Source organism: Salvia splendens, chromosome 5 (assembly GCF_004379255.2).
Source record: "Salvia splendens isolate huo1 chromosome 5, SspV2, whole genome shotgun sequence".
In the NCBI taxonomy this organism is placed as follows: Eukaryota; Viridiplantae; Streptophyta; class Magnoliopsida; order Lamiales; family Lamiaceae; genus Salvia; species Salvia splendens.
The window spans coordinates 6,530,799-6,643,956 of record NC_056036.1 but is presented as its reverse complement, the minus strand read 5'-3'; the positions used below and the strand labels follow the sequence as shown (position 1 = coordinate 6,643,956).

The window sequence follows — 113,158 nt, the reverse complement described above, 5'->3', positions numbered from 1 at the left end:
AACATCGTTTGTTATCGACTCCTTGAAATTTCCTTCTTTGTATCTATTCTAAATGATGTTTAGTGAGTTAACGTGAAGATATAATAAAAATAGATATATGAATAGAGAATAAATCAAATGAAAAAATGGACATAATTAAATTGAGAAAAAGTATAAGAAATTTCTCATTTCATAAATGAGAGTGTAGAACTTGATATAGTAATATTGTTTCTAATTTCATAAATGAGAATTCACAGTTTCAAAATAATGCAAATAAAAAAATTATTAGGTCGTGCATCGCATGAATTTGACACTAGTTAATAGTTAATAGTAAATGCAGTTTTTATTTCTTTTCCTTGTGCTGAAGAAAAGAATTAATTGCCATATCAATATTGCTCATCGACATATATACAAAACTTTGGTAGGTACTAACACCATAGCATTCGTTTCATCCGATCTTCCTCATCACTTGACGGCCATCCAATGACGTTCCATACTTCCTAATCGCCGTGTATTCTATGTGGGTGTCGTTGTTAGCTATTGCAGTGAGTTAAGGAGCATTGAGTTAGAGCATCCACAATGGGAAGCCCGATGGCACGCCCGATGCGTGCCATCGTCCGCCCCATGTGGGTGCCCGCCATCGTCCGCGCCCTACGCCCACGCCCGATGCATCGTCCGCAGTTGAAGTGCGGACGATAGGCCATCGGGCGACCCATTGCTGGATCGGCGGACGATGCCATGCGTTTTTGATTTTTTTTTCTATTTAAACCTCGTTTCTCATTCACTTGTTCATACGAACATCTAGCCTCTCTCGTTTCGCTCCTCTCTCACAGTTCTACCTATCTCACATACCAAAATGAACCACAACGATGACACCACTAGTTCTAGCTCCTCGGAGTCGGGTAGTTCACACTCGGAGACCTCGGCAGCCTTAGATGCAGCCGTTGAAGAGGCCATGGCGGAATGCTTACTCGAACTGCAGCGTGAGAAGGAGGCGGCGGCGGAGGAGCAGATCCGTAGGCCTATTCGACGTCTGACGTCTGTCCAACGCGACCACGCGGCAGCTCACCAATGTCTGGTTGAAGACTATTTTGCCGATCAACCACGGTGGGGACCGACTATTTTCCGCCGGCTGTTTAGAATGCCGCGTTACCTATTTCTCAGTATTGTCCGAACGTTGTCGTCACGTGATGAATACTTCACTTATCGGGAAGACGGCATCGGCAGACCCGGCCTTACACCGTTGCAAAATTGCACGGCTGCACTGCGTCAGTTGGCCTACGGCACCACGGCGGACATTTTCGACGAGTACCTCCACGTCAGGGAGACAACAGGCCGGGAGTGCTTGAAGAGATTTTGTAGGGGAGTTGTGGAGGCCTACGGCGACACATATTTGCGCAAGCCGACTGCCGCTGATTGCCTGGGCCTGATGAAGATGCACGAGTCGGCGCACGGCTTTCCTGGGATGCTAGGGAGCATCGACTGTATGCACTGGGAGTGGAAAAATTGTCCGAAGGTGTGGAGAGGCCAATTCACTAGTGGATACAAGGGCAGCCACCCGACTTTGATCCTCGAAGCCGTCGCTGACCATCGGCTCTAGATCTGGCATGCGTACATCGGCGTAGCCGGTCGAACAACGACATCAACGTCCTCAACTCCTCCACCCTCTTCGCCGAGCAATGCAACGGCAACGACCCGACCATCGAGTTCACTGCCAGCAGGCGCCGATACCACATGGGGTACTACTTGGCCGATAGCATATACCCACGGTGGCCTGTTTTTCTGAAGACGATCAGCTGCCCAATGGGTGAGCAGAGGGTTTTATTTGCGCAAAAGTAGGAGGCGGCGCGGAAGGATGTCGAGCCGGCATTTGGTATGCTCCAAGCACGGTGAGCAATTGTGAAAGGGTCGGCTCGTCTCTGGTTCAAGGAAATCATCGCGGACGTCATGTATGCGTGCATTATCATGCACAACATGATAGTCGAGCATGAAGGTGAGAGCATCACCGAGTGGAACGATGATGATGGTGCATCTAGCTCATCCAGCACGGCGACCGAGCCCCCCGCTAGAGGATTGCCGTCGGGCTTCGACGAGGTTCTAGCTAGACAGGCCTCAATGCGCAACCAACAAGACCATGCGCAACTCATGAACTACATGATTGAAGAAGTGTGGGCCCGTAACCGCCGTCGTTGCGTTTGCGTATTTTTTTTAATTCGTATGGTAATGTATTAATTTTTATATATGAAATGAAGTTTTTCCCAATTTTTTGTTATTTAAATATTCAAATAAAATAAAATGTATAGGGCGCGCCTTAGGGCAGCCCATTACAGGTAGGAGGGTAGAAGGATAAAACTGCTGACGTGGCGCGCCATAGGGCGCCCCACTGTGGATGCTTTAGAGCATGCGCAGCGGTGGCGTCCGTCGCCACCGCCGTCCGCGCCGCTGGCACGGACGCCATCCGCCGCCGCTGCGCTCGCATCGCTGGCACGGCGCTGCTCGATGTATCGAGCACGTCCGTGCCAGCGGACGCACACGTGGCGCGCTCCCATTCGTCAACGGCATAGCCGTTGTGTTTAAACATTTTTTCTTATTTTTTAAAAATCGGTATTTAATTATAAATAATGCTAAAAAATAAAAAAAAATATTTTCCAAATCCCAAAAATATGGCCGTTTTTTCCCCGTTTTTTCTGAATTTTTTTTATTTTTTTTTTATTTTTTTTTTCCAAAATCATCTATAAATACACACATTCATCACTCATTTATCACATCAATTCATCTCTCATTCATCTCTCATTCATAATTCTTATACAAACTATCAACACATTCAACATTCACTCAAAACATCAAATGGATTTCACTCATCTCATGGCGGAAGCGGAGCGCGAAGAACAAGAATACTACGAACAACATCGTGCCGCTTACGAAGCATATGTCGCGGCGAATACCCCCGCTCATCCTCCTCAACGCACTGGATCAAATCGCCGCTACATCCATCGTGACCGGGAGGGAGCCCACGAAAGGCTCGTTGCCGACTACTTTGCCGACCATCCGCGGTTTCCGGCAGATTACTTCAGGCGCCGTTTTCGCATGTCAAATGTTATTGTTTAATTATGTAATGTTTAATTTTATTTGTCATTTGTAATATTTATTGTGGTTTTTAAATGAATTTTAATATTATGGAAATGTTATTGTTTAATTGAATTTTAAATTAATTGTGCTCGTCCTTGCGGAATAGCACAGTTGTGGGTGTTGTGCTCTTGCCAGAGAACATGCATGAATAGTACTGCCCGGGCCCACAACCGTACCGCTGGCAAGAGCACGGTTGTGGATGCTCTTATGGTGATCACTCCCAACACCAAAACAAAATCCGTTCACCTTATTGTTGCCATACTAATCCTTGTATCGATTGTCCCGCTCTATTCATCTTATTAATTCTTTCCCAATCTTACAATATTTTACTTGGACTGTAAGAAAAGAATACAACGGCAGGAAGATTCTTTACCAAAACGCATCCTCTGTAGAATTACGTACCCAACGTTTGGAAACTTGGGGATGCCTAAGAACCTAGTATTCATCAATTTTTTTTTAATTTGTTATTTTGATTGCTCCATATTTATTGTATGAATCTTTAATTCAACATCTTTCTGGTATGTAATAAAATTTAATTTATTTTTTATGAGAATTCTAATATATTTCGCTTTTGTAACAGGCAAACAATTTTTTCTCGTGTAATTTGCTTATTTAATTTTTTACTTTTAATTTCCTTCCTCGATTTTGTGTCTGTCTTTGGTGACCTGAAATTTCTCCTGTTTTTTTCTTCAAAACTGGGAGATCTATTATACACCATGCTCCTAGTAAGTATACGTTTATTTTTATGCGATTGGAACGTGAGAATGAAAATTATGAATACTTCCAAAATGTGTGCTCTATCTTATGTAAAAAATATAATGTTTCACTATTTATTAAAAATTTTAATGATAAATATTAAAGTAAACTTTGTTTAATTCTTTACTTGGCATTTGAGGATGGGTGGTTTGTCAGTTTTTCATGGTTTTTATTGCTAGTATTTCTGTTGTAATACACGGCCGTAATATAGATGGATATATTTTAAGAATATTATGAAGATTCATACAGTAATATTTAATTCTTTTATTTACTACACAAATCAGATGCACTTTTGTAAAAATTCATTCATCTTATAAAATTCAAGCAACTATTCAAGTTATTTAGGAATATTTAATATATTTAGCAAAAAAACTGCATGTGAATTAGTATTTAGAAAAGCCCTAGCTCCCATTTTTCAGCTTCTCTGGCTTTCCCCATTTTCCCCGTCAGTCGGTCTCTCCACTGCCGCCGCCGTTGTCGCATCACTGTTGCGCCACCGTGATTCTCTACCTACTCTTAATCCGGACTCCGTCTCCATCTTGGTTTCAATTTCACAATAAATCGGAAACTGAGCTGATTGAAATGACAATCGTCTGAGACTCTTTTCGAGCTTGACGGAATCTGTGGTACTTTCTATCTCTAGCTGCTATGGTTTCAGATTTTCTCAACGCGTGTGATTTTGGTTGTAAATTTTGTGAATTTACCGATTTTTTTTCTACCTTTTCCCGCGCTTGCTATTGTCGGGGGTTATTCATTGCTTTTAAATGTATCTCTGTGCATATTAGCTGGTGGAGCTCCGAATAGAAGGACGCAGTTGAGATTAGATGAAGCAGTGGTAGGGTTTTTAAATTAACTGTGGCTAATGGTGTTGTTAATCCGTTTTCATAAATCTGGACGAATTTTGATATGATATTGATAGTGTCGCGGTTGTTGTGTACCGCTTGGGCAGCCAATGTGTTCTCGTTGTTATTTGTAGGATTTTTTTAGCAAAATGTGTCTATAGATGTGTGATGAAATGCATGCCATTGCTGAAACAGTTAAGAACAGAGAATGTACAGACCTGAATCGGGCGTTTCTTTGTCTGTCTAATTATAAACATAGAAAAAGAAATCACAGTGCTAAACGGAGGGAGCGGCTGTGGGTTCCCATGAACGCAAAAAATAAAGGAAATAGTGTTTTATCTCCCACATTTCTGATAATCTTTGATGGATTGTTCTGTTGGGAAGCTTCTTTTATGTTGATTTTATAGCTTATCTAATCAGTTTTAATCATGGAATCAACTAGGTAATTATAGAGTGGAACACTTATAGTTTGCATTTTAAGACTAAAGGCCCAACCACTCGCAGTTTGTGCTTCTATGACGGTAGCCTAATGGAATTGAGATTTCTTGGATTAGACAAAGATTGAGTTGATTCCTTTCGCTTGGAAGAAAAGTCAGAGTAGCATATACACGGTAGAGATTGTAGAATAGTTCTTGGCATGAACTGTGGAGACATATTTTTTTATGAAAGAAAGCAACATGTTAGTACCTGATGTAAGGTTATATCTTTGTTCATCGGGATTCTTGGATAGTTAAGTGACTATATGTGGACTAAAACAAGAGAAGCACATACAGATCTTGTTCAGTGCTAACATAATTGACTGCCAAGTGCCAACCATTATTTGAAATTTTGAATATGCATGCAGACTTAGACCTTCAACTTTTGTTGTTTGAGAGTGACATTCCATATTTTTAAAGATGTATTGTAGTGAAAAAGGCCATGTCTTTCGAAAAACACAGCATTTGCTTAAACAAGTGATAAATTATTTTTTGCCTGCAAAGTAATTGTTACATTTTTTATGTTTCAAAAGGAGGGTTTGTGTACATGCCAGAGAAGCTTTTGGTCTGCACTTCTATAGCTTTAGCAATGAAGCCAAGATCCACTGAGGCACCTCGGAGGTCAAGAAATGTTCAGGGGGAGGGACCAAATTGGATCCTTATTGCAGGGAGTGCACTGCTTAGTACATTGTCAGTTCGCCTCGGATATAAGCTAAAACAGGTCCTTGATACTAAACAACTGGACAACAGTAGTCCAAGTTTAGAAGGTGTCCAATGCATGTTCTTGCAACTTATTCCAGAAGATTCTAGTTATATTATCTTAGAGTTTACTCTATTTGCAGTTAATGGAAAATCTACTAACGGAAAGAAATCAGGAAGCTGCTCTATGCATTCAAATGCCTTTTGCTTTCCTCAAGATGTTTGCTACAACCATTATTCAGGTAATCACATTTTTGTCCTGGTCAAAAGCCTTATTTAGATCATTTGAGTCATAAACTGAATCCTCAGATTTGGAGTGGGCTAAGAATTACCTTGAATGCACCTGCTTATGCATATATGTGCTCCAAACTTGCTTTTCCTCAGTTATCTTGTGCTGGAGAAAACTTGTCGGTGGGTTAAATGTGTCTTTTGGTACTAGTATTTAGCCTAATGGAAGTAGTGATGTAGATCACCATTCATATTTATGTAAGGTGTTTGATATAGCGAATTGGCATGTTATTGGTAGTTCCTTTGTGAACATGCAATTAAATGACATCCATGAATACCCCTTTAAATTTTTTATAAAATTCAACAGGTGATCTCTTGAGCTTTCTTCATTATCTATTATTCACTTATCTTTGTTATCATGAAACAGGATCCAGGAATGTGATGGAAATTAAACCACACGCCAATGGACAGATGATGTCAGAACCTGAAATGGCTCTTCCACTGGTGACTGTTCCCACTTCGGACTTCAATAAAGAAAACGGGGTGATGTGGTCGTCTTCTCCTGACCGTCTGGAGCTGCCCCAGAAACCTTTCCACCAATCAAACAGCTCCGAATCCCCTTGCGTCTCAGAATCTGGTTCTGACATTTTCAGCAAGCGGGAGGTCATACAAAAGCTGAGGCAGCAGCTGAAGAGAAGAGATGACATGATACTAGAAATGCAAGATCAAATTGCAGAAGTGCAAACCTCTCTTGCTGCACAGGTTTCACATTCTTCACACCTGCAATCTCTTCTAGATGCTGCAAACAGGGATTTGTTTGAATCAGAACGGGAAGTACAGAGACTACGGAAGGCAATAGCAGATCATTGTGTCGGACATGTCAACTCAGGTGAGAAACTCCCTACTGTTCCCATTTGGCCAGCTGAAGCAATGAACGGCCATGTAAACGGATGCTTAGAAGTCAAAAAACAATATGGAGTCTTCAGAGAAAGGGAGAGATGGGGAAAGGATTGAAATGTTGAGGAGGGAAGTGAGTGAGTTGAAAGAATTGAATGAAGGAAAAGACTACTTGCTGCAAAGCTACAAGGAGCATAACTTGGAGCTTGCAATCAAGATCAAGGAGTTGCAGAACAGATTGGATTCTCAACTTCCAAATATTTTGTAGGTGAATTTAGCTTTCTTGTGCATTCTGAATGTGGCTTCCTGTTTTCTCTTCTCTCTTATCCAACTTGAAGCTCTCAATTTTGGAAACGTCATTTTCGCACTTGTTTCCCCCTCATTCTTCTTGTGCATATCTGGAAGGGAGAGTGAGATGTTCATAAATTTAGAGTCAACGAGTAGTTTCGTGATTTTGAGTGTGATTGTTTGCCTTCAAACGTACACATTGAACTTGCAGCATCTTCAATGTAAGAAGTGCTGTTATTGTCCAACACTTTAATATGGATAGTTAGAATGTCTCAGGTCTCTGTTTTTATTTTCAATATATACATAGCAACTTCCAGAACCATACTTTAGATTGTGGAATATGAGATTTAGGAGTATGCAATATAGGCATTTATCAAGGGTGTTTCATTTCCCCCTTAATACTTTAGATTGTGGAATATGAGATTTTTAAGCCAAATGTGCAATTAATCATCTCTGGCTCGGCTATTACATAAACCTCAAATACACATTATGTTGGATACCTAATAAGTGAGACTGCTAAGCATTTTTAAATAATTAGGTGTTTCATTTCCCCCCTTTAATACTTGTGATTTGTCACATTACCATTTTTTCTATATAGAAATTTATTCATTTAAGCTGCACGCATGTACTTCGCAAAAGTTACCTGCCAACCTCCTAAATAGGAATGAATTCCATAAGCAAATTTTGAAAATTTAGAGTTTTGCGAAACTTTCATAGATTCTTGTAAATTTTGTATACATAGTTTCTTGCAACTATTTTACATGGAGTAGTATATTCGCACCCTAACACACCAAAATTTCATCTATATTGAGAAAAAAAATAGAAATCACAAACCACAAATTAACATTCCACGTTGCACATTTTGGAGCCATTTTTCTTCTCATTCTTCACTCTTCTCTTGTTGCTCTTCACACAAGAGTGATCAAGCTGCTGTCACTCTGCCCCATCAGCTTCTTCGAATCACACCTGTAGCTAGCGATGTACTTTTCGGCACCGAGTAGTGGCGCAACATCGTACTCCTTTCCCGCCTTCCTCTGGTAATCGGCGTGAAGAGGGCAGCAGCGCTGCAATATCTGCACCACCTCCTTCATGGAGGGCCTGCTCGTGGGCAGCGGGCTGGTGCACATAAGCCCGAGCTTGTATACGCTGATCATCTCTTCCAAATATACCCCCTCTTTTATCTCCCGGTCAAGAAAGTCCGCCACCGGCTTCCCCTCCCCATAGCTCCTCCACGCCCACTCTGCCAGGCTCGTGTGCTCGTCCCCACGGTTGGGCTCCCGGCCCGTCACCAACTCCAGCAGCACCACACCAAAGCTGTACACATCAATCTTCTCATTCACTTTTCTCGTGTAAGCATACTCTGGTGCAATATAGCCGAATGACCCGGCGATGGCAGACATCGTGTCGGGCTCCTCCCCACGCTTCATCAAATTCTTTGCCAACCCGAAATCCGCCACCTTGGCGTTAAATTCCGAGTCCAACAAGATGTTGCTCGACTTGACATCGCGATGTATGATCGGAGGGCTACAGTCATGATGCATGTAGCACAGCCCGTTAGCCACGCCCATCGCAATCCTCAGCCGCGCAGGCCAGTCCAACGCAGCTGCGCCGGCCTTTCTCTTGCTGCCGTGAAGCCACCTATCCAAGCTATGATTCTCCATATACTCATAAACCAAAAGCTTCGAACCCTCACTAGAGATGCAACACAAGAGCTTCACTATGTTCGAGTGCCGAACCGAGCCTAGTATATGAACCTCCGATAGGAACTCCTTCTCGAGGAGGCGGTCGACCTTCGTGTTGCTCCCGATTTTCTTGACAGCCACGCACTGGGCCCCCCGGTCCACCGGAATCTTGTAGACCTTCCCTGAGCCACCGGAGCCAATCATGCGACTCTCCTGCAGGCGGGAGAGGATGTTGGCCTCCGTGAAATCGAGCCGTTGGAACGAAGTGAGCTTCCACGTGGCGAGATCGCGGTTTAGCTTCTTTCTCCGGTATTCTCTCACCAGAAAACGGGTAGTAGCGAGGGTGATCAGAAGAAGCACTATTGCTAACACTAAAATCACAGCTAGGATTTTGTGTGGTAGTTTCTTGGATTCTTGAAAATGAGTGTAGCTGCAGCTACGGAGATTTGAGATTGGATTTCTTGCGCAGAGCTTTGAATTGTTAAGGAAACTGTTTGAATAAGCCAAGTTGTCGAATTCATCAGGGATTTTTCCGATGAGTCGGTTCGATGAGAGGTTGAGGGAAGTGAGCTTCAGCCGCCCGAGCTCCGGCGGGATTTCGCCGGAGAGCTGATTGTCCGATAAGTCCAAGTCTAGGAGGTCGGGGAGGGAGCCGAATGAAAGCGGTATTGGGCCGGAGAGTTGGTTTCGGGCGAGAGTCAAGGCGGTGAGCGACGCCCACGAGATGATCTCCGGTGGGAGCTCGCCGGAGAGAGAGTTTCCGTCCAATGAGAGAGTGGTCAGCTCGTGGAGGGCGGTGAAGCCCTTCGGCATAGGTCCGGTGATTGAGTTGTTGCTGGCTTTGAACACGATGAGCTTCGCCCACGACGAGGCCTCCGCCGGAATCACACCGGAGAATTTGTTGTTGCTGAGCTCCAATCGCGTCATGTTCCAGGCGATGCGGCGGGGAAGCTCGCCGGAAAATATGTTGTCGCTCAGCATCATGCTGGTCATGTTGAGCCCTGTCCACAGACCTGCCGGAATCTCGCCGGAAAATAGGTTGTTGTAGAGCTGTAGAGTGCGAAGATGGGGACAATTTCCGAGCGATTTCGGAATTTCTCCGGTCAAATTGTTGTTGAACGCCACCACGCCAAACAGAGTTTCCCCTGCGCATAAATTTTCCGGTAGGGTTCCGGTGAAGTGATTGTCGGAAACTTCGAATGATTCGAGCTTTGAGTAATTCCCCATTGCCGGCGGTAGAATCCCGCTCAAATTGTTGCGAAAAACTTTGAATTCCTTCAAACTCGGAATTTCCCCAATACTCTGCGGCATTTCACCGGATAGCTGGTTTGCATACAGATTCAGAACTTCCAATTTCTTCAATTTTCCGAAATCTTCAGGAATTTCACCGACCAGATTGTTCATAGAGATATCAAACTCTACCAAATCCAAGGACTCGATCTCCCGAGGAATCACGCCGGATAAATTGTTCTTGTACAAGTATACCACACTCAAATTCCTGAGCATAAACAATTCGCGCGGGATTTCTCCATTAATTTCATTCATAGACAAATCCAAATGCTGAAGGCTCGACAAATTCGCGAAGCTCTGCGGCAGCGCGCCGATCACATTCGCATCCGGCATCCACAGATACTCCAGCTTCGTTAAATCCCCGAACTCCGGCGGTATTGCCGCCGGCAACAAGTGGCTATTGTAGGCCAGCCGGAGACTCACGAGATTCGCCAATTTTGAAATCTCCTTAGGGTAACTACCGTTGAATAAATTCATGTGTAGATTCAGCGTCATCAGCTCGTCCAATTCACCGATTTCCGGAGGTATATCTCCGGCGATGTTGTTGCCGCTGAGGTCTAGATATCGCAGCTGTTTCAGCCGGCCAATTTCCGCCGAAATTTTTCCTTCAAACAGATTCTGCTGTAGGTCAAGATACTGAAGATTTGAGCAATTCGAAATTGTCACTGGAAAGTCCTCCAATAAATTATTGTAGGAAAGATCGAGAAAGGTTAGATTCCGGAGCGAGCAGATGGATTCCGGAATGGTTCCATTGAGATTGTAGCCACTGAGGGTGATTCTGGTGACGGAGCCGCCGGAGCACTGGATTTCCGACCAATTGCAGGGAGATGACGTGGAGTTCCAGTGGCTGAGGATTTGCGGGTTGCCCCATTGTTGTTTGATGTTGAGAAGCGTGGCTCTATCGGCGGTGGAGAATTGTTGTGAGATTACGATAATGGGCAGGGAGGAGAGGAGGAGCAAGAGGTGGAGGAAGGGCATTTTGGACATTTGGCGGAGGCTGTGGGTGAAGTAGAGGGAGATGACACGTTTTTGATTTATCTAGTGATGAGTTTGTGAAGTCGGTCAAGTGTCAACTATGGACAAATGGAATTTTATAAATGAAGCTTGGTTTTCTGTTCAAAATTAATCATTAAATTTTATTGGTCTGATAAAGTATGGAATATGGCGGAGTTTAGATTATTTAAATTTTGCAATGGTGGCCCACGTGGGGCATGAATAGTTTAACTTTGGCAAAATTGTTCATTTATTTCATTATATCGTTGTATGTGGAGTAATTTTAATATTACTAAATTTTTTTACTTTTATATCGGAGCAGAATTGTTAACTTTTCTGTTAGTTTAAATAATTTAAACGGAACTTTGTAAAAACATTAGTTGATACTCTCTTCAAATCTCATTTAAGTTCGTTACGAATTTTTAAAAATATAACGAAAGGTGGAAGAAAATATTGTTGTAAACAAAAGTAGTATATAAAAACCTAGGAAGAAAATTTGCTCATGGGAGGCACAGACAGATTCGAGCTTGAAGAAAAGATTGTTCAAGATTTGGATGATATTCTGCTTGGATTATGTAGTTTTTCTTTTTCTTTTTTCCCCCCCTATGTCCCCATTTTTAGTTCACTTTGTATTGGATACTAGTTTTAAAAAATATAAAGAAAATTGGGTTGAAAAAGTTACTACAATGCGAGTCTCACTTTATATATTATTTTTATAATAAAATGTGAGTGAAACCGAGTTAATGAAATGTGAGATTTACTTAATATTTTATGTTGAAAAGTGGAATTGGACAATAAATGGGAGACGAACAAAAATGAACTAAAAACAGGGGACGGATGGATTAATTGATAAAAATCCTCGTAACTAATTAACTTGGGATGTACTAATAATAATTACTCATCTGTCACTAGTTAAAGAGTCATTTTGCTTTTTTTTGTTATTCGCGATTTATAAAACCATTTACTAGTAGTACTATTTTTCATTTTTAGTATGAGGATATCACATTCCACTAACTTTTTACACTCACAATTGATGTGATATTTTAGAGTTCTTAATCAAAGCATAAAGATTATCAAGTTTAATTATTTTAACTCTAATAATACTACACTACTGCAAGAATACAGTATCGTAGTAGTATTTCAAGTGTCGATCCACAGGGAGGCGAGATTGCTTACGCTTAATAAGACTACACAAAGCATAAAAATATTTTGTTTTGATTTTGAGATGGTTAGCTAACTTAAACTACTGAAACGAGATTTTTGACACGAGAAAGACAGGTCACTCCAAGTTGCTCACTAAGCTTGCGTTGTTTTACACCATTTACAACGAAACATACGACGGGATTATAATTATCAACCTAATCGCGTGCACTGAACATGTCTACGACGTATAGTTCACAGTCAGCTGAACACTTGTTCCATGAACCAACTTTCAACGACATTTAATTCCTGCAGATGCGCGGGAACGAACGTCGTCTACTATAATCACTTACCTAATCCACTATCAATTTATCCCCTGAACAGTTCTAAATCGATAGCATACCAACAAACGATCAATCCTAAGCTATGTTAAAGAGACGAAAGCAAAGGAATTAACATCACTACATCATTAGCCAAAAACATAGTGAATAAAATTAAGCACATTGTAGGACACAAACATATGATATTGATGGTGTAAAAATATCCGTACAAGCCTAGATTACAACTTGGAGCAACAATGAGAGCTTAGCCTAAACACATGGTGAATTTGCAATTAAAACCGTAGGATTCAAGCTCTTGATGAGTGGAATTGGGATTTGGAGTCGGATCGTCGGAGAGTAGGCCGGACCTTCCTCCTCCCTTTTTCCTCCTCTCTTTCTCTCCTTTTTCCTCTCTATGATTTGTCTCTGCCCCCCCTCCATTTTCGTGTGTTTCCTTTCTCTCCTTATTTTCCCCAGCAAAACTGCCGAGAAAACTGCTGAAATGCAGTTGAACCACCAAACGCCCGACCGGGCGAAATTAGAAGGGATAATCGCCCGACCGGGCGAAAGGCTTCTGGAGGTATCGTGGGGAAACGCCCGACCGGGCGTTTTGTGTCGTCAATAATCGCCCGACCGGGCGAACTTTCTGGAATCCTCATGCGTAACGCCCGACCGGGCGTTTTAGAAGCTCAGAATCGCCCGACCGGGTGTTTCTTCTGCCTGCTATTCTGACGCATTTCCAGCTTCCAACACCCAAAACTACACTCAAAACACACTTTGGTGAGTTACAATTAACATAGAAATGTTTAGTCTACGGGGGAAAAGTATAGGAAATATGCTTCGCATCAACAATCCATTATAATTCTAATACTATTAAAAAGAGTCTCACATTTCACTTACTTTTTCAATTTACTTTTTTCATAAAGTCAAATAATTTTTTAATACTCATATCTAAGTCAAATAATAGTAGACTAGTTAATTAGATTTAGAGATGCATGGTTGAGTATTGGTAATCTGCTTAGTTTGATTTGGTTAGCATGCTGATATTTAGTTAAACGAATTATTGCAAATTCAGGAACTTTACTCGAGTTCAAAAGATTTTTACATTTATATATTTGAAAATTTGTAATCCTATTTAGTAACATACTATAATAATTTGATAGACTTTATCATATCATTAATTTTATAATCACCACCAATAGAAGTGTAAATGAAAGCTAAATATTAATTTAAATTTGTGTTTCGACCTTGTTCACAAATCACAAGTAGTACTCCGTATAATATTAAAAACATTAAAACCTCTCTAGTAACTAATATTGGAATCATTTTTCATAATGAATCCGAATTACGGAGTATTTTAATTTTAAATTTGGATAATATGTTGTTGGATAGTAATAATGTATACGTACATAATTGCATACTACTCCATAATATATACTGCTGCTATTAAAAGTATCTTCATAAACATTAATCGGTTTAAATAAAATTAATACTACTTCATAATACATAGTACTCCCTCCGTCCCGGACTACTCGCACATTTCCTTTTCGGCACGGAGATTAAGGAATGAGTGTATAGCAAAGTCAACAATTGCGGCTGTAGGTGATAATTTTTACTAAAAATGGAAAGAGTGCAAATAACTTGGGACGCCCAGAAAGGAAATAAGTGCAAGTAGTCCGGGACGGAGGGAGTATTAATCTTTCTGCAATAATTTAGTAAAAGAATAATTTTTTAAATCACATTTATAATGAAAAAATTAATTTTTTGTTAGATATTAGTACATAATTATTTTGAAATCAAGTTCAAATCCCATGTAAATTTGTCATGAAGTTTTCATTCATCTATTTTTTACTATTACTGTAATATAATAGTATAGTACTATTTTCTCCGTTCAATTTGAGAAGTTCACCTTTCCTTTTTAGTGTGTCCTTTAAGATGTCCACTGTTTTATATTTAAAAATAAATTCTTATTTCCTTTCTCCTCATTAAAATATTCAACTACTTCGTATACTTTTTTCCTACTTATTCCACCTTACAACTTCTTATAAAATTATATGACACTTAAAAATGTGGATATCTTAAATGGAATAGAGAGATTACTTAATAATAAAATAATTTATACTCCTACTAAGTTAATCTAATTTAGTTAAAATATAAGAGCACTATATACATTCATTTTGGTGGTTTTCAGTTTCCAAAATAAAATAATATCAAGATATAATCTAGGATTGAGTTGTGAGATTATTTTAGTCATAGGGTTAATTATGACTATTTATCTCATGATTATCCATCTAGGATAGAATTGTAGGATTGAATCTCGTGAACCAAACACATTATATATTTAATCTCATATACAATCTTGCAAACTTAACACTGCTTTATTATTGATGGAATTCACCCTATCCTTTTTTCCTATATATGTATATATGCATAGTATGAAAATTCTTTCGCGCAATTAATAATGTGGAAATTAAGTGAAAGTCAAAAATGGTGTTTCGGTCTTACACGATGTGCTGACTTTTCTACAAAAACAATTTAGCACGTGCCCCCACTCACGTGCTCCTTGCAGTGCAGTACTATGCAATCAAGTGGCCTAAAAGTAGGAGTAAAGACTAATTTTACTATTTAGGCACATTAATTTGATAATTATAAATAATTGACCGTGCTACATTGTCCTTCAAAGCGACTTCAAACATTTTCTATAAGGTGATAAGATTTAATTTGGATTACTCAACTCCAATCAAATCCGCTTAAGTCATATATTTAGTGATATTTAGGTATGATTCATCTAATGATGCCAATTGGCTGCAATTGATCGTTGAATAATTATGACTAGCGATGTCAATCGGGCCAGCCCAGCGGGTTTCGTGCTAACCCTACCGGGTTTCGGGTCAATCGGGTGGGGGTTAATCAGATTGTGATTTTTTCGGGTTATAAAAGTTCAACCATAACCCTAAAAGCTCGGGTTTCGGGCTAGCCTAACGGGTTAATCAGATTGTTACCGATAAAATTAACATGCGATCAATCCAATAAATAATGATGAAAATTAGTTTTATTTATAAAATGTAAACATTTAATTATTATAAATTTGATAATTAGAGATATATGCTTAAACTCAAACATAAACATGAACAAATATTAATATTTGAGATAGTGCGAAATGAAGTATAAACATATTTCAAGAAAATTTAAAGCATGTTTTAGAAATTTATATATTTTTTTGGTGAATTTGAAGTTTCTAATTTATTTATCTATTATTATATTAATAAAAATTTAATATATATTTTGTATATACAATATAAAATTGAAAGTTATTTTTGTAGTTATATATTATAAAAATAATCAATGAAGTGATGAATTATGAGTCAAATAAATAGAACAATAGAAATTTTATCTGATTTTCGGGCCAGCCAATCGGGTTTCGAGTCTGGTCCTAACGGGTTGCGGGCTAATCGGATTGTAATTTTATCGGGCTATAAATTTTCAACTATGACCCTATAAATTTGGCAGGCAATTCAGGTCAGCCCACGGATTACGGGCTGCGCTGACATTCCTAATTATGACTACTTAACATTATAGTCTTAATTAATTCATTTAATTTATTAGATCAATGGAATAACTACTTGCGGATGGTTTGTACTTTTTTTAAGTAAAGTATATTCTATAATAGATTATGGTTATGTACCGTTAGTAAATTATAATTGTATGAGAGATAACTAGTATACCATGTGTAGTATATTACTCCATCCGTCATGCAATAAAAAGTTCTATTTGGTTATGACACGAGTTTTAAGAAATGTAAAAAAGAAGTGGATTAAATAAGTTAGTGGAACATGAGTCTCACTTATATATACTATCAGTTTTATAGTAATAAAATTTGAGTGCAATAAGTTGATAGAATGTACTCCCTCCGTCCCAAACTAAGTTTATAGTACAAAACTTTTGGGCACATAGATTAATAAATTGTGTTGAAAAGTAGGAGAGATGAATAAAGTAGAAAAGATAAAGAGAGAGTAAAGTAGGTGATTGAATAAAGTATAAAGTAATGGTGATTGGATGTTTTAATTTTTATTAAAAAAAGAAAATGACTCAACTTAGTTGGGACATCCCAATAAGGAATACGACTCAACTTAGTTAGGACGGAAGGAGTATGACCTGCTTACCATTTATGGTAAAAGTGAAATATGACTTTTATTGTAGGACGGACCGAAATAACAAAATATGACTCTTATAGTAACAAGTACTATTAGTGAATTTTCATAGTTTATGTATGACTGTATTTACAGTAAAATAAAGAGTGAACTACAAAAATGGTCCTTAGACTATGGGTTTATATCGCCCATAGTCCCTGGACTTTAAAAATATCGCCAGACATCCCTGAACTAAGGGTTTATCTTGAAAATGGTCATTTTTTCACTGTTTTTCGGTCGAAAATACCCTTTTGGGGGTTTTGGGGGGTTTGGGCAATTTGGTCTTTTTACACTTTTAACATTTTAAATCTGATATTATTTCAGTTATGTATTAAATCTGATATTATTTCAAAATTATCATTCTTCTTACCTTTTGCTATCCTTCACTTTGTTTCTTTATTTCAATATTATATTTAATTTTATAAAATTAAATTTTAAATTTTTATTTTTAAATATCAATAAATTTTTTTAATTAAAACTATTAATTCATGGACACTATAAATATAACTCCCTCCGTCCCCTAATAGAAGTCGTTGTTTGACCGGGCACGAGTTTTAATAAATGTAAAGAAAAGTTGGTTGAAAAAGTTAGTGGAATGTGGGACCCACTTTTTTATATTGATTTTATAATAAAATGTGAGTGGAGTGAGTTAGTGGAATGTGGGACCTACTACCATTTATGGTAAAAATGAAGAGTGACTCTTAATGGGGGACGGCCCAAAAAGGAAATTAGCGACTCTTATTCGGGGACGGAGGGAGTAATTAAAACTATTATTTTTTTGTTATTTAATATAATATTCAGCTGAATTGAAGAAGTACAGAAAAATAATATTAATCATGATGGAAAAATAAGAGTTATTCTATTTAGCCTTCGTTCAGTTGTTATAATTGCTTGTGATTGAATATTATGAAGTTGACTAAAAATTTGATCCTACTAAAAATTTTATATAGGAGTATTTTTGTTGAAATTTTCTAGTAAATTTTGATTGTTTTCAAATTAATAAACGAAAATTATATTAGTCTTACATTATATGCATATTTATTTCAGAATAAATTGTGTTATATGATCTATTTATGATTAAAGCTATTAAATATTGATTAAAACTAAGGCGTTGTCATACCTTATTAATTAAATATTAGACATTATCAAATATTGATTATGATTATTAATTTTTATTATTTAATAATTTTTATAATTAAAAAAAATATTGATATTTAAAATTTAATTTCGTGAAATTAAATCTAATATTGAAATAAAGAAACAAAGTGAAGGATGACAAAAGGGAAGAAGAATGATAATTTTGAAATAATATCAGATTTAGTACACAACTGAAATAATATCATATTTAAAATGTTAAAAGTGTAAAAAGACCAAATTGCCTAAACCCTCCAAAACCCCCCAAAAGGGTATTTTCGACCGAAAACAGGGAAAAATGACCATTTTCGAGATAAACCTTAATCTAGGGATGTCTGGCGATATTTTTAAAATCCAGGGATTATGGGCGAGATAAACCCATAGTCCATGAACATTTTTGTAGTTCAATCTAAAATAAATAGTAGTAAAATTTACAGAAAATCGAATTAAAGCAATTACAAGAAAGATCACATGTTAAGCAAGTCAAAGGAACCATCACAATTAGATAAAAAGTGGGTGGCTAACAAAGTAACAGATCTTATAATACATTGTTTGGTATGACTTTGTTGTCTTGTAATTAGATCATCAGCGCAGCTTCTTTAGCTTGTTTTTTTTCTAGAAGACATCAATATTATTTGAGTTTATTTACCCTTTGTTTTACTTTAGCATCCTCTGGTATTAAATAAAACTCCAATAGTTTCATATAAAATCGGCGGCCAATGCACTATATATTCTCATTCTAGATTGTTTTGGATTTTAATCGATTGCACCTATGTCCAAACAAGAATCCAATTTATAGCACATTGAAAGCTAGTTTAGAAACCGTGTGTGCTTTTATACTTGGTCCAGCTTCTCAAACCCAGAGAATCCGCTAGATCACTTGGTCTAGGAGTTCAGAGGATCTTAGAAGTCTCGGTCGTCGGACACACAATTTTCACGTTCAAAACCCTCAACCCTCTATACTATGAATTAGTACATGGAAGTAGGGATCGATCCCACGAAGATGGATGCGTAAGAAAACATTTAAGAGACTCTGGAAAGTGGGTTGGTGATACGAGCATTATTAATTAGATAAATTAGGATTTGCATATCTTTTCCATATCTTTGTTTTCTTGTTCATTAAGTTATTATTAGCATTATAAATAGGAGTTATTGTAATCATTTGAGAAATCAATCAAGAATATCAATATTATCGTTCATTCTCTTCTCCAAGTGAAAAAATCGTCGTGCTCGACGGGCACTCGCCCGTGGCAAACATTTATCGATCGCCGATCTACGGACGCCGATCAGCCCGATAGGAGGTTTATCCTATCAAATTGGTGCTTTCATTGAGAGAAGGCCCACCCACCATCTCGAACCGAAGCTACAACGCTGCCCGACGGAAAACATTCCGCGCACAGCAACTGCTTTGGTTGTCGAGTCCCGCCTGTCCGCCGAGCTCTAGCCGCAGGACAACACTACTTCTGCAACGCCCGACGGGAAGGATTCCCGCGTGCCGCGTCGAAGTCAGACGATCATCATCCACCACAGCCACGCCTCAGTCCGTCAACATGTCATACGACTACGCCGGCTATCGTCGTCGTCAACACGACTTCCCTCAGGCCACACAGCCATTCCGTCCCTACCATCCGGCCCAACCTCGCCGTGTAACCAGTTGGGACCCTCCGAGCAGTCGGGTGGAAGTACTCTACGTCTCACACCACTTGGATCCACCTGATCGTCGCCCACGGCCGAGATACCAGCCCATTGGGTACCGCGATCGCGCGCAAGACGCTTGGCCCCGACACCGCGGTGGCTACGTCGAGAGGGGTGGCCACCTATCTGATCGCGGAGATCATCAGACCCAATTAGGGTTTGATCGCTACCTGCCAACCCCAACGCAGCGGCACCGCCCAACGTGCTGGGACCCACCGGCTCAACAGGAGGACCGCGGCTACCCGACCGTTGACCAGCCCCGACGCTCGGAGACATGCTGGGACCGACCTCGCCCTCGGGAGGAGGTGAGAGCGCGAGTCCAGCCCGCCTCCCACCAGCCCTGCTACTCCACCGAAGAGCCAACGCGGGACCTGTACAGTCAGCCCGCGCGTGTGACCAGTCAAACTCCAGAGCAGCCACGCCTGCCGCTAATACGGGTCTCCCAAGCGGAGAAGTCAGAACTGTCCAGGTTGGGTCTCTGCTGGCACTGTCCCGAGAAATGGGTGATGGGACATGTGTGTAAACAACGCATTCTCTGTTATGCGGATGATGGGGAGGAGTTTGAGGAGAACATTAAAGATGAGAATTTAGCCGAAGAGAAAACTGATAATACTCCCACGATAGTATTCGGTGATGATGTTCCCCATGACATTATCGATGTTCACAATGATGGCGCTCCTCTTGATGTTCAAAACAACGAGTCCCCTGGAGAGTTCCTCAAGAACAAAGGGATTGTCAAGAACGACAGTGAGCCACCGCAAGTGCTCGTTGGGGTATATGATGAGAAGATTGGTGAAAAGGAGGAGACATTGCTAGAAGATAAAGAGGAGGATGGTTCTATTGGTGAAGTGGAGAAGATAATCGCCTCACTCAATGTTGTTCAAGTGTCATCCAAAAATGTTGTTGGAAATTGTTGGGGCAAGAAAGGAGATGGTGCTTACACCGAGTTGCCCGTAATTGCTTGTGTCTATGTGGATTTGAATGTCGGTGATGTTCCAAGTATGAATCATCGATCAATATCGCTCGACAAAGATGCAAGGTTGATCCCTCCGAGTAATGACATGCCATGCTTGGGCATTCTGGGAGGCATGGACAAGCTTTTCGATTTGGCAAGGAATTTTTCCGACAAAGTTGGGTCTCCTTTGTTGATTTTTTATGGAAGTGAAGAAGGGAGACGTTCATTTGTTCGGTGTGTATTTGATCCAGGAGGAGTTGCCTCGTCGAAGCTTCTGCTTTCAACTCTCCTTTTTGCTTCGTGGTTCCCACCTTGAGGACAAGGTGGATTTTAACCGTGGGGGAGTTGATACGAACCTCTATTATTATTATTTAGTTTAGATATTATAGGGATTTAGCGTATCTTTTTCTATATCTTTGTTTTATTGTTCATTAAGTTAGTAGCATTATAAATATGATAGACTGTTATCTTTTTTATTCATTCAATCAATTAATAAAATCATTATCGTTTGCCCACTTGTGGAGTATCAAGCATCCAAAATTATCTATCGCTGCCGAAAAGATTCATTCTTGCGCCCAGCTCTATCTTCGGAGATCACCGTCGACCCAAGACTTGGGCGCCGGATTAATCACGGATTTAAACTCTCAACGCTGCCGACGGAGACTCTTCCGCGCCAGCCCTATCGTTTGTCCGCCGACCCTTAAACGAGGGCGCCAGAATTGTGGTGTTATAGTTGTGAATTAGGACGGAATTCACCGATAGGAGCATGAGGCTCTTAACAGTTGGCTGCTGCCACGCAATTTTGGGTTGAGAAAATTATAACTAGGCTGGGGAATGAAAATTGACTGACACTAGACCTAGGAAACAGAGAACATCATGCAAACATGAAACATCGTCATGACTTCAATAACTCAAACAAACTTCCTCAACCTAGTAAACAACTTCCTAATCTAGCTAAACAGAGATCAAACGAGCAGTGGGGACCATATCCCAAAATAGTAAAGTACGGATGAAAAGCTGCAAATAACTAATTTTGAAATTAACAAACAACGATCTGCATCTTATCACCTGATTCAAGCTCGAGTAATAACAGATTCAAACAGATTAGGACGTCGGAAACTGGCGATTAATCGGAAATCGAACAGATCTACATCTACTAGACTAAGTAAACATAAACACAGAAACGAGCCATCAGATTCATGTACAATCAACCAACTATGCTTCAGATCCACACGTCGGATGCTTAATCCACTCTGGATCCAAGTAATCCGAACCCAACTACGATCAAATACAACTCCATGAACTCCGATTAAACAAATCCACTCTGATCCTCAACAATCCAACCATGATTCAACTTCAATTCACCAGATCAAGTGCGAAAAGCATCCTTTCCAGTAAACAACCTCAAACTCAGAATCCAACATAATCAAAACTCAACATCAACATCATCATTACAGAAAATAGAAAGTCCATAGATAGATAAGCAAGTTTCAACAAATAACAAAAGCCGAGCTTCGAACAGCGAAGACTCGGTAGAAATCCAAACAGAAAACTAAAACGAAAACAGGTAAATTGTTTCTTCGCCCTACACGAGGACGGTGGTGCACAACAGCCAACAGAAAACGAACCCAAAACCCCTAGACTTCCGATTACCCCAAGTGTGTGTAGAAGTGTGTGAAAAAAAAATGAGCTCTGAGCCAAAAGTCGTAAGTCCCCCTTTTGTATGTTGCATGCTCTCTCTTTTATAGACGTGGATGCGATCTTCTATAAGTTTTCTCTTGAATTCTCCATTCTGCCCTCCAGCTGATGATCTCCTCCGTCTGGCAATTCTTCTTCATTCTGCTCATTTTCTCGCCAATTTCCTTCGCCCTGGACCTGGCGATTTCTTCTACACACCTGGCTTAAAAGATGTGTTAGACCGTTGAATTTAACCCCATAACCGATGCATGAAATTAGCCTTATCACACATGCTTATAACAAGATGCTTCGTTATTAGTATTAACTCATTATTGCGCAATTAAATAAAATCCTAGTATCAATTTGTCTATAATCACTAACTTGAAGTACATCACTTGTTTTTTAATATATAGATAAATAAATAGAAATTAATGAATATATTACAATGGACTTGAACTTAAAATATTTGGCATCTGACCATTAACCTCTATATTACTCTTATAGTCTTATAATATTATTTTCATCGACTTAGATCAGGTCGAACTAGAATCATAGCTTTACCCGGTCCATGAAATCATATTGAAAATTGGAGAATATTAAGATAATCTTAAATATCTACCTAAAATTATAAATTATTATATTCATGTTAACATTATTCTTTGTACTATTTATTTATTGGTTAGTCAAAGTTTTTTGGCTGAACGTCACTGTCATTATATATTTGGAAATCGTGTAACAAGGCAGCTCCCGCGAAACTTCTTCCACTTCACACTTCAAATGTCACAAATTATTTCGAGCGACAATTATTTCAAAACTCGATATATGTTCTGTTCTTTGTAGAATATTTTGAGTCTAATTATAATTTATAAGTTTTTAAACTTTTTAGTCACGAAAATTATCCACTATACTATTTGAACAACCCATGGTAATTAAATTTTAAATTTATGGTCTCTACGTCGCAAAAGGAAATGCTGTTTTTGATTTTTAGATACGAAAAAAAAAACGAAATGGTATTTTAGATACGAAAATTGATCTTTATATTTTTTCAGCCACCCATAAATTAATAACTCAAATTTAGCTGATTTCATTTTATTTGAAGATATAATATGTAGGATTAAATTTTGAGGTAGTAGTTGACTCAAGGGTGCAATAATTAAATTATTGAAATTAGATCATGCCATCAATCATTCAAAATAAAAATGACAAAATTCCACGTATTGTGTCCAAAATTTTCAAAGGGTTGTCTTCTTTGTGATTATTGTATTTCAATTGCAAAGTAGAGGCATTATCCTCGCCTGATACGATAAATATTGGTATAGTAGAAATTCATTTCATAATTTTGTTTAGTTATACTACATAATATAAATTCGATATTAAGATGCATCTCGAACAAAATTTCCAATTACTCACGAATTTAAGATATATCCTATTCATTTGCTAATTAAAATTAGAGTAAAGGTCAATTTTGGTCATAAACATATGATCGATATACAAATTTAGCCCAAAACATTTACTTTTTGAAAAACAGGTACATAACAAATGAAATTTGTGTCGATGCGGTCCATTTTTAACGATTCCGTCAATTTTTTACGGTCAATCGTCGATTAATAAAATTTTAACCCATTAGCCTTAATCTCAAATTATTAGTCATCTAATTATTGCAAATGTTCGGAACGTATTTGATATTGATAATGAATATATTGGACTAGCTTGACGGTATTTTGTAGTCCATAATGCTATGTGGATGTTTCGAATCTAGTTTCAGAACCTTAATATGCATTTCAACATTGTTGGAATTCAGGAACATAGATTAAGTGGCTTACATTCAAGATTCAAAAGTCTAAATTTAAAATCAGAATTCAATTGCTTCGTAGGAAACGGCAACTTAGGTTGACGGTGACGGCTTCGTCTCGTCGATGGGCTGTCGTTGTCGCCGGAACTCTTGCAACAGTGCGACCTCTCCATATCCGACAAGTTCAACGGATTTTGGACTAAGTTGCAGAGAAAGAAAATTAGGTTCTTGGTGGTGTGGGGAAGAAGAAATGAAAGAGATGGAGAATAAAAAATTTTGATTTTGATTCATGTTTGATGTTTCTCATGTTTTATATAAGGGTTTTCTATTTTACAATATTTCAGAAATTTTAAAAAAAATAGCTACAATAATAAAAAAATGGCTAATCCGGTCAACAAAATACTAATTAACGGTTGACCGTTAAAAATTGACGGAACCGTTAAAAATGGACCGGATCGACACTAATTTCATTTGTTATGGACCCATTTTTCAAAAAGTGAATATTTTGGACCAAATTTGTATATCGGTCGTATATTTAGGACCAAAATTGACATTTACTCTTAAAATTATTGATGTAGTGACGAAATCATAATGAGCTTAATTGGAGGGTTATTGATATTTTTTCTTTTGTTCTAATAAAATCAGTAAATTTCAAGATATTTTATACGTAAATTGCATGAAAATGATTTCGAAATCCGAATCGACATATAAAAAACACAGTTTCCATCTCAATTTTGTCTGGTTTATGTATTTGTGTGAATGGAGATATTCTGTCGAGATGTAAAGTAACTAATAATAGTAATTTAAATCTAAGTGAGTTGGTCAATAGTAGCTTTTTACATTGGTAAATTAATGTCTTCAATTTATAATCAGATTATTTTGATGTTGAATGGCCTAAAAGAAGTTTCAAATTATGGCTGCACCAAAAGCACCATTAATGATCATTATAGTGTAGCCCAACTTTGACCTTTAGTCAAGTTTATGCGGTTATCAAAGCATAATTATAATTAATTACAGATGATTTAACTGGCACCCCATGAGACTTATATAGTGGATTAAGCTCAGGAGATGCTCATGAGACTTATATAGTGGATTAAGCTCTTTGTGTACACCGATGTAAGATATTATTATAGTCATTTTTATGTTTCAATTGCCAACACCCTCTCTTTCAGCCCAGTTATACTGCTGGGTTAGTCAATTTTTTCGGTTTCAACCCAGATATACTGCTGGGTCAGTTAAAGACCCGCTCTGATACCATGATAGAAATCCATGGGTTCCATCTTAAAATCAATTGGTGATAAGAGGAGAGGCCCATGAGACTTATATAGTGGATTAAGCTCTTTATGTACACCGATGTGAGATATTATTATATTTATTTTTATGTTTCAATTGTCAACCTATAGTATTACTATTATTATGGAAATGTACACCAACTTCATTTGAAATTGTTCCACATAACAAACATAACACACTAGTAGTAATTTTTACAAGAAAAAACAAAAAATAAAATATTTGAAGGTTAATTGTTGAATAAATTTCAGTCCATCTTATTGAAATACTACTACAATAATGTCAGCGTCCCTCGTAACATAAACGATTTCTAGCCACTAAGAATAATTAACATAAATATATTTAAAATGGCAAATCTAAAGTCTTTTTGTGTGTGCATTTTTGTATTTGGATTTTAACTGACATATGGCCCAATATTTGATTGGGCTGCACAGTTGTTTAAGGTCCATTAAAATAGTTAATTGAAGATGAAACAATAGAGTAGAAAAATTACCAGAAAAAGAAAAGAGTACAGAATGAGCAGGGAAAGAAGAAAGCTGAATCAAGTAGGAGTATCATGGAAGAGGTAAGCATGGAAACTCGGGCATTTATTATCATGGACAGAGGTAATCATAAAATCCCTTATTCACAGACCTGACAGCGTACATCTGTGTGTTTCAAATTCATTAGTAGTATATATCTTTCTATCATTGTATTGTAGATTAAATTTAATTTGAACTCCTCAATAATTGTTTTAGGGAATGCCAATTGGATCACTATGTTTAATTATTGAGCTGTTGCAGTCCTATTTCGAGCTAATTCATGAAAAGATTAATCTTTATTTCAATGATGTTGTTGCATGATGATGTGTTTGGCAAGAAATATAAAATTTTTAAATTTCTTGAGGATGTCAACAAATTTTGTCTACTAGAGCCAATTTCAGATTGATGTTGATGATGATGTGTTGGCACCGTGTAATGTAGGGTAAGTAAGGTATGGGAGTACATTTTCAAATTTATATGGGTACAGCCGTACAGGAAACAAAAATCAGTTTGGGGGGACTTCACCTTACACCCCTGATTACATACAGCTCACTTTCATATTCATTTGGATATTTATAATTTGAGTGTTGCAAATCATTTTGCAGTTTTCATTGGATTCTCACCAAGACTGTTTTTTTGTTTGATCCTCTTAGCCATCGCATTCGTGATAATGCTTGGAAAGATGCTGTGGATGAGCAAGTTTTGTTAAACCTTTCCTGCACTTTTATTTAGTCAGTCAATGATATATTAATATTTCTCAAATTTGTAAATCCATGCAGCGCCTTATCGATGTTTAGTTCATCCAAAGGAGAGAATGACAAAAAATCTCCAACTTGGGTGGTTGTAAATGTATCTTTGAATTGTATACAAGAATACATAGTATTCATTTTACTATTCTATTAGCCGCACTAATGCATGATTTATAACATATGCTCCTCGCCAACCAGATTCGAAGCAATGTGGATTCTACATAATGCAGTATATGTGAGAAATCATCAGAACTTGTAGAGATCCCGGTTCAGTTTCTCTGCAAACAATGGTACAGTAACGTGCATAGAGTTCTTCTCATCTTATATTTTTGTGAGCTTTCTTGGCTTATTATCAAATACTTCTGTCATCCAGAAACTAAATGTCACTTTACTAAAGTTAACACATTATATGACCTGAACCCACAGTTATTAAAATTAGTTATACTGGGTCAAAATTCATTTTTAGGCAGATGTCTCTCAGACATTTCTTTCAAGCGTAAGTCTACTGATTTGATATTTAGTAACTTGTTAGTGACTTAAAAATCCTCTCCTTCTATACAGTGGATAAAGCTTCTTGCTCTAATTAGAATAAACTAGGAAGCTTGTTTGATACTATGGTTATGTTAAGATAAGCCCAAATATGGATATATATCTGAATATTTCATGTGTTTGATATAAAACTATAATGGGCCTTGTTTTTTTCAAAAGCCCAACACGCACAACACACACCAAAACAGCTCGCCATCGCCATTCTCTTCTTCCTCCTCCTCTTTCTCTCACTTCCCCCAAATTCCACCCACCTGCTTAATCTCCCACCCAAATTCCTCCGACTAACCCCCTTCGTGTATTTTCCGCCAAATTTCCCACCCTAATTCCCCCATCGCCATTACCTTCCGATTCTCGTGTATTTTCCGCCAAATTTTTGGGGGTATTACGGCTGCGGAGGATCTCTGATTGTTTCCGATAACCATGGGTTCGATTGGAGCAGATCTGAGCCGGAAAATCCACCCCCGAGCGGTGGACGACTTCGATCGGTTGCCGGACTCGCTCATCCTATTGATCTTCAATATAATCGGAGACGTCAAGCACTTGGGGCGATGCTGCGTCGTTTCGAGGCGGTTCCACTCGCTTGTTCCCCAGGTCGACAACGTCGTTGTCCGCGTCGACTGCGTGATCTCTGACGACGATCCTTCCTCCACCTCATCCTCCTCGTCCTCCGCCTCCTCAGCCGCCGACAAGTCGCGCCACCCGATCTCCTCCTTCTTCCGCACCTTCTTCTCGGGACTCCAAACGGACGCCCGGCGTGAGAGTGACAAATGCGGTGTGTGAACGGAGACAGCAGAATGAGAGAGATGGAGCTGCCTGGCTTTGTTTTCCCAATTTGAGAACTAGAGAGAGAGACGTGGAAGTCTTTGTCACATAGAGAGAGAGTTTTGAGAATGATAATACAAAAGTTTAGGAAAAAGAGATGGGGTTGGGATTGTTTCTGTTTTGTGAATTGTAGAAGATGACACAAAGAGAGAGAAAATAGGAGTGGAATGGCTGTGTACGTGTAGGAAGAGTAGGGAATAGGTGTAATAGTTTATTTGTTTATTTCTTTAACTTTTAGAGTAGGGAAATAGGCCCAATAGGCCCAATAACATATATATCTAATATGTGCATAACCCAACCAACTACTACATGGATTTGATTTAGTTTTAAGGATTTGATTTGCAAAAGGCACACTAATTGGGCAAGTTTTTCATGTTTTATATTGCAAATTAATTACTAAGTAGTTTGATTAATACATTAGATGTGTGTGTGTGTGTGTGTGCATTTTATAGTCTACCGGATGCAGTTATTCTACGAGTGAAATTGATGAAATGCGATCAGAGTGGGCAGACGGCATACTTGACCAGTTTCGTTTGCCAACAGACCAGGTAGGCCAGGTATTATTCATGATTTAAATCAATCTTTAGCTTCAGTGTTACAATTTCTGCTCCTACTTCTTCTCCACAGCAGCAGGCCGTGTCTCCTATTCACTCCACAACTCCTATTTCAGCAGCAATGACTGATGCCACCACTACTTTTCCAACTCTTTTGACCCAGCCAACGACAGCTCGCTCCATCAAGAAACCATCTTATCTTAAAAATTACATCTGAACTATTGCTATCTTGTTATCTGTTAGGATTTCCTAGTTTTTGTCAAGTTGCTATTAATGCTTATCGTGGTTTGTTTCATAGGATAGTTAGGATTTGCTTTTGAAGTTGTTATTTCTCCACTATAAATAGGGGCTTGGGCATTGTAGTTGTTATCAGAAAATTAAGGCATTCATTCATTCGTAGCTGTAATAATGGAGTGCTCATTTCAGTTGGAAGAAGCTCGGCTAGAAAGGAGTTCGGTAAGCTCGGCTTACCGAGCTGGAACTAGCCTGGAACTAGCCGAGAAGAAGAAGAAGGCAGAAGTCGGTAAGCTCAGTTGTAAAGAAGCTCGGTATGGAAGCTCGGCGTTGAGCTGGAATGAGCCGAGCAGGAAGAGTTCGGTTGTAAGCCGAGCCGAGAAGGAGTTCGGTTGTAAGCCGAGGAAGGAATTCGGTATTGAGCCGAAGAAGGAGTTCGGTCTTGAACCGAGAAGGTAGAAGCAACCTAGCCGAACTAGCCGTTGGAGCAGCAGTTAGTTAGCCGAGATGTAGCGGTTATTCTTCTTGCTTTCTTGATTCTTCTTGTAGTTAGTTAGTAGCAGTTGCTACGTGATTATAGAGCTTTAAATAGCTCACCATGTATGTAGTTTAGAGATAGAGTTTAATCAATAAAGAGTTTTCCAGTTTTCTCTCCAAGATTATCATCTTCAATACTCAAAGTGTGAGTGTGTGTGTTTTCTGCATTGTGTGATCTCATACAACAGTGAGTGTGTGTGTGATCTTATTGAGTGTGTGAAAGCCTTGTGTGCGTAAATCCCAACAAGTGGCGCCGTCTGTGGGAAAGGGATATTGAAGCTGATTTGCAGAGGATCAAACGGTTTCAGAGATGGCAGCAAGGCTTGATGCAGAGAAGTTCACAGGCAAGAATGATTATGGCCTGTGGAAGATGAAGATGAAGGCGATCTTAATTCAACAAGGCTTGGCGGCAGTTCTTGCAAAACCAGATGAGAAAGGGAAGGCTCCAGTGCTTGATGAAAAAGCTCAGGCAAAGATGGAGGAGATGCAGCTCAAGGCACATTCTGCAGTGATCCTGTGCCTTGGAGATAAGGTCTTGAGGGAAGTTCAAGAAGCCAAGACTGCGGTGGAGATCTTGGACAAGTTAGATGAAGTTTACTTGGCCAAATCCTTGGCTAACCGGCTGTATCTCAAGAAGAGGCTGTATGCCTATAGTTTTTCTGGAGATAGGTCCATCATTGAGCAGCTAGAGGAGTTCAACAAGATCATTGATGACCTGGGATCTGTTGATGTCAAGATCTCAGATGAGGATAAGGCCATTCTCACATTGAATGCCTTACCTAGCTCGTATGACCAGCTAAGTGATGCAATTATCTATGGAAGAGATAAACCTATCACCTATGCAGAAGTCTATTCAGCCTTGATGGCCAAAGAACTCCAGAAGACAGCCAACAGAGGCTCTGCAAGCTCCAATGTTCAAGCTGCAGAGGCCTTGAATGTGAAGAAGTTCAAGAAGCAGAACTTCAAGAAGAAGTTTGAGGGCCCTAAACCCTCAAGTTCAGATGCTCAGAAGGAAACCAGAGCTTGCTATTGGTGCAAGAAACCTGGACATTTGAAGAAAGATTGTCATGCATGGAAGAGAAAGATGGCCTCAGAGGGACACAATCAATCTGATTGTGTGGAGAGTGCTGATCCCCCGGCTCAACTCATGAATATCAGTGATAGTGGGGTCAGTCATAGGTGGATTATGGATTCGGGGTGCAGCTTCCATATGTGCCCCAATAGAAGTTGGTTTCATGATCTTCAAGAAGCATCGGGTACGGTTGTTCTTGGTAATAACCACATTTGTCAGATCAAAGGAATAGGGAAGGTAAAGCTAAGCCTACAAGATGGCTCTATAAAGATCCTAACTGGGGTGAGGTATATTCCAGAAGTAAAGAGGAACCTCATCTCATTGGGAATGCTGGAACAGAAAGGGTTCACCATATTGATGAGTCAAGGAAAATTGTTTGTGAAATCTGGAGATGCAGTGATGATGGAGGCTGACAGAGAGCATATTCTCTATTATCTGAAGGCTAGGGCTGTTGATGGAGAAAGCAATGCAGTGTCAGATGATTCCATAATGCTATGGCACAAGAGATTGGGCCACCCAGCCGAAGGAAGCTTGAAAGAACTCATCAAGAAGGGTCTGATCTCTGGAGATTTCAACAAGATGGACCCCTGTGAGCAATGTATACTTGGAAAGGCTAAGAAGGCACCCTATCCTACAGGTATTCACTCTTCTACAGCCCCATTAGACTACATTCATAGTGATCTTTGGGGGCCTTCACCAGTGTGTTCAATTGGTGGAGGAAAGTATTATCTAGCTATCATTGATGACTATACAAGAAAGTTGTGGGTATATATTCTTAAAGAAAAATCTGAAACACTCACAAAGTTCAAGATATGGTGTAAGGAGGTTGAGCTAGAGAAGGGTAGAAGTGTTAAATGCTTAAGGACAGACAATGGCCTAGAGTTCTTGTCTGCTGAGTTTGATCTGTTCTGTAAAGAGAAGGGTATGAAGAGGCACCGGACTGTTCCTGGTAATCCTCAGCAAAATGGTGTTGTGGAGAGGATGAATAGGACAATCCTAGAGAGGGTGAGGTGCTTACTTCTTGGGTCTGGTTTGAGCAGCAGATTCTGGGGTGAGGCTGTGTATACAGCAGCCTATCTCATCAATAAATGCCCATCTACTGCCCTGAAATCTGAAACTCCTGATTACATGTGGTATGGAGCTCACAGTGACTACTCAAAATACAAGGTGTTTGGGTGTGCAGCCTATGCTCATGCTAGGCAAAGTAAGCTTGAAGCTAGGGCTCTGAAATGTATCTTGCTGGGGTATCAGAGGGGTGTTAAGGGGTATAGGCTCTGGTGTATTGAGCCCGGTAAGCAGAAGGTCTTGGTGAGTAGGGATGTGGTGTTCTTGGAGGATCAGATGCCATTCCTGAAAGATAAGCCGGACTCCAATGAAGATGAGGGTGATTTCTTCAAGGTGGAGCCTGTGGGGGTTGGCCTAGGAGCAGGTGGAGTCATTGACTCGGGGAGTGAGTCTGATTCAGATAAAGAAGAGGCTCCAACTCAGGGCAACCAGGCTGGTGAGTCTATATCAGACTCTATCAGGGACTATCAGCTTGCAAGAGACAGAGTTAGAAGAGAAACAAGGCCACCAACAAAGTTCTCTGATGTTGTGTATTATGCTCTGTGTGCAGCTGAAGGTATTGATGGTGCAGATCCACTCACATATAAAGAAGCTATGCAGAGTAAAGATAGAGAAAGATGGATTGAAGCCATGAATGAGGAAATAGAGTCTTTACTCAAGAACAAAACATGGATTTTGGTGGACAAATCCAAGCTGAATACAGATGGAAAGGAGAGGAAGCTGATCAGTTGCAAGTGGTTGTTTAAAAAGAAGGTAGAAACCACTGATAAAGACAGAATCAGGTTCAAGGCAAGGCTGGTGGCTAGAGGCTTTACACAGCAGGAGGGAATCGATTTCAATGAAGTGTTTGCACCTGTTGTGAAGCACACTTCGATTAGGATTCTATTGGCTGTGGTGAATCAGCTTGACTGGGAGCTACAACAGCTTGATGTGAAGACAGCCTTCCTCAATGGAGATCTAGAGGAAACTATCTTCATGGAACAGCCAGAGGGCTATGTGAAGATTGGAGAAGAAGGCAAGGTGTGCCTGTTACAGAAAAGTCTTTATGGACTTAAGCAAAGTCCTAGACAGTGGAATAAGAAGTTTGATGCACAGATGAAGAAGATTGGCTTCTCCAAGTCAGAATATGATGATTGCATCTACATCAAGAAGGCAGGCAAGACTCCCATTGCCTACCTATTACTCTATGTGGATGATATGCTACTTGCAGGGCCTTCTATGACAGAAATTCATAAAGTTAAACAAGATCTGAAGTTAAGCTTTGAAATGAAGGATCTAGGAGAGTCAAGGAAGATCCTAGGCATACATATTCAGAGAGATAGAGGCTGCAAGAAGCTGTGGATGCTGCAAACTGACTATATTGAGAAAGTTTTGCAGAGATTCAAAATGGAAAATGCAAAAGCTGCATCAACTCCTCTGTCCCAGAGTTTTAAGCTATCAAAGGAACAAGCCCCTAAAACTAAGCAAGAGGCTGGTGAGATGGAGGCTATCCCTTATGCTAGTGTGGTTGGAAGTGTTATGTACACTATGATTTGTACAAGACCAGATTTGGCTCATGCTATCTCAGTAACTAGCAGATACATGGCAGACCCGGGGAAGGAGCATTGGAATGCTCTTAAGTGGATATTGAGGTACATGAAGTCAACTAAGGACTGGGGGATTGTGTTCAATGGCTGGGAAGGTGAATCTGAGGAGGTTGTGCAGGGCTATTGTGATGCAGACTATGCTGCAAACCTGGACAACAGAAAGTCCCAAACAGGTTATCTTTTCACCATGTTTGGAACTGTAATCAGCTGGAAGTCAGGGTTGCAAAGTGTTGTTGCTCTCTCAACAACAGAATCAGAGTATATAGCTCTCACTGCAGCTGTACAGGAGAGTTTTTGGATTCAGGGAGTGATTTCTGACTTTGGTTTTGACCAAAAGACAATGGTGATTCATTGTGACAGCAGCTCAGCTATGTGCTTGGCTAAACATCCGGGTTTTCATGAAAGGAGCAAGCACATAGACATAAAGTTGCATTTCATTAGAGATGAGATTGAAAAGGGGAGAGTGAAGGTGATTAAGATTAACACCTTGCACAATCCGGCTGACATGCTAACAAAGTCTCTAGGTAGAGACAAGTTTGATCATTGCAAGAAATGGATCAATGTTTGTGCAAGAACTGAGATGAGCCCTCAGGTGGAGAATTGTAATAATGGAGTGCTCATTTCAGTTGGAAGAAGCTCGGCTAGAAAGGAGTTCGGTAAGCTCGGCTTACCGAGCTGGAACTAGCCTGGAACTAGCCGAGAAGAAGAAGAAGGCAGAAGTCGGTAAGCTCAGCGGTAAAGAAGCTCGGTATGGAAGCTCGGTAAGGAAGCTCGGCGTTGAGCTGGAATGAGCCGAGCAGGAAGAGTTCGGTTGTAAGCCGAGCCGAGAAGGAGTTCGGTTGTAAGCCGAGGAAGGAATTCGGTATTGAGCCGAAGAAGGAGTTCGGTCTTGAACCGAGAAGGTAGAAGCAACCTAGCCGAACTAGCCGTTGGAGCAGCAGTTAGTTAGCCGAGATGTAGCGGTTATTCTTCTTGCTTTCTTGATTCTTCTTGTAGTTAGTTAGTAGCAGTTGCTACGTGATTATAGAGCTTTAAATAGCTCACCATGTATGTAGTTTAGAGATAGAGTTTAATCAATAAAGAGTTTTCCAGTTTTCTCTCCAAGATTATCATCTTCAATACTCAAAGTGTGAGTGTGTGTGTTTTCTGCATTGTGTGATCTCATACAACAGTGAGTGTGTGTGTGATCTTATTGAGTGTGTGAAAGCCTTGTGTGCGTAAATCCCAACAGTAGCAATGAAGATGGTTGCAGAGTTTGTTGGTCTGCTCTTTTTTTTTACAAGATTTCTTGTGTGACGCATATGATAACAATTAAAGCATCCACAATGGAGCGGACGATAGTCCACCCTATGCGTTGTCAGCCATTGCGGGTGGGTGGACGATCGCCACGCCCCATGTGTAGTCCGCGAACCATGAGATCATCCGACCTATCATTCGCCCCATTGCGGGCGTCCGGACAATAGGTCAGATGATGAAGTAGGATTTTTTTCACTCTATATATACTCTCATTTTTACCTTCATTCTCACTCTTTCACTCCAATTTCTTCCCGTCTCATTTTCTCAATCACTAGTAATTCAAAGATGAATCCTGGCGGTTTTGAACAATGTAGTTACTCAAAATATTCCTTTTTGTAACTTATTTTTTAAATTAAGCAATGTAAGCTTTGTCGTTAATTTGTGGCATTTTGATATTTTATTTTGCTATTTTATTAATATACAGAAACAAAAAATTAAAAAGAAATGTACAATATAGTACTACTATTTGTTAAAAAAATAGACGTGGAGGGCAATAAATTGGTATATGGCGAGTTGGGACTGACTTAAGAGCATCCACAATCGTGCTCTTGCCAGCGAGCACGGTTGTGGGCCCGGCGCCACTATTCATGCCTGCTCTCTGGCAAGAGCACAACACGTGCTCTTCCGCAAGGACGAGCACAATTCAATTTAAAATTCAATTAAACAAAAACATTTCCATAATATTAAAATTCATTAAAAAACCACAATAAATATTACAAATTACAAATAAAATAAAAAAGACATAATTAAAATCTTAAAAATTAAAAATAACATAATTAAAATACTAAAAATTAAAAATTACATAATTATTGGCTAATATTACCCGAGGAAGACTACTCATCCGGCGGCACTAACCCAAATTGTTTTTGGAGACCCAATATCATGGTCTCGTGCGTTTGAAGTTGCGTGGGGGTCATAGTTGACCTATCGGCCATATTGAGTTGGCCTAAGAGCATCCACAGCGAGTTGTTCGGGGGTGGAGGTGGCGCATAGGGAGCGGGTTTGGGAGCGAGGGCAGATGGAGTCGCGGCGCAACGGCGGTCGGCCGCCGCATTCTTCCTTCCTTGCGGTCGGCATCGGGAACCACTTGGTCCGGGGTAGCCCCGACGAGTTGGCTAGCCACTTCTTCGAAGCCGGCGTCGGATAGGGATACCGACCTTGACCGTTTGGAGGAGCCGCTAGAGGAGGATGTTACGCCTCCCATATACTTCGGTTGCGTCCGCGTGTCCTGCCAAACATTGAGGTACTTGAACGACTTGTCGTTCATGGATTGGTAGGTGCTCAGCGCGGCAGTGATGATGTCGACCTCGCTCCGGCCGCTCCCGGCATTCCGCATCTCTTGGAGGAAATAGCCATTGAACTTGCCAATTTCTTCGTTGGCTCGGCTGATGGAGTTGCGCACCATACTCTCGTTGCGCTCGATCGTTCTCGGCGGCCGGTTTTCATTGTACCGGCGAGAGACGTGCCACCAAAAGTGATCGCCGGATTGGTTCGTGCCAACCACCGCATCTTCGGAGATTTCCAAGTACGCCTTGAACAATTTATCCATCTCCGCCGGAGTGTACGGTGTGCGGACACCGCGAGTAGGAGGAGGCGGAGTTTGGGAGGGGGCGGTCGGCCTAGGCTCCAGTGTCCACCGGTATCGCCCTTCGGAGGCACCTTGGTTGTCGATTGGGTATGACCGGTAGCCACCCGGAACGCCCGAATCTTGGGTTTGAAGAGGGGCCGAATATTCCGTTTTCGGACTAGAAAACGGTTGTGAACCGAACCATTCGGGGTTTCAACCGTGAGAGGGCGGGTGGTCATCGCCTTGGTCGAACATTGTTATGTTGTAGGGTATGAGAGAATGAAGATGAAAATGGATATAAGAGAATATGAGAATGGATATGGTAGAATGAAGATGAGAATTGTGTGGTTTGATGTGAATTTTTGGGTGTGAAAGTGAGGGTAGTTATAGATGAAAGTGTGTATTTTTGGGGAAAAAAAATAAAAATTAAAAAGTGGTAAAAAACGGTAATAAACGGATATATTTTTTTTGAGAAGTGAATTTTTTTATTTTTAATCGTTTTTTTTAATAAAAAACTGATTTTTAATTAAAAAAAATTCAAAGCGCCACGTGTCCTGCTCGCTGGCACGGCGCTGCTCGATCCGTGCCATCGGCGTGAGCGCAGCGGCGGCGAGACACGTCAGTGCCAGCGGCGAGGACGGACGCGGGTTGGGCCACCACCGTTGGATGCTCTAATGCGTCTCCTAACTAAATTATAAAAAAAAAATCCCGAATTAGAAATTTTTTATATTAAAACAATTTTTGATATGATGTGTAAAATGGTGAGCAGTCATGATCATCCATAGCTGCAGGAAACACACCGGCAAAACTCCCATTTTCTTTTAAGCAGTATTAATTTTTCCCGCAAAAACAAGCATGAACCATCGGAGTTGGATAGAGAATAATCCTATGGAAAATGACTCCATCTCCGAGAACGAGAGGCTACAGATCGAGCAGATTATGGAGCTCGAAGACGAAGAATTGGAAGTCGAAGAAGTGGAGGAAGAGGAATTGTCTGACGATGAGTAGTCAGTCTTCGATTCATTTCTGTTTCAAGAGGATTTTAGCATTTTCTGTAGTTTGTTTTAACTTTTACGTCTATTTCTTTTCTGGTTGCTTTGACATTCGGTTTGGGGAAATATTGGGTATGATGCGTGGTTGAGCAATAAGCTCAATTTATTGCTTGCTAATTTTGCCTGTTTCTAGCGAAGGCGGGAATTGGCGGTGCTGGATTTAGGGTTTTTAACGCCGATAAGCTTTTAATTATTTGGATGTGTTGTTTATGTATGTTATTTGCAGCCATGGAGGTAATTAGCGGAGAACTCGTGTTGGTTTTTGGTGTATGTGTGTATGTGTTTAATGCATTGGATCTCTACATGAGCAAGTTGAAACTTAGCTTAATTTGGATTGATATGGCGGCTCTTTGAGGTTAAGCTAACTGGACAATTTTTCAATTTTTGTAGATGTTAGCATTTTACAATTGGTATAGAAAAGAATAGCGAAGCAATGATTTCTAGTGTGAACAATGTTGTTTAATTAACTAATCCTTTTTTTCATTCCATTGGGCTTTTGTAGTCATCGCGTCGCTGCAGGAACTTCTGCGTCTGGTGAATATACATATGATACCTCCTTAGTTACGTTGCATTCGTATCTTGGTGGTAGGTCACCTTTTGCTAATATTCCTAATCATTTTTTTCATCTAGTTTACTTGAAAAGAAAAATGAAATGCTCTATCTCTGACTAACTAATCATTTCATATCAGATGTTGAAGACACTCACAGTAGGCTGGCATTTCTGGATGGTGGTGCTGTGCTGATCCTTCCCCTATTTTATCTTGAAGGTACTTTGTCTAATGCAAAGTGATGCATTCTTATTAATGTTCTGTTATTTTGTCATTTGCTTTGTGCAATGGTCAGATGTCAAACGTCTGCTGAAATTATCTGCTTGGATATTATGTATAACCTTCTCTGGCAGATGGTCTCATTCTCAATTTCAAAGGTATAGCAGAGGGTTGTCTTTTTAAAAATACAAGAACTATTATCACTTTGCTAATAAAAAAACTGTGTACTGTGTTCGATAATGTATATATTATATGTGTATTTATATACTTCCATTCAAAGGGCAGCACATACTTGCCTGTGGGTGTATCTAGCTAATATACAGCTACACTCCATTCATTTGACTTCTGAGTTATATTTTTTTACCTCTCTTTTACAGGTGTTGTTTTATTTCCTGAGGCAACACTTCCCCTTAGAGTTGTTGTTCCTAATTTGATAGCTGGTGTAGAGAGAGCAATGGGAGAAGCTGATGCTCGTAATACAATTGGTGTGGTATGTGCGTTTTGTTTCCTCCGTGTGCATACACTGTAGTTTAACGTACAAAATGTAGTATAATTATCATTATGTCAGCTTTGTCTTTCAGGTTCGTGTATTTAGGGATCCCAACAATGGTAGGGTACGACTTTCAACAACTGGCACTACTGCAGAGGTACAAAGTGGAACTCTTTGTTTATTCTTCTCTTTGATTGTGGATGATTGATACATATATTCCTATTATGTCATTTATATCTATGGTGTCCGTAATTCAATAGATGAAACATATACCATATGCAATATATTAAATATCATTGAGATGTTAAATTAATCATCAGCTAATAATGTACATACACAATTATTCATTTGTTGGAAATTCTTACTAAGATGATCATAGATAGCTGTTAGTCTGTCCATCTACTAGATCCCTAGAACCAAATGTGGCTGATTTCTGGAAGGATGCCTCTAACTAGGCTGATCACAAGTTTTTATCTATCCTTAGATAATAGGAGTGTTTCTCAAGTTTATGTAGACAGTTTATCTTGCATTGCCTGTCATTCCTCTCCTGGTGCTTTCCTAATGAAATGAACATTTTTGTAATCTTTTATTACACTTAAATATGTGCTCTAAGTGCTTCTTGTAGATTGCAATCGACTCATAGTATTGCGCTGAGCAGCTGTCACAACATAGACTATCAATTTCTTATATCAGTTTATAAGCACAGTAGAGACCTTCAGTCTAGTTTTATTTTGTTGGTTTTATTTTGTGAATAATTCTAACTAGCTTAATAACAGATTCGGCAATATAGGAGGCTGGAAGATGGCTCTGTAAATATTGTTGCCCGTGGACAGCAGCGCTTTCGCCTGAAGCGTCGTTGGATTGATGTAGAAGGATCGGTGGGTGCTATAAGAAATTAAAGTATGTTTTGTCTTCTTGCTATTAACTTTCTATTATGCTGCTGTTTCCAAAATAGCTTTGTGGGGAGGTTCATATCATTCAGGAAGATGTGCCATTAAGAACACCACGGGAAGTTGCTGGTAAACTGGCTCCATTAAGAAATTCTCAGGCAAATAGTATGTCATCTACTCGTCACAGCTGTGAGGAAGGAAATGATTCTGATGTGATGTCAGAGGGAAGTTATGAAAGGGAAGTTTCAGCAACAGAAAGAAGGCCGCATCAATATGCTCTTGTATCTTCTCATAGTTCTGAGGTATATGATGAATCCATAAGTAGCGACGATGAAAGATCTGAGGAATTTTATGAATGCCAATCAGAAAGATCTCCGTTAGACAACCATACAAGACCAGTGCGGTTAGGACTCAACAAACAGAAAGCTGATGACAGTGCTGGAGTTGGGAAGAGGTTGTTTTTGTACAAGCAACCTTCTAACAGGGTAGGATGGGGAAAGCACTCCATAGCTCGATTTCGTGATGTTCCAAGAGCCTTCTGGCCCAGTTGGGTCTATCGCATGTATGACTCCTATGTACTTGCGAGGAAGGCAGCAGGTAAGGTGGTCTTGAGTTTTTAGTGCATGTACTCTGCATAGGCAATAGCAGCAGGAGGCAGGAGTAATATTTTGTTATATTATCAAAAACTACGAGTGGTGATCTATACTCTTGCGTAGAAAGATAGTCTTTAAGAAATTGAATTATTTGGATTTTTATATTTGCAGATCGCTGGAAAGAGGTTGTTAAATCCCCTAATTTGGACAGCCTTGTGATTAAACCAGATCTTCTTTCATTCCATATTGCTAGTAAAATTCCAATATCTGATACAGCAAGGCAAGAACTCCTGGAGATTGATGGAACAACTTATAGACTGCGGAAAGAGATTGAGTTGCTGGAAAGTTTCGATAAAATTCGTTGTAAAACTTGTCAGGTAATTTTGGAAAGTATGTCTTGATAGTTGTATTATGTGAATTAGAGGCCCTTGTTCAGATAAGATGACATTTTTTATGCTATTTGTAGACTCTCATTGCAAAGAGAAGTAACATGTTAGTGATGTCTAGTGATGGTCCACTTGGTGCTTATGCCAATCCTGGTGGTTACGTGCATGAGGTGATTACTCTCACCAGGACAGATGGAATAGCAGTAACAGGGCCTCCCGTAAAAGAATATAGCTGGTTTCCAGGGTAAAATTTCATTTACCTTTAGCAGTTTAGATACCATCTCATTTTTTAATGTGTACAAGTACTTTTTAATTTTTGCTGCAAAAACCATGTGTTTTTCTCACTTATTTCAGTTATTCAATGTAGAATGAAAACATATTGCCATTTGAACTATACCCAGTTTTTCACTTTGGATCTGAATATTTGTTGCCACATTTAACAAGCTAAAGTGCTGATATTTCCTCAATTGTCATCTACAACACATAGTATTTTAACTTTATGTTTAAAAATTCAATTATATACCAAGTTCTTAGCAGTTTTAGTATTCTAAGTCCTCTACGCATAAATCATGAATTTTTTTGTGCATTTGTTGAGATATTATCTTTTTTTATTATTATTATTGTGGCTGCAGTTACGCATGGTCAGTTGCTGAATGCATAATGTGTGGATCGCAAATGGGTTGGTACTTCTCCGCTACAAAGAAGAAAATGAGGCCTCAGGCATTCTGGGGGCTAAGGAGTTCACAAGTGGTGGACGAGACGCTCTAGAAACAGCTCTGCTGTGTGGAAATTGGGTATTTCCTGGTGAGGTAATGACTCCACGAGACTCTTGCATCCATCGACAAATCTTTCATGCAGATAAACACCTATATGTTATACTATAATGGTTTACAGGAAAAGGGGTTTGGACAACTTTGGATGATGGTGTGTAGATGGAATCATGGAATTTATAGATTGTGATATATACATATGCATATGTATAATGAATAGGTTTTAGTGATATAATATATTTTCATCTGCGTATCTGCTGTGCAAATATTGACCATATATTTCATTGTCTTGATTTGCTTCTTACATACAGTTTTGAGGCTCAGACGCTCAAATTCTTTCGCATAAATATTGTGACTTGTGAGTTTACTCTTTTTCCAACCACAACATATTTGATTTTTTTAATGTACATTTTTGGAAAATTAATATTGTGAACTTTTTAAATTTCTGAAATTTTTATTCTTGTTAGAAGTATAGCTTTTAAAACAAATTGATGAAGTGTTTGTATAATTCAAGATACTAGACAAAAAATCTCAAAGTACTTTGCCATTTACTAATCCAGAATCGGTACATATAATAAAAACCAAGATTACAGAACAAGCCTATTGGTGAAACAATTTAAAAGGACTACAGAAACAGAACAATCCAATATGACAAAGAATTACAAAAAAATAGGAGATGGAAGGCCAAATCTAGGGATCCGGTTAGCGATAGCTTCCGTAGACTGGGGTGTACATACAGCTCTCTGCAAACTTGACAAGATCTGTGGGTCGGGGAAGACGCGAAGCCAAACCTACAAGGGGGGCATTTAGTTGTTACCAAGGTTTTGTGTCGATAGCTAAGAGTTAAGTTATAATGTATTGGTGACATGAAACACGATCTGAGAGTCATTTCGCAGTAAAGGACTTACCAAGTTCGTATGCCTTGGCAGCTACCGTAGCTGCAATATGAGCGGAGATCTTTCTAATATTCGTGAATGGGGGGTATATCAGTCCTTTCGCGTAGTTCTCCTCTGTCACTTGAGCTGCCAAAGCTTCAGCTGCAGGTAAAAGGCAAGAGACCAAGATCAGCTGATTGAAAATATTGTAATGCAAACAAAGGGTTGATTTTTACAAAGACTCACAGGCTGCTAATAGCAAGTCATCGTGTATCCTTATCGTCCCGGACATGATCAAACCTAAACCAAACCCGGGGAATATGTAAGCGTTGTTCGCCTGGCCAGGGACGAAAAGTTTCCCATTGTACTCTACAGAGTCGAACGGGCTTCCACTAGCAAATATGGCGCGCCCCTGCAAGAACGACACAAGATTTCAACAAGAATATCCACCAAGGGCGTGCGTTTACTTTGGCTGATACATATGATCGAACATTTGAAATATTATACAGACAAAAAATTCCATTTACCTCACTCCATGCGTACGCTTCTTCAGCCGTGCATTCTGATTGTGAGGTCGGATTTGAAAGGGCGAGTATGAGAGGTTTCTGCAACATGAAACGAGTTCAGCACTGGCACTTTTGAGAGAGAGAGAGAGAGAGAGAGAGAGAAGAAAAGAGAAAAGAAAACCTCATTCATGGATGCCATGGCCTCAACTACTTCCTTAGTGAAAGCTTTTCCAACACTCGAAGTCCCTATCAAGACAGTCGGCTTGATTGCCTGAAAAACTCAACACAAAACCTACAGTTACCAAACACAACGACCTCATCATCAAGAGCAACATTAAAAGAGAGCTCTCCCCACCTTAACAGCAGCCAATAGCTCCTTCACTGGCTCGTGCTCATGTGCCCATGGCTTCTTGAAATGCTGCAGAGACTCTCTTCGAGAACTGACAATCAGCCCCTGTTGTACACCAGACCGCGTTTAGGGTTAGCTCTTAGACGAGATAAGCAAGAAAACACAAGAAAATGGCAGTATATACCTTGGAATCCACCAGCCAAATTTTCTTCCTGGCCTCTTCCAGTGGAGTATTGGTCTACAAACAGACTCCTAAATCAAACCGCGTTCTAGCAAAAAAACGTTTCTGATTTGATGAATGTACCAGTCCATTACCTTTTTGGATATCTCGAGAGCTATAAGTTCAGCTATACCAGTCCCAGCCTTTTAAGAAACCAGAAAACAGAATCAGGGTTATAAGATGAAATTTCATTTATTGAGAATCACATTTCCTCAAATATGAAAGTCACTTGATCAAAGAAATTAGGCTTTACCTCACCAGCACCCAAGAATAAGAACCTGTGATCTGCTAGAGTTCCACCAACTAGTTTCAAGGCTGCAACGAGCCCGGCAAGAACCACGGAGGCTGTACCCTGAGACAATGCAAAACGACTATGAAGTTCGTCCCGCATAATACTAGAAACTTATAGATATTTATAATGGTAAAAGGTAAGCGTATCTACCTGAATATCGTCATTGAATACGAGATGACTAGTTCGGTATTTGGCAAGTAGTTCAAAGGCATTGTGGTTTGCAAAATCTTCAAACTAGAGAGATATGATAAGATTTCAGTTGAACGAAAATACTACTGCAGAAAAGAGTAACTTGAAAACTGGTGGGAAAAAGGCTGTGATGTTGTTGAAAATTGGTACCTGTATCAAGACCTTCTCCCCGTAGTTCTGTTTAACCGCGCACATGAACTCTTCTAGAAGTTCGTAGTATTCCTGTAAGAGAAACTAGAAGATTAAAAGGCCAATTCCAAACTTGCTTGAATAGATTTGATTCATATGAATGAAATAACTAAGTAATATTAGTGCACTAGAAAAAAGAGACCTGTCCAGTTGCTCTTTTCTGCTTCAGACCAATGTAGAATTCATCGTCTAACAGCTTCTGGTTGTTTGTGCCGACATCAATGGTAATGGGCAAGCACTGTCACCGGAAAAAGTAGATAGTAAGGCAGTTATACATACGAGATCCTCTATTTCTACTAATCCAATTTTCATCACGTGTATGTAAACATGCTGATAAAATACATGTGCAAAGTGATTAAATTAGATAAAAATGAACGAATAAGGTAGAAAGAATAAGGTGATATCCGCATCAGTATGTATTGGTTTGGTTTAGGAAAGTTAGAAAATGGCAAGAACTACGTGAAAAGCTAATAAATATGAAGTTATATACTTCTTACTATAACATCTAATAAAAATAAATAGATATTGTTGTGAGAAAGAAAAATGGGATAAAATTGATGTCCTTACAGCTGAGGGACGAACTCCACCAAGGGCCGTGTACAGAGAAAGTTTCCCAACAGGAATCCCCATCCCCTGCAATAGTATCAAGGAACTTAAAATGAGTTGAACTGTAAATTTTCTTACATCAACACTGTTGTAGGAACAAGAATATGTATTAACTCTGGTTTCAAGAAGCTCGAGACACAATTTTAGTCAAACGTCGTTTCCTCAAATTAGACGTGATCAAAGATCCATTTTCAGCTTAGAGAAATCATCAGACTTACCTGGCAACCAAGATCTCCGAGCCCTAAAATGCGCTCACCATCCGTTACCACGATAACTTGGATAGATTTCTCGGGCCAGTTTTTCAACACTTCAAGAATCCTCCCCCTATAAGAAGTTGAGTAACTTAGCATCAGATAAAGACCTTAAACTATAATAGGCAAATTACATTCATCGATGTGGAGTGAGAAAAGAGGAAGTCGGAGAGAGAGAGTACTTCTCTTTCAAGCTGATGTAGAGACCCTGTGGACGACGGAAGATGCTACCATACTTCTGGCAAGCCTCACCAACTGTAGGAGTATAGACCACGGGTAGAAGTTCTTCGACATTGTCTATGAGAAGCTTGTAGAACAGCTTTTCATTTCTCTCCTGGTAAGTTTTCAATGCAGAAAATAAGAATACATTGACTATTAAGTACAACTTTATACAATTAAGATGTATCTGAATTTTTATGTTGAACACGAACGACATAAAAGGGTGGTCTAAAATGATGTTGTGGAAATGGAATATACTATGAGATTTGTTCTTTATCAAGAGAAATCTCACCTGGAGATCCATCATGGCCATGTATCTCTGCAGTGGCACTTCATATTCTCGCAGGATTTTCATCAACCGTTTTTCCTGATAAACATGTGTTAACTGAAGCTGATTCTTTGCTGAAAGAGAAGTAAACGGAGCTCCATCGATCTCCACTTACCTGGAGCTCTTGAGAGAAAACTGCCGGAGGCAGCAGCCCTGTTAGGTAATGCGCGTTTCTTTCCTTTTCAGTGAAGGCAACCCCTTTGTTGTGGCGTGGATCACGCATTAAACTATACCCACTGAGAATAGATTTTACAAAGAACTATTATCAGAAAACAACTATGAAACACAACGTAGCTGATAGCTTATAGTATCGGACAATATATATGTAAGAAACACAGCATAGCTGAGAGCTGCAACTATATATGTCACTAAGCATCATATTTAAGATCATAACATAGTTGCATAAAAATATCATGCACATATTCTTGAATTTTGCAGAAAATTTGTTTTTTATGATAAGAATCATCAGATTAAGTAGTCATGAAAGATGAGCAAATCATTCATAACTCAGGCCAACATCACCCTGTAACCAAAATTATCAGACTAACCATAAAGAAATATGCAACAAAACAATCAAGATTTGTTCAAGAAAATAGAACATTTTGGCATCACCTAGCAACAGAAACAGTCCATGGTGTGATGGCCTGATCCTCAACACCATAATTTTCCTCAAAATCAACACTCTTTTCACCATTCATCTCCATAACTCTTCTTAATTTTCTCTCTCCTCTTTCGTACAATCCCAACGCTTGTCTCTGCCAATGAAACAAACTGAAACACACAGCAGCCCACAAAATAAAAACAAAATCTCACTGAAAGGGTAAGCTTGTAATGTGATGTGATGAAAGTGGTGCAATGACTTGGCTTTTTATAACAAAAAAGTTGAGATTTTTATCGTCAAATCTTTGACAAAAGAATGAACTTTTTCTTGGTGTGTGAATTTGACAAATGTAGTTGAAGGAATAAAAGAGAGAATTCGAGAGAGTTTGAAAGTTACCAAGAATTTGGCCCGTTTGAACGGCAGCATAATGAATGCAACGTAATGGAAAATTTCCTACTGTGTTTATATGCTAATCTAGACTCTAGAGAGAGATGGAGAGGTGGAGTTTACGCGCTTTGAGTAGTGATAGAGGAAGGTAGATGGATTCTTACCAGATAAATCTATCTTTCTTGAATTTGCCATTTTCGTTAGTATTTTTATTTTATTATTATATCTGAATATATTTTAAAATAAGTACGACAACACCATTTAAGATGACACTGGACAGTCATTAGATTTATGAGCAAATTCAACCTTAGTCTGCCACATGGCAAACTTGCTTGTCTATTTATCGTAGATTGTTTGATTATCTCTAATCTCGTATCGCAGATTGCTTGAAACCATATGTCGAGTTGTTTGCCTATGTATCGCAGAATGATTGCCTATGTATCACAATTTGATTGCCTAGATTGTCATTTTAACAATGGTGTCACAATAGTGTTTTGCTTTCGTATATCATATTGCTCGGAACCATATGCCGAATTGCTTGCCTATGTATCACATATTGCTTGCATATGTATTGCAAATTGCATGTTACTCCCTCTGTCCGTGAATAGGAGTCTCATTCCTATCCGGCATAGTTTTAAAAAATATTAAGAAAATTGGGTGGAAGAAAGTTAGTGGAATATGGGTCCCACCTGTATATATTAGTTTTAAATGATATGTGAGTGGAGTGAGTTAGTGGAATGTGAGTTTCTTTACCATTTATAGTAATTATGAACTGGGACTCCTATTCACGGACGGACCAACATGGAAAAACGAGACTCCTATTCGCAGACGGAGGGAGTACTTATTGTCACATTGTCACTTTAAAAATGGTGTCACCCTAACGCACCCCTGGTTCTGTACTATATTCTCATCTTTTTACTATCTTGATTATGCTAAAGAAACATTATTCAAAAAACTAGTAATTAGTGTTAAGATATGAGTAATTTAGTTTTTATTTGTCGTTATTATTATGAAATTTACACACTACGAGTGTCTGGTGACAACAAAAAGTGCATGAATTTACTAGTTTAATGAATTTCACACACATATATATAGTCGGTAATGGTAATGATAATGATTAATGAGTGCTCAAATAAAAACGTACTAGTATTATTTTAAATAAATAAAAAATATAAAAATAGTGCATCCAATGTTCATCAAGTGGGCAATAAATTGGCATTCATAATTTGATATACATAAATGAATGGGTCAATTGTGGGACTTTGTCAAAAAATCAAATTATTTCACTGTTTTCCTTAGAATTAGAAATCCAATGGCAAATTGACTTTAATTCTTGATTTCTCATAACAGCGGCGTCAATCTGCCACATATCTCAACTACGACCTAACACGTTTCACTTTCAAAATAAGTCATCTCTCTCTCAACCAAAGACTTTCTATTCAAAGATCAACCTAACTACGTAATTAATTCATTAGTTGCTATTTGAGGCTTGAGAGAGCTATTATCTAACTAATTACTAATTAATGCGTCAACTAATTTATCAAGCAATTATGCCATAAGAAGATAAAACATTGTAGTATACGCATGTGATAGCAAATGTTGCGGTTTCAATTTCATCATTTATAGTATTAGTATTATTTTTCGATATATATGCAAAACATAAAAATAAAAAAATACGACATGCTTACAGCAATATGAATTGGAATAGTCACAGATTGGTAGAAATATATGGATATAGTACGTATACAGAGTCACGTCAAGATTTACCGAGATGTTTTTAGAAAGGTATTTGCTATACGTGGCAGGAAAATACATATAGAATATAGTTTTTATTTACATTTAAATTAGTCAGATTATGATAACCTTTTTCATTCAACGGTGGTGAATTATTATTCGCCCCTCAAACTTGAATACAAGTTATAAAAATATTAGGAAAAGAGGAAGAATCACAGTTTGGATGAATATATAATATGATAATAATTACAGGAAAAAAAAGGTCAATTTTTTATTAAATAAAAGGCGTGACAAATTTTGTAGGAAAGTTGAGGCACTCGAATATTTTTTCTAGAGAGATTAGGGGTGGGTCGATACGATATATCGTATCGAAAATGTTGTATCGTATATCGTATCGAAAAATATCGATATGAAAGAATTTCATATCGTTATCGTATCGAAAGTTTCGATATATCGAATTTCGATATATCGAACTTTCGATATGGAGGATATCTATATCGTTATCGTATCGATATTTCGATATATCGTACCGAAATTCGATATATCGAAAATATCGATATATATCGTATATTCGATATAAACGATATATCGTACCGAAATTCGATATATCGAAAATATCGATATCTATCGTATATTCGATATAAAACGATATATCGATATATATCGTATATTCGATATAAAACGATATATCGCGATATAAGGAAATTCATATCGTTATCGTATCGAAAACTTACGATACGGTATCGTTTCGTATCGAAAATTACGATATATCGAAAATCTGATAATTTTTCGATATTTTTCAATACGATACGAGCGATATATCATTTTTTCGATATTTTTCCCCAGCCCTAAGAGAGATACTAAAAAAATATCTCTTTCACATTTGTTGTTGAATATGGATCAACAAAATTATAGGACAAGTATAAAGCCCAAAAGCTTTAAAGACTTGGGCTTAGCCGCTTGCCATTAGCGTCAATTATTATTATTATTATTATTATTATTATTATTATTATTATTATTATTATTATTATTATTATTATTATTATTATTATTATTATTATTATTATTATTATTATTATTATTATTATTATTATTATTATTATTATTATTATTATTTTATTATTATTATTATTATTATTATTATTATTATTATTATTATTATTATTATTATTATTATTATTATTATTATTATTATTATTATTATTATATTTATTATTATTATTATTATTATTATTATTATTATTATTATTATTATTATTATTATTATTATTATTATTATTTTATTATTATTATTATTATTATTATTATTATTATTATTATTATTATTATTATTATTATTATTCTTATTATTATTATTATTATTATTATTATTATTATTATTATTATTATTATTATTATTATATTATTATTATTATTATTATTATATTTAATTTAGAATAATACTTTATAGTAGTATTTTTTAGATTTCATGAATTTGTGTCTATATTGGATTTGTTAATTTTAATTATATTTCTTCCATGTTTGTTTAAATGAAGTGCTTATATTACTTTCACTTGCATATTCTTGTTTCTTTAATAAACTCATGTAATTGCGATGCCTCGAAGGTGATGAATGGGGGATTAATTTCTACTATTAACTGCTCCATTCTGGATTTTTTGGTTCTTGTTTAGTAATTCGTATTTTTTTAGAATGACTGATTTATTGAGTAACTTTTGTTTTGCAAATCAAGAGTTTTAATTTCTATCATTTTATTATTTTTCATATTTTATTTTTTATGCATTTAACTAAGTAAACCCAATTTTTAAAAATTGTGTTGGGAAAATAGTTTTGATTATGAGTGACATAAATTTTAATATAAAATCGATAAAGTAAGAAAGTAATGAAAGAAAAAGTGATTGATGTATTGTTAGTGGATTGAGACTCATTTTATTAAAGTGAGAAATCGTACTATAAATAGATATAGACTAATTTAGATAAATGATCCAAAATAATAAAAACAAGACTATTTTTCGTAAACGAGTTTAGTAGTAGTTAAATTCACCAATATTTTATTACTCCGTTCGTTCGCGAATAGGAGTCATATTTTTCTATTTTAGTTCGTCCGCGAATAAAAGTACCAGTTCATAATTAGTAGTACTATAAACGGTAAAAGGATCTCACATCCCACTAACTTATTCCACTCACATATCATTTAAAACTAATGTATACAAGTGATATTCATATTCCACTAATTTTCCTCCACTCACTTTTCTTAACATTTCTTAAAATCTGTGCCGGAATGAAATAATACTCCTATTCGTGGACGGAGAAAGCAGGTGCTAATTCACATAGTCTACCCAAATCGCTATTCATTATTCGTAATTAAACAAAAATATTTTCAATCAAATTAATTATTTACAGCAAAAATATTTTGTCAGAAATCCACAAAAAGTCCCCTATAATCGGTAGATCAGAATAGGGAATTTCCTCTGCCAGAGACATTTATTTTATTTTATTTAATTTTATTTTATTTTATTTTATTTTATTTTATTTTATTTTATTTTATTTTATTTTATTTTATTTTATTTTATTTTATTTTATTTTATTTTATGGTGAAAAGGGACAAAAAATAGGAAGCAATAAAAGAAAAAAGAAGATTTGATGCACCAAAATTAACCTCTTCACTTCTCCAACTCTTTCAACCAAAGCCCAAGGGCCAAAAACAACCAGTGCAGTGCTGCTCCCACCGTGATCAATCTCTCTCTCAAATTTGTTGGAGTCCAGTCGATCGTAGAATGAAACTTCGGCCTAGGCAGAGACAAACTTTTTCCGGCTTCACCAAAGCTGAGGTATCTTTTCATACATTTTTTAATGTTTATGCTCACATTTTCGTTGAGGAAATCCGATAACAAAAAATCTGTCCAAGCATGTTGTTACTGTGTTTTGATGAACCGTGAGCTGTTTTTTTTACAATTTCTGGTGGATTTTATTGGCGTGCCTGTTTTGGTTTGCTTCGTGAGTGTGTGCGCGCGCGAGTTAGTGCGTTTTGAGGTTACTTGAAAACGAGAGTGTTTGATTGTTGAGCTCTTTGGTGTTTTTTGATTACTATGTGTAATTTAGAGAAAATTGATGATGAATTCCTGTTCCAATTACTAGAAACGAAATAAAAAATCACGTTGATGGTTTTATGCTACTAAAACACAGAGAAAGAGAGACACACACACTGATCATGGCGAAGGAGCCTTGATTATTGCGTTGTGTGTTCCATTTTTGTATGCACTATTGAAAGAGCTGAGTCTATAAGAAGTTTGTTATTGAATTTGGTTCGTTCACGGATATTTAATCCTCGAATTGCTTTGTGTACCTGCTTTGGAAGTCGTTGTTGTCGAGTATAAATCTTGTTTGAAGAAATTTTATGTCAACTGTATTTGCAGAAAACTTGGACAGTTATATGAGAAACTTATCTTATGCCATCAATGGAGCAGGTTCAGAAAATGGAGCATTTACTTCACGACTCAAGCAAACATTCCCTGGATATGGATTTCTTTAAGAAATTGGCAAAGCTTTTCAAGTGAGTTTTTAAGTGTGGAGTCACTAGTCACTACTGAGTGTTTGCTTTAAGGTTCACTTCATCAGTGTACTAACTTTGTGGTGTTGGTTGCAGTCGGTCAAGTAATCGAGCAGGGAAACCTATTTTGAAGTGGACTGAGGTTTTATCTCTTGCTTTTTTCTCAGAAATGCTACTGTTGTTTACTTGGATGCTCGATCTTGGCTGAATCTTGTGACTCTCCTTAATGCTTTATTACTTCAGATCCAGAATTGGTTTCAGACGAGGCGAGAAAACCACCTCTATGAAGAGACTTCATTGAAAGGAGCCAAGGAAACACATGCCATCCCAGGTGCTCTTAATCAGATTAGAGCAACTGCAAACTCAAAAATATCTCAAGTTTTTTTTCCCCTATGAATCTGCAAGCATTCAAACATGTCAAGTTGGTTGATGAATTGCATCTTGAGTTACTCATATCTTGTTTTGGGTATATCTTCAATTTTCTCATTAGAGTAGGTGGTCTGTGTGTGATGGCAGGTCTGAAGGGCCAAGATTTATCCAATTTGGAGTTTGAAGTGAGGTCGTCAACAGATGGGGCATGGTGAGGCCATTTGTTTCACATGTTACAACCTCTTGAATTGTGTTGCTTTAGATTTTTCAACTTTGCATCATCCTATAGTACATATCACGATTGCATCTTTGGAAATTCTGTCTTCGGTTGATTTCATGGAATATCTTATGTGTTCTAAGCAAGTAACTGGAGAATAAAATATTGTGATCTGAATTATTAAAAAAGATGCAGGGTATGAAACGTACATTGCTCTCTGTATATATGCGATGCTTAGAACATTTTTATCTAATTGTGAATGTGCCTTTTACTTTTTCATTTTTCTACAGTCATTGTCATATCTTACTCTAGAGCTTACACCTGTAGTTCCATGGTGACCAAAGTTTTTGCATGGATATTTTTCTCTTATAGTAGGAAAATGGTATTTTCTTCCAGGTTGTGAGAGTGGGAACCAGTGACCATAACTAATCATGATATGGTAGAAAACTGCTATGATATAACATAAAAACTGATTATTTATTTGATCTTGGCTTTGTGGAGTTAACTCTCAGACAAAAAGAATTGTGTTTCTTTTTAAATATTTCAGTCTTATGTTTACTTCAGTTTTAGCATACCATTTCTGCTGTTTTACAGGTATGATGTTGATACGTTTCTCTCCCACAGATTTCTTGATTCTGGGGAAATTGTGAGTTGATGTATTCTTTCCATAGCTTTCATTGTCTGTACCGCAGTTACATAAATATTGATCTTTTTAGCTCTCAAAGGAGACAAAGTTTGTTTTGTTAAGCTTTTAGCTCACTGCAGGAAGTCCAGGTACGATATATTGGGTTTGGACCAGAGCACGACGAATGGGTGAATGTGAAAAAAGACGTAAGGCAACGTTCAGTTGCTTTGGACCTTTCAGAATGCCACAAAGTGAAGGTTGGGGATCAAGTAGTGTGCTTTCAGGTACTATTGTGCCGTTATTGGTATCTTTACGGAGTAGTTTCTTTCGGAAGCAGTGACATAAACCAAGCGTTGTAACCAGAACCAATGAATCATGATAAAAGACATAGTGGAAAGGGTAAATATCACTTCATCACGCACTTCCGATGATGGTAGATTAGTACCCAATAAATGACTTAATTTTCAAATGTAGGACATGTCTACACTTTTCGGTACTAAAAGGTCGTGTTGGCAACCGGAACAATTTCTACATGGATTTCCAGTTTCCAAATATATGACTTTTTGTTGAAGAATGTCGTCCTGTCTCTATATTTGAGAATAAAGTCAATTTATTAGTTACTTATTTGTCATATCGAAAATACATATCTTGAAATAAATATTGGACTAAAAAGTGACATTTACACGAAAATGAAACTAGCTAGTTAACACTATCTTGGTGCTAAACAAGAAGTGTAGACCTCTTGGTTGATATAGCTATCGGATTTAAACTGAAGATTCTCGGATAAAAAAGAAGAGAATGTATGCTGCTTTCTAGGCACTGTAAATGATGGCTTTGATCTATGCCAAAGCTAGCTATCTACGCAGCTCAATCAAAGGCACTATAAGCAATCGGAGTTCTTATCGTGTAGCATGCCCAATTTCTAGGTGCCAACTGCTACATACTTTCCCTGAAGATATTAGATAGCATTTCTAATGCACCTTCTTAAACAGGAGAGGCAAGATCAAGCAAGATACTACGATGCTCATGTCATTGACATTCAAAGGAGGCTGCACGACATAAGAGGTTGCAGATGTCTTTTCTTGATCAGATACGACCATGACAGTACACAGGTAAAAACCACATCTCACCTCTTCCTTGCAAAATAACAACAATGGTGTCGAATCTAAGCTGTATTGTTGGGTTTATTCTTGTGTTGTGATAGGAAAGTGTGCGCTTGAGGAGGCTGTGTTGCCGGCCTAATGTGCCAGTGCTGTTGGAGAATAGTTAGCTCGAGCAATATGCAGTCTTGATCCACGTCCTACTGAGGAGCTGAACGCCTTTGCCTTGTAGGTTTACGTTTCCTTTTGATAAATGGTAATCTTTTGAACAGCTAAAGAACTCGTCTCTTTTGAAGCTTAATGCTAGTGGATGTTCAAATGAAGATGATATTACTCTTTATCTACTGGAATGAATATATGTTTATGGCGAAACATCTTGCACAATACTTTCCCATGTATATTGGCAATATAAATCATTATATCTAGAGTATTCGTGAAGCAACAGTTTATTATCTAAGTATAAATTTTTGATTAGATTCAAATTTATATTTCGTTATTGGGTTAAAATATCGAATAACTATGCCATCCAAAGGATACTCTCAATAAAAAATTAGTTCCAACTTATGTTACATTTTATTTGCACTTTAACGGTTAAACCTCCTATAAACCGAGTCACAATTTATAGAAAGAGTGATAAATGGTAGAAGATGAATTTCAATTATATGCTAAGATAAAAAGAAAGCAAAGTCGACTCCGATACTGATCCTGATTTGAACGGGTAGTGGGTACCTGATACTTGAGAATTATGTGATGCCTCCTATCAATTGGACATCTTACTTGGGAATTATGTGATGCCTCCTATCAATTGGACATCTTACTCATCTTCTTGCTACAAATTTTGAATAACAAGATTTAAAGTCAAAATAGTAGTAACAAATAAAACCACAATTTCAACTCAATGTTAAGAAGATTTTAGAATCATATCTTTGACCAAAGTATCATAATATTTTCAATAATTGAAATTTCGATTTGATAAGAACCTATGATGAACTTTGTCAAATTTATGTTACTATTTGGTTTTAAGTTTAATTAAAGGAATGACAAGATAAGGAAAGTTGGTGGCAAAAAACCTAAGGCTTTTTGACATTGTACTACTACTATAAAGTCGCCACTAAAAAATTTATAAAGTTGGAAGTTGTGATTTCATAAGAAAAAAATATCTTGGCGAACACAAAAGAGAATGTAGCATCATTTCCCCCCAATTTCTCAAACTCATAACCCTAAATTTCCTATTGCTATTCTAAAAACCCTCAGTCGACCACACCTCGATCGCCGATCTTTCTGTAGGCGATCCTCCGTTATCTTATCTCTCCCATTTCCTCTGTAACTCGCTGCTTTGATCTCTGAGTTGATGACAGCAAAGTCGCCGATTTCACGACGGAGTTGATGGACGCCCACAGGCATGCCTCAACTGCGTAGTGGACCGCGCAGAGGACGCCGGCCCGCTGTCGCTGCTCCCGGTCCCGACCGGAACAAGGGGAAAGCTCGAACTGACAAGGCAACTGGCCGTGCTTCTGGGAAGCGAACTGCAGGGAATAGAGTCGACGACGTCGCCGGTGGTGGTGCTGATAAGGAGAAGGAGGTTTTGGTGGCGGATTCTGGGGGTGGTGCCGGTGGAGAGGCAAATGTTGATGCTGTTGTGAGGGAAACGGCGTCGTTGAAGGTTGGGGAGGATAATAATATCAATTTAGAGGAGGTGAGAGAGGACGTGGAAGAGAAGAAGATGGACGAGTGTGATAGTGGCGGCAACGGAAGTAAGGGGTTGGCTGCTGATGATGAGGAAAGCACTACTCCTATTCCTGAAAGGGTTCGTTGATTTTTTTTTGCTTTTAATTTTTGATGATTTTATATCGAGTTGGTGAGGATCATCATGCTATTTTTCATGCTTATAATCGTTTTCTTATGGGATTGCAGTGGATTTATGGACTAAAAATTTGTTTTTTAGTTTATCTTCTTACATGATAAGACGTTTTGAGTAATTGTTTTATTATCTTGTTATTATCTTTAATGGGGGTCGATTATGGAGCTGGAGATGTTACAATTGTCGATACTGCATTGTTTTTAAAGCTCTCTAAAAACGCTATTCCTTATTTTTGCCTTTTGAATGTGCGCTATGTGTTTGGTGGGATTTAAATAGTATCTCAGCCGTAGTTTCTTTTTGCTTTGACAATGGTTAAGGATTTGAAGGAATGTTATAGATGAATTCTTCTCAAATATGAGAAATTTGGGTTTTCATTTATTGAAGTTTTCTTTTTTTGCCCCCATCCATTTTTTCATGCTTTAAATTATTACCTTCGTAGATTGAGGAAAGCTTATAAGTGTAAATTACAGGCATCACCAAGAAAAATAGTTTATTTTCTTTGGCTTTCTAGGGACTTTAGCGCATTTTGCCAAGTGAATTTATTGATATATAAAATTTTCTCCTATATATGGAAGTCAGTTCTTGTGTCTTGTTCACTTTATAGTCCAGATTAATTTGTCTGAGGTTGTGTTACTTGTTTAGTTTTGTTTACGTGAAGACTCTGACAGTGAACTGATAGGGCTTATACCAGTCATACTCAGCTTACATTTTCAATTTAACTGCTTGACAGGTCCAGGTTGGCGGTTCTCCAGCTTATCGAATTGATAAGAAACTAGGGAAAGGTGGATTTGGACAAGTTTATGTAGGCCGACGAATCAACCCCCCAAACCCAAATGAAAGAAATGGTCCAGGAGCTGTAGAGGTGTGTACTTGTATCCTGTTATTGGCAGCTTTTGCCTCAGTTCCTGCAAAGAATACCATTCTCAGTTTTATCTCTTTTTTTAGGTCGCTTTGAAATTTGAGCACCGTAGCAGCAAAGGCTGTAATTATGGACCACCTTATGAGTGGCAAGTTTACGGGTGAGTTTTGTATAAGTTCCTAAATATCTGTGTTAAAAATTTCAAAATATTAACTCAGTGTACTGTGCCTGTGTTCTTCTCTAGTGCTCTTGGCGGTAGTCATGGCATACCACGTGTGCATTACAAAGGACGTCAAAGTGATTACTATATCATGGTACATGCCTGAAATTAAGTTCTACCTGATCTCCATATATGTGCCTTTTATTCCTCCATGAGGCCTAAAGGTTTCTATGTACTTTGCAGGTGATGGACATGCTTGGTCCTAGTTTATGGGATGTCTGGAGCAACAATTCAAATACGTGAGTCAAAAACCATTGGCAGAGTAATTTTTGCTTTGTATTTTCTGGTTTACTTTGCAATCTTTCACCTAACATTTAAATGACAATTTTGCAGAATGTCAATTGAAATGGTCGCATGTATTGCCATTGAAGCCATATCCATTTTAGAGAAGTTGCATTCTAGAGGGTAAATATTTGATATTAATTGCAATTGTGGGATTCTTTAGTGCACAAGCTTAGATATTTGTTTTATCAGTCATGTTAAGACGAACAGTGCTACTACACATACATGCACTTCAATCTATTGCACTTGCATGTATGTTGTGTTGTGGGCATTTGCGCATCTCGCCAACTGTAACTGCAGCACGGCTTGCTAACTTGAATCTTGATAACATACACGAGCTAAAGCTATAAATAAGATATACTGTTCTTGAGCTATTTAGACCTCAATTTCTCAAGAACTTGTTGGGACTCAAGTAGCAAGGCTTGGTGCTCGCTAACATAAAAACTCAAACACGACATAATCAGCTTATTATCTTTTCATCAAGCTAAATATAGCTTTTAGTTTAAACTCAAGCTTAGTTCCTTAATAAATGAGCTTGGCTCAAACATTATTCAGCTTGGTGCAGTTCAACTATGCCCCCTAGCATGAACCTTAGTATGAGAAGTAAATTGAAAATGTGACACTGTGTCTCCGCTTAAGGTAGATCTGACGTGTCGAACTCGATAAAAGGGCTCTATGTTTTGGGTGATGGTTTCTTTTTTTTTGTCTTGCCTTCATTTCATATATATTTTGATTGTAGTCTTTGGTTGTTTTTCTTTTAATTTTGTTACCCTCATCAAACCCCCCTTTTTTCTCAACATATATACTAGTTCGCATTTGATTGCTTCAATATCTGCAGATATGTGCATGGGGATGTAAAGCCGGAAAACTTTTTGCTTGGTACACCTGGAACTGCTGATGAGAAAAAACTCTTTTTGGTTGATCTTGGATTGGGTAATATATATGCTCTACTTTGTCTGTTTATTTTATAATTAGTCATGGTAATACAATCGTGACCCTTGCCAACATTTTTCGATTTAAAATGCAGCTGTTCGGTGGCGTGATAATTCAACTGGTCTTCATGTTGATTATGATCAACGGCCTGATGTATTTAGGTGAAGTTCTTTCTATTTGTAGTTCTTCATTTTTTTAGTTTTTATTCTCTTTTAAACTGAGTTTCCGGTTGATGCAGGGGAACTGTCCGGTATGCTAGTGTGCATGCTCATCTGGGAAGGACTGGTAGCCGTAGGGATGATCTGGAATCTCTTGCTTATACACTCATTTTTCTTCTTCGAGGTCGGCTTCCTTGGCAAGGCTATCAGGTTGGCAATCGTGTATATGAGTTGTGAATTTTGTTTTGAGCACTTCACTCTTGATGCTTACTCTATCTTCTATGCAGGGCGAGAATAAAGGCTTTCTGGTTTGCAAAAAGAAGATGGGAACTTCTCCAGAAGCCCTATGTTGTTTCTGTCCTGCACCTTTTAAACAGTTTGTTGATTTCGTTGTTAACTTGAAGTTTGATGAAGAGCCTAACTATGCAAAATACATATCCCTTTTTGATGGGATTATCGGTCCAAATCCGGACATCAGGCCAATCAACACTGAAGGTGCTCGAAAGGTAATTTAAATTTTTTGATATCAATTTGTGTTCGTGAATTGACTGCATTTAGTGAATTTTTTTCTTTATTATTTAAACATATTTTTGCCTCGTGAAGCTCGTGTATCAAGTCGGTCAGAAGAGAGGAAGGCTTATGATGGACGATGATGATGATGAGCAACCAAAGAAGAAAGTCCGCATGGGAATGCCTGCTACACAGTGGATTAGTGTGTACAATGCTCGAAGACCAATGAAGCAAAGGTATCATGGTTAACTCTTTCAAAATTTTCAAGGACTTTCCAAAGGAATGTTGAGTTAACTCTCCGTTTCTCTTGCAGATATCATTACAATGTTGCAGATTTAAGATTGGATCAGCATATTGAGAAAGGAAATGAGGATGGACTTTATATCAGCAGTGTGGCCTCTTCTTCAAATCTCTGGGCCTTAATTATGGATGCAGGGACTGGTTTCCGTGATCAAGTTTATGAAGTTTCACCTCATTTCCTTCATAAGGTATCAAATTCTCTTACATGACACACTTAATGAGTCTTGTATGGCATCATGCAAGCGTCGTATGTGTTGATTTTTTCCTACTAAGGCTTAATCTCTTGTGAAGCATACATAGGCAGCATATCTATTATCTAATTACTTTTTTGCTTTATCAACTGCAGGAGTGGATCATGGAACAATGGGAGAAGAATTACTACATAAGTGCCATAGCCGGGGCTAATAATGGGAGCTCATTAATAGTTATGTCTAAGGGTCAGTGTTCCAATTCACGGACTTGAATTCTTATTTAGTACATGTTTGATGTTTCAGGCAATGTTGAAATGGGTTTGCTTTCTGAGGTGCAGGTACCCCATATCTGCAGCAGTCATATAAAGTTAGTGAGTCATTTCCATTCAAGTGGATCAACAAAAAATGGAGAGAGGGATTTTATGTTACTGCCATGGCTACGGCTGGAACTAAATGGGCAATTGTTATGTCTCGTGGGGCAGGTTTTTCTGATCAGGTAATATATAGTAGGTTTCATTAGTGGCTGTTGTTGATACATACTGTTCCAAAGTACAGGATTAGAGGATTTGCACTATTTGTTTCAATTTATGTTTCTTTTCAGGTTGTCGAGTTGGATTTTCTATATCCTAGTGAGGGTATTCATAGGAGGTGGGATTCTGGTTACCGCATCACATCAACTGCAGCAACATGGGATCAAACTGCCCTTGTTCTTAGCAATCCACGACGAAAACCTTCAGATGAAACACAGGAGACACTTAGGACTTCTGCTTTCCCAAGCGTACATGTCAAGGTAAATTTTGTTTAAATCACATTTCATTTATTTGACACTGTATTCTATACTTGAGTCTTACAGTTGCTTATTGTCACTTTCAGGAGAAATGGGCAAAAAATCTTTACATAGCATCAGTGTGCTATGGGAGAACTGTATCTTGAGGCTTCATAATTTTGTTGGAGATTCTGTAGGAGATCACTAGAAGATGAAGTCCTCTCTTAGCGAACTCTATTTTCATCTGTGGATTGGAGAAAGAGGACATCTTTGATCTGTGGTCAAACTGACTCATATTGCTATAAGGACCTGATTTTATACTTACTATTGCCATTGACATATAGGAGCCCGTGTAATACCTCTGCACCTGACTGTGATTGTGTCTGTGTCTGTATTGGCAGTGCTTGTATATGTAAAATCAGGTTTTACAACACAAGGATACGGCCTCTATTAAATGTATTTGTTCACTTCTCATAATTATTGTTTTCATCGACATAAACATAGCATTTGACATTTTTCTGTAGAATGCCACCGATTTGGATTCATATAGTAGAATAGCTGAAAAGAAGAACAGCTTTTTTAATTTATGTTGAACTAATGATTAAATTTTGATGTTACCTGTGTATAGTTTAAAGGCCTCAATTCATACGCAACTTAAACACGTGAACATTTGTTGTGGAAGGTTATTTCACTTTTAACAATGAGGGTCAGGATGATGAAATGCCTTGGCGTAAATTGCTGTACTAATTTGTGGTAGTTCCTTTCTTCGATCTGCTGTTTTATTCTGCTAGGTTGCTGATTGCTTTAATGCTGGATTATAGCGACCTCCTACCTAAGAGGTCAGAAGGTTTGCTATTCCTCTTCTCCCTTAATTGTGTTGCTGCTATGTTGTAGTGATTTTAGTTGGAGGTAGGTGGAGACTGGAGAGGGATCCTAGTCCTTCCTACCAGCTGCTGTTCCTGTGCTTGTATATCCGCAGGAATCTTCATTTATGTTTAAGAGGATGATGCATTGCAAGCACCGTGCTTCGTGTACGTACATAGTCAGAGGTGGTATTACTCTCTACCACACTACAACTATATACATACATTGTTGGTTTAATTTTGATCCATGGCCGATTATAGCATGTGAGGAGTTGGATCTTTATTTTAAAGTAGGATTACGGTTTCTCAGTTTTTTCATCAATGATGCTCACTACTTTATTAAGTAGGATCATATTTTCTTTAATTTGTGCGTGCATGAGAGCTATACTAAGATATCGATAACTCAAAGCAAACTAATGACTACAGCTTTATCAATAAAACCATGTTGAAACACAACTACAATTCTACAAATAATAATGATACAATGAACTAAAAATATTCAGAGTGCAAGAGAAGATATTTTGCCTCTACAAAAATTGCCGAAGATTAACTGTAAGTAAATAATGAAAGTATATAATGTTAACATTTAACAAGGAGCCATGATCCATCAAATTAAAGTCTCTTTCTTCAACCTTTATTGCACTTCCTCTCTCATCGCGGCACAGAGAGACCTAGTTCTGAAATAAGAGGGTTCAGTACATTAGGAGCAATGGAGCAATGCAGCGTTCAACCCATTGTATATCAGGAGATGCAAAAGCCCATATACTACCATGCAAAGGAAAAAAGGAAAGAAATGGAACGAAATCATGGAAGCTGGATTGCTATTAAAACAGGATCTACTTTCTAACAGAAGCTATGAATGGCAACGAGGTCGGAATTCTAAGTTCATAAGTTTTTGAGTCAAATAACAAAGAAAAGCTAGATCTTAAACTTCAAGTGGATCAGTAGGTTCCCATATTATGCAATAAAGAATCCATTACATAAAAATAGTACTACTACTCCATAAATTAAATAAGCTTCAATCAAAATGTGATCAGTAATGCCTACATTTATTATGTATCAATAGGGACAAGAATATAAATAAAAATAATAGGAAGCTTGTGGAAAGAACTAAGAGCAGGATATCAAGGGCTCATATGAAAACTCTTACTCAATACTTGAGCGCCGCAAACGACACAGGAAGCCTAACTAATCAGGTGGTAGGCAGGTTGCAGCACATTCCTTCTCCAATAGTAACAAAAAATGAGAAAAATACAAACAAAAAAGGCAAAGTATATGAAAACTTGATCAACAAAATTTGGATGTCACTTTTGCTATATGCACAAAGGAACAATCGTATAACACAAAAATCAAATAAATTTATCATTTGAAGAGTGATCCGTTGCTATAAATCAGCCTCTTGTTTGAAAACAGTCTATGCAGTATCAAGAAAAAGTCGATATTTTATTGGGAAGATAATCACAAAAAGGCAATAGAAAGTTAGTATACAAGACTATGCAGCACTAAGCCTCATTTGGTATGCACAGAAGATCGTGTGAATTTAGAATTGGTCTGGAATCTTCTCTTCCACATTTTGAAAATGAATTTCCCTGATACCGGCTAGCCGCTAGAGTAACCAAATACTACTTCTTCTAGTAACTATTCTTACGACAACAAACTGCTTAGGCCAAACATGATCAAACATCTCAATCAATGAACAAGAACTCTAATACAAATACTAATAACTGTCTAGTAACCTAATAATATTGCACAATAAAACCAGAAAAAATGCACAATAGCAGCAAGGGATTTTCAATGGATGAAAAAAAGGATAGTGGACTACGAAAAAACTACAGAATTCTCCTTTATGACATGGAAAATACATAAAAAGAAGTATTATTACAGAAACATTACAAAATCTATCAAACTCCAGGGTTGGCAATGCAGAGCATACCCTGAGACAAAGATCTGCAGCCTTTGGTGTCTATGCCTAGACAAGAGGTTAGTCGAGCCGACGACAAAGCTGAATGGAGAGGTAGCAGAGATTGGAGCATAGCCATTTGTGGCAGTGGCCTGAAAAATCCCAATTCAAGAACAAATCACAAACATTTTAAGCCCTAAAAAATCAATCTTTAAAAAATTAAATGAAACATTAACCAATCTAGTGTATCATCTATCAATTATTCATTCTTAAGAGAAGCCGAACTTAAGTGAAATCAAATGAAACCTCAGTCATAAATTTCGCAGAGAAGCCTAAAATTAACAAACAACGGTAAGAACGTATCGATTATAGAGATAAAGGGAGAAACGAAAACCTAAAAAATGGGGATGGAGAGAGGCGGGCCGATTGAGCGGAGAACATGGGTGTGGTTGAGGGCTTCGAGAATGATGATTTGACAAAGCTCATTGCTGGCCTTGAAATCGTTCTGCAGCGAGACGCCATTATTGAGTAGGGTAGCTGTGAGAGAGAATGAATAGAGAGAGGGTTTTGGAGAGGTATTAGGAAGCTTAGCTGCGATGGTACTCTGCGCTTCGTATGTTGGACTTCAGGATTTGCGTTTCATCGTAAAATATGGAGTACAATACTGTACTAGTAAATTTGCAACGAATTCAAACTAGTGCATTTTTTATTATTTTTTAAATTGTGTTAAATCTGCAAAATTAATAGGGCAAAATACCTTACCTTACCACAAATTCTAATGCAATTATTATTTTCAATTTTTTTTGTTACTTTTGCAAATTGATAGGGTTAAATTACAAAAATAAAAATAAAAATAAAAATAAAAATAAAAACTAAAGTTCGGATAAACTTTGATTCTGTGCTTCAATTTGAAATCATCTAGGATAATTATGATTTGTTCCCGATCATCTCTTGAAGAATTTTGTTTAGTATCCTTGAAAATTATATGTGGATGATGTGTAAAATAGATGATACAATTTAGTTAACAAATAAACACCTTTTTTTTAATGGGTAAATAAACATAAATTTAAAGGTCGCGCTACAGAGGACTTTAAGCCGATCAGGCATTAACCTCTCTACCGTTTAGCCAACTCACACACATAACAAATAAACACCTTTGAATGACTGCGTGGTTGTAGCTATGGTCGCCTTGTCCGAGCCGGCTCTACTGTGAATCCAATTGCTTCTTCACCGTGTCATTTCTTGTCTTATACATCAGTCTAAAAAATGTAAAATATTCATGAACCTACAAGACAACAATGGTAAGTGGATATCAATGCCGATGAATTAACCAAAATTGTCTATTCATAAAAGGAACGAGGAACTAGATTGTTGGTTAAGAAACGTCAACAATATATTCCACATAAATGAAAATAATCTTTTTCGTAGTGCGATCATTGCAAACAAATCCAAAGTTGCTTTTTTAAAAATTTAAGATTTTAAAAATTTAAGATTAAGAATATCAAGATTGACAACTCTCTGTCTCTCTCTACATGGAATCTTTATGGTAGAAACACAGCAGTTAGAAATCAAAGCAACCGCAGCTTCCCTGTTACAGAGTCCACAGCTGATTTATTCCCTGTTCCAATACCCCCAAAAAAAGAACTCAGTTATTCTCAAACACAACACACACTAACTCCAACATTGTCAATCTTCATCCAGAAACACGCGACTAAACAAAGTGATATCAACAGCACTGGAGTTTGTATTCGGAAACCACATTTCTACACCTTCGTATTGTGAAAATTGACTCTCAGACTAGTTCCATGCAAGAGGATCCGTGAAAGCATGAATTCTAGTACTAAGCTAGTTTCTCTGGTAAAACATATAAATGGTGGGAGTGATGAGGACAGATATTTGGTACTAACAAGCTAGAAAATTGTTTCCCAGAAAATATTTTTTCAAGCACGTTTCAAGAAAATAAATGCAACTCAACTTCAGAGCTCGTAAGCTAGAGGATTATAAAGCTCAACAAGTGTTCAATGTCAATTAGAGGCTTTGCTAGCATGTTCGGCATTCAAAAAGAGAAAAATCAAGCAAGAAACGTACCAGGTCCGACTGCAAGGACAGTTTTCGAGCCAGCAGAAACCTGCATAAATAAGGGCAGGGATTTTCTTTAAAAAATGCCATGCGACACATTGGAAGAATGTGGGATTGATTGATTAAATTGATTGACAAGATAAGAAGGGAATACTACCTGAGTTCGTCCTGCATCAGCAACTGTGAAAGTCGGGAGGCCAATGGTCTCAGCAGCATCCTTTATTTTATTCCTGATACGATCACCACAGCATTAGCAACCAGTTAGCAAATATAATTATCCCTTTATCTCAAACAAGACGATGACTTCTTATCACACAAGATTACATTTCTTGCTGGTTTTTGCACGTAACGACTATCTTGGCTTGGCCACAGAGCTCCCATTGCCTCAGAAGAGATCTATTACTGCATTAACCAGGACGTTATCTCATAAAACTTATGCATCCCTAATTTCACATCACCATATTAAAAATCACAATTAAAGTTCATAGTCACTAAGCACACAGATACATAGGCATGCATCAATTCAGCATATTTTAACATCCCTTCACCAAGTTATATGAACACAAGCAATACACGAAAACAGTAACTGTCACGGCTGAAAGCATCAATCTAACAAATTCAGAAGGGGCGTTGATCACAAAGGAATGAGGTAAGATATGCACCTTTGCACGAGATCTGCATACATGCCAGTAGCAGCATCTGCGGAAGAAGCAATTAATCAGAACAGGGAACACAAATGCAATGAATCACTAACACTCCTAAATCAATAAAAACAACGGCATCCATTGATTATCTGAAACAGCTTACGAGCACATTGGGAGGCAATTTTTCCGGATCCCATCTTCAGATCTTGCCTAACTACTAAGACCTGCCCAACAAAGTTATGCATTTCACTTATGTGATCACGGTTATAAATCAAACGAACTCAATTTCCCATTACATCACAGATCATTACCGTCCATTCAAATACATAGCTTTAATTAGATGTGTTGAAAATATTTGAATCATTCATTATCATGCATTCTAATACATAAACTTTGATTGAATATGTTCAAATGTAAAAATTCTATGTTACTGAATCATCATAACCAAGATTCTAGTAGTTACCTTTTCTTCACAATCCAAACAACAATAAAATAAAACACATCATTAATAAAAAAATGCAAACCTCTGCATAATCTTTAATTTACCTCACTCACATTTGACAAAATTATTCAAGAGAAACAATTGAATGAAATGAAGCACTATTCTACACAACAAATTAGGCAGACTAACAAAAACCAATAAATATGTTTAAAAAGGGGACCATTTTAAGCTCTTCCTCATTGTTGCTAGACGCAATTCTTGGCTGCTGATGATTTTTGCTTATTGGTGAGCTCCCAATTTTCCTGCCACTCGGGCCTTTTGCGGGCTTAGCCAAGTCCAAAAAGAACCCACATATGAAGCCAATAATGAGGCCAGGGATGAAGTTTTCGGGCCTGAAACTCACTCCTAAAACCTCCATTTTCTCGTGTTTCTGCTGAAGATGATAATTGGTGAAATTCGAGAGCCCAAAAAAAATACTTATTGCAGAAGAATATGGAAAGATTGAATTTTTATTACCTTTATAGCTAAAGGGTTCCTATACGAACTCATCAGATATGTAATGTTTTGTAGTTCTGATTGTTTTGAAGCTGTGAAAATGGATGTAGCAACGGAAAATGGTTGCAGGATGAGATAAAATTTGGCGAGGAAGGCTAACTGTGGATACGATGTCGTACCAGTTTGCACTAAAAGATAGTAGTACTACTTAAATTATGTACTCCATATGATGATTTATTAATACCGAAACCATTATTATTATCTGATCAATTTTTGGAACAATATAATATTTACGAGAGATCTATGAATTGTGAATGAATACATTGAGAAATACAATTACTATAAGATAGGTTTTCATTTTACATAACCAAACGATAAAGTATTTCGTATGTTAACATACAATTGACATCGTTTTTTTTTGCTCACTTTTTTGTCGAATTTCAATTCACATGTATATTAAGTTTTTAACCCAATATTACTTTGTTCTTTGCTTAGTAGTCACATTTGACATTAAATGTTTCAATCATGTGATATATAGTAAGTAGTATGATTTTTGATTGAATTACAGACCAAATATAAGACAATTGATTTGTTGTTTTCAATGATTGAAAATCAAATACCAACCTTCTAAACTGAAATTTCAGCTGAACTTGAAGATAAAAATAAGATGCAGATAACAGAAAAATACCACCAAGAAACTCCAATCATAGAAATGATCCAAGTAAACATGAATCAACTGAAAGGCCACAAAAGCACGATTCGGTAATTTGCCCGGTACGAATCAAATCAAACATGTAAGCTGTAAATGAGTGAAGACGGAAGACAAAAAATGTCTCTTACTCATATCTTATGAAATCGAAGAGGCTAAAGAATTCAGACAGAATATATATTCACCACCATCATATCTTTGTAACAAACTGACAAAATGAATCCTAGTTACCAGTACAAAAGGCCCAAAGATTGAACTACAAATCCCCAGTAGCTTTTTTAACGATGTAACAACCTGCACGCCTGTCAAACAACCAAAGATTGAGGAACCCGAGCAGCAACATAAGACATATTTTGAGACAATGAATCAGAAGCATCAATTTCTACTTAATTGCCTGATCAAAAAAAATTACTATGCAAGTATATACTACAAAAAAATTTGGATCAAGGAATAAACATATGCAGATATGCCTCATAAGTCACAATACTGTATAAAAATATGAAATACTATCTAGTAGTAATTGTTATATTTACTACTCTTGAGTTTTATTTTCTTGATACATTGACAGCAGAATGTGGTGAGGCAGGAGAATGCAAGATATAGGGAAAATCTTGATGGTAGGGAAAGTTATAGGGAAAATCTTGATGTTAGGGGAAGTTATAGATCAAAATCTCAAAGCCTCGAACTGACTAGAGTAGATCTCAATGGTAATACTAACTGATAATGAACTTGATCTATTGAGATAAGAAACTTTATAAGTTATAACTGATCATGTTCAAATCTAGGAGTAACATGAATTTCGCTCTATATTACTTTTGTAAGTGTTAGTACAGCAAAATCGCATCTAACTCAAATTAAATCTTGGACACATAGACCGTGTTTTGATATCTGACAGCTTCTTCTACCAGTAATGCAAAGTAGCCATTATATAAGGCAATATATTCATGACAAGGTATCTGCAGTTTAATTCATCCCTATACTGATATACCAAGACTATACAGTTAAAAGACGTTAACATGTGCTTCTAATCCATTATACAACTCAACTACTACATACTTACACACATTGCACACATTGATGAACATTATTAATGGCTTATGATGGATATTAAAATTCTATCGATGGAAACCAGCCAGAAAAAGATTCAATGCAACACCATATTGTAAGAAAATTCCACGGTCAGCAGCTTTCCCTAGTAGAATAGATGTGTCGGCTAAAACGCCAATCAGGGTTCACTGATGTACAATTAGGGCTTATCAATCCTTAGCTAGGGCTTATTAATGAAAATCATAACATAATTACGGTGGATGCACCTCAAATTGAAAAATCTACGAAAGGAAATCACCTTGATTACTGCTGCTGATTTTGAGGGGCGTTGGGCGGCAGCATTCCCGGTCTAGGCGGACCAAACATCTGCATTTGTCCAGCCGGTGGTGGGGGAGGAGCCATACCAGGCCTCGGCGGCTGCTGCCCAGGCGGCGGACCACCAGGCATTCCAGGCCTCGGGGGGCCACCAGGAGGCGGCGGACCCCTCATCATCTGAGGCGGCGGCATCATCTGCGGCCTCTGTCCATACTGAGGCGGAGGACCGAACCCAGCCGGCGGCGGACCACCAGGCCTGAACTGCGGCGGCGGAGGCATCGGCATCCCTGGCCTCGGCGGGAACCCTCCCTGCGGAGGCGCAACAGACGGCGGTCTAACCACCGGCGGCTGCTGCGGGTACGGCATTGGGGGAACGGAAATCTGCGGCGGCCGCGATATCTGCGGCTGCATCATGCCGGGAGCCGGCCCGCCCACGCCGCGGACGGGGCCGGCCAGACCGGGCTGTGCCTGGGAGAGCGGGCCGGTGACGACGCCGCGGCCGGCGGCGCGTCCAATTCCGGGACCGGGGACAGCCGTGGCGGATGCGGTTTTGAGGCGGGAGTCGTCAGGGGGCGGAGGGCCCTCGACGGTGAGGGAGATGACCTCCTCGCCGCGGAGGAGGACGAGGCCGAGGGTGCGGCGGTCCTCGCGCTCCTCCTTGGAACCTTTAGTCGGCGGCAGCTTGCGGAACTCCTCACAGTCGCCGAGGACGAGATTCATGTGGCGGTCGAACGCCATGAATTTTCCGATGAGCTGGCGACCGTCCTGAATTGTCACCCGCATTCGGTAGTTGATGTACTGCAGCATCTTCGAGCTCTTCGACATCGACATTTTCGCCGGCGGGGAAAATTGAAGCCTCTCAGTCTCTCTAGGGTTTTGTCACTTCGTGTGTGTGAGAAATGGGGGAAGGGTTTTATGCATTTGGTCGGTGGTATTGGGGGATTTGTGGATTAGTCAATAATGCAGGGGTATATGGGAAAATAATATTCAAGCTAATGAAATTAACTTTTCTCGTACTCCTGCTTACCGGAGCGGATCACCTACTTACCAGCATAAATTTCTCAAGTAATTGGATATTAATTCACCAACGCGGAAGGATCGAAGCTCAATCGCCTACGGCTTCGTCACGTCCTTCGCGCCGGAAAAATTCGATTAACGAGCTACACTATGAAAAAACCTGGTAATTCATTCGTGTGCAGTTATTTTGTTCGAGTATTAGTATTGTTTTTGAATTGAGAAAATGCTGATTTGGAATTTGATGAGTCGGATTGTATGAATGCTGACTGCTGAGACTGAATTAGATGATTCTTTCTGTTTCTGCTTCTGTTGTAAGCTGGAATTGAATTTGTGAGTTCTGCTGTTTTGTTAGAAGATGGGCGATTTAGATGTTAGGCAGCGTTTCTGCAAAAATGACGAATTCACTTGATTATATCTAATTGATGACCTTCTGCATCTATTACTGAAATTCTTATACACTGTACATTCTCTCTTTTAAGCAGAGCATAGAGATCTGTCGTCTCAATGGAATAGATTATGTTAGCCACCATATGATGAAGCTATGTTTCACTCGTCTCCTGGGGTAGTGCTGCATGTGCCAGAAACATCTCATCCTTTTCTGATGCAAGCATTTTGATGTGCTTCTTATTTTTTAATACTCCTACTTGTGAAGTTCACTTATGCCAATAGATAGCTGGAGTTCATTACTGGAAGCATGGAAAGAAAGGTTCGGCTGTGTTCTAGAAGATGAAGTTCGTTTGAACCGAATTGCCAAGCATTTGTTTATTTTGTTGGAAAATCAGTTTCCGATCAAGGTAATGTTACACATAATTTGTATTTTACCACGAACAAAATTTGGCATGAAGGTTCAATTGCTTATGGTCAGAGGAAAGTAATTGAAGTCTACCAGTTAATTTTGTCAAGGATTAGATCATACAGTGACTACTTGGCTAGTTTTACAATGATAAGAAGATAAAACGATGATTATGAACACATCAACTTATTGAATTTCCGGGAACTTAGGCTACCTTCCATGCTTTCAATCTTCACGAACTCGCATTTCTGATCATTTTCCTGATGCTCCTCAGGAACAGGGGTTTCAGGCAATTCCTTCAGCAATTTCAAGACAGAATCACAACTGACGATGCTAGAAAAGCTGCATAAGCCTCAAATCTATATGGTGATGCATTACTGTTGTGATATTATCTATGTAACAAAGTGTCCACATACTGGTGCATATCTTCATGAGTCGCATTCATTTTAATGCTACACGAAGGGAGGCTTACATGCACGTGGTTTGACTATCTCATTTTTCAGACAGTTTTAGCTAAACAAAAAACTAAGCATCTTTTTTCAAGGTATAACCTAAGTGATCCCTGGTTCCATATTTGTACCGCTCATGAGAAACCCTTCTACACCTCGACAGTTTTTGCTGCATCTGCTATACGACTCAGTAAGTAACTCTTCACTTTGCTGAACCAAATACTAGCTTCAATTATATAACTGAGAAATCCAATATTCATTACATGATGCTTAAACTCCTTATTCCTGTGCAGTTGAGATTGCTGAACTGGAAGGATCGTCCCTTGCTCAACGTTTTTCAGACGAACCTTTTGTTGAATAAGTTGCAACAGTTGTCGCTTGCACGACTTCTTCCAGATTACATTTACGCTAACTTTCCAACGGAAGCCTTCAATTCTGTCCAGCTGGCCCTTGCAGCCAATCTTGGCCGCGCCATCCTTGAAGGGTAGGAGTGCAGCTTGTTACTGATTTTTTGTGATATTAGTTTGTGTTTTCACCTGTGTGGGAACTTTCCAACTTTGATTTTAGGTTTATACATCAGAGTTCAGACCGAATTTGTTGTTGATTATATGGATTTTTAATTTATTGTAATTACAAATTATCAATATGCTTGAACGATTGAATCTATAAATTTTTTTTGTCATATTTCATTCACATTTTTATCGTATTTAACCAAATCCTTGAAATCTATACAAATCTTTAGATAAAATGTAAACATACTCCTAAGATAGTTAACATTTGTGATAAAAAAATTATGTACAGTAGTAGTTGGGTATGTCAATTTTGATTCGTGTCAATACAATAAAACGACTTTTGATACTGGGTCAGAGTGTAAGTGTACGTATATCATACCCAAGTTCCATTTACATTCGGTGAAAATTTTCTTATTCGACCAATTATCAATTAATTATATACTCCATCAATAATGGGCCTTAAAAATTATTAGAGGCCCAATATTTATGTACATGCCAGTGTTGTTACTTGGTACATTAATATTACAAGAGAAATAGTAACTTTTTTTAAATTGTGTTAACAACATTTTCGAATGCAACTTTATTTGAAAGTCACTATCACTGACCAGTCACAATTACCAATTTATTATGTCCAATTATTAAATTCGTTATTTTATTAATACTCAACAAAAAATAACACTCCGTATAACATTGAATGTGTATGTATCTATCAACTTCATAATTTATTACTACTAATTGTTAAAGTTGAAATAAAATACGTTAATTGAGAAAAAAAAATTAATTAAGACACAAGACATTTAACTCGATTTATTGAAAACTCTTAAATAGGTACAAGAGGGCAAAACAGAAACACAGAGACATTTTCTGGTCCATCTCCATACCTCTGCAAATGTTACACAATTAATACTTCAATACCATATATAAGGTGTCATGTTTCGTTTCATCAAAACCATACTATACTTAGTAGATTATTATACATGACCTCATGTCCTCATTATTTGTCATATTTTGACATTTTTATCTGGTCCCATTTTTTGTTATACTACCTCCGTCCACAAATAGACAAAGTTGTAAATCACACAAGTTTTAATCCGCAATCGGTAAGTAAGAGAAGAGGGGAAATATGTGATGAAAATAGTGTAATGGATTGTGGGGTCCATATAAATGATGTGTGGTTAATATGTTGTTTAAAATTTTTCATATTTAGAATTAGTCAAATTTTGATAGATTATCCAAAATGGTAAAACTAGTCTATTTTTTTGCGAACGAAGAGGTAATACTAATATTTTACTTAGTTCTGGTAAGTTAGTTCTGGTAAGTGAATCTCATGTTTTACTAACTCATTCAATTCATAATTATTACTACTAGTATAAAACTAATATTCCGTTTACTACTAGAAGTTACTTGTACTAGCAGTTAGTACCTGCCAATTCCAGAGAGCTGAGTGAGACCAATACTGAGGAATGGCAACATCTCCAATGTGAAGAGATGGATCTGCATTTCCTGCTATTCCATAATGTATAACTCCTTTCAGATTGAACAATGTCACCAGTAGTTGTGTCGTGATGCCTGCATTTACCTAATTACATACACAAATATTAATATCAATCAGTTAGGGTTTTAATTAATAATTATGTTAATTGTACATACATATCAAGGTATCATCATATATTCATATTATGATTCAACATAGACACAAGACAAGTATATATTCAGTATATGTGTGTGTTTTTTTCATCTAGTAATTAATTTGAAACGCCAATGTAAAACAAGCTTGCCGATTGATGAATCCGCGAATTTTTGATGGTGATGAATGCTGGTAGAGAATAAAGATCACGACACAATGAATTTACGTGGTTCGATTTACTGAGGTAAATCTACGTCCACGGGAAGAAAAGAGGGCAGAGTTGTATTGCTTGATCTGTTTTCTACAGCTTACAATACAGACTTGCTATTTTATATTTGATCTCTAGAGGGCGAGAGAGTCTAACCCTATCTATCTGATCTAGGTTCTATTTATACAAAGGACCAAGATCGTGGCATGCAGCACCATTTACTAGGTAGTGGATGTCGTGGAGATCGTGGCGATCTTGCATGGGTCCACTATCCTGCATGAGTTAATGACTGCTTGACACCACTAAATAGATCGTGGGTGTAGTGGAGGTGGAAATCCTGCATGAGTCCACTATCTCCTAGTTCGGTCGAATACTGAGACCGAACTGCTGAATTATTGCCGAGCAGCTTTTGCCGATCTGAGAGTAGAGCTTGATGCCGACCTGAGAGCAGAGTTTGATTGGTTGGCTTTTACCGAGCTGTAGGCTGGGGCCGAACTCTTTGGTTGTGCCGAACTGAACTCTTTAGTCATGCCGGACTGATACTCTTTAGTCATGCCGAACTGATACTCTTTCTTGGGCTTTAGGCTGATGGGCTTTACTGCTGTTGGGCTTGTTTAGTACGTACTCCATCACTACCCCCCCCGGAAAGCGAAGTGAATTACTTCGGCATTCTGGATAAAGGTACGGTGTAAGTTGATGTTTGTCCTCGGTCTTATGAAGTGAACTCTTCTTTGACCGGACTCGTCTTTGGTCTGATGAAATAAACATCTTTGACCGGACTCGTCTTTGGTCTGATGAAATAAACATCTTTGACCGGACTCGTCTTTGGTCTGATGAAATAAACATCTTTGACCGGACTCGTCTTGTGTCCTAATTTGGCGAGTTTTATCGCTCGGATCGGACTTTCCGTTGTCCTAATTTGGGGATCGGACTTTCCCTTGTCCTAATTCGGCGAGTTTTATCGCGTGGATCGGACTTTCCCTTGTCCTAATTCAGGCAAGTTTTATCGCGAGAATCGGACTTTCGTTGCAGTTCGTTTCAGACGAAGTGCTTGATTCTTAAGCTAAATTGCGGTCTTGTATCCTCTTTAGAAGCTTGGACTTCACAATCGTTGGCTTATTGCAGTTCGTTTCAGACGAACTGCTTGTTTAAGCTGAATTGTGGCCTTGTATCTTCTTTAGAAGCTTTGACTTCACAATCGTTGGCTTATTGCAGCTCGTTTCAGACGAACTGCTTGTTTAAGCTGAATTGTGGTCTTGTATCCTCTTTAGAAGCTTTGACTCACAATCGTTGGCTCATTGCAGCTCGTTTCAGACGAACTGCTTGTTTAAGCTGAATTGTGGTCTTGTATCCTCTTTAGAAGCTTTGACTCATAATCGTTGGCTTGTATATGTTCTAAGAAGGGGATCAGCCTTCGAAGAACAAGATACCTCAGTAACATTTGTAAGAGACGACACGCACAGAGACAGACAAAACACACAGACAAAACGCACAGAGACAAGCAAAGACCAAGCAAACCAAATAAAGCACATTGACCGAACAGGACTCAAGACTGACTGACCGGACTGTCTCTTACAAATGGAACTTCTTGAGGTTGGAAATGTGCCATGTTCGGGGTACCTGTTCTCCTGACATGTGAGCCAATTTGTAAGACCCTTTGCCGAGGACTTCTGACACCCGATACGGACCTTCCCATGTGGGTTCGAGCTTGCCCAGCTTTTCTGCTCGGCTTACTTCGTTGTTTCTCAAGACGAGATCTCCCACTTGAAATTGCAGCTTCTTCACCCTTTGGTTGTAATACCGGGCTACTTGCTCCTTGTACTTGGCTGCTTTTATGCATGCCAATTCTCTTCTTTCTTCGGCAAGATCTAGCTCGGCTCTCGGTCCGTCGTCATTCATTTCTGCTGAGAAATTTAGAGTTCGGGGACTGGGTATGCCGATCTCCACCGGAATCACGGCTTCAGTGCCGTACACAAGACTGTACGGAGTTTCACCGTTGGAGGTTGTGGATGTAGTTCGGTAGGACCATAGGACTTGAGGGAGATTTTCTACCCATTGTCCTTTGGCTTGTTCTAACCGAGCTTTTAACCCTTTCACCAGGATACGATTTGTTACCTCCGTTTGTCCGTTTGCTTGTGGATGAGAGACCGAAGTGAACCGCTGTTGAATATTCAGCTCTTGGCACCAATTCTTGAACGTCTTGTCGGTGAACTGAGTCCCGTTATCCGAGATGAGGATGTGGGGTATGCCAAATCGGCACACTATGTTCTTCCAGACGAAGTCCAATGCCTTTGAGCTCGTTATCGTAGCTAATGGTTCAGGCTCCACCCACTTCGTGAAGTAGTCCACGGCAACGATAAGGAATTTCATTTGCCGAGGAGCTTGAGGAAGTGGTCCCACTATGTCTATGCCCCATTGCATGAAAGGCCAAGGGCTTTGCATAGTGTATAGATCGGTCTGCGGCATCCTTGGGACATTTGCATGAATTTGGCACTTCGTACACTTCTTGACGAGCTGCACTGCCTCTTGTACCATGGTTGGCCAATAATATCCCCATCTCAGAACTTTTTTAGCTAAAGCTCTGGCTCCGATGTGGCTACCGCACGATCCTTCATGAACTTCTCTGAGGATGTAGTCCGTCTCTTCTGGCCCTTCGCACCGCAATAACGGCTGGAGGTAAGACTTTCTAAAGAGGACTCCTTCATGAAGTTCGTACCGAAGTGCTCGGCACGTGATCTTCCGAGCTTCTCTCTTATCCTCGGGCAATTGTCCTTGATCCAGATACTGCAAGATCGGCGTCATCCAGTTCGGCGAGCTGGATACTGAATGTACCTCGGCTTCATCAATGCTTCGATGCATTAATTCTTCCGCCTTTGAACTCGGATCTGAGGCCAACTTACTTAAGGTATCTGCTCGGCTATTTTCCGCTCTGGGAATGCGGATTATCCGAAAATAGGAGAAACTTCGGCTGATGCTTTGCGCTTTGTCCAAATACTTCTTCATTCTCTAGTCACGAGCTTCACTTGTACCCAACATGTGATTTACTATGACTTGTGAATCACAATGGACTTTGAGAGATTTGACGAGCAGACTTTGCGCTAACTGGAGTCCGGCCAGGAGGGCTTCGTACTCGGCTTCATTATTAGTAGTGGGGAATAGGAACCGAAGTGAGTAGGTTACCTCGTGTCCGTCGGGAACGACAAGTAAAATACCAGCTCCACTTCCCATCTTGTTTGAAGTTCCATCTACGAATCCGCTCCAGCAGTCCGGCGGCTCTACTTCGGATTCCAAGGGCTGTGCTAGTTCGGCATTGGCAGAATTCTTCTGTTCGGCAATAACAGGAATTGCTTGATCGAACTTGGCCTCTGCAAGAAAATCTGCCAAGGCTTGTCCCTTGATGGCTTTCCGAGGTAGGTACTCGATTGAGTGTTCTCCCAGCTCTATGGCCCATTTGGCGATTCTGCCTGATGCTTCTGGCTGGGTCAAAACTTGCCGAAGAGGCAGATCGGTTAAGACGCATACCTTGTGAGCATAGAAGTATGGCCGCAGTCTCCTTGCTGCATTTACTAACGCCAGAGCAATTTTTTCCAGAGGTTGATACCTTGTTTCTGGACCTCTTAATGCTCGGCTTGTAAAGTAGATGGGAAACTGCTTTAGGCCTTCTTCTCGTACAAGCACCGCGCTAATGGTTCGATCGGATGCCGCTAAGTATAAGAAAATCACTTCGGCATCTGTTGGAGCAGAGAGAATTGGAAGCTCGGCTAAATAACTTTTGAGCTCGTCAAAAGCCTTTTTCTGCTCTATGACTTCAGAGACGATTTAGTCTTCCCGGCAGGGAGAGCGTCAATAGTTAGGATTACTCCATCATATTGCGGCTCGTTATCGTCTTCGGGATTCTGTTGCCTTTTCGGATCCTGAGGAGCGCAGTTCGCACCTCCCTGCTTTTTGTTCCTTTTCGGCTGCTTGCTTTGGTATTTTTTTAACGTCCCTGCTTTCACAAGGGCATCAATACCTGCAGCCAAATGTTGGCACTCCTCGGTATCGTGACCGTAGTCTTGATGGAAGGAGCAATATTGATCCTGAGGTCGGCACGCGGCCGATTTCGTCATCCGCCTTGGTTTTTCGAACATATCGGAATGTAGTTCGAAAATTTCTGCTCTTGACTTGTTTAAGGGTACGAACTGAGCGGGCGGCTTCTCAGGATTGAGACGTGGCCCCAATCGGTCTTGTACCGGAGTCCTTTGAATCCTTTCGAAAGGAGTTCGGCGAGGATGTCCCTGATCGCCAAAAGGAGTTCGGCGAGGATGTCCCTGATCGCTATGATCGGGCTTCCTCCTGTCTCCTCGGGATGAGCTGTCTAAAGACCGTTTGCGACGGTCTGCCTCATCGGCACGGGAGAACTGGTCCGCAATGTCCCACATCTCTTGAGCTGTTTGCGGACTGCATTCCACGAGCTTTCTGTAGAGAGCTCCGGGCAGGATTCCATTTTGGAATGCCGAAATGACAAGTAGATCGTTGAGATCATCTACTTGTAGGCATTCCTTGTGGAATCTTGTCAAAAAGTCGCTGATCTTTTCGTCGCGATCTTGACGTATAGAAAGCAGCTGAGCCGAAGTAATTCGGGCTTCCGCTTTCTGAAAGAACCTCCTGTGGAAAGCATCCATTAGATCTCGGTAGGATCTAATGCTGCCTTGAGGAAGGCTATCGAACCACCTTCTCGCGTTCCCGATAAGCAGCTCGGGGAACAGCTTGCACATATGGACCTCATTGAGACCCTGGTTCGCCATGTTATACTGATAGCGTCCCAGGAAGTCATGAGGATCCACCAACCCGTCATAAGTCATTGACGGTGTCCGGTAGTTCCGCGGCAAAGGAGTTTGGGTGATATCGTCCGAGAACGGAGTCTTTAATGCTCCGTACATGGCGAACCCGACATCTCTTCGGTACGGAGGAGATGGAGTTCTCCTGTGGTTCCGGTACCGAGGAGGAACAGGAACATGTCGGGGTAGAGGATTCTTTCTCCTGGAAGACACGTCACTACTGCGGTAGTGACTTTCATGTCTGGATGAGGAGGGAGAATCCGCCGTTGTCTTCTCCGGCTGTTGGCTCTTCTGCAGGAAGGTTAAGAACTCCTCCTGCTTCTCGGCCAAGAACAGCTTGACAGCTTCATTTAAATCGGGCTGCTGGGAAGACTCGGTGCGATCTCTCCTGGAGTGGCTTGTTCCTTCTTTGTGAGAACCGGAGGTGGATGTCTCCCGAGGCCGTTTTTCAGACCTGCGAGCTGGACTAGCTTCCTCACGGTTATCACGAACGGTATTACGGGTAGTGTGTGATCTGGTATGCATTTTTTTGGGGTGGAAAAAGGGTCAAAAATTCGCTTTATCACAAATTTAGTTCTCTGTTTCCCACAGACGGCGCCAGTGATGAATCCGCGAATTTTTGATGATGATGAATGCTGGTAGAGAATAAAGATCACGACACAATGAATTTACGTGGTTCGATTTACTGAGGTAAATCTACGTCCACGGGAAGAAAAGAGGGCAGAGTTGTATTGCTTGATCTGTTTTCTACAGCTTACAATACAGACTTGCTATTTTATATTTGATCTCTAGAGGGCGAGAGAGTCTAACCCTATCTATCTGATCTAGGTTCTATTTATACAAAGGACCAAGATCGTGGCATGCAGCACCATTTACTAGGTAGTGGATGTCGTGGAGATCGTGGCGATCTTGCATGGGTCCACTATCCTGCATGAGTTAATGACTGCTTGACACCACTAAATAGATCGTGGGTGTAGTGGAGGTGGAAATCCTGCATGAGTCCACTATCTCCTAGTTCGGTCGAATACTGAGACCGAACTGCTGAATTATTGCCGAGCAGCTTTTGCCGATCTGAGAGTAGAGCTTGATGCCGACCTGAGAGCAGAGTTTGATTGGTTGGCTTTTACCGAGCTGTAGGCTGGGGCCGAACTCTTTGGTTGTGCCGAACTGAACTCTTTAGTCATGCCGGACTGATACTCTTTAGTCATGCCGAACTGATACTCTTTCTTGGGCTTTAGGCTGATGGGCTTTACTGCTGTTGGGCTTGTTTAGTACGTACTCCATCACCGATTTTGTTAATTATACCTAAATTATCAAAGGTTGTTAGGTTATAGTTGAAGTACATATATAGGTGTAGTGAAAATTTGTTGCAATAATTAAATAGTAGCCCAACATTTTTTCACCTAGCTTCCCGGAAGTACTATATACGTTGGTTTCAACTAACTTATAGTAATAACACAAAAAATAGAAGATATGAACATATTGATATTAGAAAATTATACTAGGAAAAATCCAAGAAAATAAGCAAATAAAGAAGTGTGTATGTATATTTATATACCATAGCCAATCCAGTCATAACCAAAATGGCCTTTTCTCCAGCAACAGTTCCAAATCTGAATCTTCTTCCTGTCAAAAATCACAACATTATGGTATATATCAATAAAATTAATCAACAACTACTCTCTCTCTCTCTCTCTCTCTCTCTCTCTCTTATATATATATATACCTGAGACGTCTAGCCTTATTGATTTGCCTCAGTGTTTTTGTAAGAATTGCAGCTTCGCACACTACAAACAAACTCAAGCCAACTAACAACAAAACCCTGAAAACATCCATCTTTATTCGAGAGAGAGAGGTAAGAATGAGTGCAGTTGGAGAGAGAAGGAGAGGAAGCAGGCTTTATAGAGAATGGTTTTCAACTACCACCAAAAATGATGATGATAATCGAAAGGGCAAGAATATGCCATGATTCACGTGGTGAAGAATTGTGATAGTACTAGCTAACAGATAAAATAAACAACAAGAAGAAGAAGATTTTGATAGATGATTTCATTGCCCATATTATTTATCTCGCTCTTTTTTTAATGTTCTTATCAACGTATGATAGGCATGCAAACTGCACTAAACACAAGTAACAAGGGTAATCAGTATCATACATAATGGTTTTTTTTTAATACATTATCACCAGTTATTAAGCTATTTAATTTAAAGATTCAACTAATCCTAATTTTATACGTGTCAATCTATTATTATTAAGTTTATTAATAGATAAGAATATAAATGTCATTTTCCATAATTTCCAGTCACATAAATCCAAAATTTCACCCAATACAGTTACCTCTTAAGTTCACTCTTTACAGTTTTCACTTTTAAATTCTCTCATTATAGAATTATACTTTTTTCATTACATTATTCAAATTCTCTCATTATAAAATTGTTTGATTTTGCCGTTATATTCGCTTATTTTAATTTTATAGTTCATTCGTCCATGATTAATAGTCTCATTTTTTCAGTACTGAGTTTAAATAAATGTAATTTGAAAAAATTAGTCGATTATGAATCACATTTTTAGATACTAGTATTAATTTTATAACAAATAAAAATATAAAGAGGTAGTTGAATATAAAGTCTACTTACTACAGAGTACTACTTTCATTGACGTTCGAATTGAAATGACAATAAATGACTCTTAATGCTGGACGAAGAGAGTAGTTGATATGACAGTTCTCAATTTTAAATTGGCAAAACACATGTGAAAGTCCTTATACTAGTATCTTATTTCATTATGTCGTACTACACATTTTTTGTTTCATTAGATTATTGTACTAGCATTATGTTTCGTTAGGTTCTTTTACAATTTTTTGTTTTATTAGATCTTTGTACTAATGAATATTTAAATAAGAGGTTCATTGGTTGAATATTTCTTTAGACTTCATAATATAATTAATTTCTACTACTATGTTATTTAATTTTTTTTTCCTCTTATTTATTTTGAAAATTAATTTAGTTGCAATATCCACTAAATAATTATTGAAATAATCATAAATTGATAACGAGCAATGTCAATATATTTTTTAATTTTCTCACTGATTCTTTTGAGTCGATATTGCAATTGAATTAATTATAAAAATATATGAGAAAAAAACAAACAAATATAAAAAAGTTAATTAAATTTTGAAGTCCATTGGAAAAAAAACAACCAAATTAAAAATAAAAGTATAAAGTCCTCTTAAATCAAAATGCATTTGTATAAGGAGTTAATGAAACAAAAAAATGAAAAATAATCTAATGAAACAAAAAAACATTGGTATAAGGATCTAATGAACCAAAAATTTGTAGAACAACCTAATGAAACAAAATGTATTAATACAAGAACCTTTAGATGTATTTTGCCTTTTGAATTCTCTTATAACATTGTATTATAGTTTTCTCATTACATTATTCGATTTATTAGAGGTTTTTTCGCCTAAATTATCGAATCTGCCATAAATTATTTGAACCGATTATATATAATTACAATTTTACCATTTTAATGAGAATTTTATGTAGGTCAAATGATATGATTTTTCATCAATCTCACCCATCTATATGTTGACACAATGAATAATATATGAGCCTAGTTATACACTAGAGATCTAGTTGCATTCCAGTGCACTCGTATATGCTACGGGTGACGATTTTTGGCACGACACGAACCCGCACGGAATTAATGAGCATGTGTCAAAGCTTATTGAGTTACACGTTAAAAAATAATATTATAATATTATTATTATTTTATTTATTTTAAAATTTAAATTAGGTTTAGTCTAATGGAACACTTAGTATTAGTATAGTGTCGTGTTCGTGTTACACGTTAACAAATAATATTAATATAGTGTCGTTTTTGTGTCGTGTCATATATGTGTTGTTATCGTGTCGTATTGACTCGAAGTGGTTCGTGTCGTGTTCGTGTCTGAGGGTAGCAGATCGTGCTTGTGTTCGTTTTAGAGTTTTCTTAACGAGTGGTGTTCGTGTTTTTTGTTATCGTGCAACACGCAAGATTTGGCACCCTAATATATGCATATTTGTAAGAAAATAATCTCTCGAATGAAAACTAAGAATTATTAATATTTATTTGATTTGACGGTTTAATGACTAAACATGTCATGTGACATTAATCTTACCCAATTGGGTACTAATTTAGAATCGACTTATAACTAAAAAAAAGAAATTAGATATCTTTCCCATTCTAATAGCTGCGGTTAGGCATGCACAAACCGAACTGAACCGGCAGTTAACCGCCGGTTCATAACCCGAAACCGGAACTGGCGGCGGCGGTTCGAACTGCCGGACGGTTCGGAGATTCGGACGGTTCGGTTCAGGTTCACGATTTTCAGAAATCGGAACCGCCAGTTCAACGGTTCGAACCGGCGGTTCAAATAAAAAAATATTTATTATTTATAAAAATTAATTTTTATATTTAAAATTTAATTTTCACAAAAAAATAAATACAAAAATTTCATAATATCTCATATTTATTTGTTGGGCCTCTGAATTCTAAGAAACCATTCTTGGTTGTTTCTCTTTTATAAAGATATCCTTGAATATTTTATGTTTCACTTTCGATATAGGACAAAATATGTTGAAGTATTTTCTTTTATAACTATATGTTTAGATCATTCATTAATATTTTTCCAATGTAGAAGATAAAACTTTCTTTATTTTTTACATTTTATTATTTAAAATTTTTATATTTATTTTTGTCATAATTCCTTTTCTAAGACAAATTTATAGTTAATAATAGCATTAACTAGAATAGTTTAATTAAATTTGAATGTGGCATGTTGCTCATAATTTGTATATTTATAGAATGTGGACATCTTCAAATAATTGGATTTAAATGTAGGTATGTTACTCATTTTTCTCAATGTATTGATTAAAATGTGCAAAAAAGCAACAATTAATATAATTTGTATAATAATGATAAAAATAGACGATTAAAAAAACAACAAATATTTATATTTATTGTTTAAGACTTCAAGTCTTTTGTGATTTGTAATTGTTGTAACTTATAGCATCGTTTAAATTTATATCAATAAAGCAGTTTTCTTCGTGATTTTTTGAATTTTATTTACGCACATTCCATAGATAAATAAAGAAGAAAATGTAAAAAAAAATGAACTGCCGAACTGGTACGGAACCGGCGTTTTTTTGAACCGGAACCGCCTAAACCCTTGGCGGGCCGGTTTAGGTTCATGATTTTTTTGAACCGTGCGCATGCCTACTGGTGGTCCTCCACCAACAATTCATCTACCACGCGTCAAATCAAGATTGCCTCATTTCCAAAATTTAATATTTTTTGCAGATTTTGTGTCGGCACAATTGCAATTTACTAAATTTTTTTACGGTATCCTATTTTTAACCGCCCTAAATTAGGCTTTGGGGAAAACCCCTATTTTTTGAATAGAATGGTTATCTTTTTTCCGGGCGTTGGGCCTATATATGGGCCTAAATGGTTCATGGATCATATTAGAAACCCACGACAACACCACACATCTTCCATTTGTGTTCGAAAAAAGTTCAAAAGGTTAAAAAGGAATTTATACGAGATTATATGCTACTACTACAGTGTCGTTCGATTGTCATGACTCATTATCTTAAAATTATCTATCTAGGATTAAATTGTGAAATTTAATATCATAATAATACATAGTACTCATGAGATATAATCTTACAAAATAAACATATCATAAGTTTAGAGGTCACAAAATTTATTTCTTCAGAGAGTACAAAGTTCAAATGAGATAGTTCATGGACTAATTAAATATGCAATCCACTCATATAAGTATAACTGGTTGGTGCGTGTGAAATATTTGAAGTCGGATTACTCACTCACCCATTTATTTAAATACACCAAGATAATCTTTTATAATTGGTTGAGTTATAACTTACACTATAAATTTTTTTTAACGGTACAAAATTAGTAAAACAAGAGAGAAATAGAAACAAAAGTGTATTATTGGAAATTGAGTCTCACCTTATTAGAGAAAGAGAAATTTCCTTAAATAAAAAATTTCTATTTTTAGGGGACGTACCAAAATGAAAAGAGTTTCTATTTTTTGGGGACGGAAAGAGTATAGTACTCCCTCCGTCCAGAATAGATGGCATAGTTGGAGAATGACACGAGATTTTAGGAGATGTTGTTTTGTGTGTTAGATGGAGTGAGAAAATAGTATATTTATATTAATGTGAGAGAGAACTTTTTCTAAAAAAGTAAATGTGACATCTTTTGTGGAACAAACTAAAAAGAAAAGTGTGTCCAGAGCCTTTGTTCTAGCGGCAAGAAGCTTAGACATTATTGCATGAGGTGTCGAGTTTGAGCCATCTTGACATCAGTTGTAATTTCCTCCTATCTATAGTATAGGAGTTTATTTGTAATTTCCTCCCTTATATAGAAGTTAATTTTAAAAAAAAACTAAAAAGGAAAGTGTGACATCTATTATGACATCTATTATGACATCTATTATGACATCTATTATGAGACAAAGGGAGTATGTAGTAGTTAGGCCATTCACAATAGCACGCCTTAAACCCATTTTTGTCCGCGACGTCAATATTTTACCTTCCTGTCATTCACCCGCTATAGCCCGGACTATACACCCGCCCTATCTTTTGTCAACCATTTTGTATTTCTTTTTTTACTTTTGCGTTTTCAAATAAAATAAAGTAGCAAAATAAACATTATTTAAAACCACAATATGAAAATCTTTGTGATACTATTAAAAAGACGAAAAAGTACAATCCGAAAATAACTAAGAAAAAGCTACAAGTAAGTTTCAATGATTTCGTGACCAAATTTCTTCGATTATATCGGCCAGAAGGCAAGAATGGACTTGTTGGTCACGTCATTCAAGTTGGGCGGTAAATGCCGAATTTGGGGCTGCTGGCTACACTAGAGCTAGGTCCACATTCCTCATCGCCATTATCATTGACTATGATCCATGCGCACATGACAACAATGATATATAGATGAAAATTTATGTACTACAATAATAGATGTAGGGCTGGCAATTTTTTATCCGACACGATAATCCGACACGAATCCGCACGAAATTAACCCAACACGAATACGCAAGTTTAGGATTTGGGTCCTTATAGGGTCGACCCAATAAGAACCCGGAAATTTTGGGTTGGGTTGGGTTGGGTTTGGGTCGGGTTGGGTTATCCGTTAAGAAAAAAAAATTTATTTTGATTATTTTTATTCATATAAATAATATATTAAATTTTAATTTTTAATTATTTTTATTAATTAGAAAAATATTATAATTTTAATTTTATTAGTAAAAATATGATTAATACTGTTATCAATTACTTTTTATGGTAAAAATATATTACTGCATACTTAAATTTTATTAAAAAATAATTATTTTAACTTTATTAGTTAGATTTAATTTTAATATACTTTAATTTTATTATTTAGATTTAAAAATTATTTAAATTAATTATTTTAATTTTGTAATATCTTATTTTATTGTGTAATATCAAATTTTAATTATATAATATCATATGTAGGTCGTTATCGTATAGCGTATATATTGTGTAGTAACTTACTATTAGGGATGTCAATCGGGCCGGCCTATCGTATAGCGTATATATTGTGTAGTAACTTACTACTTACTATCATTAAAAGATGACCAATATTTTTTGGATGACACGAAATCCGCACGAATCCGACACGACCTATATTTTTTTGGATGACATGAAATCCGCACGAATCTGACACGAATCTGTTTGGGTTGAACCCGATAAGAACACGATGATTTGGGTTGGGTTGGATTGGGACCCAATAAGGTTGGGTCGATATTGAGTTGACCCGATAGCGACCCAATCCGCACGATTTGCCAGCCCTAAATAGATGGTTCGGTCAATTTTGATTCGGTTCAATATAATATAATAAATCGAATTTTGATATTTACAGGTGGTGTGTAACAGTGTGAGTGTACGTATATCATACCAAAATTTCATTTACATTCTGTGAAAATTTTGTTATTCGACAAATTATCAACTTACTGCTAGTAGATATTTAGCAGCCCTTACCTTTATTGAATAAAAATAGATTGCATAAATTATAAGCTGACATTTGTTTTGGATGATTTGTTTGCTTATAGGTCCATGTAAAATGAGCCTTAAAAATTATTTAGAGGCCTATAATATGTATATGCAAGTTTTGTTTGTTACCTTCAAATTGCAAAAGAAAACCTATAACATTTTTTTTTCTTGAGAGAAGTATTTTTTAGTGCAACTTTTTGAAAGCTACTATCACTGAGCTGTGACAATTACCAATTTATTGGGTCCAACTATTGAATTCTTTATAGTATATTTTAATATTCTTAATACGAAAAACTTCAAGTTGGAAAAACTATATATGTACTACTCCTAATAATTATAAAAATTGAAATGAAATGATAAACTTTAAACAAGAAACACAATCACATTAAGACAGAAGACAATTAAACAGTAGAAGAGTATATCTGAAAGTATTGCACTAAGACAACACGAGATACGACTTATTCTTTATTAGAAATTAAAAAGAAAAGAAAAAAGCAAGCTAATTAACATTAGCTCGCACCAAGCTTTGGCTCAATATCTTGATGAACTGAACGACCACCTCCACGGCATTGGTGGAGGCGAGCGGAGTGAACGCGTCAGCCTCGTTGGACTCTTCGGTGCCGCCTCCGGCGAGGTCGGAAATCGCCCGAAAAGTAATAAAAGGAACCCTCTGCTGGTGGCAGACCAACGCCACGGCGGCGCTCTCCATCTCAACCGGACTCACCTCAAATTTGTCGTATATGAAACTTCTATAGGCTGCATTGTCCACGTAGATGCTGGCGCTTGTACCTCGCGCTACTCGGATGATTTTCGGAGGGTAAGTTAGGCATAATGTTGCATTTAGACACTTCTCTAATGTCACCTCCTGCATATTAAATCATCATACAGTAACATTTTTGTTTTTTAATAAATTGATTCATGTAGTAGCGTTAATTAATTATTTTTTGGTGTGATAGGAAATGAGATGACCTCTAATTTTTTGGCGAGATTGAAATAATGAGGATCTACAGGGACCCAAAAGATGTGTTGTCTTTCCTCAGGGGTGCCATCGATGGGGAAAACTTCCTCAGGTTGATACCACACATTGTTCAAGAAATTATCAGTGGATGTTGTGGAGTAATTTGCAAATTTGATGTAACCAATATCTCTTGTGTAGTCACCACTAGCTTCAAGTGCTAGGGGATTTTCGGGTCCATCTCCGTACCTCTGCAAATGTTGTTACACAATCAATACCATATAAGGTCTCATGTTTCGTTTCAAAACCATATACTTCCTCCATTTACTAAAAATAGAAACTTTGAAAATGACATTAGTTTTAATGCAAAATTTATTATGTAAGAAAGATAAAAAATAGATAAAGTAAGAAAGAGAAAGAGAAAAATATAGTGAAATTAGTGCCAGTCAATTTTCCATGTTGGTCGTTTACCAAAATTACCTACTATCTCAGAAATACTCATATTTTTTCCATGTTGGTCGTTTACCAAAATTAATCTATTTTTATTTATAATAAGTTTTCCTCTTAATGATGCGAGTCTCATTTTTCACTTTTTCTCTATTCTCTTATTTTACTAACATATGTATTTAAACTCGCGACGTCCACAACCAAGACTAATTTTTTTGGACGAAGGTAGTACCAGTCAAATTCTTATAATTTTAAAAAAAAGTAATACTCGAAAGAATAAAATAGAGAAGTGTTTCTATAGTCAGTACTCCCGTTAGTACCTGCCAATTCCAGAGACCTGAATGAGACCAATACTGAGGAATGGCAACATCTCCAATGTGAAGAGATGGATCTGCATTTCCAGCTATTCCATGATGTATAACTCCTTTCAGGTTGAACAATGTCACTAGAAGTTGTGTCGTGATGCCTGAATTTACCTAATTACATACACAAATATTAAGAACCTAGTATTAATATCAACTAGCTAGGGTTTTAATTAATTATATTATTGTACAAGCATAAAAACGTGGTATCATCATATATTCATATGAGGATCTAGTGATTAATTTGAAACGCCAATGTAAAATAAAACAAGTTTGCTGATTTGTTAATTATACCTAAATTGTCAAAAGTTGTTTGGATAATATAGTTGAAGTACTTATATAGGTGGAGTGAAAACTTATTGCAATAAATAATAGCCCAACATGGGGCGCCACCGGCAAACCACCAATTTGAAGATTGTCTATTTATACTCGATACACAGGGAATTATGTATTACTTCCTCCGTTCCAACTAAGTTGAGACATAACTTTTGGGTACGAAAATTAAGAAATTGTTATAAAAGTAGAAGAGAAGAATAAAGTAGGAAAGATAATGATAGAGTAAAGTAGGTAATGGAATAAAGTAAGTGCGATTAGATGTTACTCCCTCCGTTCCTTGTTAATAGAGACATTTCTTTTCGACACAGAGTTTAAGAATAGTGTGTTAAATTAATGGTGAAAAAAGTAAGAGAGATGAAGAGAGAATAAAGTAAAAAGGAGAACAACTTTTTGCAAAAAATAGAAACAACGTAATTAACTTGGAACTTCTCAAAATAGAAAAATGACTCTCTTAACATGGAACAGAGGGAGTATGTTTTTTGTCAAAAGGGAAAATGACTCAACTTAATTAAAACATCCTAAAAAGGAATACGACTCAACTTAGTTGAGACGGAGGTAGTACTTCAAGTTGGTTTGTAGATTGGCTAAAATCTTCAACTCTGAGTTCGAATCCTACTACTAGTGCAATATTTTGTTATTTCTGTTTTTTCTTGTTGATTTCTTTGTATTCTTCATTTTTCTTGTTCGAACTGCGTTCGCCACTGCTGGTAATACTAGTACTCTCCCTCCATCTCATTAAATATGACATATTTCTTTTAGGCACAAGTTTTTAGGTAGCGGTGTTTAATGGTTAAATAAAAAGGGAATAAAGTAAAAATGAAAAAAAAGTAAGAGAGAAGATATAGTACTTATAAAGTAAGAGAAATGTAGAGTATTGTTTTTTACCATAAAAGAAAATGCTTTAATTATAATAAGACGACCTAAAAAGAATACACCTTACTTATAGTTGGACAGAGAGAATACTCGATAAGATGGTTTTAACACTATATTAATAGTTTAGTATATTTGAAAATTATAGGAAAAAATCCATGAAAATAAAGGAGAAGTGTGTATGTATATTTATATACCATAGCCAATCCCGTCATAACCAAAATGGCCTTTTCTCCAGCAACAGTTCCAAACCTGAATCTTTTTCCTGCCAAAAATCATACTTATACTCATTTCATCCTAAAAAAAACTGACTAATTTTACCATTTTGCACCGTCTATCAAAATTAAATATGTCTAAATATAGAAAATTTTTAACCAATTATATACCATTAATATTATGGAATTCACAATCTACTAACACTACTTTCATAATCTTTTCCCTCTCTTTTTCTTACTTTTTCTTATCTCTCTTACTTTACCAATTGCACATTAAAATTCGTGTTATATACTAGTCCCTTCGTCCTACAACAATTGCCACTCTTGTGGGCATGAGTTTTAAGAAATTTTAAAAAAAATTGATTGGAAAAGTTAGTGGAAGATGGGACCCACTTTTTTATATGAATTTTATAATAAAATGTGAGTGAAGTGATTCAATGAAATGTGAAACTTACTTACCATTTATAATAAAAATGAAGTGTGACAATTATTACAGAACGGACCTGGAAACTAGTGACAATTATTATAGGACGGAGAGAGTATAAGTTTGTCTATTTGTTTTTAGAATGGATGGAAGTATTCTCTCTCTCCCTCTCTCACACACACACGTACCTGAGACGTCGATTGTGAGATTAGAGGGTTTATAGCTAGGATGTTGAAGAAGAGGGTTTAGCTCAAATTGATTTGGAATCACCAATCCCAAATAAGGCCCATCTCTATTAGCCTTATTAATTTGTCTGAGTGTTTTTGTAGGAATTGCAGCTTCGCTTATTACTACCAACAAACTCAAACCAACTAACAACAAAACCCTAAAAACACCCATCTTTGTGTGAGAGAGAGAGACAGAGGTAAGAATGAGTGATGTTAGAGGGAGAAGGAAGCAGACTTTATAGAGCACGATTTTCAATTACCACAGAAAATGATAATGATAATAGTATGAAATCCTCCCTCCGTTCGCCATTTAAAGTCTCATTTTGATTGATCAGCACGAGTTTAAGAGATTGTTTGATTTTGCGAAGAATAATAGGAAAATGAGTGAATAATCCACTTTTATAAATTGATTTTATAATAGAACACGAGCACGATTTTCAATTACCACAAAAAATGATAATGATAATAGTATGAAATACTCCCTCTGTCCGCCATTTAAAGTCTCATTTTGATTGATCAACACGAGTTTAAAAGATTGTTTGATTTTGCGAAGAAAAATAGGAAAATGAGTGAATGATCCATTTTTATAAATTGATTTTATAATAGAACGTGAGTAAATTAGTTAAGTGAATTGTGAGTCCCTTATCTAGAATGGAGAAAAGCCATTAAATCGCGAATATCTTAAAATAGCAAAATTGGATATTTTTTTCATGGACTCAAATGTAGAAAAGTCAATATTGTCATACCAAAGTTGGAGCCAACTAGGTAACTAAGATGGACTTGGATCCTTTAAGTAAGGTGGTGGGGTTAAACACAACATTTCATGGTGTGCATGAAACACAAAATACTCTATGTTTTAATTAAGTTTAGTCAAAAACTTTGGATATGGAGACTAAGAAATAGAAATTAGAAATAAAATAGAAAGAATAAAAAGAGAGTAAAATTAGTGATTGAATAGAGTAAAAGTAATTGAATATTTTGTTTTTTTTTAAAAGAAAATGACTCAATTTTGATGGGACGGAGGTAGTATTATATCCAACGACATGAAAAAGTGTCTGATATGATCATGGGCTATTTCTCTATATTCATCTACATTTTTCTGTTTTTGTTCATACTAATTCTTAATTACTTTTGTAGGTTGATTTTATCATAATTGAGGTTCGGTGATATCCATATAATATGAAGTAACTTTTTGCTATTTTTTTCATTTTAAGGTTTTTTAATGATATAATAACAGTATAATAAAAAAATAAAAGATACTCCATAAAAGAACAAAATATTAAAAATTAAATGAAGTAAATTTCCGTTAAATCACAAAACTACTTTTCCCATATTCATCTTTTATTTATTTTAATTATACTAAAAATATTTTTAATTAAATCATCACAATACGTTTAAAATTAAAATAAGTATCAAAATGTTACTTTAAAAATAATGCCTATCATTGAACCTCAATTATGATCAAATCAGCCAACAAAATAATTAAGAATTAGTGTGATCAAAAACAAAAAAAATTGTAGATAAATATAGAGGGTATATTATTATTAGGTTTAATAGATAAGGATATATACGTCATTTTCTATAATTTCTAGCTATTGAAAACTAAAATTCCGCCCAATGGGTCCTCTTATAATGCTTAGAGCATCATAATCCAAAACTAAGACTAAATCTACACCCTTAGATTTTAAAATAAATGAAAGAGATTAAAGCTCACAAATTTCAATAAATAGTAGACAAAATATCAACAAAGGAGCAATATCCTCATTATGTTATCATATGGTAGTTTTCGTGATTTTTTTATATCAACATAATGTATAACAAATATCAAAACAATGGCATGGGTATTCCAACACAAGTACACGAAAATATCAACACAGTTTTATTGATATTTTATATACATTATATTGAGATTTTTTTGCATTTGTTGATAAAAAAAATCTGTTTGTCAATATGTACGAAAACTTAAATAAAAATGATCAAATTTCATTATCCTAACTCATTGGAACATATGCAATGATATCTGGTTAGAATCCTTAATAAATTACCTTTAATTATAATTTTTGCAAAAAAATAATTTAAATCGCGAGAGTTACGTAAATTTAAAGTTTTGAGATGATTTGATGAGAGAGAATTGACATTAACATCCTTTAAATTTATTTACTAATTATTTAAATTTAAAATATAATCCACTTGACATTATTTTAACCATTAAATCACTTAATATAATGGTTAAGAATTGGTCTTAATTTGGGACTGCTAATTAGTTAGCAATTGTTCATAATCCTCTGCCCAATATATCTTTTACATTAAGGGATTTTAATCCCTGTAGTGCTAAAAGCCACATCAGGGGATGCTGTGCTCAAATACACACATGTTTTATTTATAAAATATAATATGAAAATATTAAATTTATTTTATATAAAATAATAGTTTGTATGAAACAACACCCCTGCTGTGGCTGAGCACAAAAGGGGATCCAGAACCTACATTAAGTTCACTCATTTTATTGTTAATATTATAGTTTTCGCTTTCAAATTTTCTCATCAAAGAATTATACTCCCTCAGTCCCAAAAGAATATACACTTTGGATTTGACAAGAGTTTCAATACAAAATTGATAAAGTAAGAGAGAGGTAGAGAGAAAAAGTAATTAAAGTATTGTTAATGGAGAATGAATCTCACCTTATTAGAGAGAAGAGTTTCCAAAATTAGAAAGTGCATATTATTGTGGGACGGACTAAAAAGGAAAAAATTCATATTTTTATGGGACGGAGAAGTACTATTCTCATTACATTATTCAATTTATCTCATTATAAAATTATTAATTTTCGGTTATTATATTTGATTACTTAAATTTCACATATTTATACATATATAGTGTCATAGTGAAAGTGAAAAGAGATTTTTATTAGGAGATGTATCGAAATGCAAAAAAAAAAAAAAAAACTCCAATTTTCACTTTTGAATTTTCTCATTACAGTCTTAATATTATAGTTTTTCATTACATAATTCAAATTGTCTGATTACATTATTCAGAGACTTTCCACTTAAAATTTTTGAATCTCCCATAAATTTGTTGAACCGAATATAACATGTTTACTGTTTTACTCCCATTTAATTGATAATTTTATGAAGCTCAGATGATAGTACTGTACGATTTTTCATCGATCTGATCCATCCACATGCTGATACGATGAGAATATATAATGCATATATTAATAGAATTGTACTAACAAAATAGCAACAATGTCTCAAATGAAAACTAAGAAAATTAAATACATTTTATTCGACAATCTAATTACTACTAAACATGTCATTGACAATCTTATCGGTATTAACCAGTAAACTTTAAATTTGGTCTTTGAAAAAATCAGGAAAACATGAGAGGCAAAACAAGGACAAGGAGAGAAGACAGATATTCATATTTTCTTGCTGATTCTTGCTCCTACAAAGGGAAGAAAATTATAATCATTATTGAAAATGGTGCTGGTGGTCCCTTTGGCTGCGGCCTGCCACAGTTGACCGTCACATCGACTCGCTAGGGAACGGATCCCCTGCTGTGCTCCCACCACAGCAGGGGCATGCTGTTTCTCACAGCCAATTAAAAAAACAAAATAATATTAATATTTTAATATTTTATTTTATTTATAAAAAAATGTATTGTGAGAGACAGCATGCCCCTGCTGTGGTGGGAGCACAGCAGGGGATCCATTCCCCGACTCGCTATCCATTTTAAGGGGTGGGATCACTGCTGCACTGGGGTGCACATCATGGGTTGTCTCTCACGTCATATTATTATATTTATTAATAAAATTTTTTTAAAAAAACTTTATAAAATAATGGGTCGAGAGTGACAGCTGCTGTGCATCTCACCCGAGCACGGGATATAAGCATGCACACGGTTCAAAAACCGCCGGTTCCGAACCGAAACCGGCAGTTCACGGTTCAACATATTCATAAACCGGAACTGGCCCGCCGAGGGTTCCGGCGGTTTCGGTTCCAGTTCAAAAAACCGCCGGTTCCGTGCCGATTCGGCGGTTCGTAAATTTTTTTTTTTTGCATTTTCTTATTTATTTATTTATGAAATGTGCGTAAATAAAATTCAAAAAATCATGATGAAAATTACAATTTTATTGAGATTACAAATTACAACAATTACAAATAACAAAAAACATGAAGTCTTAAACAAAAAATTTAAATACAACGACTCTACTAATCTACAACAAAGCTAATTACAAATTACAAAAAGACTTGAAGTTCTGAACAATAAATTTATAAGTATATATACTCTTAGTCGGCGAAGGAGATGTTTCTACATAACTAAATTGAGGACACCTTTAGCAATTCAACCTTAAATGTTGAGTTTAGTCTAACAATCAACAATTATAGTAGAATTGTCAAAAGTTTCCCGGATTTAGCCTTATAGAGAAATCTACTTAACCGACTAGAGTATATACAAATACAATTATTTAATTGTATTTGCATATTTTTAAAGTAGAAACACATGAAAAAAAAGAAATAAAGAAAAAAGGACTTGAGCTCAACTTAAATTTTAAATTTAAATTGAGGTGCATACGTATCCCTAATGCTCATTTGCATTAAGGAATCAAAGCTCACGTAATTCTCTTACCTTACTTACCTATTTGGCTTGCTTGGCCAGCGGTTGACGGTTGGCCTACGATTCATCCACGGTGAATTCTTCTTGTGATTCCTCTTGACGATCATCTCAATCATTTTCTTGTTCTCTGACATTAGCTTTGGCCTAATCATCAAGTAACATCACAGCTTCCATATTTTTCACGGAGAGCTTACTTCTTGATTCATCCAACACACGTGATCCAACACTGAAAGCGGACTCGACGGCGACAGTGGAAGCCGGAACCGAAAAAATCTCCTTGGCCAAGTATGAGAAAATCTTTCTCGTGTGTTCCCCACCAATAGAGGACGTCGATTTGGGCGGGAGGAGTAGGACCTTCATCACCAAAGGAAAAAGAGTGAATCGAAATATAAATCTAACTCACTTACCATACCTGAGGTCGACCTTCCGCCGGTATTGTAGCTGTATAGGTCGGCTAATTGGGATTGCACGTCGGGTCATCATAATCAGTTTGAAATGCGAAGCCAAAATTATGTTGTTGAGGAGGGGTAGGTCTTCTGACTTGGTGGGTACTGTTATACTTGGTTTCATATTCAATGTAGAGAGCACGCAAGTTAAACTCGAAGGTTTGTTGGACAATTGACCGGTCCAGGGGTTTATTTGAAATGTTTCGGTTAGGTTTACTCCATATTGGTCATTGGTATCCGCTTGCAATGCTTGAAGTGGATCAGGATCAATAGAACTCAAATTGTTATAATAAAAATCTAAAATCCTGGAGGTACCGGCTAATTTCCATTTTGGATCCAAGACCTTTGCAATAAAAAACACCGTTGAATCTCACTGAAATACTTAAGCTATTTTTCTATCATATAATATAAAACACACATCAATTCAGGAGAAGAGAAATCATTTTTCATCACAGTTTTAAAACCAATTGATATATACATGCAATGCTCTAAAACACGAACATCAGTGCAATAATAAACACCCGATAATTCAACAGTAGCATTTTTGAAATATTTGAACAATTTAAATAAACTCACGCTATGATCCCAACAACTATGCGACAGATATAAATAAAAAACGAGATAGGTTCTAAAAAAATCACACAAAGAATCTTTATGCGTCAAAGTAGAATTCAGACAATCATATGTCGAATTCCATCTATGAGACACATCTATGGTAAAATTCGTATATCTTACCTTCTTTTGATGGCAATGCTTCTTCCAAGCTTTGCCAATAGGCGGCTTTTGATGGATTAATCTAACTGCAATTCTAATAGGACTAACATGCTTTTGCCATAATTCAAGCGCATCTTGTACACATAAATTCAAAATATAATATATGCATCTTTGATGAAAATACTTACCACCAATAACCGGAGCACAAGCCGCAATCAAGTCATTAATACTTGCAGTGTTAGCAGTTGTATTATCAAAACCAACAGAAAATATCTTATTGCATAATTGAAATTCATTCAAAACTTGAATAATTAAAGAAGCAATTTCGGGTGCAGTGTGTGGTGTTTCAAATTCTCTAAAACCAATCAAACGTTTGTTCAAAGTCCAACTATTGTCCACAAAGTGAACCGTAATGCCCATGTATGAATGTCTATTAAAACAATCAGTCCATACATCTGAGCAAATGTTCACTTTGTGTCCCAAGTTGAGTAAATAACGTGATAATTCAACTTTTTTCTCCAAACATTGTCGAACGGTAGATCGTTGAACGGTCATTCGACCTACTCGTTTGACAGCTACGTTCAAAACACTTTGCATAGTAACCTCAGATTTTTGTCATCATAAACATTAATAGGAAAATGCTTTATTGCAGCCCATCTAGTCATAACGTCAGTAAAATTTTTAGGATCATATTTAAAAAGAGGTGTACTTGACGAACCTGAGCCACCGGGTTAGAAGTTTAGTTGGGTTTGGGTAGAGGCAGTGCCACATTATACCAGATGCTTTGTCACCAAATGACGACGGAGGGTGCCATATCCCCCACCACTCGCAAATTTGTAGACTTTATCACAATAGTTACAATATGCATGAATCGCCGATGTCTTTTCTTTAGAGAGCGGATCATTAGGACTTGGAATTACCACCGGGACCTTCTTGTAGTGTTTAACAAAAATATCAGATTTCAATGCTTTTTTAGTGGGTGGAGGGGGAGGCATGTCCTCATTTCCGCCGGTGCTAGACGGAATACGGGAATGAGATCTATCATCATTGTTGTCCGAGTCCGACGATATAGACACGTCGTACTCGTCATCTTGTTGTTGGGAACTACCACCGCCCCTCCCCCCACCTTGATGCATTTCAGCGAGTAGCATGGCCATCCTATGATCTTCTTCTATCTATAAATATTATATAAGTTGAAGTTTTAATTAGGAACACAAAAAAATTTTAAAAACTCAATCTTATGAAATTATGAATTGTAAAAATAATTTTATTTTTTAGAACTTACTTGCATGCGTTCAGCCGCCACTCATGAAACCACTTCCATAACTTCTCGACGACTAGGTCGTTTTGATCTTTGGGGACGACTACTTTGATCTTGGGCAATTCCTTTGCCCCAATCACCACGTCCAGGTCCACCACGAGAAGAAGACATAATGCAAAATTAAAGTAGTATGGAATATGGAGTATTGAATAAATGGTAAATTACGAACACAACAACAAATATAGTAGTAAATAACTCGAGCAATTAGAAAGAATGATGATAGAGAATAGAGAAATTGAGATTGAAAAGGAAATCCTTATTAACACAAGAATGAGATGAGTAAAAATGACGAGGGAAGTGGGGTATTTATAGGAGTAAAATTGGAAGAAATAAAAAAAATTCAAAATTCAACTTTCGGCTTGTTTACCGCCTGAACTGACGGTTTAATCCACGGGTTCTGGCCGAAAACCGGCAGTTTCTGACCAGTTTTCAGGCCTATACACTGCTACCTATTCGCTGCCACCTGAAAAAGCTGTTGAACCATCGTAAACCGTCGGTTTTTCTGCACACCTAGCCTGAAAACCTACGCCCTAGCCGGAATCCTACCGTTGGAACCGCCGGTTCAAACCAGCAGTTTTGAACCTCAGGTTACGGTTCACACTTTTTTTGAACCTGAACCGACCCCTTGAACCGCCGAACCACCATCCAGTTCGAACTGCCCGCGCTGGTTCCAGTTTGTGAACCGGCGGTCTGGTTCGGTTTGTGCATGTCTAAGGGGATCCCAACCCCCATTTTAAACTCTGTTTCAAAATATTCACTTCATTTCTTCATAGTTGAGGCGAAACTTTTCGGGCACAGAGTTTTAGAAAAAAATGTTGGGTGTGTTAAATAAATAGATGAAAAAGTAAGAGAAAAGAAAAGGTAGAGAGAATAAAATATAAAGTGAATAAAGTAGAGAGAGTAAAGTAAGAAAGAGAAAAAAATTAGAACCATATATGAAAATGACTCAACTATAAAGGAACTTTCCGAAATGGAAAAATGACTCAACTATGAACGAACGGAGGGAGTATAATATGTCTCGGCGTTTAAGATATAGTGTATCTCTAATAATACACTAAAACTTAAAATAAAATAGACCATTAGTTCTAATAATACACTAAAATCAATCTCATTTTTGTTTTAAGTAAAAAATAACTATCTTTAAATTTACATTAAATTAAAACTAATTTTTATTTTTAAATTAAGTTTGATATGATATTTACACTAAAATAAATTTAGTTTTAGTGTAAATAATTTGAGGGGAGAAGAGGTAGAGAGGGAAAGGCCATGGTTGGCATGAGTTGGATTTGGAGTGGTGGTAATTTTTTATTTTTTAAATAGTATTCATATGTAATTTTTTTGGTATATTAGGCCATTAGCAATGGGGCGGCGTATGGTATGCCACGTCATCAGTTTTATCCTCTTACCCCTCCACCTGCAATGTGGCGCCCTATATTTTATACTATTGTTTTGTTAATTAATTTAAATGTTTTCAAATATGTAATGCAAACTAAATTAAAAAACACAACGATTAACTAAAAACCGGCGAAGTTTGCATTCATTAAACAAAAGTTACACGATTCAAGTTGGCTAATCTACGCAATTCCCAACTTCCGGCGCAGCTCATCGATCAACCCCCGGAGATATTCGGCTTCGCCAGGGTCCGTACACTTCTTGAGGGCCTTGTGCATCTGCAACAACGTCTTCGCCATCGAGGCTGTTGCCAACTGCTCGTACGCGGTGGCCGTCGGGTTCGGGGTCGGGAGCGGGAGAGGGATCAAGGATGATGTCGTCGCCGCCTTCCCCTTGGCCTTCGCAGCCTTGACGCCTATGGGACCCAGGGAGGACATCGGTGTGCCGGAACTCTCAATGTCCTCGTACGTCCGGTTGAGGTCCACCGGACAAGTTCCACTTTCGCTGCTCGTGTAACCACCAGCTTCGGTGGTCTTCGTCCTCTTTGTCACCCCGGTGTGCAGAATCCCGCCTTGGAACTTCTGCTTGTCCCTCAAGAGCGCCCAAATGGCCTCGTGCTTGAACTCGCCGTACAGGGACTGGTACGACAACAGCGCTTTGGAGCGCACGTCGCTCAAGCTCTCGCCGCTCCCCTGCCCCCTCCCGCACTTCTCGTACTCCGACGAGAACATGTTGATTTGCTTCTTCACCTGGTCTCAGTGCTTGCGGAGCATCGTCCGCGACCATCGTCCGCCGATCCCGCAATGAGGTGCCCGATGTCGCGGACGATTGCCTATCGTCCGCGCCATCGTCCACCGAGCCCACAATGGCGCGGACAATGGCGCGGATGATAGGCCATCGTCCGCGACGTAGGGCGCGGACGATGGCGACCACCCACAATGTGGGCATCGTCCGCACCCGAGGATGATGGACGTCATCGGGCGCCCCATTGCAGGTGCCATTAGGAGATGTTTTATTAAATGTTGTAGGTGATACTTACCGATGAATCATACGGTTTGCAGATTTTACGTAATTGAAAATAGAAAAATGTAGCCACATATATATGAAAATTATATATAAAAAAAAGTTCATTTTTGACCAGTGCACACTGTAGTCTATTTTTGCAGTTTTTATTTTTTTTTCTTTTCTATCAATTTTAAATTTAATTTCTCAAAATTTAATTTGTTAAACAATGAGCACACTGAAACATGCCGTAATTGGTGTGAAATTAATAGTTCACCAGTTGAGGTAGAAAAAAACCCATTTTACTTGGTGAAGAACTATTTATTAATCACGTTATTTTATAAACATATATACATATCGTAGCTACTTATCAAAATATTCTTCGTAAAATTTAAAACATAAAACTCGATCTGGCTATCATGATGACTCCTATTATCATATAAACCTATAAATCTCATTACATAAAATGCAATATCAACATCTGCAATCCACATATTACTATGGTAGAAATTCATACAAAATGCCTACTAATGAATATTGCAGGATACGCTCCTAATATTGCAGGATAACGTGCCACGTGGCATCACAAGATTGATGGTACGTTCACTTTAAAAAGAGTTGTCTCTTTAATACTCCCCATGTCCCACGTTACTTGAGGCGTTTTCTTTCGACATGAGATTTAAGAAAGTTGTGTGTAGTGAGTTAAATAAAGTAGATGAGAAAATAAAGTAAGAGAGAGATGAGAGAATAAAGTAAAAGAAAGAATAAAGTATGTATGATTAGATGTTTTTTTTTGCTAAAAAGATAAATGACTCAAGTAACTTGGGACAATCCAAAATGGAATATGACTCAAGTAACTTGGGACGGAGGGAGTATATATTTTCAATTAGATATATAAACAATGGAACACTCTAAATTAAATGGAAAGCTTCTACCCATTCTATGTACTGTATAATGCATACACTATTATGTATTTTACTATTTAATCATTTTTTACAATTATTATCTAAGTCATCTTACACATAAATACAGAAATTGATCACGTCACCCATTTTAGATTTAGATGATTACTTTTTGTCTCTTTATTTATATATACAAAAAAATTTAGATAATTAAAACATGTAATTATAACTGCAAGTTTATTAGCATTGAATACTATAAATTAAATTAACAATATAAATAATTCTAAAGTGTATAAGTTAAATTAATTATATGACTAATTGTATAGTATAGTTTTTGTTTAATATTTTCACTGCACAATGATTGTATGAATATTATACACGAGTGCTATGTTAAATCATAAAAATAGTTAAATAATAATAAGATGATCTAAAAACTACTGTACATTTTATCCTTTCCAACATACCATCAAAAAATTCCATAAACAAAATTTCCATGAATAACATTTAAATTTAAAATTATAAAAAACTAAAACTACTATAATAAAGTGACAGTGACCCAATTAAAAAATGTAATCTTATAAAAATTAATTAATACTAATACATGAAATATCTCACAGTTTTATAATAAAATAAACAAATAGTAATAGTTCTAATATAAATCTATCATTTTTTTTATATTTACGTTATAATATGATTGACAATAATTGTGAAGGATGATTAAATATTTAAATAAATAAAATAATGAATATCTCTTGCATAAATAGTGTATTTATTATACATACAACATGGCGAAACTTTCCATATAATTTAATGTTTCCATTGTTTATATATCTGGGATTAAGTCATGAGATACAATCTAATGAACAAAACTTAATACGTACAAATTTAATCATGAAATATAATCTTGCAAACCGAACACTCCATAAGTGGTGAGCCTTGATTGTAGATAGATAAAATTATCTGCGCATTTATGTCACATCTCTTTCAAAAATTTAAAGGGAATATTTTAAAAATATCTTTTGAGGTTAATGAACTTTAGTTTAATATCATCTGAGCTAATTTTTTACTTTAAGTGAAAAAACCCCAAACCCATAAAGGATAATTTTGTCTATTTATTCTCTTTATTCATTAAAATTTGAGATAATATTTTCTGGCCACACATTTTGTCAAAATATTATTTTTAATTTATTCTTTAATTTCTTCTCTTGGTTCGATTCCAGTGAGCTTTGATTGTAGATAGATAAAATTATTCGCATCTCTTTCAAAAATTTAAATATAAATAATGTAGTTTGTCCTAGTTGAAATGGTCTTATTGTTTTTCGAATTATAACTACAAAAAAGAAATTAGATATGTTTTACTTTCTGATAGCTGCAGTCCTCCACCAACCAATTCATCTACCACGTTTCAAATCAAGATTGCCTAAAATTCCAAAGATTAATTTTTTTTTTCAGATATTGTCTGGACAATTGCAAGTCCCTACTTATTTTTTATTTTTATCTGTTCAATAAAAATGGCAGCATTTCTATTCGTGAAAAGTTGTTTCCAACACATTATCCATATATATAAAAATTTATTTATAACTTATAACACTATGACTCACCCGTTATAACATTAAACACATTACAATAAAAAAATTATTAAGGACATTTTTAAATGCAATTAAGGTTGCTAATTTGTGTTTCTTAATATGCAACTAACACTTCGTTATTGTTGGTATCCCAACTAAAATTAGAGGGTGAAAATGGAAGCGTTCTAAAAATGCAAAAAAGATTAAGTTAATTTATCCTTAATTTAAGACGCTTTTCTTTGCATCCTAAATTGTTGTTATTTTATAAAATTTTCTAACACAAGTAATTGCATCTCAATTTTTGTGTCCCTACAAGATAAGTTTTTTTTTATAGTGACACTAATAATAATATGAGTCCCATTATCCACGAACACTACATTAACTGTACATTTCTCTCCATCTCTCTTACTTTACTTATTGTGCATAAGGCGTGGGACGGTGGGTCGGTAAGGTATACAGTACCGAGAACGTCATACCGCATATCGTATCGAAAATTGCGGCATGACAAAATATCTTACTGATACCATACCGAATTTTCTATATATATACGATATATCGTAATACCGCTATACTAGAAAAAAATCTATTTTATACCTAAAATATTTAAAAGTATCAATATATACATGTTTTCGTAGGGTATGCCGTGATATAGGAAAATTGATACTGTTACCGTACCAAAAATTACAGTATAGCAAAAACCGATACTTGTGATACGGTAAATGCGATATTTTAATATTTTAGTATTTTTTTCTACCCCTAATAGTGCATCGGGAGTGGGGCCAATATATGGGCCTAAATGGTTAATGGATCATATTAGACCCCCCAACACCTCACATCTTCTCAAGTGTTCAAATAAAATTCAAAAAGTTAAAAAGGAATTTATATGAGATTATATACTACTCTCCTAACATTCCGTTCAGTTATCATGACTCATTATCATATGATTATTCATCTAAATTTAAATTGTTAAATTATTTTAATTGGAGGGAGTGCCTATGACTTATTATCATATGATTACCCATCTACTATTAAGTTGTGAGATTCAATCACATAACTCAAATATAAATCTCGCAAAACTAAAGAACCCCCATATATCATAAGTTTAGAGTTCACAATTTTATTTTCTTTAGAGTACAAAGTTCAAATGGGATAGTTTATGGACAATTTAAATATACAATTCACTCATATAACTGGTTGGTTGGTGCATCATGCATGTGAAACATTTGAAGTCAGATTACACACCCATTTATTTAAATATATACTGTATATCAAGATGATCTTTTATAGTTGGTCGAATTATAACTTAACTAGTAATTTCTTTATGTAATTCATAGAGTAATATGTACGCATTACGTATGCTGATATGTGGTGGGGTAATGGATGGACGCATCATGCTTTTGTTAATAATATAAGCTTTTATTTAATAGCAAAAATGGTGTTTATTATTAATATTAATGAGAATACTGTTTTCACAGGGGAAAAGAAAACAATGTAATTAAATTAGGGGTGTTATTACAATTTATTTATTCTCTTATTTTCTTTAAAAATTACCTGACCTATCGATCATATCATAGTATATATGTAGAGTTGACTCTAGTTGCATAACAAAACCCTAGTTTTTTCTAACCTAACCTAGTTATCTTTTGTAATAGGGACTTTATTGTTCTTTAAGATACAGTACATAATTTTAAAAAGGATAATAATTTCTTTTAAAATTAGAGTAATTTTTAATTTGACTTTTGATCGATTCCATAACTTTTGAAATATAAAATCACAACTTTTCAAATTTTTTTTGTAATTGCCTAATAATGATCAAATCAAATTTAATGTAACAGATCAGATAAAATCACCTCTTTTAGGGGTACATCTCGCCACACATGGTTGCAATTAGAGTTATAAACCTTAAGATAAATACTCTAAACATGATATTCAAGTAGAGTTCAATTGATAATACATAGTATTTCCTATAACCAATTAGTTTGCCGTTCACTGAGAGTTCATGCATGGTACAATTCCAGTTTTCTTCATCTCTTAATTAGTTTTAAAAAATAAATAAATTGTATCTCTCCGTATAACAGTCAGTGAGACACTTATTTTAAGCATGAGATTTAGGAAAATGTAATTAAATAGTTAAAGTGGGGAGAAAGTAAAGTAAAGTAAAATAAAATAGAGTACTAACTCTTTCTCAATTTTAACTACTAGTTATCATTTTCCTAAAACTCGTGCTTAAAAGAAGTCTCTCACTACCATGGGACGGAGGGAGTAAGAGCACCCGCAACGCGGGCCGCCGGCGTTCCGCGTGCCGTTCCGCCGGAACGGTTTCGCCGCGGAACGCGTTGCGGCGCATGGTTTCGTCCCGGTTCCGTTCCCATTCCGTGCCGGGTGCCGACGGAACGAAACGTGGCACGGTCTGTGCCGCCGTGCGCTTCGGCGACGTGGCGCTCCCCGCGGCGTGCGTGAGTCCCACTCGCCGGCCCGCGAGTGGGACACGTCACCTGCTGACGCAATAATTATTAAAAAAAAAATTTTTTTAAATTTTTTTTATAACGTTAATATTACCGTTTTTTTAACTTTTTTATTTTTTTTATTTTTATTTTTATTTTCGTATTCTATAAATACTCCTACTTCATTCTCATTTCACATACAACCAACATCATTTCCTCTCCAATTTTCATATTCAATCTCTACACAAAATGTCCGGCAACGGCAACTACGGCGGTGACGGCTCCGGTGGGTGGGATCTCAACGCGTTGGGCGATTGGCAGACCATGTACAACACACTTGGTGGTTCCGGGTCATCGACGCCGGGCACCCAGGGGTTGGCGACGCCGGGTGGGTACCAACCACCCACTTTCGATGTGGATGCCTACGCACGACCACCCGGCTCGCGCCTTTCTCAGGGTTTGTCCCAGATTCGGGAGAATATCCCCGTTGAACCCACCCAGGGAGGAGGTCGAGGCGGTGAAAGCGCCAGGTCTGCGTCTGAGGCGGCCGAGGAGGCAGAGGAGGAGGAACCGGAGGATCTGGGCCGGCATCCGTACAACAACGAAGAAACAAAGGCGGTGTACACCGCCTGGCTCACCGTCTCGTACGATCCCATCGTCGGGAATCAACAAGCCGCCAAGTGCTTCTGGGAAAAGGTCCGCGATGTCTACCACCAGATTAAGCCGAAAGGGGCCCGGAAGCGCAAATATACAATGCTCCGTGCTCACTTTGGCCGAGTCGACGTACAGGTCAAAAAATTTTGCGGCATCTACTCGGCCGAAGAGGCGAACTACCAAAGCGGAGCTTCGGGCGCCGACATTCTGAGGGCGGCTTTGCGCGTCTTCTACCAGGACACCGGGCTACAGTTCAAATATGTTGATATTTGGTAGCTCGTCAAGGACGAGGAAAGGTGGGCCGGCGGTGTCCGCCCGAGCTCGGGCTCAACCTCAAAGCGCACGAAGCACACGGCGACCGGCAACTACTCGTCTGGTGACACCGGTGAGGCCAGCGAGGGTGAACCGCAGGTGTTTGGGGGTACGGGGGATCCAACGCCCGACGAATACGGGGGATCCAGCCGTGGGCGCCGTCGGCCGCAAGGGACGAAGGCGGCGAAGGCGGCTAGAGCGAGGAAGGGCCGAGGCGAATCAAGCCAGTCGGCCTCGGGATCGGGCTCGCGGGGAGGCTCGGACACACTTATGGTGGCGTACATGACCGCCACAATGGCGGACACTTCCCGCTTCTCGTACGCCCAATTCGCGGCCTGGTGGAACGGAATTGTGCATATGGCAGCACAACTTGGCCTTCCGACTCCCCCTCAACCTCGACCGCCTCCGGAGGATGATTAGCCGACGGAGTAGTTTTTTATTTTTCCATGTTTAATTGTGTGTTTATTATTGTGTGTTTTTTATTTTTTTAAAGTTTAAGTTGTAATTTTTTTAATGTTGTGTGTTTTTTAATAAAGTGTGTTTGTTTTTTATTAAAGTGTGTTTATTTAAATTGAATTGGGTTGGAAATAAAAATACAAAATGAAATTGAATGAATAGTAATTTAAGGAACGGTTAAGGAACGGATAAGAAACGGAGGGTTGCAGGTTCCGTTCCTTAGTTAAGGAATTGAGTAAATAAGTACATTGAGGCCATCAAATAGTGGTTTAAGGAACGGTTTAGGAACGGTATAGGAACAACGTTGTGGATGGCCTAATGAGTAATATGCATATCTTGTTACGAACAGGAATGTAAGAAACATTAATAACTGTCGTACTAATAATAATATCAATAACTATATTTCATGTATAGTTCTTTTACTTTAGTAGTGTATCCAAAGCTAAACAACTCCTGACTCATGGAAATAAAAAGGGAAATATAACACAGTTTCATTTAGTTCTGTGAGTTTGTCCAGAAACAGACTTCTGAACTACATAAGTTGAAGAATCTAGAATGAAACCTCCAACAAACATTACACAGCAGCATTCCTTGAGATCTTGCAGAGAAATCTGACTATCTATATGGAGTATCATATTTATGCTTCAATGCTGATCTAACAAGATCCCCAAAAAAGAAAGAAAAGTGGACCGAGGTCGAGTAACATGTTCAGAAAAAGAAAAAACTAAAGAGATCCATCCCATTGAAAGAAAAGCATAAACTCGGTCTTACTGCACCAACTCACGAAGCATAACAATGCCATAAGGTTCTCTCAGCTATTTTCTTGAATACTCTCTCACAGTGGCGTCTTTTCTCGCCCTTCCTCTCTTCAGACCCTCCAAATTCAGGCCCTGGGATCTTTCCTTCAAAGAATTCCTTTTTCTCGATTTCATACCTCTAGCAGTTCTAGTATACTCATTCTTTGCATCAGGGATGCTGAAATCAGCAGGATTCCGGTTTAGAGTGCAAATCTCCATTTCCATGTTGCCCCTTCCTGGTCGAGTTATGAGATTATCTGAGCTGTCTGTGTTGAAGGTTTTACTGTTTCCTCGTGGTGTAGGCATGTGGCCTGATGGCATGAATCAATTTTCAGATATAAATGTCAGTTAAAAGAACACAAATGCAGTAACTATCATCAACTGTTGAGAAAAATGATATTGACCTTGTGCATAGTGTTTTTTCTTAGAGGATTCACCAGGGAAACAGATACCGTTTAGTAACACAGGGAAGTCCTTATTACTGTGGCTACCTTGTGAGAAGAAGGACCCGTTGAGGAATGGGTCGTTCTGCTTTTCGCTTACATTAAGCCATGGATGGTGGTTGCACGGAGAGAAAGGTTTATCATGAAAGCTATTTGAATCTTCTTTGAACGTAGAGCCTGATACAATTCCACGATCCATCAAGGACAGTAACTGCATAGCTGGTATTGTATCATTTGTATAAGCATCCATAGATCCAGCAGACTTGGTGCTTGATCCGATTCCACCATCTTTCTTTGCAGAGGCATCACGTGCAGCTCTTCTTGCCTCGCCCTTCATATCACTAACATTCTTCCCCTTGTAGCTTTGGCCGGGGAATGACTGCATATCCATACCACTATGCTGAACAGAGCGGTTTGGTCGAACATCAAGATGAAAAGGTGCGTTCTTCCTCCTTGGAGCCCATAATAGATCAGCCCCTTCACTAGGTCTAGGCCCCGAATGGAGAGAATTTGAGGCCAAATACTGTGATTTCTTTGGTTGACAAGATTTGAATGAATTGAAAAGCCTGAACTGGTTCTCCTCCATACTGCCTATGTCCAACTGACAATTTTTTGCCTGCGGGAAACTCAAGATACCTTGGCCGGGTCCCGTCTCGCCACTTTTAGCACTAATCCCACTTCTTGCATTGGTTAGAGGGAAACTGATGACGCCAGGACATCCATCAGCGTAGACGGAGGGAGACCCTCTAACAGAACTGTTGCTGGTAGAAGCAAGTAGATGGTTTCTCGACATATCAAGCGTCCTTTCACGTTGATTCCTTGCCAAAAGCTCAACTATATCCATCGGTATATCATCTAAAGTTCCGCCAGATTCTACATTGCTATGTATCTTACGGACAGCTTGTGGCATAGACACTCCAAATTGTCTTTTTCCTTCTTCAGCCATATGTTTACTAGAGGAGGTGGCCATATCCTGGATTCAATACAACTAGTTAATATCAAATGAAATTTCGCACAAAATACGACAGTAGTTAAAGTAGTAGGATAGCAAACATCAGATACTTATACCCCCAATCAAGTAGAATAAACTAAACCTTTCTTGTTGGTTTGTCCTAGAAAGATTCATAGCTGTCGAAATCTGAGGTATAAAGGTTGTGTAACTTCATAGTAGAATAATCATACAATTTATCAATACAAAAAACTTGGCATACCAAATTTTTGTGCACAGTTGAGCACCTATTCTCAGAAGTTAACAACTGCTTCCATTGAGATGAAGACGATTTTTCCGTAAATGACTCATTCAGATCCGGAATGGCCCTATGCTGCCTGTCAGATATTTGGCTGTTCGAGTTTCTTTCAGCATTTGTATAGCTGTTCAGTGAAAGCTCCAAGGCCACTTTCCCTTGAATGCTGCAGCCTCCCACAAAGCTCTTTCTTGGAGGCATGAGAGTTCTATGATCAACTTCGACTTCAGGCCTCTTACTTGTGGACTTATCAGAGGTTCTATCCACTTGTTTTCTAGATATTAAATTATTTAAATGCGGTGTGAATTCTCCTCTCATTACGTGAGGGACATTCTCCATATTACCACAATTAGTCTTGACTGGAGCATAATGTCTCTGCATGTTTTCCAGAAACATCTCATTTGTCTTTGGCAGCAAGTCACTTATCGGCATTCCATTGTCACCATAAATATGCTTCCTCTTTCTTTTGATTCCAAGAAATTTATTTCTTTTTGGCTTGTTCTGTTGAGTCTTTGCACTAAGTTGCAAATCCGACTCTGCGGAGCCATCTCCTCCCGATTCTGAATCGGATATTTCAAGTGTTCTACGTCTTTTATCTGAATCTGGAAGTGGACCCTTAAATCTTTTAGCTGTATCAAGTGGATTAGTTTCCTGAGGAGGTCCTCTGTCTTCTTCAGCAGCAATCTTTCTTTTCCTATGAGGACTTCTAGATACTGCTGCCACATCAGCAGACGTCTCCAACTCAGAACGATGACGTGAATCATCTTCCTTCTCGGTAGATCTGACCTGCATCCCACTGAACAAAGCAGACTTCGTTTTAATATGCTCACTAATTGAATTATTTTCTTCCTCCATTATATCAGCCAAAGAACGCAATTTTGGCTTTCTCCTACGTGGTAATGCACAACCTGCGGCATCACTTGGGAATGATAAATCATCTGGCTCATCAAATCCGAATGAAGCATTCTCAGCTATTCTCATATCTGACACATCTGAAACCGAGAAAAGCAAACCAATATATCATCCAATGACCTAGAGATAGTAAAAATCTCAAAGAAGCCAAACAATTCTGACAAACACCTGCATTGTTATCATTTCTCTCTACAATCTGGACTGGATTAGATTTTGTTGTATGAGCATATGAAGTCCCACATTCGTCATTCTTGACATCTGATTTCTCTTTGCTGCCTGCAGACATACTTTGTTTGTAAAAAAATGGCTAAATAGTGTCGACAGCTTTGGAACTTGTGTTTCGTGTGGTCTTATGTAATAAATTAAAACCTACTTGTGGTAGCTTTATGATGCTTGCACTGTGGACCGGCATTTTTCATTTTGTTACTTGGATCTTTGTCTGCCCTATCTATAGAAACCCTTATAACATGTGACTCCTTTAAAACATGCCTATCACCTGCAAAGCATATTAGTAAACAGATGTAAAGAAGACTATGCTAGACAGAACATGCCTGATTTGGGGGTGCGGTGCACGTATGTACCTATATTCCGTCTGCTATGTGAGAACAAAACTCCCTTCTCTGGATCAACATGCTGACAAGTACTTGTGCCAGCATCACTTCTGTCTGCAAGCACCATTTCAAGTCCAGTACCCTCAGCAGCAAAGTCTGGGACACAGGTCGAACACTGCCACCATCTAAACTTAGGTACAAATAACGGAGGTAGATCATCGATGAAATCATCATTTACACCTTGGGAGGAAAATGGTAAACATGTCTTCGAATCTTTTTTCCGCATTCCAGCAACAAAGCCACTGCATCCACAGATTCAGTTACTATCCCTTGATATATAAATTTCTGCAGTCTCTAACAATTTTATACTAGTATGAGTCAATGAGAATGATACACCAGTCTTTGTAAAGAATATACTACGATGTACTCCCTCCGTTCCACGGTAGTTGAGTCATTTCATTTTCTGCACTCATTTTAGAAAAATGATAATAAATAGTTAGAGTTGAGAAAAAGTAAAGTAAGAAAGAGAATAATGTAGATAAGACTCTTATCTACCTCATTCTATCACTTACTTTACTCTCTCTCCATTTTAACTATTTATTATTACATTTTCAAAACGAGTGCAGAAAATGAAATGACTCAACTACCGCGGAACGGAGGGAGTATATTGTTAGATCGCATCTAGAAAGAACAATATAAAAACTTCTAAAAGTTATAATGTGGAATATCATATAACTATAGACGGCATATTAGAAAAAAATACAGACATTTTCTCCAGAGGCCAAGAAGCTCGAACAATGTACACTTTACAGCACAAATCACACAACACTATTACTCTAATATGCTTTCTTGAAAATGGTAAGAAAAGATGCTCTAACATCAGTACATCACATATTGACATAAGAAAAAAGCTATATATCCAATAAAGTATGTTTCAGTTCACCACAAGAAGAAACAAAATCATATTACAGGATGCAGTATTGCAGTATATATCTCACTTAACTTGCCACTATCAGGTAATGCTTCGTCAAGGATGACACTACCACACAATGACCTCTTTAAGAACATTCCGTCACACAATATGTTATCCCACCAGAAAAAAATTTCAAAAGAAAGTAAAGAAAGACTTACCGTATAGAAAAATGCTCATGCAAGGGCGACTCAATCTCTTCCATGGCACAACTGAGATCTATAGCTATAGAATTAATCTGGACGAGTGATCCTAAAGACTTTGATGCAGAAACTGGATAATCGCTTCTGCAATGACTTTCTTCCACAGCCACAATACTCTTATCCATTTAAAAATAACCTAAAACCATCACACCATAAAACAAGGGAGGATCAATGAACTAATAGCTTGCAATCGCAACTCAAGAACTCAAAGCACAAATACCAACTCAGTAAAGGCATGCATGAGATGGAGCGGCAAGAATAAAATTATATTATCACATGCGATATAAAAACTAAAGTGGATCAAAAGTTGGTTAGACAAGAAGAATCAATCCCCAAATAAGGCAAATAAACAATTCAAACTCCAGAGATGGAAGAAGAAACCAAAGCTCAGCACCAAGCAACGGTAACATGCAATGGTGAAAGTATTTAGGTGTTTCACCAACCAAATATATAAACCCTAATTTCATAATCAAAGTAAACACAAAGCTTAATCCAGTCAAAGGTTAGTACTCGAGCACGTCACGTTTAAAGCCAACTAAACTTCCCAAATACTAGTAAGCAAAATAAGTAAGAAAATAAAGAAATAAAGGTAAAGGCAATTCTAGGGTTTTCTTTAGGGGAAAAGATGCTGATTTGATTGCTCTCCACAACAGTGAAACCAAAGATGAATCGACGGCTCAGAAATTAACTCGAAACCCACATTAAATCTCCCAACCGTAATCGAATAAAAAAGCAACCCAAATAAATCTCATCTCACTAACCCAGATTAGGGTTTAACGAAACACGGATCGATGGCATCTCCACTACACTAGCTGAATCAGTAAGGAATCAGCTGTAAAGCAGCATAAAATAACAATAATGTGAAGCGGAATTGAACCGGAAAATAAAAAAAGGAAATAAAATAAACCGACGCTATAGAAATAAATGGAAAGACCCACTTCAGATAAAGGGATATTTAAAAAAAAATTAGCTGGAAGTCAGCTAAGACCTAGTACGAAGCAACAAAAATAAGGAGAAATTGAACTCAAACAGTAGCAAAAATTAAAGGAGCTAACCTTAATCGGAAATCGAAGGGAAAAAATCAGATAAAAAACCACCGCTGTTTAATTAACCCAGCGCAATCCATCTACAGCTCAGATAGAAACAATCTTCATTCGAAGAAGCTCGCGATATCATCTCTAAGAATTCGCTGAAGCGATTCGATAAAAGCCCCCGCTGATTGGACTTCGCAAGAAACGGAGGAGTGCTCGCTTTTTTTTAGGTCTGAAATTCGAAGGAAATGTTTTTATTTTTACAGAGAGAGAAAGAGAGGTTAGAAGATAGTGAGAGAGATAAAGTGCGCAAATTTTTAATGAAAAATACGAAATTTTTAGTATTTATACTGTTTTTGTCGTTGTATGCATATGTACTCCCATTTCTAGAGAGAGAAATGGAGGGAGGAGAGAGAGGGATAGGGCCAATGGGAGGGCGCCAGCATGGCGCGATGGTGGGTTTCGCACTGTAAACCCTAGCCAGACGAGGGCTGGCGCGTGGGGGCACGGGCCGATTATGGAGGGTTGTTGAGCTGCGACGGTCGAGCCAACGGATCGTCCACGCACTTGGGCGAGATCTGAATGGGCGTGGGGGAACGCGCGGTGGTTGCGCAAGTGGGGGTGGGAGAGGGGTTTTTTCTGAGAAATAAAAAGAGAACCCTAAATTGTGTGGTAATAAAGAGAGTGGTAAAGGTGGGGATAACCCTAAATGGGTGAGGCAATTTCAATTTTGGGAGTAACTAATTCACCAAGACTCATACGTAAATAATGAATGGGAATTAAATGTAGTTAGGTTTGAAAAGAATATTTTTAGGGTTTTTTAATCTTTACCTCATACTTTTCGTTGTTCTTTAAAGAAAATAATAGGCGTGCGAAGTTGTGAGTAAATGAGTAAATGGACTTTTCGTTGTCTTCTGTGTGAAAAAAAATTTAAAATAGCTTCTTTTATTAAATATGAGTGTATAAAAAATTCGTGTTATTCGTATTTAATATTTTTGCTTTGAGTAAAGAATTACATGCATCAATGATATGGGGCCCACGTAATGCGGATTCATGTAAATAATATTATTCGCAAATACCAAGATTTGGAGGAAAGTGGGCAAATGAAAATTGTTGAGTTTTTATAGATGTCATGTCAATAGATGAGGCTTTTTAATTTTTATGAGAGGGTGTAAATTTAATTTTGTTTTAAATCATACAGTAGTATTATCGATTACCTTTCATAGTGCATGCAGCCGTTAAGCGTCAGTTATTTATACAACAACCTAACATGTATTGTAAAAAATAGATTACGAAAAAACAATATACATTGTTGAAGTTGTGATTCTCAATTGAGATCATCGATTTGGAACGAGAACAAAAGAAAGGAGAAAGAGTTGACCGTTGATGCCAGCTGGACTTTATAAAATGTGATTTTTTTACTTAGCTTAAGTGTGTTTACCTTAGAGTATAAATAAAGATCAACACTTTCTTTGTATTGTTGTATCAGTCAGGAATTCAATCAATAAAAAATCTCCTTTATTTTCCCTCAAGCTTTTCCTCTTCTTCAAGTTCGTATGGTTTGTTGTTTGATGATTGAATCGTATAGCTTTAACATGGTATCAGTAGAGAATTCTCGTTTCCGCTTCGCTCGTGGTGTTTGATTTCTGTTTCTCATTGCTCGATTGTCTCTTCTCCGTGATGAACACTCGCGGTAATC

General features: G+C 37.5%; 11 protein-coding genes and 1 long non-coding RNA gene across 21 annotated transcripts; 5 read left to right on the top strand and 7 right to left on the bottom strand.

Annotated features, from left to right (window-relative positions):
• Nucleotides 1-4,210: 4,210 nt before the first annotated feature.
• On the top strand, nucleotides 4,211-7,569 carry LOC121805135. Of its 3 annotated transcripts, none has more exons than XM_042204923.1 (5): nucleotides 4,211-4,490; nucleotides 5,716-5,949; nucleotides 6,025-6,123; nucleotides 6,531-7,036; nucleotides 7,071-7,569. In XM_042204923.1, exons 2-5 carry the CDS (start codon nucleotides 5,730-5,732, stop codon nucleotides 7,272-7,274), a joined length of 1,029 nt encoding a protein of 342 aa, XP_042060857.1. In that variant the 5' UTR covers nucleotides 4,211-4,490; nucleotides 5,716-5,729; the 3' UTR covers nucleotides 7,275-7,569. The 3 variants fall into 3 exon arrangements, with proteins under 3 accessions (XP_042060857.1, XP_042060858.1, XP_042060859.1); XM_042204924.1 differs by adding an exon at nucleotides 4,650-4,699 and having other exon boundaries at nucleotides 4,219-4,490; nucleotides 6,531-7,332; XM_042204925.1 differs by having other exon boundaries at nucleotides 4,234-4,490; nucleotides 6,537-7,332.
• Nucleotides 7,570-7,992: 423 nt separating this feature from the next.
• LOC121802219 (receptor-like protein kinase HSL1) lies at nucleotides 7,993-11,334 on the bottom strand. The gene has a single exon (XM_042201835.1). The coding sequence runs from the start codon at nucleotides 11,251-11,253 to the stop codon at nucleotides 8,203-8,205; it is 3,051 nt and encodes a 1,016-aa protein (XP_042057769.1). The 5' UTR covers nucleotides 11,254-11,334; the 3' UTR covers nucleotides 7,993-8,202.
• A 25,431-nt stretch (nucleotides 11,335-36,765) lies between these two features.
• On the top strand, nucleotides 36,766-41,205 carry LOC121802061. Of its 2 annotated transcripts, XM_042201618.1 has the most exons (11): nucleotides 36,766-37,011; nucleotides 37,559-37,641; nucleotides 37,746-37,823; nucleotides 38,201-38,313; nucleotides 38,405-38,470; nucleotides 39,090-39,191; nucleotides 39,269-39,800; nucleotides 39,968-40,173; nucleotides 40,263-40,426; nucleotides 40,815-40,991; nucleotides 41,077-41,205. In XM_042201618.1, the coding sequence occupies exons 1-10, from the start codon at nucleotides 36,860-36,862 to the stop codon at nucleotides 40,948-40,950; spliced, it is 1,632 nt and encodes a 543-aa protein (XP_042057552.1). In that variant the 5' UTR covers nucleotides 36,766-36,859; the 3' UTR covers nucleotides 40,951-40,991; nucleotides 41,077-41,205. The 2 variants fall into 2 exon arrangements, with proteins under 2 accessions (XP_042057552.1, XP_042057551.1); XM_042201617.1 differs by having other exon boundaries at nucleotides 40,815-41,205.
• Nucleotides 41,206-41,470: 265 nt separating this feature from the next.
• Nucleotides 41,471-46,035, bottom strand: LOC121804561 (NADP-dependent malic enzyme-like). Its single transcript, XM_042204164.1, has 19 exons — nucleotides 45,974-46,035; nucleotides 45,589-45,731; nucleotides 45,092-45,212; nucleotides 44,941-45,015; nucleotides 44,612-44,763; nucleotides 44,397-44,502; nucleotides 44,140-44,205; nucleotides 43,715-43,810; nucleotides 43,534-43,605; nucleotides 43,345-43,428; nucleotides 43,156-43,254; nucleotides 42,998-43,045; nucleotides 42,867-42,920; nucleotides 42,689-42,787; nucleotides 42,515-42,604; nucleotides 42,355-42,432; nucleotides 42,074-42,239; nucleotides 41,861-41,989; nucleotides 41,471-41,743 (listed from the first exon to the last, which is right to left on the bottom strand). Exons 1-19 carry the CDS (start codon nucleotides 46,001-46,003, stop codon nucleotides 41,655-41,657), a joined length of 1,797 nt encoding a protein of 598 aa, XP_042060098.1. The 5' UTR covers nucleotides 46,004-46,035; the 3' UTR covers nucleotides 41,471-41,654.
• Nucleotides 46,036-50,343: 4,308 nt separating this feature from the next.
• Nucleotides 50,344-53,950, top strand: LOC121802085 (protein SAWADEE HOMEODOMAIN HOMOLOG 1-like). 2 transcript variants are annotated; one of them, XM_042201649.1, is made up of 9 exons: nucleotides 50,344-50,526; nucleotides 51,163-51,248; nucleotides 51,342-51,387; nucleotides 51,489-51,576; nucleotides 51,762-51,825; nucleotides 52,426-52,477; nucleotides 52,597-52,740; nucleotides 53,449-53,568; nucleotides 53,661-53,950. In XM_042201649.1, the coding sequence occupies exons 1-9, from the start codon at nucleotides 50,473-50,475 to the stop codon at nucleotides 53,724-53,726; spliced, it is 720 nt and encodes a 239-aa protein (XP_042057583.1). In that variant the 5' UTR covers nucleotides 50,344-50,472; the 3' UTR covers nucleotides 53,727-53,950. The 2 variants fall into 2 exon arrangements, with proteins under 2 accessions (XP_042057583.1, XP_042057584.1); XM_042201650.1 differs by having other exon boundaries at nucleotides 50,388-50,526; nucleotides 51,112-51,248.
• Nucleotides 53,951-54,696: 746 nt separating this feature from the next.
• On the top strand, nucleotides 54,697-60,113 carry LOC121804993 (casein kinase 1-like protein HD16). The gene is made up of 16 exons (XM_042204736.1): nucleotides 54,697-55,363; nucleotides 56,148-56,279; nucleotides 56,363-56,436; nucleotides 56,521-56,590; nucleotides 56,680-56,735; nucleotides 56,830-56,901; nucleotides 57,617-57,711; nucleotides 57,806-57,872; nucleotides 57,950-58,079; nucleotides 58,157-58,375; nucleotides 58,473-58,615; nucleotides 58,693-58,867; nucleotides 59,026-59,116; nucleotides 59,209-59,366; nucleotides 59,472-59,660; nucleotides 59,744-60,113. Exons 1-16 carry the CDS (start codon nucleotides 54,959-54,961, stop codon nucleotides 59,801-59,803), a joined length of 2,136 nt encoding a protein of 711 aa, XP_042060670.1. The 5' UTR covers nucleotides 54,697-54,958; the 3' UTR covers nucleotides 59,804-60,113.
• Nucleotides 60,114-60,926: 813 nt separating this feature from the next.
• Nucleotides 60,927-63,054, bottom strand: LOC121804440 (protein NONRESPONDING TO OXYLIPINS 2, mitochondrial-like). Of its 2 annotated transcripts, XM_042203986.1 has the most exons (3): nucleotides 62,794-63,052; nucleotides 62,433-62,551; nucleotides 60,927-61,176 (listed from the first exon to the last, which is right to left on the bottom strand). In XM_042203986.1, the coding sequence occupies exons 1-3, from the start codon at nucleotides 62,919-62,921 to the stop codon at nucleotides 61,151-61,153; spliced, it is 273 nt and encodes a 90-aa protein (XP_042059920.1). In that variant the 5' UTR covers nucleotides 62,922-63,052; the 3' UTR covers nucleotides 60,927-61,150. The 2 variants fall into 2 exon arrangements, with proteins under 2 accessions (XP_042059920.1, XP_042059919.1); XM_042203985.1 differs by lacking the exon at nucleotides 60,927-61,176 and having other exon boundaries at nucleotides 62,161-62,551; nucleotides 62,794-63,054.
• Nucleotides 63,055-63,420: 366 nt separating this feature from the next.
• On the bottom strand, nucleotides 63,421-66,271 carry LOC121804439 (peptidyl-tRNA hydrolase 2, mitochondrial-like). 3 transcript variants are annotated; one of them, XM_042203981.1, is made up of 8 exons: nucleotides 66,081-66,265; nucleotides 65,785-65,994; nucleotides 65,286-65,346; nucleotides 65,141-65,177; nucleotides 64,803-64,880; nucleotides 64,636-64,708; nucleotides 64,488-64,527; nucleotides 63,421-64,017 (listed from the first exon to the last, which is right to left on the bottom strand). In XM_042203981.1, exons 1-8 carry the CDS (start codon nucleotides 66,111-66,113, stop codon nucleotides 63,968-63,970), a joined length of 582 nt encoding a protein of 193 aa, XP_042059915.1. In that variant the 5' UTR covers nucleotides 66,114-66,265; the 3' UTR covers nucleotides 63,421-63,967. The 3 variants fall into 3 exon arrangements, with proteins under 3 accessions (XP_042059915.1, XP_042059916.1, XP_042059918.1); XM_042203982.1 differs by having other exon boundaries at nucleotides 63,421-63,684; nucleotides 66,081-66,263; XM_042203984.1 differs by lacking the exon at nucleotides 64,803-64,880 and having other exon boundaries at nucleotides 66,081-66,271.
• A 606-nt stretch (nucleotides 66,272-66,877) lies between these two features.
• Nucleotides 66,878-69,058, bottom strand: LOC121804438 (small nuclear ribonucleoprotein-associated protein B'-like). The gene is made up of 2 exons (XM_042203980.1): nucleotides 68,114-69,058; nucleotides 66,878-67,070 (listed from the first exon to the last, which is right to left on the bottom strand). Exon 1 carries the CDS (start codon nucleotides 68,959-68,961, stop codon nucleotides 68,119-68,121), a length of 843 nt encoding a protein of 280 aa, XP_042059914.1. The 5' UTR covers nucleotides 68,962-69,058; the 3' UTR covers nucleotides 66,878-67,070; nucleotides 68,114-68,118.
• Nucleotides 69,059-69,156: 98 nt separating this feature from the next.
• On the top strand, nucleotides 69,157-71,082 carry LOC121804441. The gene is made up of 4 exons (XR_006051142.1): nucleotides 69,157-69,310; nucleotides 69,630-69,941; nucleotides 70,215-70,579; nucleotides 70,683-71,082. It is a non-coding gene; the product is annotated as an uncharacterized LOC121804441 (long non-coding RNA).
• Nucleotides 71,083-86,006: 14,924 nt separating this feature from the next.
• LOC121802395 (bark storage protein A-like) lies at nucleotides 86,007-89,704 on the bottom strand. Its single transcript, XM_042202058.1, has 5 exons — nucleotides 89,442-89,704; nucleotides 88,812-88,879; nucleotides 87,367-87,522; nucleotides 86,614-86,850; nucleotides 86,007-86,509 (listed from the first exon to the last, which is right to left on the bottom strand). Exons 1-5 carry the CDS (start codon nucleotides 89,650-89,652, stop codon nucleotides 86,144-86,146), a joined length of 1,038 nt encoding a protein of 345 aa, XP_042057992.1. The 5' UTR covers nucleotides 89,653-89,704; the 3' UTR covers nucleotides 86,007-86,143.
• A 16,071-nt stretch (nucleotides 89,705-105,775) lies between these two features.
• Nucleotides 105,776-111,759, bottom strand: LOC121802513 (protein EMBRYONIC FLOWER 1-like). Of its 3 annotated transcripts, none has more exons than XM_042202195.1 (8): nucleotides 111,484-111,759; nucleotides 110,387-110,564; nucleotides 109,286-109,557; nucleotides 109,078-109,200; nucleotides 108,873-108,980; nucleotides 107,760-108,784; nucleotides 106,510-107,521; nucleotides 105,776-106,416 (listed from the first exon to the last, which is right to left on the bottom strand). In XM_042202195.1, the coding sequence occupies exons 2-8, from the start codon at nucleotides 110,551-110,553 to the stop codon at nucleotides 106,124-106,126; spliced, it is 3,000 nt and encodes a 999-aa protein (XP_042058129.1). In that variant the 5' UTR covers nucleotides 110,554-110,564; nucleotides 111,484-111,759; the 3' UTR covers nucleotides 105,776-106,123. The 3 variants fall into 3 exon arrangements, with proteins under 3 accessions (XP_042058129.1, XP_042058131.1, XP_042058130.1); XM_042202197.1 differs by lacking the exon at nucleotides 111,484-111,759 and having other exon boundaries at nucleotides 109,286-109,430; nucleotides 109,496-109,557; nucleotides 110,387-110,545; XM_042202196.1 differs by lacking the exon at nucleotides 111,484-111,759 and adding an exon at nucleotides 109,650-109,718 and having other exon boundaries at nucleotides 110,387-110,523.
• Nucleotides 111,760-113,158: the final 1,399 nt, after the last annotated feature.

Bases quoted from the DNA above. Each gene is read 5' to 3' on its own strand.
- LOC121802219 (XM_042201835.1), bottom strand. From the start codon at position 11,253: ATGTCCAAAATGCCCTTCCTCCACCTCTTGCTCCTCCTCTCCTCCCTG.
- LOC121804993 (XM_042204736.1), top strand. From the start codon at position 54,959: ATGCCTCAACTGCGTAGTGGACCGCGCAGAGGACGCCGGCCCGCTGTC. The intron at 56,591-56,679 runs GTACATGCCTGA...TGTACTTTGCAG, and splicing joins AAAGTGATTACTATATCATG to GTGATGGACATGCTTGGTCC. The intron at 57,712-57,805 runs GTAATATATATG...TTTAAAATGCAG, and splicing joins TTTGGTTGATCTTGGATTGG to CTGTTCGGTGGCGTGATAAT.
- LOC121804438 (XM_042203980.1), bottom strand. From the start codon at position 68,961: ATGTCGATGTCGAAGAGCTCGAAGATGCTGCAGTACATCAACTACCGA.
- LOC121804439 (XM_042203981.1), bottom strand. From the start codon at position 66,113: ATGAGTTCGTATAGGAACCCTTTAGCTATAAAG. The intron at 65,995-66,080 runs GTAATAAAAATT...CATCTTCAGCAG, and splicing joins GGAACCCTTTAGCTATAAAG to AAACACGAGAAAATGGAGGT. The intron at 65,347-65,784 runs GTCCCCTTTTTA...TTTGTTGGGCAG, and splicing joins ATGAGGAAGAGCTTAAAATG to GTCTTAGTAGTTAGGCAAGA.
- LOC121802085 (XM_042201649.1), top strand. From the start codon at position 50,473: ATGAAACTTCGGCCTAGGCAGAGACAAACTTTTTCCGGCTTCACCAAA. The intron at 51,826-52,425 runs GTGAGGCCATTT...GCTGTTTTACAG, and splicing joins TCGTCAACAGATGGGGCATG to GTATGATGTTGATACGTTTC. The intron at 52,478-52,596 runs GTGAGTTGATGT...AGCTCACTGCAG, and splicing joins TTCTTGATTCTGGGGAAATT to GAAGTCCAGGTACGATATAT.
- LOC121804440 (XM_042203985.1), bottom strand. From the start codon at position 62,921: ATGGCGTCTCGCTGCAGAACGATTTCAAGGCCAGCAATGAGCTTTGTC. The intron at 62,552-62,793 runs GTTTTCGTTTCT...GGGATTTTTCAG, and splicing joins TCTCCATCCCCATTTTTTAG to GCCACTGCCACAAATGGCTA.
- LOC121802395 (XM_042202058.1), bottom strand. From the start codon at position 89,652: ATGGGTGTTTTTAGGGTTTTGTTGTTAGTTGGTTTGAGTTTGTTGGTA. The intron at 87,523-88,811 runs GTATATAAATAT...GTATGTAATTAG, and splicing joins TTATGACGGGATTGGCTATG to GTAAATTCAGGCATCACGAC. The intron at 86,851-87,366 runs GTACTAACGGGA...CAACATTTGCAG, and splicing joins CAGGTCTCTGGAATTGGCAG to AGGTACGGAGATGGACCCGA.
- LOC121802061 (XM_042201618.1), top strand. From the start codon at position 36,860: ATGAACCATCGGAGTTGGATAGAGAATAATCCTATGGAAAATGACTCC. The intron at 37,642-37,745 runs GTAGGTCACCTT...ATTTCATATCAG, and splicing joins GTTGCATTCGTATCTTGGTG to ATGTTGAAGACACTCACAGT. The intron at 40,174-40,262 runs GTAATTTTGGAA...TGCTATTTGTAG, and splicing joins TTCGTTGTAAAACTTGTCAG to ACTCTCATTGCAAAGAGAAG.
- LOC121804561 (XM_042204164.1), bottom strand. From the start codon at position 46,003: ATGCTGCCGTTCAAACGGGCCAAATTCTTG. The intron at 43,811-44,139 runs GTAAGGACATCA...TTCCGGTGACAG, and splicing joins GTGGAGTTCGTCCCTCAGCT to TGCTTGCCCATTACCATTGA. The intron at 41,744-41,860 runs GTAAGTCCTTTA...CCCCCCTTGTAG, and splicing joins TGCCAAGGCATACGAACTTG to GTTTGGCTTCGCGTCTTCCC.
- LOC121805135 (XM_042204923.1), top strand. From the start codon at position 5,730: ATGCCAGAGAAGCTTTTGGTCTGCACTTCTATAGCTTTAGCAATGAAG. The intron at 5,950-6,024 runs GTGTCCAATGCA...CTCTATTTGCAG, and splicing joins CAGTAGTCCAAGTTTAGAAG to TTAATGGAAAATCTACTAAC. The intron at 6,124-6,530 runs GTAATCACATTT...TTTGTTATCATG, and splicing joins TTGCTACAACCATTATTCAG to AAACAGGATCCAGGAATGTG.
- LOC121802513 (XM_042202195.1), bottom strand. From the start codon at position 110,553: ATGGATAAGAGTATTGTGGCTGTGGAAGAAAGTCATTGCAGAAGCGAT. The intron at 109,201-109,285 runs GTACATACGTGC...TATGCTTTGCAG, and splicing joins ACATAGCAGACGGAATATAG to GTGATAGGCATGTTTTAAAG. The intron at 108,981-109,077 runs GTAGGTTTTAAT...GTATGTCTGCAG, and splicing joins GCATCATAAAGCTACCACAA to GCAGCAAAGAGAAATCAGAT.